The sequence below is a fragment of the Balaenoptera physalus genome, assembly GCF_965194825.1.
Source record: "Balaenoptera physalus genome assembly, chromosome: 6".
NCBI lineage: Eukaryota > Metazoa > Chordata > Mammalia > Artiodactyla > Balaenopteridae > Balaenoptera > Balaenoptera physalus.
Genome location: NC_138885.1, coordinates 129,850,083 through 129,956,274, shown reverse-complemented (window position 1 = coordinate 129,956,274; position 106,192 = coordinate 129,850,083). Strand labels below are relative to the sequence as shown.

Here is a 106,192-nt window from a genome sequence, read left to right as displayed (position 1 = left end):
CTGTGGGGCCCAGGTTGGTGGTAGGAGGTCTTGGTGGTAGAATGGCTCAGCATAATAAAGAGGGGAGGAATATTTGTGGAGTTGGAGTTGGGGGTGGGGTTCAGGGGTTGGCCAAGGGTGTGAGTGGGGAGGGTAGAGCCACTGCTGGCAGAATGGCCAAGGGACTTTGTAAGAATAGGAACGCCTACTTTGTCCCTGTGACGGGGTGGGCCGTGTCTGCCTCCGCAAACTTCCGATCAAGTAGACGGCACCCAAATTGGAGTGCTCACTCTGGGGACTGAAGGGAGGCTCTTTCCATCTCAAGTTCCAGCTCCCACCCTTTCACCCTTGGGAAGACCCTGGGGGACGTAGCGTGCAATCCTGATGTGACCCCGGCAAAATGATCAGTGGTGCTCCCTGGGCAGTCAGTTCTGGGACGGAGTCACCTTTGAGGAGCGGGCTCACTTGGACAAACCTGGGGTTAGGAGGAGTCAGCGCCCCATCTTCCTGTGCGAACACATTTGGCTCTTTCTTCAGCACCTGGGGTGATGCCAACAATCTGTAAAAGAAAAAGTGTCCCCAAACTGGTCCAGGACAGAAATTTTTTTGTGTGATGCAATTAGCAATTTCCTTCTGGAAAGAAATCAGCATTCCTGGTGAAATGCAGAAGCAAATTTCTGATGAGCTTTAATGGAATTAAAACTGGTGGGAAACCAGTGCCCAGCCCACCCAGCTGTCTCCCAGAAGGAAGGGGCAGTGGCCATGCCTGTCTGTATCTAAGGAGATATGGAAATAGTTCTTTGCCGGCTACTTCCACAAAGAGGCTATAACACAAAATCATGCCCTAAAATAGCTATAAAATATGTGGTAGAGGGTCCACTTGAGTCTAAACTGTGACTCAGACCGAAAGGGGCTTATGGTGACCTGTAGAGTCAGGTTCTGGGTTCTGGGAGGGATGAGGGAGCTGGACACCATGAGTGGGAGCCTTGCTTTCTTCGTGCGCACCGATGAGAGTTGCTTTGCCTCCCTCCCTCCAACGCTGTGATGATCAAATGAGATAAGGATTAGATGGCAACATAATTGGAAAAGTAGAAGGTGGCTTGTAAATCAGGGATTTATTATTACTGTCATCTGATTCAGAGATGATCTGCCCATGCCAGAAAAGCTCAGGATGCAGGTTCTACACCGGTGTCCCTAACATAGGCCTGCTTTTCAATGGTATGCAATTTCCCCATCGTCCAAAGGTGCCTCTCCCCCTCTGCATTTTCTCTGTGATTGCTCCAGCTCTGAAGCCCTCTGAAGTGCATGGCTTCCTTACTCCCTGCAGCAGCTTCCTGACCCTCCTCCTGTGGCCTCCCGTCCAGGCTGCCCAACAGTCAGACCAGACCAGGCACCCCCAGCCCTGTTTACAGCAAAGCCAAGGCCACTGGAGCTGCTATTGGGAGAAAAGGGTTAGTCGCCTTCCCAGCCCGTGGCAGTCCCAACCGGGCCTCTCCCCACTCCCAGCACAGGCACAACGAAGTCTGTCTCTCTGCCGATTATGAGATAGCTCATGGCTGTTAGGTCTGCTTGAATAAGCTCTTTTGTCCCAGAGAATTTTCCCATGTCGTACATTTAGTCTGTTGTGTTATGGGTCAGTGAGCAAGGAGATAAGTCTGAATTCTTAAACAACCTTGTGAACGCAAGACATCTGTCTGAAAGGCAATCAAACAACATCTGTCACGCTCTCCCCAACTTCCAAGGCCCTTTCTTAAAAAACAAATCATTGTTGTATGTTTACGTTTCTCTGAAAAATTCAGCTCTTACCGAGATATATACTTTGAAAGAGGAAAGTCCCTCATAAATCTTCACCTCCCTTCCCCCCTCCCCTCAGTGCCAGAAAACTATTGTTAATACTTTGGTGTATATTGCTCAGATTTTTCTTCTCTGCACCTACTAACACAGATAGTATTATTATTATTATTACCTTTTTCTTTGTTTTTTATCATTGTACCATAGATATTGTTTTGCAATTTGCTTTTTGACTTAATATAGAACTTCTTTCAGTACTAGGATCTCATTTTTTAAACAATTGTACAGTGTTCTATCATGTCTATGAATAATCACTTATTTAATGAGTTTCCTGTTGATGGATATTTGGAATTCAACCCTTTCCAACACAATTTTTCCTTTATATAAACAATACTGCAGTGAATATCCTTGCACATGTTTTTGTATACCTGTGAGAGGGTTTCTATGCGTATAGGATGTAATATTTCTAGAAACAGAAATGCTAGATCAAAGGTATAAACATTTAAAATTTAGTAGGTATTGCCAAATTGACTAGGCAAGCATGGCTAGGGTTCGGTTTATAGATTTCTTGAAGGTAGAGAATGCCACTGGGCACCTAGAGGGGTTAGTGCCAGCAACAGAAAGGAGTGGCAGTTCACCTTGGGTATACCCGGGAGTGTTTCCCCAGCTGCCTGCAAGACTTGAGGCATCTTAGTGTGTGTGGACTAACCCAGGAGAGGACAAGGCATAAACTATTGGTCTGGAAAGGACAGAGTCATCAGCTGAGTGAATCCCAGGTAAGGTGAGGCCTGAATGGCATGAACATTTATGAAATTGTGTGTCTATCACAATCCTTTCGAGAGAGACCTCTTCCGACTCCCCAACTCCAACCACTGGGTTCTCGTAGGAGCTGCCTATGCTATTGTTTGCCGGCCTAGCCAGGGGTCAGCAAATATAATCTCTGGCTAATTAGAAGTCTTCCCTAGCATTTTTTGAATGGGAAGTAAGGGAAGAGAGGTCTTGTTCCAGGTGAGGGGGTTGGAAATACGTGTGTCCAGAGTTGACCGGGGGTCATGGTTTCTGCACTGTAGAGAAAGACATTTGGAGAGACCGAAGCTGACTGCCCAGTAGAGGATGAGACAAGAGACAAAGAAAGCTCCAGAGCCCCAGTGGTGATGGAGGCTCTGATTCTTGCCATTCCCAAGGCCCAAGGGCTAATACTTTTGGTATGAGCCAAAATAATTAGTTTTGCCTGTTTTTGACCTTTGTATAAACGGAATTATACAGTTTGTACCCATTTATCCTTGTCTCTTTGATGCAACAGTACATTGGTGAGATTCATCCACTTTGTTGCACATAGCAGTAGCTTTTTTCACTTTAACTGCCTCATAGTATTCCAGTGATCTTGAGTATATACCTCTGAATAGGATTTGGGGGTCATGTGATAACTCTATGGTAACTTTTGAACTGTTTCCCCAAACAATTGCACACTTTTAAGTTCCCACCAGCAAAGTATGAGTGTTCCAGTTTCTTTACACCCACACCAATACTTGTTCTTGTGTGTCTTTTTGATTACAGTCCTCCTAATGGGTGTGAAGTGGTGTTCCACTGTGGTTTTGCTTTGCATTTCCCTGATGGCTAATGATGTTGAGCAACGTTTCATGCATTTATTGACCATTTGCATTTTTTTTTTGGAGAAAAGTCTATTCAAATCCTTTGCCCATTTAAAAATTGGGTTATTTGTCCTTTTTATTGATAAGTTGTAAGAATTCTTTAAATATTCTGGATCCTAGACCCTATCACATATATGACTTGTAGATATTTCCCCCCCATTATGGGGCTGACTTGTGTTTTCAAAAGATCACTGTGGTTACTATTTTGACAGTAGGTTGTGGGGAGAGGGCAGAGTTAGAAGCTGGGAGAACAGATAGGATGCTAATGTAGTCATCCAGGTAAGGGATGATGGTGTCAAAATAAACTCTGACTCTCTAAGTTGTAAGACAGAGCCTTGGGTCTGCTCTAAAGTCTCTGTCTGGTTCTGGCCCTGGCACTGCCTTTGACTCTCCCTGATTCTGACCTGGTTTTTTGCCTAGTTTTGCTCATCCCTCCCTGATTTCAGTTTATGTCCATGTCCCCATTTTCCCTTCAATGTCCTTAAATGTTAATTTCATCTGGCCACATTGAAGGCAGTTTTGTGAATCACCCCTTATCCCATTTATAATGGGCACTAGGTGTGGGAAAATAAAGAGGTGGTAGATAGGAAGACGGGGGAAAGACTCCTGGATTTCGTGGACTTCCAGAAGCTGGGCTTCTTCTGGTGCTTGCCCTCCCACAGTTGTTTACCTGGCTCTGAGTTCTGGTTCTACTTCCCAGCTGCCCATGATGTACTGGGAGCCTGGTACGTGACTCTGAAGTGGAGGGATGCAATAGAGAGCTTTGGAGGACAGCCCACAGATGCCTAAAAAGGCAGACACTCCATTCTTTTCCAGTCTGTGGGGCAGCCCCTTCTGAATCTGCATATCGCTGAGCTTTAATAGACACGAGTCAAGCCATGGATGCCCTATTCTCCTCTCTGGGAGTTAAGAGTTGGGGCTACAAAGCTTGCTGGACACAAAGTCTTGTATCCAAGATTCAAATGAATTTTTAACATATTAGAAACAACTTAGTAGAAATAAAAATTCTAATTAAGTATCATGTAGAACAGCCAGGGCTGGGACTATGGTAGTTAGAGCAGGATCTAGGGTGCAAAATTTAAGGAAGCGTTGAGGGAGGGGGATTAACATACACACGCTATTATATATAAAATAGATAAACAAGGACCTACTGTATAGCACAGAAAACTATATTCAATATCTTGTAATAACCTATAATGGAAAATAATCTGAAAAAGAATATATATATGTATATATAAAACTGAATCACTTTGTTGTACACCTGAAACATTGTAAACCAACTATTCTTCAATAAAATAAATAAATAAATAATTTTTAAAAATTTAAGGAAGCATTCATTCTCCTCTTGTCTCTTGCCTTACTCTAGTCCTGGCCTTAAGAGAGTATCAGAAAATATCAAATAGCCAGGAAGAAAATCTAATGAAAGTTATTTAAGATTTCTAGAGTAAATACACTGAACATTACTTAGAGAATTTAAAGAAGGACAAAATAAGTGAAGATCTATACCTTGGTTATGGATTAGAAGACCAAATGTTGTTCAAAACTAAATATGTCAGTTCTTCCTAAATCTACCTATAGATTCAGGACAATCCCAGTAAAAATCCTAGCTGGTTATTTAATGGTAATTGAGAGATGATTCTGAAATTTATAAGGACATCCAAATAATTTAGAATAGCCAAGGCAGTTCTGAATAAAAACAAAGCTGGAAGACTTATACTATGTGATATCAAGATTTACTCTAAAGCTACAGTAAATAAGACAGTCTGGTGATTGTACAAGAATAGAAAAATAGACTGAGGGAATAGAAAAGAGAGTCAAGAAACTGTCCTCACATATATGGTTCCTGGATTTATGGCAAAAGCTCTATGGCAAATCAGTAAAGAAAGATTTTGTTTTCGATAAATGATGTGGGTCAATTGAACATCCGTATGGAAAAAGTTAATCCTGACCCTTACGTCACACAATAAATTAATTAATTTGAGATGGCTCATAGTCCTAAAGGTGAAAGTTGAAAATAAATAAGTGTGATGGCATGTGTTGACCTCGGTGGTGGGGTATACAATTGTACGAGTTTGTTAAAAGTTTGTTCACTTTGGGACAATTCAAGCAACTATATGTTTTATGCTCTTCTAATCATTGAATTATAGTCCACAATCAAATTGATTTAAAAAGCAAAAAAGAAGTGTCCAAACTGTACATGAAAATGATTACATTTTACTGTGAGTAAATTACACTTTAATAAGAAAATGAAAAAGCGAAGTAAGTAAAGCTGTTGGGCTGATGAGAGCTAGCACCCCTGACATAGACCAGTCAACTTGACGAACTGCGCATCCTGTGAACCCTGCCCCCCATGCACAGTTCGTCCCATTCTGAGGTCATCATAAGAGGAAGTAGAAGGTTCAGTAGGCACGAAGAAGTCAGAAGACTGGTGTGATGAGTATCTGACTCTATTCAGATTCCGTTTCAAGATGTGATGAGCATGCAGAAGAGAATGGAGGACCCCCACTGCCTCCTGTCCCTAGGTTTTAGACAGGAAACTCAGTTATGAGTAACACCAGAATGCCAGTGTGACTGATGTGTTGAATGGATAAGCTGCAAGATGCCATTTGCTCCCCTCATGACAACTCAAACCCACTCTTTGAAATCATCTTATCTTTTCCTGGTGTCTTGGTTTGCATCTCCCCAGAAACAGACTCTGAGACAGAATTTGAGTGCAATCAAATGTCCTAGGACACACAGGTAGGAGGTGAGATAAGAAAGGAAATGAGCCAATGAGGGGTGAATTTTCAGGCCAGGTATCACTGAGCCATCCCAGCTGGGGGGCCAGGAAGCTGTGGTACTTAACCAACAGCCTCCTGTCCCTCCCTGACTGCGGACTGCTTCCAGGTACATGAGTTCTGCAGCACTTCTGGTTTGCCCTGCTCAAGGCTCGGATGTCTGCCCCGTCAGATAAAAGCCCTCAGCCAGAGCAGCAGGTATTGGCAACACACAGCCTTCCTGCGTAGGGTTAATTCCAAGGGATATGGGCATGGCAGAGTCCACTAAAACTGGTTAAAATCCGAGGAGGTCCCACAGTTTTTCCAGGCCTTTTTAATCACAAGAAAAGACTCCTCTTAAAGTCTCATCTGCTCTAATATTCGATACTTTATTGTACTTAAATCCTTGCCCTGACATTAGCTGGGGGCTGCCGTAGTCTGAACACCAGCAGAAAAATGATCTGATGGTTTTTCTTTCTGACTCAATGTCTTTCCTCCTTTACTATCTGCTCTTTTTGGTTTCTGCAGGGCTGAAGTGAGTAGGGGAGGAGAGGGAAGGGGCAGGAAAGGCTTTGCTTGACTAGTTCCGTTGTAATTTGGCTCTGGTGTTCTCTGCATGGGGTAGATGCCCAGTTGCTGGATTATTTTCCCAGGAAGTTTTTTTGGGGGGCTCTTCAGGGATTCTACCTTTGCTGGGTATCTTGCACCTGCAGTTCCCTTGAAGTGGGCAATGGCTCCACCTGCTGGCCACCTGATTATCAGTGGAAGGCTCCCCCTTCTGCTTTCTGATTCATTCCCCTGCCGTACTCCAGTGTGGTTCAGAAGACCTGGTCCGGCTCCCTTCAGCAAGTCCATCCCTGGCCGGTGGGAGATGCACATCCATCCTTGTCCTGTCAGGCTCTCAAAGTGCAGCCATTCCCATTCCCACTACAGCCAGGTCTCTTCCTACAAGCTGCCAGCTTCCTACAACTCACAGGAGGAGTTCAGCCACAGCCTCCAATCTTTAGATTTTGTGGATGTGGTTCCAGCCCTGTGTTTTTCATGTCTAGCTTTCCAAAGGTTTCTCTTTAAAGCCCCTCTTGCTGGCTTGAGGTGGTACATACTGCCTTGTGATGCCAGCTTGTCAGCTAGAAGCTTTGGGTTGCAAGGAATGCAAAATCCAAGTCACACTGGCTTAAACTATAAAGCTTCTAAATTATAAGATTGGAGTGTTTCAGTGTAGACAGATCTTGTGGTTTAAAGATATTTCCGAAGACTCAGGGGCTTTGGGTTCTCTGCTCTGTTGCTCACCCTGTGGGCTGCATCTGAAGATGGCTGTTGCCAGGTGCAATTTAGGCTTCACATCTAGCAGTTTACATCCTTCTCCAGAGATCCCTCTGTCCACTATTCTAAGTGAGGGTCCTGAGGGTCACTCTGATTGGCCCAGTTTCAGATACATGTCCGACCCTGCACCAGTGACTTACGGGTGAGGGAATGGAAGATGCTGATTGTCTAAGCCTATCAGGGTCCAACCTGGTACTGGAGGTAGACCACTTCCTCTGTAGTACGTGGTTGGAGTGCAGAAGGGGTAAGTACACAAATGAAGGTCTGGGCATTGTTAGAAAGAAGGGAACAGATGCTGAGTAGACAACTGTGTTAGTTTCCTAGGGCTACTGTAACAAAGTACCCAAAACTGGGTGGCTTACAAAAACAGAAATTTATTGTCTCACAGTTTTGGAAACCAGAAGTCTGAAATCAAGATGTTGGCAGAGCCATGCTATCTAACAGCTGTAGGGGAGATCCTTCCCTGCCGCTTCTAGCTTTTGGTGTTCGCTGGCAACCCTTGGCACTCTTTGGCTTGTAGTCACACGGCTGTCTTCTCCCCTTGCGTCTTCATGTTTTTTTCTCTCTGTGTGTTTCTGTGTTCACAAGACGTTCTCTTCTCTTACAAAGACACCAGTCAGATTCGATTAAAAGCCCACCCTACTCATGTATGACATTTTTAAAAAATTAATTAATTTATTTGTTTATTTTTGGCTGCGTTGGGTCTTTGTTGCTGCACGCAGGCTTCCTCTACTTGTGGCAAGCGGGGCTACTCTTTGTTTTGGTGTGCGGGCTTCTCACTGTGGTGGCTTCTCTTGTTGGGAGCACGGGTTCTAGGCACACAGGCTTCAGTCGTTGTGGCTCGCGGGCTCTAGAGCGCAGGCTCAGTAGTTGTCATGCACCGGCTTAGCTGCTCCGCGGCATGTGGCATCTTCCCGGACCAGGGCTCGAACCCATGTCCCCTGCATTGGCAGGTGGATTCTTAACCACTGCGCCACCAGGGAAGCCCTAATGTATGACATTTTAACTAATTTGCAATGACCCTATTTCCAGGTAAGATCACCTTCTGAGACACTGGGGATTAGGACTACAACATATCTTTTTTGGGGACACAATCCAACTCATAATAACAACAAATATCTACTTAAAACTATTCTCACAGCTTATTCTTGCACAAAATTATTTAATTTGATCATACTTACTCATCACACTTGAATCCAAAATTAAATTTGTCTATTTCTTATAAGCAGTTTCACTTAAAAAAAGAAAAAAGAAGAAATACTAACCCTCTCTGAAGTTATTCAAAAGCACATGCTATCTACTCTTGAAGATAAATTCCAAAGAGGAGTATCAAAAATATTTTTATCTTGGCAATATCATTAGAATATAGGCAGAGCCCCCAAAGAATGGTGTTGCGGCCCCTTACTCATTTTGATAAGTACCTTCTGGTGAGTTTGGGGAATGGTCACTGTCTTTATTTGTCTCTGAGAGGAACCTAGAAAAAGGTCAGAAGAAAATCTCAGTGGAGTGATCTCTTCAGCTGCTCACATCCCAAGAGCTTCTTAACTGATCTGCTTCCCAGTGGTTACTTTGAATATCTTGTATATGTCCCACTGTTTCTCTCTCATATCTATCATCTATCTATCTATCTATCTATCTATCTATCTATCTATCTATCTATCATCAACCCATCATCTATGTTTCTGTCCAATCTATTTAACTTTTAAATTACATAAATAAATCACGTTTACTGTAGAACAGGGTCTGTGGGTGGGTCGGGATGTACTCTCGCTCCCTAGGGGACTTTTGGCAATGTCTGGAGACATTTTGGTTGTCACAATTGGGAGGTACTACTGGCATCTAGTGGGTAGAGGCCAGGGTTGCTGCTAAACATCCTACAAGATGCAGAACAGCCTCCACAATAAAGAATTGTCTGGCCCCGAATGTCAGTGGTGCTAAGGTTAAGACATCCTTTGTAGAAAACTAGAAACTTTGAAGAAACAAATGTAAAAATAATTTCCGCTGGGGATTTCTACAATTAACATTTTGGCCAAATTCTTCCAGACTTTTTTTTTTTTTTAAATGAACAAAAATACATTTGGAAATAATTACAGATGTGTGAAGAAAGAAATGTGATTTTCATATACATACAGTATTGTAATCTTTTTTCACTTAGTAATATTATTCCATGTCAGTGGTTTTATACTGTCACATCATTTTCCTCATTAAAAAATAAGCTTTTAAAAAACAAAAGTATTACATTCACGTGGTTAAAAATGAGAATTGCAAAAGTGTGTAAAGTAAAAATGTTCTTCCATAGTGGTTATGTACAATTTAGTACATGTGAATTCTTTAAACACCACACATTGGATTGTGCAATAACACTGTTGTGTACTCTGCTTTCATTGCTTAATAATGTATCTTAGGACAATTTCCATATCCACACATATAGATCCATCCCATTCTTTATACTGCTGCATAGTATTACCTATAACGTGGGTGGGCCTCATCCAATCAGTTGAAGGCCTGAATAACACAAAAGACTGACCTCTCTCAAGGAAGAAGGAATTCTGCCAAAAGACGGCCTTTGAACTTGAACTACAACATTGGCTCTTCCCTGAGTCTCCAGGTTGCCAGCCCACTTTCCAGATTTTGGACTTGCCAGCTCCATAATTGCATGAGTAATTCCTTGAAATAAATCTCTCTCTCTCTCTCTCTGTACACACACACACACACACACACACACATTCTATTAGCTCTATTTCTCTGGAGAACCCTAAGACATCAGGCTTCTGGCCTCAACAACACTAGAACTGATGGAAAGTTTAAATTACATTGCCCCCCACCCCACATATAATATTTTAAGGAAGGGAGAAGTAGAAGAATATCTTGATCAATTCTCCAAGAGTAAACAGGGTGGGAGAGGATTTTCCTGTTGAGCTTTGGTGCAGAGTCGACCCAATCTATAGTTGGCAAAGAAAGGCCTCTCTAGAAGGAACATTATTGCAGAGGTGAGGCAAATATCTCCTGTTTACAGCGGTCTAATCAGAGGGGCTGTGTTAGTCTCCTGTCGCTGCTGTAACAAACCACCACACATTTAATGGCTTAAAACAACACTAGTTTTTATCTCAGAGTTCTGTTGGTCAGAAGTCTCAGCTGGGCTCAGCAGGGTCCTCTGCTCAGGGTCTTATAAGACTGAAATCAGGGTATTGGCCAGCTGCATTCTTATTGGGTGGCTCTGGGAAGAATCTGCTTCCAGCCTCATTCAGGCTGTGGGCAGAATGCAGCTCCTTGTGGAGAGGGGCCAACCAGCAGTTCCTAATCCAGGGGCGTAAGGTTTCAGTGACTACTTAGATGAATACTAAGTCCTAGAGGTCTGCAGTAGAACCTTGTAGGTATCTTTCACCACACACTGTCCCGTCCACTTCGAAATGTGTCAGGAGGGTCGATCTCCTGAGAAGGGTTCTCATGCCAAGGGAGTGATCGATAGATAGACTGATAGATAGGTAGATCGATTGATCAATGGATCGATTTGGGGGGAAGAAACAAAGATGGGCGAACGGGAGAGGAGGTGCAACCTCGCCCTCCCAACCTCCACCCAAGTCGTCGTTGCAAGGCTGAGGTCCCCATGTCCTCCCTGGCTGTCAGCTGGAGGTGGTTCTCAGCTTCCAGAAGCCACCTGCATTCCTTGGCTTGTGGCTCTTTCTCTATCTTCAAAGCCAACAGTGGTGTGTTGAGTCTTTCTCAAGTTCCAAATATCTCTGACTTCCTCTTCTGCTTTCAAGGGCTCATGTAACCACATTGGGTCCACCTGGATAATCCAGGATAATCTCCCTATTTTAAGGTCAGTTGATTAATAGCCTTAATTACATCTACAAATTCCCTTTTGCCTTATAAGGCAAAATAATTGTGGTTGTGACATTAGAGCATAAAGGTCATGGGGGCCAAAATTCTGCCTACTTCAGTGACCATGGAGGTAGGTTTTCCCAGACCAGAGGACAGGCCTGGTCCAAAAGTGTGTTCAGACCTTACTTCCTGGGATACGGAGAACTGCTTATAAATTCCAGTGCACAATTTTCCCAACTTGGAGGGCTGAAGGGCTGCAGTCTCTGGTCCTTCCTCTGCTTGTAGCAATTTCTGCAAGAAGCGGGCTTCTTCCTGGTGCAGGGCCTGGGACAGGCTGGGTGTGATGGCATCAGAGAACTCATGCCCCCTGGACGCCTTGCAGGTGCCATTGCCTTTTCCCTGTGTTGTGATCCCCAGGAGCATGCTAATGACATGGCTCAAACTTGCAAAGTGCACGAGACACTTAATGCATTTGGCATAAGGAGTTTATATCTGGCATTCTTTTTTTTGGTAGGATACCTTTTTGTCCAAAATGTCAGAGACAGAGTTGTATTTCAGAAGGCTCACTGCTGTGTAGGCTGATGAGGGCCCTGGCTCGGAGCCTCTACATGGTAAACAATGGCAGAGGAAAAGAGTAGGGATGACTGGGAGAGATCCAGCCCAAGGGAGAAGCCAGAGAAACCAATAAGGGCGATGGTAGAGGCCTGCAGATGGGCTTATGGGGTGTTTAGCAGAAGAAAGTTCAATGGGAGCAAGAGAGGCTGAGGTTGAAGGGAGGCATGGAGGAGCTGGGAAGGAGTGAATCACCCTGGGGAAGGAGAGACAGAGGGAAGGAAAGAAAGCCAAGAAAAAGCTGGAGAGAAAGAGGAAATGAGAAATGTAAGAGGGGGAGGTAGAAGAGTTTCCGGAGGTGAAAGGAAAATTTGCTTCACGTGAATATGATACAGAACACGAAACTTTTCAACTTAAAACCCTCCAACAAATTCCATCAATTTCATGTTAAAGCAAAGCCCTAAAATAGCCTCCCAGGCCCTCTGCCGTCTGTCTATCTGCCTCCTATCTGAGGCCATCTCACCAGCTCCCCTTCCCACTGCCCACCAGCCGCATCAGTCTTCACCGCGGGGCCTTTACACCGAAGCCCCGCGTGTTCACACCGCTTATTTGCTCGCTTCCCTCTGGGCTCCGCTCAGATGTTACCTTAACAGGAATGCTAGCCTGTACATTCTGTAAAACAGCCGTAGCTCCTTGACCTCCTCTTACTTCCTGTTTCCCTTACTTTCCTTTATTTCTCTCTACTTAGCACCACTTGACATGCTGATTGTTTTTATTTATTTTCTGCCTCTTCCCACTTGAATGTAAGCTCTGTGATTTTTTTTAAACACTTTTTAAAAAAATTAATTAATTAATTTATTTATTTTTGGCTGTGCTGGGTCTTCGTTTCTGTGCGAGGGCTTTCTCCAGTTGCGGCAAGCGGGGGCCACTCTTCATCGCGGTGCGCGGGCCTCTCACTATCGCGGCCTCTCTTGTTGCGGAGCACAGGCTCCAGACGCGCAGGCTCAGTAGTTGTGGCTCACGGGCCTAGTTGCTCCGCGGCATGTGGGATCTTCCCAGACCAGGGCTCGAACCCGTGTCCCCTGCATTGGCAGGCAGATTCTCAACCACTGCGCCACCAGGGAAGCCCTCTGTGATTTTTATGTGTTTGTTTTTGTCTGCTGCTGCATCCCAGTGACTAGGAATGTGGAAAACTGCATTTTTCCATAAGATATTATGCACTTAATTTAAGACATTAGAGTTTGATGCTCATGATTATGATAATAATAATGACCAGCTAACACTTGCATGGCACTTAATGGTTAAGGTGTGTGCTGCTAGATAGCATTAACTTGGTCTTTGCCCAGGGCACCTAGAAGCAGGTAAATCCTGCTCCCAGACCACTGACACCTTCATCCTTCGTGAGATCCCCACATGGGGTCCATGCCCAAGGAACAATGCGAGAGGAAACCAAGTCCCACTTTACTGTTGATGGACTCAAACCCCGATCCCCAAAGCAGAATCTGAGAGGTCGGGCTGAACCACACATAGAAATCCTTGTTCATTAATTGTCAGGCTTTAAATTGAAGACTAAGATGACATAACACAGTTCCCTACCTCTTCCCTTCTCCACTGCCCTCCCCCCGCCCTCTGCCTCACCAAGGGCCCTGACCACCAACCAGTGTCCCAAAAGGGGAATCACATGTAACCATTCTTTGGCTGCATTGAAGGAAGGGGCTGCAGGGAGTCAGGTAGTTTGGTCTGATCTGAGGCAGCAAGACATGGGGATATTGGCTAGGATTCTTTTGAATGAAAATGATAGAAATCCAATTCAAAGCTCATATGTGGGAGAAACCTCCAGGAAAAGTAACTCAAAGTGAAGCCTCACAATGCTGGCTTATTTGCATCTTCAACAAAGAACAAAAACCTGCAGAGAAATGACAGGACAGAGGAAAGCAGTTTCAGGCTTCCCAGGGCGGCAAACTGAAAAGGTAAACATATGGGAGGCAGCTGATAGTGTAAGGTGTGTTTGCAGATTCCTCTGGTGCTGATAAAAGTGTGTCTCCAGCACAGGGAGAACTTATATCCCGTCTTCAGGCAGAAAAGCGGAGGGTGGAGAGAGCTTTTTCTGTGTTTGCTGCTTTTTTTGTGTTGCTGTTGTTAAATGAGTAAATGAAAAATTTATTTTCACAGCTGTATAATATTTCATTGTGTACCTTAATTTATCTGTTCTCCTGACCATGGACATTTGTGTTGTTTATAGCTTTTGCTATTAAGACCAATGTTGTTAAAAATATTATTGTACATATTGGCTCTTCACATGTGCAAGAGGTTCTTTTGGCTATATACCTAGGCATAGAATTCTAACAAGGGTATGCCAATATTCAACTTTACAAGTTGTTTCTCAAACTCTGCTATTGTCATCCTTCCTAATGCTTGCCAAAGGAATGCATGTAAAGCGTGACGTAGTGGATTATAAAATTGATTGTTGGTTGCCTTCAGCTCAAACTAATTTTTATGGCAAAGAGGCATATTTGGGGGTCAGAGTCTGGTTTCCTTCACCTGTCTCTGGCGTAATCTGAACTAGTACGGGACCATGGGTTCCCCTACTCCCTGCAAAACCTCTTATGACGAAAGCAGGTCTCAGAATGAATCTAGGGCAGTCACAGAAGTACAGGGAGGGGGCGCTGTAGACTGGTTTGATGACTTTGGCTTTTACCCTGAGCAAGGTAACAATGCCTGGAGGATTTTAAGCAAAGGAGTGACAACATCTGCCTCACCCTCTAAAGGAGCATTCTAGCTCCAGGAGGAGATGTTAAATAGGCGATGGATATTCAAACAAGCTCAGGTGAGAGATCTGGCTAGGTGATACATTTGAAAATCATTAGCTCAGAGATGGTATCAAAAGCTGTGAAGCTGGATGAGATCTCTGAGGGATAATTAGGAAAGAGACCAAGTCCAAGAATTGAGCCATGGGGTATGTCCTCATTCAGAGGCCAGGGAGATGGAGAGGAACCAGCAAGAGCCTAGGAAAAAGCAGTCCTGGAGGAAGTCCAGGAGAGGGTCAAGTCCCAGAAGCCAAGAGCAAGTGTAAGAGGGAGGGAGTGGCCAGTTTTTTGGTTTTTTCAAACGCTTCCAGATTAGGGATGAAAGTTGACTGTTGGATTCAGCAGCGTAAAGTTGGCTCATGACCTTGACAAGAGCCATGTTAGCAATTGATGGGAGTAAGAGCCCTACTGCATTGGTTCAAGAGAGAAGGGAGAAAAGGAACTGGAGAAAGTGAATAGACACCTCTCTTTGGAGCATTTTGTTGTAAAGGCAAAGAGAGAAATTGGGCAGTGGCTGGAGAAGCTAATGGGAGAGGAAAAGGTGTTTTTAGGATGAGAGAAATAATAGTGTGTTTCTCTGCTGCTGGGAAAGACCCAATATAGTGAGAAACCTGATGATACAGTAGGTGGAGGGTAGAATTGCAGAAGAGATGCCCTTGAGTCGGTAAGAAGGAATGGGGTCCAGTGTGCCAGTGGGAGGTGTAGCCTTAGCTGGGGCACAAGTGAAACATCCTTGGTAATTTTCTAGGCAAGATAGTAGAGTATTACATATGACAGTCCCATGCAGACACTGTAATATGTGCCAAAAAGGAACCAAAGGTGTATCAGAGCCGTTCGCTCCATGGATGACTCCACTGTATCTGGAGGATTTTGCACGTGAAAATTTAAGTCACAGTTCAAGTGTTCCCTCCTAACAGAAGCTTTCTCAACTCCCACAGCCTATCAAATCACTCTACCTTATTTTCCTCAGTGTGCTCATTCACCATCTGAAAATAGCTTGTTAATCGATTAATTAATTCTTTGATTTTCATCTCCTAGAACATGTGCTCTGCAAGGGTTATGACCTTGATGGTTTTGCTCATTGCTGTATTCTAAAAAATAGTGGTTGGCCAATGGTATACTGGTAAACCAACTCTCTGAAAAAAAAAAAATCCAGAAAACCAAAAACAACAAAAGTCTGATTTGCAGCATTTGCCTAGGGTACAAATATTCCCACCATGGCCAATTTCAAGTTACCAACATGACATCACGGGATGCGGAGTTGGGAAGAGATGCACACGTTGGCTTTCACCAGTTGGTACAAGCCAGCTGTACTGCAACTGGCACATAGGTGGTGCTCAATAAATACTGGCTAGTTATTCCATAAAAGGTAGGTCTCTGGATATTCTTGGAAGGTTTATATTTTTCCTGCTGCCTTTTAATCTTCTGTCTTTGCTCTTTTTTCTCTTCCCTGGGCATTCTGTATGTCTCCTGCACTGCCTTGTTGAAAACCTCCTGTGATGCTGCTTGTACCAAAATTTACTGAAGGTTTGAGCAGCAGAGTGGCGTTTGGTCAGGTCCTGACCCTGGGAGCATCTTCCGGTGTGTCCCTCTGCGCAGGGCTCCAGCCTACAGGGTTAAGGTTGGGTTCCTTTCTTCTCCATCACCTGCCTCTTTAGGAAGTTAATGTTTTCCTCCACTTCACCTCTCTTCAGGGCCACCACACTAAGCTTAGAGCCCATCCTTCCAGTTAAAACCTCATGAATATGTCCCCTCATCCTGAAGGACATCTTTCTACTCAGCATCTTCTAGCATCTTTGAGGATCACAGTGCACAAAAAGAAACCCTGTGACTTTTCTTTTTATCCTGGGCAGGGTTCAATTTGTTGCCAGGGTTGCTACGCTGATTTCCATCCCCGCACTCCTCTCCAACAACCCAGCACATCTGAGAAGGCAAAAATGGCTCCTTTGGAGTTATTTTTTCTTCACTTTAAAAGGCTTTTTTTTTTTTTTTTTTTTTTTTACAAGAAGAAAGAGTGTGAATGGATAGAGAAAGACAATTGCAAAAGCAGACCCTGGGGATCACATTGATTCTACAGTTTTCACTGCAAATGTCTGATGGTCTCTGGTCAACGTGGCTGTCTGAGATCTTACCTGGAGGGTTCTCTTAACTCAAGACTTCAGAAAGACAACCAAAGAATTAATGGATATGGACAGCCCTAAGATGAACTTCTGATTCTTCTTCTTGAGTGAAAACTCTCTTGAGCAGGGCTCTGGAATTGTCCCTTCTCTGGTTCCACCCGGATTGCTCTTTGGTCCTGCTCCAGTTCAATTCTGCTCCGTGTGTCCTATGCGGATATTGTCCTGTCCTGTTCTGCCCTGTGTAGCTGCTTCCTTGTACTGGGGACTCTGTTACCTGATGGCAGGAGCATCTCAGTCTCTGTACCTGCAGCTGCTCCAAATGAAATCAAACTCTTTTTCAACTGTGAGGGAGCGTGCTTTGCCCCAGTGCTCTCTGCAGAAAGACCTGTTGCCAGTTATTTATAGATTTGGAATTTTTTTTTTTTTTTCCTATTTGCATGGTTCTCTGACTGCCTTTAGTATTCTCTGCTAGCTGCCTTTGCATTTCCCCATTTTGTGAATTGTTAGCCTGGGTTGCCGTGGCAAGGGATTTATAAGTGCGTTCTTTTCTTAGGATGGGTGTTCATTACACAACAGTATAAAGCCATTAAACTTCCTGTGTAACTCTCTTAAGCTTCCTCCCTAAGTTTAGGAGAACTTGGGTTTTATCATTTTAGAGTGAGCTTTTAAAACCCCTTGACAACTTTATGAGCTGATTAAACACTCTTCAACTTTTCGTTTCTTCTCTAAAAAACAATGAAAATGGAAACAATGACAAAAATAATTATTTATTGAGTACACACCACAGACCAGGGAGTCTACTCTTTTCACATATTTAAAAATTTAATTCTTAGAACAACCCTAGAATTATTCTTATTATTATATAAAGAAACAAACACATAGGAAGTAATGTGCCCTAGGTCACTGAAAGTAAATTACAGATCTAGAACACAAACCCAGGTCTGGCTGACTCCAAAGTCTTTGCTTTTAAAACTTTTCACTGAATTTTGAGATCTCTCTCTCTTCCAAGGGCCATTGCAGCCAAATTATTTTCCAGGCTGAAGTGACAATGACAAAAGCCATGATCACCTTAGTGGTAAAGAAATTCAATCAAGGGCTAGAATTGCCCAGTGGACAGAGAATTTCTACCTTTAGATCTCTTGTTCTGTAACAACTTTTATTTCATTGATTAGTACCCACTGAGGTTGCTTCTTTAAAAATTATTTACATGGAGGCCTAAGAGATAGCAGCATCATGGAAGGTATTTATTTATTTATTTGAAATCATTTTTATAATTGAAGTGTAGTTAATTTACAATGTTGTGTTGTGTACAGCAAAGTGATTCAGATATATATATATATATATATATATATATATATATATATATATATATATATATTCTTTTTCAGATTTTTTCCAATATAGGTTATTACAAGATATTGAATATAGTTCCCTGTGCTATGCAGTAGGTCCTTATTGTTTATTTTATATATAGTGGTATGTATCTGTTAATCCCAAACTCCTAATTTAACTCCCCACCCTGCTATCCCCTTTGGTAACCATAAGTTTGCTTCCTATGTCTGTGAGATGGACGGTACTTACTGCCCTGCATTAGATGGTCCACAATGACTAATGTAATGAAGTGTACTTGGGATCCATGATGATGAAAATGATGAAGAAGATGATGATGGTGAATTTTTTTTTTTAGTCTGGGTTTATTTCTTGACTCCAAAACCAAAGTGTCAGATCTTGACCTTTTTTTCGAGTATGTTTTCATTCCTCTGGAAGGTACAAGGAGTTATCTTTCCTGGTTATACTCAGCTTGTAATTAAAAGCCCCTTTTCTAGAATGGGACTATACTCCAGATGTACCTTCTTCTTCGGGAACTTGGTAGAAATGCAAATTCTTTGGCCTCCACCCCAGACCTCCTGAGTCAGAACCTCTGGATGTGGGGATTAGCAATCTGTGTTTTAAGAAGCCCTGCAGGTGACTCTGGTGCTCAAGTTTGAGGACCGCTGGTGTAGACACTCACACTCATCTTGCCCCACTTGCTCTCCTAGGCAATTTCAACCTCTCCCAAGGCTTTGATGGCTTCAAATATCTTCAACCAAGATGTGCTTTCTGAGCTCTCAGCTCAATATATCTACCTGTCCACATGATGTCTCTATTTGGATATGTCACTGGGACCTCAAACTCAACATCTTAATAAACATTTATGCTTCAAGTTAAGTGGCATTTTCTCATTGGACTAGGATTTTTGGCCTACCATCTCTGCCATTGCACTTTATCAGAATTCCTTTGTTTAAACTATGCCTTCTCTGCCACACCAGCGCTTGGCGAGGGCAGGGACTGGGTCTGCCTAGCGATGGCTCACTTAGGATCACGACTAATATTTACTGAGTGAATGAATGAAAACTCTTATGTTCTCTATACCAGGGGTTATGGACAGAACTGAAATATTAGAACCCTAATCCCCAGTGTGGCTGTATTTGGATATAGGGCTGATAGGAGGCAATAAAAGTTAAATGAGGTCATAAGAGTGGGACCTTAATCTGACAGGATAAGTGGCCTTATAAGAAGAGGAAGAGACACCAGAGAGCTCTCTTGCTTTCTCTCCACGTTTATACAGAGGGAAGACCATGTGAAGACACAGTGAGAAGGTGGCCGTCTACAAGCCAGGAAGACAGCTCTCACCAGAAACCAAACTTGCTGGCACCTTGATCGTGGACTTCCAGCCTCTGAGACCGTGACAAAATAAATGTCTGTCATTTAAGCCATCTAGTTGGTTATGTTTCGTTATGGCAGCCCCAGCAGAGGTTGGGTTGACAAACGACGGCCCATGTGCCAAATCCAGCCCACCACCTGTTTTTATAAATAAGGTTTTATTAGAACACAGTCATGCCATTCATTATGTGTTGTCTCTGACTATTTTTGTGTCAGAACTGAGTAGTTGCTACAGAGACCTTCTGACCGGCATAGCCTAAAATATTTACTCTTTGGTCCTGTATAGAAAACATTTGCCCACCCTGATGTGTCTCCAGAAAGGCCAGATCCAGGTGCTGTTCTGTGCTATACTATGCTGAGCCCTCTAGGATTCCAGCCTGACTGTGGGGACTTCATGTGGTCCCATAATAGGAAGCATAAACACACCTGAGCAAAAAAACAGTGTTATGGGGGAAAAACAACCTATTAGCTCGGAATTTATAAACAGGCTTTGGCATTTATTTGAACAAAGGAGGAGGAAAATGCTTACAACCAGAGACTGGGGGCCATCATGCCCCAGTTCCTTAACACATCAACTTACACATTCTATTTCATACGTTGTCAAGAAAAATGAAGAGATTACCTGGGCATTCTTTTAATGCAGTGCTGGCTATGCAAATTTGATTGACCTTTTACGGCCTTGAATATTTTATAACTCTAAGAGGTAGAAGTTAACTTGCAGAAAGCTATAATAACATAAATGATTCTTATCTGAAAGCTTCGTAAATAATTCTTATCCATAGTCATACAAATGAATTTTGTCTGCGAGAGATGCAATTGATTACTCTCTGGTAGAAAAGATGACCTCAGAGAGTTTATGTCCCAGTAGGATATTAACCACTTTTGTATATATTAGCAAATTCATTTCAGCATTTCTTTGACATAAATCTCAGTTCTTCAAAATCTCTTCTGAACTAGTTTTAAACATTTTTCTGGTTCTCTCATTAATGAAATGAATTTAAAAAACCACTGACACGTGTTTGTTTTATATTTGTATGACAGTTGTAAATTCTTTTGAAAATTATAACATGAATACAACCTGTTCCCCCTTCCATGGGTTGCTTTGGGGTCAGCTGGGAAGGAAGAATCTCATGACATGCAGGTAAGAAAGATGAGAGCTAGTGACACTTAGCAAGGGATGGGGCAGTGGAACATTGTGGACCACTATTAGCACTCTTCAAAAAGGTCATAAGGAAAGAGTAATGATAAACATCTGAAAGAGGTCACAGTATTTCTCCACTAAAACATTGAGGATTTGTAAAGCATTCTTAATATTTGTGCTGGGGAGAAACACATTAAGCATTTTTTTGTTACTTGGGATTTTAACTTCCAGGATTTGTGACGTGAAGTTCTTTTGCTTATGGAGGCTGTTTTCCTCTTCGCAAGGCTGGGAAACACAACTCCAGGCATGTTGCTCCTGCTGCAGATGCTTGCTTGCCCTTGGCAGATGTTCTATGTGGATATAATTTCCTGGGGCCAGAGCCATGATGCCACCTTAGTTATGGTTGTCAGTTTGAGAAGACCCATTCTGTGCTCTGTGTAGGACTCCTCATGAACATACAAAGATTTTCGTTCTGTCTGCCAACCACACATTTCACAGAAAGAGTTTCCACTGGAACATCACCTCTGGTGTGGAGCCGCTTCTCCACCACCCATCACCTCCTGAACAATGGTCACATGCTGCACATTAACTCGTGCTAGACAGTACTTACGATGCTGCAGGGATGGAGCCCTCCCCAACACGGTGTCCACTTACAACAACCCACTTCTCGTCTCCCCTTAAAAGATAACTGTCAGCTGTGGTTATGCTCACCTTAATACCCAGATTTTTCTTCTCTGTTCAAGCCACCATTGAGGCTCCTCTTGCAGGAAGCATTCACAGAGGAGAAAATCCATAGGGCAAGCCAATGGACGTCAGCAGGCTCTGTGCCAAGGCGGAGGCTGTCCAGATGAATATGCAGGCACCACCTCACTGCTCTGGAACTTCAGGGACCCCCTGGTTCACTGTGTGAGTTCTCTGAGGGGCAGAGTGTTCCCAGCCTAAGGGGAAATCCAGAGGGCAGGGATGCCTTGTCCTTGAGGACTCCTAAGCCCAATGAAGGTCTCAGGGACCTAGGAAGATGGACAGCTCAGAAAGGGGGTGGAAAAGAGTCAAAGACACAGGGCATCCTCACTATTTGAACTAAGACTTCTCTGTCTAGGTCACAAATCACTTATGGGCCTATGAACTGCCAAACAAGAAAACCATTATTTCACTCCCTTTTATTTAGAAGGAAATAATATCACTTCTAACCTTGGTTTTGAGCTCTTTGGTTAGAGGGTTAAGGAATGAATTCTACTTTTTCAGGAGAGACAACAGGATGAATTAGGAGAGGAAAAGGTTCAAGACATTTCTAAAGGGGACTGTGCAATAGCAACATTCAGCCACCAGAGGGTAGTGTAGACATTCTGGAGGGTCTGGAGAGAGGAAAGCGGTACCGAGAGAAAGGACGGTAAAATGCAAATTTAAAGTTAAGTTTCGTCTGGTAAAATTAGAATTAAAAACAAAACAAAACCCAGTAGTAGAGTCTTCCCTTTCATTCTGCTCTGTGTGCTCCGGATGAAAACTGACACCGGCCGAAGGCTGCAGCAGACTCCTGAAGGACCCCAGGACATCAGGTCGCTGATTGGGGAGGGCTTGGGTGGGGGCTTAGGGAGAAGACGGTTGGGGGCGGGTGCTTCGGGAAAGTGAGTGGGTGGCCCCCCGCCGGGCTGAACTTGCGCCAGCAGCTGACTTCCAGTAAGGGAGCTTGTGCAAGAAGGAGAGCGAATCCGGGGCTGGCGGGGGAGTCCCCGCCCCGTTTTCCATATCCGGTGTTTGCTAGAAGAAAACCGCTCCTGCCTGACCTTTTATTACCCAAGCGCTGCTTCAGTGGCTCATCCTGTGACGCAGGAAGGGACTGGGTCAGAACAGGGTTCCTTCCTTTAGGGAAGAACGAGGTGCAAGGGACAGGAATTCCTCCTCATCCTGAATTTCTTCACTTTTGTTTTCTGTTAAACCATTAAGTTTACCTGGTCACCTAGTTCACCCCAGGGTGTGGTGGAATTTAGGGAGAAGAGGAGCAGACCCCCTGGAAGGCTTGCTTAAAAGCGGACACCCAGGGCTTTCTGCCACTGCTTGTTTGTAGATAGTCAAAACCAACAGAATAAGAAGCTCAGATGTGGCTCTGAGAAGTTTCTGATATTTGTCAGGACCTGAGTGACCTGTAAGATCTCGCTCTCCACTAGGCTGAGAATTTGCCTCCCCTCCACCCCATTTACTTTTCTGTCCCCAAATATGCTCAGCTCCAGTGTCCTGGCTCTCCAGAGAGCACCAGGTGACGACTTAGTTGGAATAATTAACACAAAGCTCCAGATTCAAATAATATGAGCCCCCTCCAGTTAGTATTTTTAAAATTGTGGTAAAGTGTATATAACAATATTTATCATTTTAATCATTTGTAAGTGGATAATTTAGTGATATTAAATACGTTCACAATGTTGTGTAACCATCACCACTATATATTTCCAAAACTTTTTTGTCGTCCCCAAAATAAACTTTGTACGCATTAAAAAAAAGCTTCCTCATTCCCTGCACACACACCCCCTTCTGCAGTCCTGTACCCTGTATTCTACTTTTTGTTTCTATGAATTTGCCTATTCTCAGTTTCTCCTATAATTAGAATCATGCATTTGTCCTGTGTCTGGCTTATTAGCATAATGTTTTCAAGGTCCATCCACGTAGTGGCATATACTAAAATTGTTATTCTTTTTTTTAATGGCTGAATAATGTTCCATTGTATGTATACACCACATTTATTTATCCACTCATCTGTTGGTGGACACGGGTTGTTTCCACTTTTTGGCTATTGTGAATAATGCTGCTATAAACATTGGTGTACAAATATCTGTTTGATTTCCTGCTTTCTTATGGATATACACCTAGGAGTGGAATTGCTAGGTTGTACGGTAGTTGCATGTCTAACTTTTTGAGGAGCTGCCCAGTTGTTTTCCCCAGCGGCCGTACCAGCAAAGCATGATGGTTCCAATTTCTCCACATCCTCACTAATACTTGTTGTTTTCTGTGTGTGTTTAAATTATTATTTTTATTATAGCCATTCTAGTAAATATGAAGTGATATCTCACTGTGGTTTTGATTTACATTTCCATAATGACTTATGATGTTGAACATCTTTTCATTTGCTTATTGGCCATTTGTGTATCTTGTTTGTTTGGAGAATGTCTACTCAAGTCTTTTGCCCATTTTTTAAAAATGGAAGTATAGCTGATTTACAATATTGTGTTAGTTTCAGGTGTACAGCAAAGTGATTCAGTTATATTATATATATATATTTTTAGATTATTTTCCATTATAGGTTATTATAAGGTATTGAATATAGTTCCCTGTGTTATACAGTAAATCCTTGTTGCTTATCTGTTTTATGTACGATTGTTTGTATCTGTTAATCCCAAACTCCTAATTTATCCCACCCTGGTCTTCCCATTCCCCTTTGGTAACCATAAGTTTGTTTCCTATGTCTGTGAATCTGTTTTTGTTTTGTATATAGATTCATTTGTATTATTTTTTGGATTCCACATATAAGTTATATAATATTTGTCTTTCTCTGTCTGACTTACTTCACTCAGTATGACAGTCTCTAAGTCCATACATGTTGCTGCAAATGGCAATATTTCATTCTTTTCTATGGCTGAGTAATATTCCATTGTATATATGTACCACGTCTTCTTAAACCAATCGTCTGTTGATACTTTGCCCATTTTTGAATTGAGTTGTTTGCAGACCTTCAGGAAGTCTTTACATATTCTGAATATTAATCCCTTATCAGATATACAGTTTCCAAATATTTTTCCCCATTCTGTAGGTTGTGTTTTCACTTTCTTTTTTTCTTCTAATTTTATTTTATTTAATTAATTTATTTAATTTTTAGTTACGTTTCGATTTTCTCTAAAAACTGACATATCATTGAGACTATACTGATGTTGACAGACCAGGGTTATAAATATATTTATGGGAAAAATTGTTGCATTAACTAAACAAGCTGTTGTACCAGGAACAGCCCCTGGGCATTTATATTCAACTTCTGCTACATTTCCAAGGGCAGGCCACCCTGATATGGCATGCTCATGAAAAGTAAGTAGCATTGAATACTGGCAAGTCCCAATATAACCTCTGCAGAAATGTTATATGGAAGGCATTTCTTCTGGGACTAGTAAGAACTTGCTGTTATTTGCAGTAGCATTTTTTCATTTTCACATTCATGTTACAGCTAAGCACTTTTTGTGCCCTAAAAAGGAGGCAGACAGACTCATACCTCATCAGAACTTGGAACACGAGGAGAGTGTGTCATGATAACCTCTGGGAGATAAGGTGGTGAGTAGGAAATGGCCTTGTAGCAGCTGCTCAGAAGCTTCCCAGGCTCTCATGTTCTGTAAGGATCATAGGGCATTCTCAAGACTTAGATCAGCTACAGGCAAGTCTTGCCTATGTGGCCTATGTGGAAACATGCAAGGTCACCAGGATGCCATTGCAGAGTCATTCCCCAACAGAACCAAGAATTGTCAGAGGCGAGGAATGCTCCCATCAGCTGTACCAATTATGATTGTACGAACTGAAAGTTAGAAATGCTGTGCATCTACTATGGGCTTGACTTGACTCCCTAGGACTGGGCAGAAACATTTGGTCTTAATGAACAGAGCAAATAACATCTCTTTCTTCAGAAAACCCAGTGGATGCAGAGCTTAGTTACTGAGTCTTTAGCATAAATTCAGTTGAGCTGGTAGCCCCAGAAACCAGCTTTGTGAAGACCTCAACTTCCTGGTTTGACTGAGATGACCAAGGTCACTGCTGTCGGAGGTCAGGAAAATGGAAGTTTTTCTATTTTCTTTTTTCACCTCACATGTTCTCTCTCACACCCAGTCTTGGAGAGGAAGACATCAACTATCTGACTGCCTTCCCTGAAATCCACACAGCATAGAAACCACTGGTCCATGAACTTCACATGCTACTTTGAAGGAGAGAGAATTTGCCTTCATAGATGGAACTGCAGTCTGCAAAGCCCCTCTGTTGGGGCCAAAGGCCCCTACACAAAGGAAAGAACTTTCCAGGTCAGCAGCCTCTCCCACAGGGCACATCTGCTTCCCAATCACTCTATTCTCTAACGGGTCATCTCCATAAAGGAAATAAAATTTCCCTTGAAAAAGGACTTAGCATAAGTCTGTGTGCATGTGAAGGAGAGGTTTTGTTTTTTTGCTTTACCAGGTGACATATGGCTATATATCCATTCCAAAGGGGGACTCTACATTAGGTCTATATTAGGTTAGCTAGAGTGACCATGAGATGTTTCCATTTTGCTCAATTCTTATTTCATTAAAGCTAGAACCCAGAAAAACCAATGAAAATAAAATCAGTGTTGCGAAAGCAATAGTCATTAAATGTACTTTTTTGTGCCTTTCAAAATCATGCTTTTCCAGCTCCAACTTCATCTTTTATGTCTAATTTTAAGACAGTATGCCCTCTGTAATGGCCTATATGGGAAAAGAATCTAAAAAAAAAAAGAGTGGATATATGCATGTGTATAACTGATTAACTTTGCTGTACACCTGAAACTAACACAACATTGTAAATCAACTATACTCAAAAAAAAAAAAAAAAAAAGACAGTACAGTAAGAGTTCCATTCCAAGAGTGCCTTTGTAAGTCCAGCAAAGTTAGCCTAGGTACCCAACTAACACAATCGGCTATATAATACTGTACTGTAATAGGTTTATAATACTTTTCACACAAATAATACATAAAAAACAAACACAAAAAGTAAAGAAAACATCTTTAATCTTACAGTACGGTATCTTGAAAAGTACAGTAGTCCAGTACAACAGCTGGCACACAGGGGCTGGCATCGAGGGAACAGGCAAGAAGAGTTACTGACTGGAGGAGGGAGAGGAGGTGAGAGACGGTAGAGCTGAAGGGTCATCAGCAATAGGAGACGGAGGGCCAGCTGCAATTTCACTCATGCCTGATGTTGATGGCACAGGTTCTGGTTCCTTGCTGGATTCAATTCTATCTACCCTCTTGAGAAAACGATCCAGTGATGTCTGTGTTGTAGCTCTTTTTTTCTCATCATAGATGACACGGTAGCACCGGATTGCATCCTGAATGGCTGCTGCAACCTTCACGTACCATTCTACATTCCGGTCCTGCGCCTCAAAAAATAACAGTGCCTCCTCAAATAAAGAAAATCCCCTTGCCATTTCCTACATCGTGAATCTCTTCGGTTCTTCAGTTACTTCTTCTTCCTCTTGTCTCTCTCTGTCCTTCCTCTGGGCCTTCAATTCCTGGCTCTTCTTGGCAGTACCAGCTACATCATCGCTGCTTTTACACTTGCTTTCAGACATCCTGAGCTTGAAATAAAGACACTGTACTACTGTACTCTATACAGTACTGTACAATAAAGTACACAAAAGCACAACCACTTGTAGAGGATGCACGCACGTGACAATGTACACCAGACATGGGAACTAACTTACGTGATTGGACATGAGAACGCACGTTCGCATTTTTGAAAGCTCGCAACTTGAAGGTTCATACGTTGGGGACTTACTGTATGCCATTCACATATTTTTCTAAAACAAATGTACAAGGTCAGTTCTGCCTCATTATCTGTTTTTAAGGATTACCCCTGCACCTCTATCTCAAATATTTTAATGCTCAAAGAAATCCTGGCCTCACACACTGAAATGTTTGGAAGTAGCAAGTGTAAAAGCACCATATTATAAAATCAAATTTCAACATAATTGGTTAATTTAGAAACTATAAAATAAAGCCAGAGAGATGGAAAATCAACAATATGGTAGATGAGACATGGCCAGAAGGTCATGTGATAATTACCTTTTTTATTTTTCTTGGCGGGTTTGGTAGAAATTCTCTCTGAAAGAAAAATGAGATTCATGCTGTGAAGGGTCCTTGTCTCTACTTTGTGAGACCAGTAATTCCACTACCTTCCACTCATGTCCCATTGTCAACACAAACTCAGGGGGTCTTCATGGAAAATAACCTCCCTCTCCAAGTCTGTAACATGGTGCTCTCTGTTATCCAGACTCAGCTTTAAAGTCAGCTTTAAAAACTGCATCCTCTCTCTTGCTCTCCTTATAAAGTTTTGCCAGATTTTCCTTTAAAACCACTTCTATACCCACCACTCCCTTTCCATTCTCCCAGTACCCCTCTAGCTTTTATCTTTATACCTTGCATACTATAGCTCCATTGGCACACACCTAGTGAGTGATTGACAGCTGGCAGGCCCCATCAGTGGCCTTGGACACACAAAGGTATCCAGGCCTTTGGGGAGACAAGTGGGAAAACCTGGCATATAGTGGGGTAAGGATGATAAAGTGTAAACTGTGCCCTCATGGAGTATTTTGGGATCCGGAGATGGCTGAGTATAGTAGGCTAAATAATGCCCCCCCCACGACCCATGAATTTGTTCTAATCCCCAGACCCATGAATGTGTCAACTTACATGGTAAAAAGAACTTTATTAATGTAATTAAATGAAGGAGCTTGAAACGGAAGACGATTCTGATTATCTGGGTAGGGCCAATGTAATCACAAGGGTCCACACAAGAGGGGGTAGGAGAATCAGAGTGAGTAGTAGGAGATGTGTTGACAGGAGAAGAGGTTGGAGTGATGTGAGGAAGGGGCCACGAGCCAGGAAATGAAGGCTGCTTCCAGAAGCTGAAAAAGGGGAGGAACACATTCTCCCTGGAAGGCTCCAGAAGGAACCAGCCCTGCCGACACCTTGACTTGAGTCCAGTGAAACTGATTTCATACTTCCGGTCTCTGGAACTGTAAGATAATAGATTTACATTGTTTCAAGGCACCAAGTTTGTGGGAATTTGTTATAGCAGCAATAGGAAACAAATTCAGTGAATTTTAAAGGACTTCAGCAGAGAGTGTGCTGTTTGAGCTGGGCCTTGCAGGTTGAGTGGGGTGGATCAGGCAGAAAGGTGGTGAAGGTCATTTGAGGTCTCCATGGGTTAAAGCACTCTACCCTCTAATCCATCTTGCATTCCTTGATCAGATTCATACCTCTAAAACACTCTTTCAACTTTGTCAGTCCCTAACCCAAACCTTCCACGATTCCCCCATGATTAAATGAAGGGTTCAGCCTCCTTTCTGGGGCCGCAGGACCTCCACAATCAGCCCAGCTCATGTATTGAGACTTATAACCCACAACTTCTTGACAGTCATGGGGAGGATTTTCATGCCATCCTTTCTATGTAGAATTCCTCATTATGACATTTTTGCTTGTCAGAACTATTCTTCTTTTAAGACCCAGCTCCGTGCAAACTGTTCCATGAAACTGTCCTCAACCTCAAAGACAGAAATGAACTTCCCTCTCCTGAGCTTCTGCATCTCCTCCTGCCAGAGAATCTCATTATGGCATCTATGAGCTGTGCAATCCTGTGTTTATAAATGTGCAGCCTTCCTCCTGGTTGGGGGCTGGGGGCCACACCTTACAGTCCCTGTGGCTTTAGATGTATTCAATAACTATTTGCTCATCATTAGAGTGGCACAAGGAAGGACCGTCTGGGGCATGTGACAGAAAGCATCAGAAGGCATGGGTTCATCTGTGACAGAGACCTGGCCCGTTTTGTCCACATCAGTGGGCCGAGATGAGGACCAAAGAGATATTTTAAAATTCGTTAAAAAATATTATTTTTCAAGAATGAATTTCAGATGGCTATCCAGAAAACACTCATTCTGATGTATTATTTTCAGATACATAGTTCTATTATTGTTACTTTCAACATTGCCCCCCACCAAAAGTCTAAGACCCTCCCCCGCCAAATTTAGTTTACTTTCCTGTGACCAAACTACACAGTGGCAATTATTAGTGGCAGTGCCAAGGCCACAATTTACTGTCCTACCTTCAACAATGTAAGAGTTTGAATACTATTCAGCCATAAAAAAGAACAAAATTTTGTCATTTGCAGCAACATGGATGGACTTGGAGGGCATTACGTTAAGTGAAATAAGTCAGATGGAGAAAGACAAATATTGTATGATATCACTTATATGTGGAATCTAAAAAATATAACAAACTAGTGAATATAACATAAAAGAAGCTGACTCATAGAGAACAAACTAGTGGTTACCAGTGGGGTGGGGGGGGAGAGGCAACATAGAGGTGGGGGAGTGAGAGGTATAAACTATTGGGTGTAGGATAGGCTCAAGGATGTATTGTACAACATACAACCAATGTTTTGTAATAACTGTAAGTGGAAAGTAGCCTTTAAAAATTGTATAAAAATTAAAAAAAAATTAAAGTGTAAGAGTTTATGCACTTGGAGGATTAAGCTGTAATGTAAGCCAGCAAATATAACACCCACATGGAATGTTAGTGATAATATACGCATTGCGACCTGGGCAAGGGGAGTCATGATGGTTTTCTGGAAATTCTGCTAAAGCTTGAAGTTGATGACTTGTGGCACTAAATCCTTGATTGTAGCGCTTTGTCATTAGAATACCTGAATCAAGGTTTTCAGGGGCCATCCACCGCAGCGCACACTCAGCTTCCAGTTCTTGGATGCTTTGCGGTTTCCTTCAATTTCAAATTCCCTGAGGGTGAACCACTTTCCATATGCATTCTGTATACACTTCTCCGAGGTGCCTGTGAGACCAAGACAAGCTGAGCTCCCTTTGTGGCCAGGGTGTGCCCCCCACTGTGAAAACCCCAGAACTTGACCTCCCCCCACGTGAATCTGGGCTACTCGTTTTGGGTTCATAATCTGCAGCAGGATAGCTGAGTCCCCTCTCTGGGGCTCCACAGCAGTCCGAAAGGCGAGGGCAGGAGCAGACTTCCTGCCCTGTGTGCATACTCTGACCCTCATGCAATGAGAAGGACAGTAATTACTACCAACATTTACTTTAAAAAAATATTTCACTATATTCAAAAGAGAAAACAATGGATGACTCTAAAGAATAGGCAAGATTCTTTCCCTTCTCTTCTCTGAGACCCGGGATAGAGCCAGGCTGAGTATCTGAGGCAGCAGATGAGGTCACACATGGGGCCGTGTGTCAACTGTCACCACAGCCATGTCTGCCTTGCCCTGTACAAAAGTTGGTCAGCCAGCAAATGGCAATCAATTATTGCTCATATTTTGGACTCATAGCTATTTTATGTTAAAAGCAATTGTAGAAATGTTATCAAGTGGGAAAAATTAAATTATATATATGCTATGTAATCATTGGGAAAACATTTATATTTCTTGGTACCTAAAGAACCATATTTTGGGAGGAGGGAATCAATTATGGTAGATGAACATTTGTACTGTACTTTAACAGTTGTAATTTGCAGACTTTTCTATCTGTTATCTTGTTTTTTCTCATAATAATACGGTGGGGAAGGTTTTATTATTATTTTCATTTTGTAGAGGACAGTTCAGGATGACAGAGACTTAGTAACTTGGCCCATACAAAATAGACACTCTTGGTACAGCTGAAACTCGAATCCAGGTCTTCTGAGTCTAAATCTTGTGCTTCTCCCAGTTAGCACAAGGCCATACAGATGTTATAGGGAATGTGGCTGTGAAGGTTGCTGTTGCATTTCTCAAATGTGTACATCTTCCATCCTGTTATTGAAGCACTTGCCCCTGTATTGGGTGCTGGATGGGCACCTGTAGACCTTTTCATGGGGGAAAGTGGAGATGGCCTGGTAGGCTAATGTTTATTAATTTTAAAAGAGTGGGAATGCCATCTTTCCTCCAGCCTATCTGGGATGCTGTGTGGAAAAAGAGCTAACAGAGCAGAACTGAGGCTGCTTTCTTTAGAAAGTCTGCTTGCAAGGTTGGCGCTTGGCTGGTATCTGGGAACTTGGATTTGGGGAGGGGTCTCACCACTCCCAGAACTTAAGGGTAGCTCACTGTGCCTTAACTATTTATACAAACAGTATGGTTTATGTGAACACCTGCCTTCCTTCTGGAAGTTTGGAGTTTTGGCATGTGCTAGGCAGAGGGTACTTATGTAACTAACCCCTGATAAAAACCCTGGACTCTTAGACTCAGGGCAGCTTCCCTGGCAGACAACATTTCACATGTGTTGTTACAATTCATTGCTGGTGAATTAAGTGTGTCCTGGTGACCCGACTGGGAGAGGATTCTTGGAAACTGACACCTGTACCATGTGCCTTTCCCCTTTGCTGATTTTGCTTTGTATCCTTTCAATTTAATAAATCACAGCCATGAGTTCAACTATATGCTGAGTCCTTTCAGTCCTCCTAGTCAGTCACCAAACCTAGAGACCCCCAATACAGGTGTCTACCCCCTGTATAATATATTATTCACATGGGAGTTTTCCAGTTGAAAAGTGTAGAAGACCACGAAGCCCACCTTTTTTCATTTTCTCCTTGTATAAAATCCCCTTCGCCTCACCACAAGTCACAGAAAGTTCAGGAAGCTTAAAATTCGTATATGTTTCTTTGGGAATTCTTGGACCTGCAAGGAAGCATTGGTTTCTTCATTCCATCTTGCTCTAAAGCTGTGTACCGTCTCTCCTCACCCATCTTGAGATACTTCTTTATAAGTTAAAATGTAATGGAAGGATTTGCCCCATGAATCAGGTACATTTCTAGGCAGGTTAGGTACATAAAGATAACGTCAGCCTCCACCACCATCATCTAAAATCCTATATACAAACCTCTTGTGCAAGGATCTGATTCCCAGGCTTGCTGGTCCCAACTACCTATTGCATGATAATTTTCCTCCTGCTGTTTTGAAGGAAGATTTATAGTCATATTATTGCTTTGAAGTCATACAGATGGAGAAAAAACCCTCAACTTTTAATTTTTTCTCCCCATTTGAGGGCTCACCTGGGGAAAAAAGCAGGATTGCAATGGGACCCCCAGCAGGGGCCATGTCTGTCTTCCCACCTTGCTCTCTGTTTCACTTCTCTTTCATGTGAGCTTTCTATGTGGCTAGAAGGTAATTTGCTCTAGAAGAAACTGCAAATTGCTCAGGGAGAGGGTTTCTGTACATCCTTGGGTGAGGGTGCTGGCATCTAATTCCTCTGAAGCAGTTGTTGAAAGTCTTAGAAAGAATATCAGTAGCAGGAGCACCTTCTCTTGCCCTTCTGGCCAACATTGAGGAGGATCCTTTAAAGCCAGGTCTGGGGGCTTCTCTCTGGATGGGGAGGGTAGGCTGTCAACAGTCCTTCCAGAGTCAGTTCTATTAGAGCTTGGGTGGGTGTAGGGGGCCATTCGGTCTAATTCCCCTGCCACCCACCAATTTACAGAGGAGGAAATTGAAGCAAGAAAGAACAGCTGACAGGCCAAAGTTACACAGTCAAAGGAATTTTAGGAATTAGGACATAGGTCTTGTGTTACCACCCAGAGTCCCCCTTGGTGGGGAGCCTATGGCTCTCTATGTGGGCAAGAGAAGGGTGAGAGAAATATCATGTGAGTCATACCTTTTATACATTTTTCTTTATATTTCCCTGCTCAAAAGTTATCAGTGCAGTGAGAGGAGCCCTGCACAGGCCCAAGGAGGCCTGGGGGTCTCTCACAGATCGACTGACTAATCAACGGAGCGGGTGTTATCACCATCCTGTCATGTGGTCGAAATTGACCAAGACCAAGGACTATCCTAACGTTTGCTATCGGCTCTGTAAGCCAATTAAGAAAATTTATTGATCACTGAAAACATGGATTATAAAATAAAAATTTAGATGTTTAATTATTAAAACTGCATTAATCACTTATTTTTACCTCTTTTTCTGCCTCTTTTCAAAGGCCCAGTGTTGACTGTTTTTCTCCCTGAGGAAGTAGAAAAATAACATAAATGTCTCTTTTTATAACATTGCATTGCAAATAGTAGTGTTTTGCAAAAATACCATTCAAATGTCACTTTTTAGGAGTTTACCTAGTACTTCAAGAAAAATATCAAATGCTTAGATCAGAAATTAGGAACTTTTTCTGTAAAGGGCCAGATAGTAAATATTTAAGGTATTGTGGACCACAATCTCCTTTGTGACTACTCAACTCTACTGTTTTATTGTAAAAGCATCCATAGACAATTCATAAATGGAAAGATATGACTGTGGTTGCGTTCTGATAAAAATTTATTTACAAAACAATTCATGGGTTGAACTTGCCCTGTGGGCCATAGTTTGCGGAACCCTGGTCTAGACTTAGTTAGTTACAAAGATGATGTTTAACTGAGATATATCCTATATTTCTTTTACTCCAAGTCGTTCCAAATAAAACCGAAACCGTGTTTTATGTGTTTCCCAAGCAACAGAGCAGCAAGGTGAGAAGAGTAATGAAGTTGTACATCTTTTGAGTCCTTGTTGTGTGCCAGGAACTATCCTTAGACCTTACCTCTATTAATTTACTTTATCCTTAGAGCAAATTTAGTCAAATTAGGGACTTAGTCACACAGGGACTAATACTATCCTTATCTTACAGATGAGGAAATTGATATGCACAGATATAAATGCAAATTAACTAAAAGCATTGAAGATTTACTTTGATAAAGAGGCAGAGATAAAAGGCAGTAATATTAGGTCTCAAGGGGGACTTCATGCTCAACTCTATAGGTCAGATAGCTGCTGCAAACCTAAACTTGAAAGATTTTTGTATCAAAAATGGTTGCAAAAATGAGCAAGGACTTAAAATCTAGCCCAATGGCTCAATGAAGGGAGCTTATAAAATTGATGCCCAAGTTCCAAAAGTTGTAGGGTTAGAGATGGCACAAAAGGTTGACTTAAGAGATGTTTCAGAAAAATGTAGTATCTGATTTAATTGTCGATTTTGTCCAAAAAGATTAATCATGTCCATGTTCATGTTCAGGTCTGCCATCATTCAAATGTGTCTGAATGTTGAAGTCAGGGATGCTTTCTTGCTAAAGGTCTGTGCCCATCATTCTGTTCCCATGGCTGGAATCCTGGGGTGCTAATTTGGGTAATGCAAGTCCCAGGAGAAAATCCCCTCCAGAAAGTCAATCATGACTAATCTTTCCTTTAAGCAGATTATGACCAGATGAGGCTGGAAAGGAATATTTCCTTCAACCAAACACAAAAAGCCTTCAGGTTGATGATGTTATCTCGTATTCAGGGACTTTGCCATAACAATTACTCAAGTTTAAAAAAAAAAACTCACCAAAATAAAAATGGCCCCATGAGATATTTATTAATGATTTTCATCCCAAGAGAAATCACACCCCAAGATCAACATGTTCTACCTTACAAAATGTTATCCTTAGGAAGTTTATCAAGGTATTAGGGAGGTACACTGAGGAGAGATTACTAAACCTGTATAAGAGAATCATAAGCATGGCTATGATCTTGAAGACTTAAGAGGAACAAGTGAATGGGGGAAAATGTAGACCTGAAAGTAGATGAAGCTTTCTTTAAAAATTGCTCTAGATGGATTGGTTTCAAAGAACATTACGGTACCAAATATGGTAGTTAGTAGTTGCCAGGTATAAAAGGTTATCCACACAGGTGTGGGTCTTGGTGAAACAGTCCTCTCCTGTCACTAATGATGCTGAAGTGGGAAAAGGCCAGTTCTGATTCTCTCTCTCTCTTTTCCTGCAAGAATCAAGGCCCACTGTCCCACAAGAAGACACTTGTGTTCTCTTGGCTTTCTCCTTGCTCTCCTCTCCCATGCGGTGATGAAATTGAAACCCCAGCTCTAACTATAACTTGAGTCTGTCCAACAGTAGTCCTTATTGGCAAACGTGCATTCTCTTGCTCTCAGTTTCTCTCTGTTTAAATATTTCTGGGACTAGTTGGTGAGTTAGACTTCTATTTCATCAAAGCCTGTTGAGGGCAAACAACTTCATGGCAAACAAACAGAAACTCGTTGTACTCCAGCTCAGTTCTCAGAAATTTGGTCTGGAGACCAGATCATATGAACAAAGTGCTGCTAAACTTTACAGGGGTTATTTGTGTGTTAGCGAGCTCCAGCACTTTACTATCTTAGATCCAGAAAGTAAAATGCCTGGACAAAGTAGGATTTAATTATTCTTGGGTCTACCATCTTAATAAACAACTACTAATGCTATACTAAAACCCTACATTAACTCTTACAAATAATAATGTGGTCAGAAAAATTAAAAGTCATTTAAAAATAATTTTCTTAATGGTTGGAACTAATCTTTATGGGCAAAAAAGTATATCAGGATGTTTAGGTGATCTTTTGGTTGCCTCAGAGTATCAGAGAGTCCTCAGTGTTTAAGAACAATAGAATAGGAGCCCAGTATGCCTAGATCCTAAAGCAAGTGCTAGTCTAGCCCTGTTGCACAGACCATGGTAAGGGATAGTGAGGTTGGTTCTGCCGGAACAGGCCTTCCCCACCTCCAGGTCTTGTGAAAGAGGCTACATTTCTTTCAAGAGAATCGTCAGACACCTCCCCTCAAGCCAAGACAAAATATGTTAAAGGATCCACACAGGAGATGGGTCTCAGTCCTGGGGACATCAGGGAAGGAGAGATTATCAGACTCATCCTTACCAATATAAAGGTGAACGTCATGGCTAGAGTGTTCTGTGGTGGGAGAAGGGCTGAGCCAGGAGCCAGCAAGGGAATCAATGAAGAAGCATGATTCCCTTGGCCTGGTGGGGGGCCCTGTGGATGGGAGTTGAACTGAGTATTTTTGAGAGATACTCTTCCCAAAAGAACCACATAGGGCAACGAGGTAGCTACTGCAAGGGTGCTAACCTTCCAGAAGGGCCATCCAATGTCTTCATTCCCAAGCAAGTTGGCCACACTCACTACTGAGAGGTGGTAAAATATATTGCTTCTGCTGTTCTAGTGGGAAACTTCTAGCCAAGTTTTTTTTCCAGACAAAGAGTTTTAGATTGTAATTTGTCTATAATTTGACAAATTTGTAGATATGATCCAGAGACTAGCTGAGCCGTGAGCAGGATCACAATGGGGCAGCCTAGCAGGAGATGGGGTCTGTCTTATTTGCTTGCCTCACTTCTCCTTCACAGCAGCTTTCTCCTGGCTGGAAGGGAAGCTCAGGGGAGTTCTACTGTCTTCTAAAAATTGCTCAGGGCGGAAGGAGGGTCTACCTCTACATGAGAGGGTGTGGTGGTGGGGGGCGGGGAACTGAGAGTCTGACTCCACAGAAAGGAGTCTTAAGATTAGCTGCTGTTCCTGCCCTTCCAGCCAGCGATGTTAAGAATCCATTAAAGATTTGGGGAATCCATTAAAGACACTCCTTGGGCTCTCTGTTCTTGATGCCGATGAGAGAGCTGCCCATGGTCCTTACAGAGTCCAGTGGTAGATCTACAGAATGTGAAACTGTATATGAAGCTGGGATGGGCCTTGGTGAGCAGTCAGTCTCTTTATTATCATTTCACTTTACAGAGGAGTAAACTGAGGCAGAAGAGGTGAAGTGACAGACCCAAGTCCACAGGACTACCTCAGGGTGGTGGGACATGAGGCAGGACATCTTTGTCACTTGTGAGTTACACAGTGTTTTATGGCTACAACTATTTCCAGCCTCAAAAGTTACCAGTTCATCAGAGGCAGCACTTCAGTGGCCCTTGGGTCCTGGGTTTTGGTTGTGGATTCATCACCATGTTGCTTGTTTGAGATATCATATTTCTCTCCCTGTCATGTTTTAGAAGTTGAATAAATCTGATATATTTCCCAATGGTTAGTAGTTACAGAAAGTAAATAGAGAAACAGGTCTATTAACAAAAGCATAGACTAAAGCATGAGAATTTAGATGTTTAGTTAGTAAAATTTATATATGTATTTATTTCTTCTTGGTTTGCCTCTTTTCTTTGGGGCTCTGTTACTCAGAATTTCAATTCTATGTCTGCTCCTCTTTCTGAGAAAATAGAAAATTATAAAACAGATGCTGCTGAAAAGTTGCATGGTATATAATAGTGCTTTTCAAAAATTCCATTTTACTTTAAATTTTCAAAAGCTTACTGCATAAAGAAAAAATATATAACCCATAGCCTTGCACCTACTAAGCCTTTGATGGTTAACCTGGGTTCATCCTAGATTTCATTTTATTTGCCCTCACATTAATAAAAATTCATTTATATCCACATTAATAAAAAAGAATTTAAGACAGAGTTTTATTCCTTATATCTCAAGGAACACTGTGAGAATAATAATAATGAGAGCTAACAGTTGTTAAGTGCTTATTATATGCTAGACATGAACATAAGACCCTTACTTCTACTACTTTATTTTAGGGATTTTTACTATCCCCATCACCAATGAAGAAACTGAAGCATCCTGAAATTAAAAAATTAAATGAAGCAATGCAGATTTCCTTTGGTTGAGAGGCAGAATCAATGGCAGTTATGCAAGACTTTGGATTGTCTAGGGAGATGTGATGGTGAGCTACACAGATAAAATATAGGCCATCATCTTAGCCCTGAATGAAGGCTTTTAGGCTGAAAATATCATGAAAGTGACCAAAGACCTTGTTCACATGGGTTTGGACAAAAAAATAGGATTTAAAGAGCTAACCAAGAAAATATTGCCCAAGGGGAATTTGTAGAAATAGAACTTCAAGTCCTAGAAAACCTTAGGGTTAGAGATATCAAAAAAGGGTTGATTGAAACCATATGTCAGGGGAATATGCTCTCAGATTTAGGAGGTGTGGGTGGAAAGATGGTGGGGTTTGCGCAGGTGAATCTCCTGAGTGCCATGTTCAAACGTGTTGATCTCCAAAGCAGGGCCATAAAGTGCACACATTTCCTTTCCCCTTTCCTTTCCTTTCCTTTCCTCTCTTCTCCTCTTCTTTGTTTTTCTTTCTTTCCTTCCTTCCTCCCCCTTTTCTCCCTTTCTTCTTTCTATCTTCTTTCTTTCTTCCTTTCTTTCTTTCTTTCTTCCTTCTTTCTTTCTTTCCTTCCTTCCTTCCTTTCTTTCTCTCTCTCTTTCTTTCTTTTCTTTCTTTCTCTCTCCCTCTCTCTTTCTTTCTTTCTTTCTTTCTTTCTTTCTTTCTTTCTTTCTTTCTTTCTTTCTTTCTTTCTTCTTTCTTTCTTTCTTTCTCTTTCTTTCAATGCCTGGACTACAATTTGGCCCTGTTCAACCATAGACATCTTAGACAAACAAAAAATATTTGCTTTCCCTCTCTATCTTTCTCTGGCACTGTTTGATTCACCTTTCATCAAACCTGTTGAGGCCAAATAAATTAAAGATACAAAAGTAGTCTAGTTCAGCTTACCAGAGTTCTCCTTACTGGGAGATTTGGGGTTTAAGACCTGCTAATTATTGTTCTTTGTGAAATTTATCACTCAAATACCCCACAGGAAGTAGAGTGGTTGTTCTTGGGTTTCCTATCCAAATACTGTTTATTGACACCAGAGCCTTGCTATAGAAGTTAAGTGTTCCCCTCCCCTCAAGGCAAGTGAGAAGGCTTCAGTCTCAAGGTGATTAATCTGTGTCTCTAAGAGCTTGAGGGAGGCAGAGATGTTTAAAGACTCAAGCCTGGAAAGTCTAGAGAGGGTGACTGCGTTGGGAGCCAACCCCACATCCACTGGTCGTAGGACCATGAAGAGACATGGTTCTCACGAGCCTCCCTGGGGAAGGGAGGGGCTCAGTTAGTTCTTGAGAGACACTGTATCCAGGAGGATCATTTGGATGAAAGAGGTGACCCCAGGAGGGGTGTGGACCTCCTAGAAGCTGGGAGACTAAGAAGGAAGTGGTAAGGCATCAGTTAGATTTCCTGCATCAGGGGAACTTCAGTTGAGAAATTCTCCCTAAAGAGAGTGAATATCTGAAGAACCCACAAATGTGGCTCATGCATCTGCCATTTCTGGGAGACATGAAGGATCTATTGTAAGAGGGCCATTCCTGCTCCTTACCACTTCCTTCTTTCCTTCCTCCTCAGTTTGAATTAGCTAAAAGCAACACATACTGAATGGTGTTAGAGAGGAAGTGTGGATGAAAGAAGAGGCTGGCCTTATCCAACTTGCTCACTACAAATTTTACAGTTTTAATATTATATCAGCTCAGTCTTTTAAATACTGAATGAGAATATCACTGCTGCTGAAAAGGATTAGCACAACTCTGGGGCTTATCTAAGATTTCATCCTGGGGCACAGAAAGAACTATTTGAGAGAACAGGTTTGAAAAGGAAGTAAGTAGGAGAAAGAACAAACTGTGCTTAGACTACCCATGCCAAGTACTATAATAAATCAAGTATGGCAGTGAGATTTCACAAAAACTCAGAGAACAAAAGTCTTAGACTTGGGTAAATATAACCTGGGAAATAAACAAGATGATAAAGATAAGTATGGAGAAAAAAATGATAGAGATGCTAAAAATATAAGTATATATTTATTTACACTTATTTACATTTATATTCTAAAATATATTTAATATATAATAATAATATATTTAAATATATATATGGTGTTAGAAATAATCAGAAGAAATGGAAACAAAATATATCTGAATATGTTTCAACTCCAGAAGGAAAATCTTGCCACCTCTACAGTGCTGTATAAACCCAACAGCAGTATTTTATATGATGTGATGTAAAAGAATGAACAAAAGAAATAAAGTATACAAGAAAAACATTAGTAGAATGGGAGAGGGGTGGGAAAAAGAAGACAGATGAAGAAGAGGAAGAAAACAAGGAATGAGAAAGAAATGAAAATTACAGAACTTAATTCAGAGAATGGAGGTTCACTTATCTCTACTGCACCAACACGGTGTGGTATGTGCTATTAGTTTGGTTTAAATAACTGTGTTTAGATCTGATGTGATACCAGGAGTCTGGCTTCTGCTTAATTGATTATGTTCTCTCTTGTCTGTTTCTCCTCATTTGGTTTAGAGCTGTGTTCATCAGTTACAACAAACTTTTCTAACGCTTTCTCTCTTATTTCTCACTCAGGGCTGGCTTGTCTCTGGCCACAAAGCTCTGTGTTGCATCCAAGTTCCAGTTCCTTTTATTGCCAAAGGGCCTCAGGTGACAACAAGGCTGGGTTTGAACCAATGGAGAGTCTGAATTTTCCTCTTTATTTGAGGAAATCAGTGACTTTGGATGAAAACATGGAGAACAAGTAAGCAGATTGCTATTTGTCACCCATAATCATCCTTTCTTTTCTTCCATAGGGATAGAGTTACAGCCAGACCCTTGGCTGCCTGTCTAGAGATTATATTTCTTAGCCTCACCTCGCAGCTAGTTCTGGCCATGTGACTAAGGGTTCTCCAATAGGATGCGAGCAGAAGACTCTGGGTCTTTCCTTTAAAAGAAATATGTGGGTGATATCCCTGTCAAGAAAAGGCAGTAAACAAATCATTTGAATTCTTGAAGAAGAAAACCAAAATAACAGAAGAAATAGTTGAAGATAAGTTCAAGAAAAAGCTTTCTGAAATTATAAAAAAAATGAATATACATATCATAAGTACTTGTGTTTTCACTCTGTAGCAGAGAAAATTGACTTCAGTCAACCCTGAAATATATTCCAGCAAAGTTACCGTACTTTAAAGAATTGAATGGGCAGCCTGGGCAAAACAACCAAGTCATTTTCAAGGGAGAGGGATCTCGTTGGCTATAGAATGTCCCATAGCAACATTTAATGCCACAGAAAAAAAGTACAAGAAGTACAAGACACTTCTAGAAGTAAAGAGTGAGCAAATTATTTTCAGGTATAAATAATAAAAACAAATACTTTTGAATAGGGAAATTCTGGAAACACTGTTCCTATGAGTACTTGTTCCTTTGAGAAGACTACTAGAGGATCCACTTCAGCAAACCAAGACAGGACTGGAAAAATTTTGGCAAAAGGATTAAAATAAAAATGGAGATGAGGTGACAGACCAGGGCATAAATGTATATGCCCTTACAATATAGAAATGATATAATATTAAAAAAAATTGGGAGGAAGGGAGAAATATGGGTGGTAAGGCAAGGTCATAGTTTGTTCTACAGCTAGGAGTCAAAGGGTATTATTTGGATAAATAAAGGATAAATATAAAACACATTTAATAGCTAAAAGGTAAAAATAAAGGGAACATCGTGGCCTAAATTGGGTGAGAGGGGAAAGAGAAATAGGACATACACTAATTTTATAAATCTCCTGGGTGGGAAATTAATGGGTTCTGTCTAAAGAGAGGACCAAAGGTATCATATAAAGGTAATTCTAAGAGTAATCACTATAACAAAAGTACAAACCTTTGTAAATATCAGAAGTGTATACTCCTAACCAATGGAAATATGGGAAATGAGCAGGGGCTCAACCACTCATTTCTTTTAAGGGAAAGACCCAAAAGAGGCTCACATTTTTTCTACTCAGATGCCATAGTCGCTTGGCAGGACAGGGAAAGCTGGGAGGGTTAGTCTCAGCTAAGCAGTCATATGCCCAGCTGTAACCACTACCACAAAAATGCAAACCTTCCTAAGTATCACAAGTACATACATGCACATAAATGCATTGAAGACAGAATGCAGAGTGTTGACATTTTTAATATCTAAGACACTAGAACAAGATGAATCAACAATATAAATTAATATGGCAGGAACAAGTTCAAACACTTTGGTCCTAAAAATAAAAATAGATGGACTTAACTCACTTATATAAATAAAATATTTTGAGATTAAATGACAAAGTAAACCCCAACTTTTAACCATATACAAAAGACTCAAGTAAAAACATACTTTTAAATGTTGAAAATAAATGTATAGGGTTTCCTTGGTGGCACAGTGGTTAAGAATCCGCCTGCCAATGCAGGGGACATGGGTTCGAGCCCTGGTCCGGGAAGATCCCACATGCCGCGGAGCACCTAGCCCAGTGCACCACAACTCCTGAGCCTGCGCCTAGAGCCCATGCTCTGCAACAAGAGAAGCCACTGCAATGAGAAGCCCATGCACCCCAGCGAAGAGCAGCCCCTCCTCGCCGCAACTAGAGAAAGCCTGCGCGCAGCAACAAAGACCCAGTGCAGGCAAAAATAAATTAATTAGATAAAATAAAAACTAAAAAAAAAATGAAAATAAATGTATAGACAAAGGTATATTCAGCATACATCAACAAAAAGAAACCAGGGAGTCATGATCTGAATTTCAAAGAAAGTGTGATTCAGGCCAAAAAGTTTTAAGCAAGTAGAAAATACAGGAAATACCATGAGAGGTAAAAACACTCTACTAGTAGACAATTTTATTGTTATGTTGCTCCGTCCACAGGTGATCAAGTGGACAAAATGAGGAGGCTATGAAAGACCCAAATAATATGTTTTAACAGGGTTGATATTATTGATACATATTCAACTCCATACCCAGAAAATAGAAATAGAGGATGTACATTTTCTCCCACCCTCTCTTAAGTAACTCTTGGGTCAAAGACTAAATATAAATCCAAATTGCAGGCTATCTGGCAAACAACAATAATAAAATGTTGCCTATGAGAACAGATGTATTATTTAATTTAAAAAACTAATTCTAGAAAGAATGAAAATATGTATACATACAGCCAATTTTCATTATTCACAGATTCCATATTTGTGAAGTCACCCACTCCCTAAAGTTTATTTGCAACTCCCAAATCAGTACTCAGGGCACTTTCATGGTCATTCATGGTGAGGCTCAGAGCAGTGAAAAATCTGAGTTGCCAGCGCACCTGTTCCCAGGTGAGGTTGAACAAGGCAATGCTCTGTCTCCTTGTTTCGGCTTATTCTGTAAACAAGTGTCCTTTTGCCGACTATTTAGTTCCATGTTTTTCTCATTTTTGTGTTTTCTGTTGGTGATTTTGCTGCTTAAAATGGCCCCCAAGCCTAGTGCTGAAGTGCTGTCTAGTGTTCCTGAGACTGTGATGTGCCTTATGGAGAAAATCTGTGTGTTAGATAAGCTCCAATCAGGCATGAGTTATAGTGCTGTCGGCTGTGCGTTCAACATCGATGAATCAACATATATATTAAATTAGGTGTCTTTAAACAGAAACACTCATAAAACAAAGATATATATTTATTGGTTTACAAAAATGTGACCAGAGGCTCACAGGAACCAAACCCTGTAATTCTCCTGGGAGCAAAGGTACAAGATTAGCTATTTTTGTGTTTGGGGTGATTCATGAAACCTATATACCATGAAAAATGAGAACTGGCTGTATATGTGTACACACGCACACACACAATTATTTTCAGAGTTCACCCACTTTTTTCATTGTTTTTTATTTCAGTTATTATACTTTTCAATCTCAGAATTTCTATTTGGTTCTTTTAAAAATATATATATATATATAGTTTTGAAACTTGATGAATGAATGTGGGGTGGGGGTTAGGAAAAAGGGAGGAATCAAACACATCTTCTACACTTTTGGCTCAAGCAACTGAGTAGAATTAGTGCCATTTACTGAGATAAGGGTGGGTGGTGGTGGATGACAGGTTTGGGAGTGAAATAAAGGAATCTGTTTCATGTGTCAAATTTGAGATTCCAAGTGGAAGTTTGGAGTAAGAAGTTGAACTTATGACTTGGCAGTTCAATAGAGGGATCAAAGGAGGTGAAGTATAATCGGCAGTCATTAACATATTGATGGAATTTATAGCTACCAGACTGGATGAAATCCTTAGGGATGAAATCTCTGGTACATGCCAACATGTAGATATCAGGAAGCCACGAAGGGACCATCACCACCGATAGAACCACCACTATCGACACTATCATCAACATCACCAACAAATGACCAGGAAGGAGCTATTAGCAAGTAGGAGACTGTGAGGCTCCAGAAGACAAGAGAGTGCATCAAGTTCTCCCAGCTTACTCACCTGATCACAGTGATGCCAAGGCTTGCCGGGTGTTAGGAGGCAAGGGGCAGCCAATGACCTCCCAGTCAGAAAGACCATGATCAGGCCACCCTCTGATAAGCTGCACCAGCTTCATCCTCTTGACTGGAGAAACCAGCTTGTTAGGGACAGATCCCTTCAGGTCTAATGCCCAGGCTCCTGGGAAGATGTTTGCCTCCCCATGCACACTGCTCTCCACACCTGCTGCCTACCCCTGCCTCACCCATGAGGTCAGCAGGGCCGCTCATCTATGGTCAATCTGTATAGTCCTCTTGGGAGCCTGTGGCGTAGAGGCAGCCCCACCCTCACAATGAGATTACAGAGAGTCCTCATTAGCCAACAACATTGATTACTACATCACTATCCATGACAAAGAACTAACTACGAAAAATTACCGACCTTCTAATTGTAGTTTGCTGACATTTCTTTATCCCTCCCTTTATTTTAATGTCTTTTTTTGGCTTTAAGTATACAGTCATATATTTGGATTAAACTTTTCACAAACTGATAGAATTAATTTATTCATTTAAGTTACTATCCAACACATTCTTGGATGCATCAATATGCAGAACCTTAACTGTTTCTAATGCAGAGTCTCTTCTTACCTGCTACACAGCAGGAGGAAGGAATTCCTTTAATGCTAGGAACTTTAACCTGGGGCAAGGACAGATGGAGGAGGAAATCATTCCAAGTGTTTGGGGTATGACACTGGTCTAACCTTGCGGAATTAGTACTTTTTCTGTTTCATCATGGTGGAAAAATACGGCTGTTCCCACGTTGCATTTAGCACCTAAGGTTGCTAGATTGTGGGGCTGTGTCAACAAGTATATGTGTCACTGGGAACCATTGTTGTGACCGGACCCTGGGCTATGTTGCAAATGAGACCCTTGACTCTGCCTCTGGGTGAAACTCAGAGTTTTTAAGAAAGGGAAGCTCTGGGTTCACTTCTTTCTTCTCTGGAAGTAGGGGTCGCTGTGAATTATCCTGCCACATTATAGGACGAGCTATGGGAACTTCATCTGCAGCCCACAGAATTCTACCCAGTCTTCAGCATGAGCACAAGCTTGGCCAAAGTCTTTCAAAATCTTGGCCTCTCTGCTGAAGCCTTCTATACCTCTGTTTTGGGGGATATCCCAAATCTGGTTTTTCCTTCTATGATGCCAAATTCCCATGCTACACCAGTAATGATGCTCAGTTTTGAAGTCTGTTTGTATATCTTCACCCAAAATGGGTACCATGAAGGAAGACTGGGTTTTAGCAGTCATTGGTATAGATGTGGTCTGATTTTCCAGGAAAGAGAAGTTGTAGAAGTGTTGAGAGTGTGAAATGGGTAAATCGAGCCGTAAAAATTGAAGTAGGATGAGGCCCATAAGGATGAGGTCTGGTAAATAGAACGTGTATAAAGAGGAGTCCCCAGTATTTGGAGATCAAAGAAAAACTGTAGAAAGTATTTTAATGATACTGGGAATAATAATTAGCCTATAAGTAGTGATGCTTATTAAATATATATAGAGTTAAAAAAAAAAGATATTGTAAACATCCTCACGTAAATACTGAACAAATCATTCACATTATGTATTTAGGTGAAGGCAAGAAAGGAAATTTGAAAAAAAATGATAAAGATCACAAGCTGATTCAGATTTAGCAACAAGATGGGAGGCTAAAGTAGAAAAGTTTATATACATCTTATTTTACTGTTTTTAAAATACTTTCCAGGTCCTTTTTTCTCTATTTCTGCCAACACAATCCAACTCTATGGGCCTGCGTTTCTTACAAGGCTAACTAATCAAATTCCAGAGACCAGATTTTTAAAATGTAAGTCTTCATAACTAACAGAATTACAGAAAGAGGAGGGAAAGTCCTCTCAAACCATAGCTGTAGAAGGAGAGAGAGCAGCCTGTACCACAAAACTAACATAAAGAATTGATTTGACAGTATTGAGAAATTTCATAAGAAGATAAGTCTTGTGAAATATGGAGACGTGTCTGTTTGTAACCATTACCAATTTGTTCTGTTCTCTGTAATATAAACTTGTCCTTGAAAGAGTTATTTGAAGGGGTCTGGTAATAAGCCCCTCATCTGAAATTATTGCCACTTCTTATGAAGACAATTTCTTCAGAAACTTAATTCTGATTGATTGTCTTGATCATTTGGGGGCCTGGCCATAATATTTTAAGTGACATTTGGATCCTTAAACTATATAGATGCTTGTAAGATTTCATATTGAATCAGAAGAAGATCCTTGGCATTCTGATTTCCTCATATGCAAATGGATAATAAAATGACCATAGACTTCCTATTTAAATAAAGATTTTGAGAGTCTTGTCTCACTTAAATTTATTCCAGCTATTTTTTAATGGGAAAAAAAGATATTCATAGAGAGAAACAAATGGCTTCAGCATATAAATTTTTTTAAGGTGTATGAAAATTCTTAGTAGAAGAACATTAAATAAGATGTGAATAAATGGGTATAAGTCTTTGCTCTCCCCAAATTAATCTGCAACTTCAATGCATTTCTAATTAGCGCTTCCAATGAACTTGGGAAGGAAATGGGGGAATCTTCTTGAGTTAATTTTAAAATTCACCCCCAGTGAATCATCAGTCTGGTGCTACTTCTGAGCTCTCCTTTCTCTTCTGCAATTTTCTTGTAAAAGAAAAACTAATATATAGACAAGCAAAGACACTGTGTGATCGAAGTGGTGATTGAAATCATAATGTAATAGTGTAAGGAATATTTTTAAAATTCTCACCTCACATATACACAAATAGGCAAAACTCACAGGGTTTTGGATGTAAATATTAAAAATGATAAGGTACTTCAAATATTCTAGAATCAAATATAGAACAATATTTTTAAAATCTTCAGCTAGAAGCTGTTGTAAATATGATAGGAAACCAAAGAACTAGAGAGAAAAAAGCTAGCAAATTTGATTCCTAAAAATGTATAACTTCTCTAGGACAAAATATTCCATTAACAAACCTAAAAGAAAAACCACAAATGGGACAAAATGTTAGGAACATATAGAATCAAGATTTAATGTACACGTATATCATATAAAGATTTCTATATTCATTCAGCATGGTAAGAAAAATACAAACACCACAACATGGCCGAGCATTCTATGACAAAGAGTTCTATGAAGAAGAAAAACAAATGACCAATAACAAATGGAAAATACTCAACCACACTAAAAATGAAAATAGTGCATGTTAAAGCATCCCTTAAAAAAGACTTTTTGTAGTTCAATTTAAAATGTTAAATATTTTAATTTTCTAGGTATGATATAATAATTTTAAGAGGGAAAGTACGCATAGAATTATCCTATTTAGATAAATAAAACTACATTGCAAAATGTGTTAACACATGCATAGAAAAATTCTGGAAAGATATATATCAGTGTTTATAAGAAACATTTTAAAATCTGCATAAAAAGCAATGTGAAGGTATGAGCATTTTGAAAAAAGTTACTTTAAAGGCATTAATTTTTTGTCTTATTAAAGGTATAGAAAATAATAATAAACTTTAGCATTAAAAAATAGTTGATTTGTAACATGAAAATTGAGTAAATTCTTATGCACTCTTACTTCTTTTCTCACTGTGTTTTCCCAAAGTAGAATTGCTTCCAGTATCCGTGGTATCTAGAAAGTAACAGGTGGTGGTCAGAAACTGTAAAAATTTTGAAACTGTAAAAAACTGTAAAACTTTGAAAACTCTCTTCACTACTTATGTGCATCAGTTTCCTCATTTATGAACCAGGGATAACAACAGTTATGCTATTCAGGTTTTAAATTTCTTATGAAGATTAAATAAGATCTTAGTTGCAAAAGCTAATGAGAAATCACTGTGTAAATCAGTAACATGCTAGAGAACATCCTTCAAAACTATATGGTGAGTTTATGAATAGTTGTCTGAGGTCTTTTATTCCTGTCAGGGCAAAGGACCATTTATTTGTCTTTTGAAGCCTTTCCAACGTTGTGACAAAGTGACACTATTATCTACCAGCAGAAGAGCACTTTTATTTCTTCGCTCCGTGATACTGCCATTTTTACCAGTGTATTTCAATGACATCATCCATGTATAATCGACAGGACCCATTCTGTTAAACAGAAATCTTTTCTCCCTGCAGTTCCCCAATGGGTCAGTTCAAGCAAACGAAGAGGGGAATGGGATTCTGACATGGACTGGATGTACTCCTTGTCAAAGTATGTTTAGAGTCAAGTGCATCAGGAACTGGAGCTCTGATTTCAGACTCCTGACATCCTGCAGCACAGGCCCTGTGACCTTCACCTTCCATAACTGGCCCGCCCCCTGTTGTGAGCTGGTAGGAGTTCTCCCTGAACACCGATCACCTACCACAGCTCCCCCAGGGTCTGTGGTGTCTGCTGAACCACCTCTACCCTGACCTTGGGTGTCCTCACCCATCATGTCAATGCTTGGCTACTTTCAGTCCTTGCTTCTTGGCTTCTAGACACACTTTTTGAAAAACACATGACACGGGAACACTTCTCAGGTCCTTGGAGCTCTGTTCCTAAGTTATGATTTGTAAAGAATTTTCACCTGAACCCCTCCCCTCCCTTCCAAGCAGCCACCTTTCACGGACGCCTACATCACAGGGTGACTCGCCTCTGAGATCGCTTTCTCTTTCGTTGCTCCTCACTGCCCTTGTCTCTTCCTTTTAATCTGCCTTTTCTCTTTTCCTCTTTGCCCAAAATGTATATCTTTGTTTTTCTATTTTTAATTTATATGCTTTTCCCATCCATCCATTAATGACATTTTTATATACATTTGTACTGACTTTTATGTGACATTATTCTTTTCCAGAAATATTATTTATTACATTTATATGTATATATATATACACATAATTCAATTATTAAAATGATTTTTATAGATATTCTCATATAAATACTATAAGAAACTAATTTTTACCAAATTCCAAATGTTGGAATACAGAGAGTGGACTTTTTTTCTATTCACTCAACAAGTTTGCTGAGCATCTTTCATGTGCCAGGTGCTGAGGTGCCTGATGATGGTGCATGAAGAGTTAACGCTTGTCAATCTTATGAGCAACCAGGAAACTGACACTTAATGAGTGAATACATTGAAACATGGAGAATGTGAGGACACAGATTGTACAGGATACTCTGGGGATGCAGAAGGCAGGAGGAACTGGCAGAGTTTGAGATGAGGGACCTCGTCCGGAGGAGGTATCACGGAAACAGTAGTTAACCGGATTAGGGAGAAAGGTGACTAAGATGATAGCCCCAAATGGATGGAGAAGCATGTGCAAAGGTCTGGATTCAGCAAATACAAGTAACCAAAAGGAGTTTAGTATGTCTGAACATAGAGTGAGAGAATGAGAGGGCATGGTGAGAATGGAGAAAGAAGCAGGAGCCTCAGGTATGGAGCTTTGGAGATCACATGAAGAAGAATTAACTTATTCCTAAAGAAAATTAAATGATATTTGGCTATTATGTAGGAAAGCAGCATGAACATAATTGCATTTTTGAAAGATCAATTTAGCTAAATCACTTAGAATGTGTTTGGTGGGAACAACATGAGAAGGTGGACAAATAGGAGCCTGTAGACCTCGTTCAAGTGAGAAGTGATATAGATATGGATGAGAGTGCTGGCATGGAGATGGAAATAAATGGGCAGGGTGGAGACATATAAAAGGAATAATTGATAGAGTTAGGTGACAGATGGGGTACATCAATTGAGGAGATGGCTGTGTCACGGACGACTCTGAGAATTTCAACTTGAAAGAATGAGTCAGTTAATAAGTGTTTTAGAGATAGCGAACACTGGAGGAGTAGATGCTTTCTTTAGGGGGAAAGATGATGTGCTCAGTTTTAAAAGTGTTGAGTTTGAGAGACATCTAAGTGGAGAAGTCTAGAACCTTCATGACCTTAGCCAGAGGCCTTTCTGACACTTGGATAATTGAGTTTGGAAGCTTAGAAGGCAGAGCTGGGCTGGAAATGTGTGTTTAGGAACCATTAGATTGTAGATGGTGATTGAGACCATAAGAGTACACGAAACCCCTTTGGTGAGGTACCTTGTAATCTGGGTGAGTTACAGGAGCCACTTTGATACCTGGGGACACCTTACCCTGAAAACTCACTGCTAGTGTGAACCACCCCTTGTGCCAATGTTGCTTTTGTCTCATGGTCATCTCAGATCCCACAATTTCTCCATCTCTCTCCTTTCTTTCTTTTACACTGCCCCTTTCTCTCTCTACCATTTTTCTCTCATCTTTTAACCCTTTATCTATGCAGTTATCTCTGTGCTTCATCTTTATGCCTCTCCATTGATTGCTTCCTGTATGTATCTCATTCCGTCTGGTTTTTTATGCTTCTGTCTCTGGATCTAGTTTTACTGTTGAAGTAATCCTCTTTATATTGTCACATCACTTTCTGTTTTCTCTTTGCTTCAGTTTGTTTCTCTTAATCTTATCTTGATCTGTTGGCTTTAAAAAAATTACAATCTTTGTGTTTATCTATATTTTCTTCAACCATATTTGGCTTCATCTCACAGTTTACCACTTTCATTGTCACCATCTGCCTGCTTTTTTGACACTGACCACACTATTGACTATTATTACTTCTGCCAGTTCTCTATGAGCTTTCTACATCACAGGACTGTCCGTCAGTCACAGACTTTATTATCATGTTTCTGGTAACCTTCCTAGAGGTATCTTGAAAATTATCCATCTTCCTCGACAAAACTTCCCAGTCTCGTGATATTTGGATCTCATGTCCACTTAGAAAAACTTGACACTTACTCAGATATCTTTTAATTTGAAGAAACTTACTCAGATATCTTTTCAGCCTAATTTTTCCATTATTTCTCCTTGCATTATCCACTTAGCGTCACCTCCCTCCACCCAGAAGCTGAGCTCTTCTTTCTCTTTTGGCTCCTTCAAACCTGTTGAAAACAGTCCAAATCTGTGCACAGACCTGTCTGTATATGAGTATGTGTATTGGTGTGTGCGTGTATGGCAATGTTTTGGGGGAGAGGTAGGTAAAGAAGGAAGAGCTTTTCCTCTGTGCAGACAGTAAAACAAAGATAACTGAGAACTAGTGTCACAATTGGCTTTTCTATCACATGCTAATAGATTGGCATCTCTTCTGAGTCTCTTCCTCTATTTATTTTTAGAGCTTTGAATCCACAGCACATTGAAGGGAACTAAGGAAACAGCAGACTGTAGATGGCGACCAGGAAACAGACTTTGATGCGGTCATGCTGATCTATGTTTGAAGCTCAGATGGGCTGAAGAAAAATACACCTGCTCCAATGACTACACCTCATATCCAACAGAGATTTTCTTTGTCTCTTTCAATCTAACCACACCTCCTCCTCCTCCTTTTCTTCAATTTTCTGCCCACCTGTGAACTTCGCTGTCCCTGATTTCTCTTATCTTCTGTGTTGATTTCTCTCATTTCATCAGTTATACTCTTAATATCTGTTCCTTTTTATTTCTCTGTTCATCCTTTTTGGCATTATCCTTCTAGGTGTTCTGTGTATCATACAACTGGTTCCATTCCTACCCTCTCTGTTTCTTTATGGTTTTTGCTTTTTCCCTCTCAATCTGAATATATATTTCAAAATCCACACCAATACTGGTGGTTATATACCCACCAATACATATACATATATATGTATATATGTGTGTATATGTATACACACATACACACACCACACACACACACACACATATATATACACATATGTATTTATTATTGTTGCTAAATAAGTTTTCTTGCATCAGGCACTGATACATTCCCCTGTGAATATGCCAGATCCCTCGTATCTCCTCTTTGGGCTCTGATCATGGGACACAGCTCTTATCTTCCTGCCCGTTACATAAAATAGTCACCCTTTTTTACCCTTATACATTTGTACATCTATTTCCTGATCCTAAAATGGGGAAGCAAGAGTTAACCTTCCTAAGTCTTAAAGATTTTGTGATAACAGAGTAAGATCTTATTTGTCAAAGGAAGTTAAAATATCACGTTACAATCCAATTATAATGTGATGAATATCTGTCACAAACTATACTAAAGTTTGAGAATGGTTGATCTGAAGCTTTTATTTCTGTCTATAATTACACAGCAGGACCAGTTGTCTTTTGAGGCTTTTACGATTACAAATGACATTAATGTCAGCCAGTATATCACTATAGAAATCTAGGATCTTAGTGTTAGCAGGCATGACAGTAAATGTTTAAAAAGAGACCATCATTTTGGTGATTATTTCAGCTAAAATAGGAATATAAAATTACATACATTTAGTGAATATGAGTTATTCTATTAAACATGAATTTATAATAGTTTCCTGCCTCCTTCCATTTTCTAAAATCTGAAAAGTAGTTCCCAGGATTAACTGGATACAAGGTAGTCAAGGTCTCAGAATAAAATGCACCAGGAAACAGTGTCTTTTCATTCCTGACATTCTGCAGGCCAAGGCTTGGCATCGTAATCTTCTTTACCTGACCCATTTCTTAGGACTGAGTTAGACGTTTCCTGAAGCTCATCTTTGTTACTCAGTTCTGAAGTGTCACTACTGATGATTCCTGCAGAAAGAAATAAAATTCCTTTACAGTCTCAGCCTGTGTCCTAGGACCTATACAGCATGGAGTTCTTTAAAAGGAAATCTGGAAAGGGGAAGCTTATGTAGAAGAGGTAGGAATATTCCTACCACCAGGCCCCCTACGGCTCCATCTGGCCTCCTGGTCAAGGTTGACTCCAGGGACCACCCCCAAGGCCAGGACTGGACACAACTTTGCCGTGGAAGGCACTCGCTTTGGTCACTATTCTTTACCCTTTCCTCTTGTCTGCACATACTTCTGCTTCCACTTTGTTTCTTATCCAGGGGGACGGTGGAAGCAACATTTTCACGATGTCAGGGGCTCCATCAGCTGGGGCCTCAGTGACCACCCCTCCACCCTGGGACCCACTTTATCCTTTTATGTGAGTGAAGAATAAACTTGTACCGCACTTGTGACACTGAACTTCCTGAGGCCTACGAGTAACATCGATTAGCCCAGCTCCCCTAATTCAAAATGTATAATGTGAAGCATCTAAAATGCCAACAAATTTATCATTTTATTTTAAAGGATATAACCACAAATTTGACTGAAGCTTTTGTAGCAAAGAAAGATATTTGTTACAGCAAGAATTTTGATTGTTCTCACGTCTTTTCCTACGGCTTATGCTGCAAACTGATGTGTTTTCAATATCCCAAGGATCTAGGAAGGAAAGGAAAATGCAACCAGTGATCCATAACTAAAAGAGTAGTAAATCTTACGACTACTCACATTGTGGACAGGATTTGGACTCTAAAGACACAATGATGATCATTTCTGTCTCTTCCTGTCTAAAGGAAAGTGATCACTACCAAATGTAGCAAAGACCCCCCCCCCCAATCCTTCAGCCCTAATTGCAAAGTCAAAGAAGTTTTGAAAACCAATATTTTTTCAAGGTTTGTACTAACTAGTTTGGCAATGAATCTGGACTTCAGCTGCCATGAGTCCAATAAAATATTTATCACGGTTGTTGTGAAGTCACACAATTTGCTGCAGGAACACTAATACCGTATATTGGAGAAGGAGATTCTGTCCCAGACCCTACTGGAGTGTTTTATAACAAATAGGATATACACCACACTGTCTTTCTAAAATAATAAAACATTATTATCTTACATCTGGCTTTAAAGATTTTGAATAAATGATTATGAATATTTGCTAAGAGTCCAGGTTGTTAGTTCTGACTCTTCCAATAATTGTCCATATGTGAGGTGTAAAGGTCCTTAAATGTTTATGTGCTGGAGTTTCCTCATCTGTGAAATGAGGGAACAACAGCTTTCTGACCTACCTTTTAGGTTGTTGTAAACATAAAATGATACCTTATTTGTGAAAATGTTTTCAAATATCACTATACAGGCCAATGTCATGTTGCAGGTAATGCTGGGTTCCTACCTGGCTCTGCCTTTTACTCTCCATGTGAATTCATAAAAGACCCTCAAACATTACCAACTCCAGTTTCCTCATCTATAAACCTGGGATAACCTGGTGACCCTAACTCCCTGTTAAGGTTTTTGTAAAAACAAAGGGGAAGCTTTATTTATAAAAACCCTATGAGAAATCACCGTGTAAGCCAATGATTTAACTATAATTGGGGTTTGAGAGTATTTGGTCTTAAGCTATTTTTCCATCAATAATTTAATAGAAGCACAAATTATTCTGGGAAGTCTTTCTAAGCTGGGGACTCATGACAATATTAACAACAAATAGAGGAACGCTGTGCTTAGTATGCTCCACAGAATAAAAGCATGCTGAGGAATAAGTACACTATTTCCACTCTTTAGCATTAATAGATATGATAGTGTGTAGTAAAAGGTATAATTTTACTAGCCTATTTTTGCTACATTTTCAATATATCAATTGACCGGGCTCATCCAGTTAAACAACAGTTCATATACAATACCTTCTTGCCTCCTTCCACTTCCCAACAGGGCCAAAGAAGTTAAAGGTGGAAAATGATATCCTAGAAGGAATCAAATCAAGGCATGTGGTGAATGCTCAGAATAAGATTCATCAGGAAAACAGAGCTCTGGATTTACACTCGGGATATTTGCTGTGCATGGCTGCAATCCGTGTCTTCCTACACGAGACATCTGGGATCGTGAGCAGGTGGCTTTTTGGCCCCTCCTCCCTCACTGAATTCTAAAAAGTCAAGGTTATTGGTCACTGCACAAAGGAACAGGATTCTCGAGGGGTTTGGGTGTGTGACCAAGGAACGCGTGCAGCAGGAAATTCCCTCATAAGAAAACTTGCAAAAGTCTTGAAAAGCCATGCGAGGCATGGCCTGCACCCAGGCCACTCTGGGCTGCCCTTCTAAGTCATCTGCTGTGTAGGTTAGTGATGTTCCATTCCCTGTTCCCAGGGCAGAGACAATTCAAATGCAAGGGGCAACTTTGCTCTGCTTGAACCTTACCGTCCTTCCCTTCTCTCTCTTCTACTTCTGACCCCTTCTGTTGTCTTTTCAAACTTCCTTCATCTGCTGTTTCTCATGTAGGGTACCTTGGAAACCTTGTGTTCAAGACCTTGTGTGAGTCTCGTCTCCTCACCTCCTCCCACCCCCTGCCAACCTGGTGCCCTCCTGAACTATTTGCAAGCCTGGGAAATAATCTTCTCATATGTCTGAGCCGTAGATGTGTTTTAGGACTATCTTCTAGAGCAGTCTTCCTACTAGTACTAAGACAAAAGTGTTCCCTAAAAACTGAAACAAATCTACATTTTACTTTGATAGATCTAGTGAGCAATGAGATTGAGTGTATTATTTAAAATATTGCTCTTTTATAGCACCAAGATCAGGTAACATTTTATTTCTTCTTAGGACTGTTCTTAGTGTGTTTCCATAAATAGGTATGTTTCTGATATCGTCTAGGTCTAAAAAGTAGAAAGGGACAAAACTTCACCAATTTGTACACTACAGAGACATGGATCTTATGGCAACTCAGGCTACCCATAGGATTGAGGAACTAACATTTTGATAATCATTTCGAGCTTCAATTTTACAAGAAAATAATGCAGAATCCAGGACGCTAGCCTTGTTATTCCCTTCAGTCTCCCATGAGACTTTGTAGAGACCTTGAAACATTTATGTGATTGTGTTTCCTCATCTAGAAGCAAGGGTTACAATGTCCATCCTGCTTAGCCCTTAAGGTTGTTGTAAGATATTGTTTGCAAAGGTCCTTTGAAAAATTACTGTATATGCCATGACTTGTTGAAGAATTCTGTCAAAAACAATCCTTTGGGTTTCAGAATGCCTTATACGAGGTCTTTATTTCTGCTAACACTAGGTAGCTGGACAAGTTATGACATGATTCAAGTTTGTGGTCAGATGATAATATGACCTTCCAATAAAGGAATACAGCCCACCCTTGAACAATATGGGTTTGAACTGCACAGGTCCACTTAAACTCAGATTTTTTCCATACTAAATACTACAGCAGGACTTCCCTGGTGGCACAGGGGTGGAGAATCTGCCTGCCAATGCAGGGGACAAGGGTTCGATCCCTGGTCTGGGAAGATCCCACATGCTGCAGAGCAACTAAGCCCGTATGCCACAACTGCTGAGCCTGCGTGCCACAACTAGTGAAGCCCACGTGCCTAGAGCCTGTGCTCCGCAACTAGAGAAAGCCCCTGCTCAGCAATGAAGACCCACCACAGCCACAAAAAATAAAGAAAGAAAAAGAAATTAAATACTACAGCACTAAACGATCCACAGTTGGTGGAATTCATGGATGTGACCTGTGTGTATGGAGGGCTGACTCTTAAGTTAGGCAGATTTTTGACTACACTGGAGGCTGGTGCCCTTAACCCGTGCACTGCCAACCGTATTTAGCTTTCTGTTCTTTGTAGAAATCACCGTATAAATCCACCACTTTATAGGCATAGCAACTAGTAGTTTTTTTTTTTGGCTGCGCACAGGCTTTCTCTAGTTGTGGCGAGCGGGGGCTACTCTTTGTTGCGGTGGCTTCTCTTGTTGCGGAACACAGGCGCCAGGTGTGCGGGCTTCAGCAGTTGCGGCATGCAGCCTCAGCAGCTGTGGCGCACGGGCTTAGTTACTCCGCGGCATGTGGGATCTTCCCGGACCAGGGCTCGAACCCGTGTCCCCTGACTTGGCAGGCGGATTCTTAACCACTGTGCCACCAGTGAAGCCCACAGCTAGTAGTTTTTAACACACTCATTACTTTGCTGGCCTATTTCTACTATATAATCAATATAGGCTACATATATTGATTAATGGGACCCAATAGTTAATAGGCCTCATTCTCAGATATAGATTTCATATCTCTCTGCATTTCCCATAAAAGTCCAGTAAAATAAAGACAGAGAATGGGATTCCAGAGTAAACTGGAACCATGCTACAGAAGGGGCTCAGAATAAGATCTCAGGGAACAGTGGCTCTAGTTCAGATTCCTGCAGCCTAGACCTTGCTCTCCCACTTCCTTACCAGACGACTTACTCAGTGCTGACGTGGAGGGTTCTGGGGACTCCTCTCCATCACTGGGTTCTGCGGAGTCCTCACTGCTGATCACTGCACAGAGGAAAACAACCACTTAGGATCTCAGGGTGGAGCCCACGCGGCAGGAAACCCCAGAATGAGAGCACTAGGAAGATCTAGAAGCTAAGTTAACTCAGGGCACCGTGGCCTGTGCTTGAATGTGTGTGACCTGCAGGTTTCTCCAGGTCCTGCACAAAAAGTGATGATATTCACAGGGGCAGCTTTGCCCATCCTGCCAACACTCTTCTTTCCTCACCCTCATTCTACCTCTTACCACCACCCTCAATCTACCTCTGACCCTCTACTTCATTCTACCTCTTTCTTTCATTCTTATTTTACTTCTTCACCTTCCTCTTGGCTTGGCCCATTTTCCCTACTTATGCCTCTCTTTCTGGGGATGGTATCTCTTTATACCTCGCTTTGTCTTCATGTGTTTCTCTTCCATCTCCTCTCTTGAATACCCTGGGTCTCTGATTTTTTCCCTTTTCTTTATCTTCTACCCCCATACTTTCCTCTCTTGCTTTAGAGATTGTCTCTTGGACATCAATACTTATTATCTACCCCTTTTGTCTTTTGATATTTTTCCAGTTCCTGGGGAATCTCTTCTGCTAAACTCACTGCACGGGGCACTGGTTCCCTCCCCTTCCTGCCTCTGTCCACGGCCACCTGCCCTGGCTGGATGTACCTTGATGACCTGCCCCAGCCTCTTGCCCTGTTCCTGTGATTCCTGCTCCACACTGTGTCAGCCTTACCTATTACATCAGATGCCTGGTTACAGTCAGTTCTGGCTTGGGTTTGCCATTCAACTTCGGGGTTAAAAAATGGCTTTTCCTTCTTTATATCCACCAGAAGGACAGAACAGGAATTGATTTGAAATCCATGGTTGGGTAGTTTTGCTTCTGGATCAAATTGTAATGAATGAAAAATTGTAATTTGTCACTCCAAAAGGGAGTAAGCACCGTTCATTAGCATTAACAGCCTTCTCCTTGTAATTCCACTGCAGGAGGGACGCTTCACCCCAACCCTTCTCCTTCCTGCTGTTCAACTCTGTCCCTTTCTTTGTGTCTCTCTCAACTCTCAGGTTTTTATTTTATCTTTGTTTTTACTTTCTTTTCACTTACTTTTCTCATCTTTTGATGATTTTTTTTTTTTTTGCTTTTCAAAAATAAAAATCATAATTGTAGTATAACCCATAGATAAAAATGCACAAATCATAAATTTTGAATTATCACAGAACAAGCATATCTGGGTAACCATCACTTTGGTCAAGTAATAAGAGATTACTAACACTCCAGAAACCTCTTAGTGATGCCCCCACTAACTGTCCAGATGTATCTTGCTCAAGTTAACCACCACTTTGACACTTTTAATACCATAGATGATTGATTTTGCTAGTTCAAAATTTATATAAATTTATATAAGTGGAATCATTCACTCTTGCACTCTCTCTCTGTCCCTCTGACTTTTCAGGGGCGGGGGTGGATTTGGCTTCTTTAATCAACATGTGTGTGATAGTCATCTGTATCCATTTCGTATATTTATCTTCACCACTATATAATATTCCTTTATAGAAATTATCCATTAAAAAATAAAACCATAAAATATCCATTTTTGCTGGCTCAAGCTTTAGACTACTATGAATAACACTATGATGAACATTCTTTTGTATGTGTTTTGATGAAGATAATATGCATTTCTGTTGATCTGTTGAGGAATGTAACTGCTGAGTCATAGGCTATGTGTAAAGTTAGGATTGACAGAAGTGACAAAACCATGGTTGGATTAATCCACTAAGTTTTGGGACTATTTTTTTATACAGCAATAGATAACTGATACAGCTTCCAAATAGAGATGTCCATCAGATCTTTGAATACAGATCTTCAAGCACTTGGAGGAATGAGTCTAGAGATCAGGTCTGGGCTGGAGATGTTCATCTAGGAATCAATAGATGATGGATGGTACTGAAACCACGGGGAGGGTGAGATGCCTGAGGAGAGGCCTATTTTTATCTGAGGGGGTTACAGGGCTATTTTGATCATTGCAGATACCTTACCCTTCTCAATGGTATTAGGAACAGCCCCTTGTGTCTTCTTTTTTGATGACTGTCTCCTCAAATGGGGTAATGTCTTGATTTGTCTCCTCTCTCTGTTTGGCCCACTCTCTACCGATTTTTAATTCATTGTCCTTTAAATTACTCTCTTTGTGCCTCTCCTACCCCCATTTTTCTATTTATTGGTATTCTTTTTCATCTGTATCTTTCTCTATTCATCTCTTTTCCTCTACATTTGTAATCACTGTCCCCAGTGTCCAGCAGGGTCTAGGACCAGGCAAAGGAGGTGCCTAGGGCACAAGAAGGTGCCAAGAGTAAGATAATCCTTATATGTGCCCCAGGGTCTCACCCTAGACCTGACCCTGCTGTCCCATACCTGCTTTTTCAATGTATCCATTCTCTGTTACGTTTCCTACTTTCTCTTACTGTATCCCTGTTTCTTAATTACTATTATGACCTGCACATGTCTCCTCTATATCAATTTTGTCTTTCTATATATTTTCCTCATTTAAGCATTCAAATCATCACCGAAGTTCTCCCTGTGTGCCATTGTCCAACAAACCACATCCCTCTACCTGCCACTTCCTTTCTAAAAGGCCATTCACCTGGGCTTCCTTACTTGCAAATCTGACCTGCAACATCTTACATGATTTACATGTTTCTGTTATAACCTCTGAAAAGGAAGTTGCAACTTATTTCTTTTCGTCAACTCCACAACATGGCATTATTTTGATTCCATGTCAATTTATCTAAAATCTATCTCACTCTTGTACTTTGTTATTTGGTGCTCCACAGTCCACCTTTTCCTATTTTTCATCTTTGCATTCTCTTCCCAGGCACACCCCATCCACTAAAGAGCTCAGCTCTCCTTCTCCCTTGCAACTTACATCTGCTAAAATCAGCCAGAGGTTGTGGAGAAAGCTGTGTGTCTTGGACAGTGTTAGGATTGGGAAGGGGTGTATTAGTATGGGAGAACAAAGGAGAGCTTTTACTCTCATAGAAAAACAAAGATGTAATTAGAAAATTGGTAAGTAATTACTTTCTTCCTCATAAGGCAATGGGCTGGGTGTCTCCTTTCTTGCATCACCATTATTTGATTGGATAGGTACTTGTTCGCAGGACTCTGAAGATAAAAATGACCACAGAGACTTGCTTTGCCCCGTTTCCATTTTCTTGCATTTCATCCGACTTCTCTTTCCTTCTTATGTTTCTACTTATAACCTGTCTGCATATATTGCCACCTTCACCCTGTGAAAGTGCTGTGCTTCATTGATTCTGGAGTCGATCTCTCCCTGACTTGTTCGACTTTTATTTCTGTCTCTCTTCCCCAGTGGGGCTCTGCAACTCTTCCCCTTCTGTCTCTTAGTTTTTCCTTTCTCACTTTCTTCTTCCAGGTCTCCCCCGTCAATATATCAGGCCCCATTCCTGCCCTCTGTGTGTCTGTTTGATTTCCCCTTCTTTGTTAATAGATGTCTCCTTGAGTGGTGCATTACTTCCTTCTCTGCCACTAGTCAGGACCTCTTGGCCCTTCCACACTCATCAAACCCAGCCAGTCTTACCTGCTGGTTCAGACTCTTGGGCACATTGTTCATTTGCTTGTTGGCTTTCTAGTGCATCGTTTTGGTCACTGGTTGTATCTTTCCTCTCTGCATTTATCTGTTCTGTTTCACAGAGGTTATCCGAGAGTCCATTTTCAGGTGAGGTCGTACCTAAATCATGTTTTGATTCATCAATACTTTGTTTTCCTCCGGCATCAGTCAGCATCCAACAGGAAAATACAAACCACCCGCGGTCATAGGGAACTTGCCTTTGTCCCCAGAGCTGCCCCTGACTGGTGGCCTTCCCTTACTCCTGCAAAGTCCTGCTGCCTCTTCCGCACTCCCTCTTACTCCACCCCCTCCCTGTGCAAGTCTTGTTGGCCTTTCCATGAGGATTCAGTGTCTGATTCTCCTCCACTTTCTCCAGCCCTTGGGATTTCCCTCTTTATATGTTTCCTTATTTGTGTTTCATGGTTCTGTCTTTTCCATTAGGTTACCAGGTAGTATACAGGGTTGCAAACACAGGCTCTGGGTTCAGAACGCCTGGGTCTATCCTTGCTCATTGACCCCAGGACAACTATTTACATGGTCTCTCTAGATTTCAACTTCCTTATCTGCAAAATGGGCACATGAGTGATAACATCGTCCAATGGCACTAATCCCACAACTGCCAGAATAAATGTTCAATCAAGTGAGCTGTTAATAACTTGGTTGTTTTTGTTGTGTCCCTGACCCCTTTCTCCTTTCATTTCTTCTTTTTCTTCCTCTCTGTCTCTCAAATACCCACATCCTCTCCTCCACGTCTCTACCACTTCCTTGCTTCTGTCTCTATATGACTGCCTTTCTCCTTGAATATTCCTGCTCTTGAACAACATCCCCCACGTTTAAATCGGTCCCTCCTTCTGCCATCATCAAGGGTCTCCTCTTTGACGCTGACCTTGGGCCCATAGTCCTTAGCCCTTCACACCTTTACACTGATCTTCTCCTACAGGAGTCTTTCTAAATCACAATTACTTCCAGGTAGTCATTCTCTTTAAATCTGGTTACTGACACCCTGGGTTCCTCTTCCTTTGTCTTGGTATTTGGGCCCACAATCTCTTGTCACAGCTACTTCTCCAGGACTCAGCCTCTGGTTAGATGCTCATACAGACACCCCACGCCGCCTTCTCCGTGGTCCTTCAACATTTCTTCCCTGATTCTCAGTGTTTGCTCAGGACTCGGGCTCACACCTCCCCTTCTCCTTTCCCTCTTAGCAGATGGGAATCGCTTTTGTATTTGTCTCAATCACCTTGCTCAAGGCTTAGTGGGAGAGTAGGCCTCTCCTCCCTCTCTTCTCCATTGCTTTCTTCATGATTAATTTTCCCCTGCATTACTGAAGAGAGGGACAGAGAAGAAGACAATTAGAGATCTCCACCAGAGACCAGGAACATCATCTCAAAATTACAAATTTAGGAATTCCTAGCCCTCGGGTCACTCAGAGCTCAGGGGTTCCCAATCCTCTTGGTAAAGTTCCCCCATCATCCTTGGACAGAAGAGAAGCCCCGGCAAGCTAACTGCTATGTAACCCAAACAGAAATGAGCCACTTGTATGTAAGGATAAAGGAGTCGTGGAAACATCGTGATCCTGTCAGTTATGTAAAATAAACCTTGCATCGTGGGGAAAGCACATGTCAAGATAAATAAGGAAAGTGAAATGTGTTTACTGAACTGTTCAAACTGTAAGGAAGAAACAGAGAGATTTCCTCTGGAGAAGGGGTAGGATCCTAGAGAGATCCGTGTGTATAAAAGAGAAAGCCCAAGAGCTATAAAGATGGGACTAGGGACTTCCCTGGTGGTCCAGTGGTTAAGACTCTGAGCTCCCAATGCAGGGGGCTCGGATTCCCATCCCCGGTCAGGGAATTAGATCCGCATGCCGCAACTAAGAGCCTACATTCTGCAACTAAAAGAGCCCGCGTGCTGCCTCGAAGATCCAGCGTGCCGCAACTAAGATCTGGTGCAGCCAAATAAATAAATAAATAAATAAATAAATAAATATTAAAAAGAAATAAAATAAAGATGGGACTAGATAAGACGAGGGTTGGGCTTAATTGTGTTGGGGAGGATGAGCGGTTCCCAAAGAGACCAAGCAGAGGGGGTGATGCGTTTGGTGGGGTTACTAGACAGGGTTCCCATAGTGGCCCAGATCCCACAAAGAAGGACACTCTGAAGCCGCAAGCAGGGAGTGCCTGTTGCAGCACTGCAGGACATCCCCATGACTCCTGGACCAGGGACCCAGGAGGCTGCCCCAACAAGGAGAGGCCAGGACACCAGCCCAGGGCCCCTGCAGCTAGGTGACCCAGCAAGCGTAGGAGGAAGGAAATAAACCAGGGAGCCTAGGGCATGGATCCCTGCCAGGAGTCCGGGGAGGAGACACCAGGGGAGGCAGTGGAGCCCGGGCTGCCCCAGAGCTGATGGCAGGAGCACCTCCTGGGACAGTGCCTTTTAGGGGGTGAGATGGACAGGTCTGTGAGAGCCGTGGCTGCTTTGTCTCCCCCAGGACACGGGCTTCAAGCCTCAGCAAAACCAGGCGGAAGGTGCGAGGAGAACAATGGCCCAAAGCCCAGAAGAGTTGAAGGAGGCGTGTGGGCAGGCATTGGGGGCTTCAGCACATGAGATGGAGGTGGGGACCTGGCAATAGGAGAGATGTCACACCCTGGTCACAGTCTCCAGCCTCTAACTTTGGCCGCTGACCCGAGCTCTCGGGGACAGCAGAGTCCAGGAGGCGGCAGCAGCAACCTCCCCCAGGGGCAGGTGGATGGCAGCAAGTGTAGGTGTGAGTCGCCCCAGCATTCAAAAAGTATAAATTATGCCTTCTCAGGAAAAGGTCAAGATTTAGTTTTGTATAGCACCAAAAATAGTCCCTGGAAGAGAAGAGCTTGTGTGATTATTTGAGGAGAAAAAGTTAATAAAACCATTTTTCCTTTAAGGGCAGATTTGATATTGAGTTAGCATTCTTGCTCATTACTCTGGAAATCTGATGAAAGTGGCCTTTCTTCTGTGTTACTAAGCCAAGCCTGGGTTTAGGGCTTAAAATGACCTGTGACTGGTCCTTTACATGTAGACTGGGATCTAGGCACTATTCTTGGGTCTTCCTTCAATGTGGTGATTCTTGTAACTCGGCTTGTCCCTCTAGGGGTCCCTAAAAGTTATGATTCTGGAGTGGTTGGGATACTGACTCCCATTGATCTGGTGTTGCCAAGCCAGGATAGATCCTGCACCCGCAGCTAAGCTTGAGATGGGTAGTAGTGAACTCAGTGGACTGCTGTGTAGACCACTGCTGCCCTGTCATTTGTCCTTCTACCTAAATTGGATGCCACTGTGGCTCTGGTTGTCCTGTGAGTCTAAATGCCTAGTTAAGCAGAGCTCCAGGTTGGTGTCGTACTGTAGCCATTATAACATGAGCTTTGATAAGGCTCATGGTACGTGTTTTGCTAACTGTTATATCCCCACTACCCAGCACCATGTATGGCTTGTGGTACAAGCTCAATCTATACTTGTTGAAAAGAATTGGCCTTGAACATCAAAAGGTAGAGAATAAGCTAATTACCCTTTATGAAGCTTTCATAAATGTGATTTAAATCAGGATATTCCTGCCGGTTGACCTCGCTGAACAAAGCTTCCAGAAGCGACAAGTCAAATGTCTTCTCCAGCTCACTGAGAACATTGTAAACCACTCTCGATACAGGGACCAGGTTTCTACAAGAATCTTGACAGTCCTAAAAAATATTGAATGGAAAAAATATAAATACAGACTTCCACGTTACAGAAGAGCCCTAGAAAGAGATTTTATAGTTAATGTATTCCAATTTCCATACATACTTATCTTTTCACATAAAGGTTTAGAATTTCTGTGTATTTGTATGGCTACTAAGTGAAACAGTAAATCCTTTCTCCTTAGAAATCCCCATTTGTGAATCTGATCTCCTCACCCTCATTTATATTAGATGTAAGAAGGAGCAATTCCGAAGAATAAAATGGGTTCAAAGTTAATGGATTTGTAGGCTTCTAAGAACTTGGTCAAATGTTTTAGGAATAGACTTGGCAGGTGATGAGCAGCTATTCTGTTGACTGGACAACTCCTGCCCCTTCACCGAGACTGACTTGGCCTGGAAGGGCTCAAGGAAGGCAGGTGACAGTTTCCCCTTTTGTGAACTTGACCACAGGGAAAGCATATTTGTAGGGCAAGGAGAAGATTTGCATCTCTGTAGCTCCAACAACACCTATTGCTAAAATTAACCAAAATTCCAAGACTCCAGAAATAGCATAAATAAAATAAGTAAATAAGTAAATAAATGGGAAAAAAAAGAACCCCCCCCCCACACCAAAAACCACTGGAGAAAGAATAGCAAGCATATACTCCCAAATTTGTCCTAACAGGACATCAATTCCCTGTGGGTTTTAATGTTCTCAGATCTAACTATTTAAATTGAAGTTCATTGAAAAGAAATGCTGTGTCAATTATTATTTCATTAAATCATCTCATTTAAATTATTCATCAATTCATTAAAATTCTTTTAATTCTTAGTTTATGCTCTACTGTGTGCATTTCTACAAGGAATTAAACATCTGTGGAGCACACCTGCTTCAGATGCAACCTGTCTCCAGTGCTAGTCACCTTGACACCAGTGGTCACCATGAGCACCATCCCTTCAGTTAGAAGCAGGACTGTCTCCAGTGATGCCTGTTTCTACTCTCCCTCTCCTTTTTTACCTTATCACAATACTTGAACAATTGTAAAAATACTTGAAAAGGTCTTCTTCTCATAGGACACTCCTCAGTTAGGTACTTGTGCCCTTACTTCTGTGTTCAGGTTATCGAAGCATAACTTAGTATGGGGCTAGTTTACCAGACTGTGACATAATAAACCTCACTTACTTCATACATTCTATTGGTGATGAGTTCACGGTCACGAAGACCCTCAAGGAAAGGAAATGTTTTTTTTATTGCAGTTGAAATCTCCACTTTATGTCTTTTGAAGTGCCTGAATGCAGGCTCTAAGTTAAGCCTGTTGTCTGTGTTCTGATTTGCTGTGGCTGTCCTAGGGAGGAAGAATACCATGTGAAAACAGTCATCAATATTCCAAGACGCTTGTGGAGGCTGTAACATTTTATATATAAAGGATAGGTTGTGAAGAACCAACATATATAAAATAAGTGGTTTCAGTAGAGACCAGAATAAATGGAATTGAGACAACAAACAATGATATAATAGAAGAAAGTGAGGAGGTTAAGAAAGACTGAAGCACAAGACTGAAAAAGTCCATTCCAGTCTGTCCCAATCAAAACCATTGTAAAGATATCTCCCCTTATCTGGTATATTTTTTAATTAAAAAAATTTAAAATTTGTACAAAATCAAGTGGAATAAACAGAGGAATGAAAACAATAGAATAAAAAAATCTAACCTTGAAAAATGTTTCTTAATTAATAACTAAGAGAAAATAAAACAAGATGTCCCCTCCTCTGATCTATAACTGTTAAGAGAAATACCATCTTGTATTATAAAACTAGTTCATAAATGATAAGATGTGGTTAAGAATGATATGATATGGATAAACTGAGAAATTCACAAGACTATCAGTCGTTTCTTCTGGGACTTCTACTTTGTGTTAATATAAATCTTTCTGTGTTATTGTTTTATATAGTGAATCTTTCTAGACATCTGAATTTCAGAAATTGCTGCTATTTTCTGTGATAGTAATTTTAAACCTGAGCCTTTAATTCTGGTTCTTAGGTGATTATTTTATTGCTCTGATAATGTTTTAATCAACATTTTGTATTCATAAAAGTTATGAAGACATTAGGATTCTTTGTCAAACCAGAAGAAAATTATTGTCACTTACCAGTACCCAAAACCATCAAAGAAATGTCACATTATTTTGTTGAATTCTGCATAAAGAAGTTTCTGATTAAAGACTGCAGATTGAAGAGAATCATTTGTCTTCTCTTTTATTATCTCCCCTCCCCCCACTAAAATGCTAATGAAGGGATTGGATTCACAATGACAAGGAGAATGGCAGGTGGCAATGAGCAGATGAGAGATTACGACGGAAATCTATAAGACAAAAACTGGTCAGAGGATCACTAATTACTATTGTAGGTGTAGGATGCCCCCAGAGGTCAGAGAAGCAACCAGTGTGCCCTGCAGCACCTGGAGAAGCAGTGGCGATCACAAGGGGGACATGGTGCTGAAAACTGTTGTGTTGTTTGAAAAATGAAGAACAGAACAACACACCCTCCACCCCTCAACTTGCATCCTGACCACTTGTGCCCAGGCAGCCTCTCAGATGGAAACATTGCTGTCCTTTCTGTCACCATATGTTAATTTTGCCTGTTCCTGGATTCCACATACATGAAAATAATACAACACATGTGCTTTGTGTCTGACTTCTTTTGCTCATCATCCATGTTGTTGAATGAACAGAAATTTGTTCTTTTTTATTGTTGAAGGTATTCCATTGTGTGGACCTACCACTATCCATTTATTCATTTTCCTGTTTATGGACACTTGGGTGGATTCTAGTTTGGGACTAGTTTGAATAAAGCTGTTGTTCTTGTACAAGATTTTTAGTGGCAAGATGTTTTAATTTCTCTTGTGTAAATAACTAGGAGTGGAATTGTTGGGTCATTGTGTAGGAATATGTTTAATGGTTTTAGAACCTGTCAAACTGTATTTCAAAGTCTATGTTTGACCCATTTTAGTCTATAATGTATAATGTGATATCCCATATAGTTTTAATTTGTATTTCTTTAATGACTGATAATATTGAGCACACTTCTGTATGCTTATTGGCAATTCATAATCTCCTTTTGTGAAGTGTCTTTCCAAGTCTTTGGCCCATTTATATTATTAGATTGTCATTTATTAATTATTGATGTGTAGGAGTTTGTATATATTATGGAAAGAAATGTTTTGTTTAATATACGTATTATGAACATTTTTTCCCATTCTGTGGTTTGCCTTTCATTTTCTTAACCATGTCTTTTGACGAGGAGAAATGTTTAACTTTGATGAAGCTAAAGCTATCATTTTTTTCTTCTGTGGCTAATAACTTCAGTGTACTACTTAAGAAATCTTTGCCTTCCCCAAGTTAATGAAAATATTCAAAAAGTAATTTACAGTATAAGCATGGGTCTATTTCTGGATTTTCTATGCTATACTATTTATCTGTTTGTCTATCCTTGTGCCAATAGTATATTGATTTGAATACTACAACTTATAGTAAATTTTGAAGTCAATTAGGAAAATATGTCTTGGGTTTTCTAGGTCTTTTGTTTTTCCACAAACATCCACTTTGAGTGTTTTCCTAAAATTTTCTTTATTTCCTTTATGCATATGTCAATATGTATATTTAAGGTTTAAAAATACAATTTATACGTGCTCCAAAATTTTTATGCAATCGTTATTTTCCTTTCCACATCACTGTGCCCACTCCTCCTGCATAATCCATTTTAATAACCTTGCATGTATTCTTTCCTAAGTTCTCCATAAGCATATAAATCCATCTACCTATTTCTATAACCTACCCATATCTTTCAGGGGTTTTATTCATCATATTATATTAAAATATTATATAATTTTCTTTGAATTACAAATTGTCTTCTGCATCAAATTTGTCTTCACATTAATACCTTGCAAAATATTCTCTAAGTCATCTAGTGTGGTTCTAGCTTGTTTATTTATTTATTTTGTCAGTGTATAATATTGAACAGCACACACCCACTCTTAGGAAAATACAATATGATGGATTTTGGAAAAACAGGGAAGTAATCCAGTAATGAGGAAGGTGTGAAAATTAGAAACCAGTGGATCCAGTTATGGATCCAAGTTGGCAGTCCAGTTATAGATGGAGAACATGAACATCTCAGATTGGAACAGGTGATGATTAGAGCATATAAATAAGTGCAATGAATGACAACAATGTCATAAGGGAAGGGAGGAGGGAATTGGGAATACTCTGCTATAAGGTACCTGTGCTACAGGGGAAGTGGTATAAACGTGTATTGCAATCTCTAGACAACCAACAAAAACATTTAAAAAGAAGTATAATTGATATGTTAATAGAAGACTAAGATGGACTCATATAAAATGCTAAATTAAAGCTAGAGAAGGCAGAAAAAGAGGGGGGAAAAAGAGACAAAGAACAAATACAATGAATAAAGAACAGTTACAAACATGGTAATATAATCCAGTATATCAATAATTACTTTCAGTGTGAATGGCCTGAATACTCCAATTAAAAACAGAGATTGTCAAAGTGGCTGAGAAAACAAGACCCAATCTTATATTGTCAATAAGAAAAAAACAAATATGAAGATGCAGGTTAAGAATGGAGAAGGAGATACCGTGTCAACACTAATCAAAAGAAAGATAGAGTAACTATATTATTTCCAGAGAAAAAAGACTCAGGACAAGAAAAAATATTAATTAAGAGAAAGAGAGCATTACATATGATAAAGGGGTCACTTTTCCAAGAAGACATAACAATCCTTAATGTGGTATTTACACACGATAAACACACAGCAACAAATTGTGTAAGGGAAAAATTGATAGGACAGTAACAGAAATAGACAAATCCACTATTCCAGTTGCATACATGAACAGCCCTCTTTTAGTCATTTATAGATCAAGCAGGTAGAGAAGCCATAAGAATATAGTTGACCTGAACATCACTACCTATCAACTTGATCTGTTTGACATTTTTAGAATACTCCATCCGACCACAGCAGAATACACATACTCCTCAAGAACACATGGAATAATCACCCTTACCAAGATAGAATACACTCTGGGCCATAAAACACATCTTAAATTTAAAAGAATAGAAATCATAAAAAATATGTTCTCAGAAAAAAGGAGTTAAACTACAAATAAATAACAGAAAGGGGTGGGAAATTCTCCCAAATACTTGGGGATTTAAAAATACACTCTTAAATAACACGTGGGTGAAGAAAAAGTCTTAAGAGAAATTTTAAAATACTTTGAACTGAACAAAAATAAACTAAACTACAACTTATCAAAATTTGTGGGATGCTGAAAAAGCAGTGACTACAAAGAAATGAATTCCATTGAATATATATATTATTATGTATATATTAGAAAAGAAGAAAGACGTAAAATCAATAATATAAGTTTCTCCCATTGGAAACTGGAAAGAAAGAGCAACTTAAGCTTAAAGCAGTAGAAGAAATGAAATAAAAGAGCAAAAAGCAATGAAAGAGAAAATTCCACAAAACCTAAAACTTGTTCTTGGAAAAGATCAATAGAATTGATAAACTTCTACCCAGACTAACTAAAGAAAAAAAGAGAAAGAAGTCACAAATTACCAATATCAGAAGTGAAATTCGGATCATCACAACTGATTTTATGAACATTAAAACGATAACAAAGGAATACTATGAACAAATCTGTTCCCCAAAATTTGATAACTTAAATAAAATTGACCAAATCCTCGAGAGATACAAACTATCAAAACTCACACAAGGAGAAATGGACAGTTTGAATAGGCCTATATTCATTACAAAATTGAATTAGTAATTAATAACTTTGAAAAAAGTAAGCACTAGGCCCAGGGGATTCCACTGGTTAATCCTACCAAACATTTAAGGAAGAAATGATACCCATTCTCCACATTCTTGTCCAGAAAATAGAAGCAGAGAGAACACTTCTTAGTTCCTTCTATGAGCCCAGCACTACTGAAATACCCAAAGCTGGTAAAGACAGACTACAGATCAATATCTCTCATGAATATAGATGTAAAAATCTTCAAGAAGATATTAGTAAATTGCATCCAAAAGTGTAAAAAAATATGTAGCATGACCAAGTGTAACTTATTCCAGATATGCAAGCCTGGTTCAATATTTGAAATCAATCAGTGTAATCCACCATATCAACAAGTAAAAGAAAAAAATTTGGATGATCATATCAATTGATATGGAAAAGTCATTTAACAAATTCCATCACTTTTTCATGTAAAAACCCCTAGAAAACTAGAAATAGAGAGGAACATCTTCAAAATGAGAAAGAATATCTATTAAAACATCTATAGCTAGTATCATACTTACTGTTGAAAACCTGCACACTTTCCTCTTAGGATGAGAAACAAGGCAAAGATGTCCTCTTTCACTATTCCTATTCAACACTGTACTAGAAGGCACAGCTAGTCCAAAAAAAGGAGAAAAGGAAATTTAATGTACAGAGTTTGGGAAGGAATAAAACTATCTTTGTTTGCAGATAACATGACTGTTTATATGTAGAAAATCCCAAAGAATTCACATGCACACAAAACCTGGAACTAATAGTTAAGTATAGAGAGGTTGCTGGACACTAGGTTAACATACAAAGATCAATTGCTTTTGTATATACCAGCACTGAAAACTCGGAATTTGAAATGCAATAAGACAATAACATTTACAATAGCACCAAAAATATTAAATACTTAGGTATGAATCTAACAAAATATATACAGAATCTATATGCAGAAAATTACTCTAGAAAGAGAAGAATTTTATTTTGCAAAATAATATAATAGTAACTACTTTGATGTAAAATTTCAAATTATATAAACAGTGTTGAGCTTAGTGGTAAAGGAAAATTCTTATTAAATTATTTCTTTTAAACATGAAATTCGAACAATATGGTTTCAAATTCACCACCAAAAAATACAGAAAAATAGATTAAAAATTATTTTGAAAAGTTGAAAATAACCACTGGTTGAGTGAAATCAGACTCTAATAAAACCTTATGAAAGACTAAAAAATAATATAAAAAGGAAATATAGCTTGCATTTTTAGAGAGTAAAAAATCAAGGAAACTAATAGGAATTTAGTAACTAACAGAAAAAAAACAAGTATGAAAAATACATTATTAAAAACACTAAATGTAAATGAAAAAATAATGGTATTGAAAGGCACAGGATTAAAAATAGAATCCAATAAGAGACACAAGAAAGACAAAGTGACAAAAAATTTGTTAAAATCAAAGATAGGCAAGTTATGGTATTCAGATATAAACAAAATAAAAAATAAGGGTATTTATATTCATCTCAAAGCAAAATTCAAAGAACAAATAATGGGGCAAATGTTTTATGAATATTGAGAAACAATTCACCTCTAGTGTTTGACTCTTCACGTATTCAAAGAATGATCAAAATATACAGGCTCTGGATAAATTAGCAAGAAAGATTTATTATTTAATCTTGTGACCTAAAAACACAGAAAATTTTCTCTCAATGTCCTTTAAATGCATATCAATACAGATCATAATCTTGACCATAAATGAAGTCTCAATAAGTTAGAATCAGTAGATGCTAAATAGGCTGCACGTTAAAGAAATAAACCACACAGAGTTTTATAAAACAAAACAAGTACTAAGATAAAAACCACAAGCCTCAAGGGTCAGTAAGTGGCGAGAGCACCGGAATCACAACTAGCTGCTGAACAATCATCAACAGGAAGACACTGGAACTCACCAAAAAAGATACCCCACATCCAAAGACAAAGGAGAAGCCACAATGAGACGGTAGGTGGGGTGCAATCACAGTAAAATCAAATCCCATAACTGCTGGGTGGGTGACTCACAGACTGGAGAACAATTATACCACAGAAGTCCACCCACTGGACTGAAGGTTCTGAGACCCACGTCAGGCTTCCCAACCTGGGGGTCTGGCAACGGGAGGAGGAATTCCTAGAGAATCAGACTTTGAAGCCTAGCGGGATTTGATTACAGGACTTTGACAGGACTGGGGGGAACAGAGACTCCACTCTTGGAGGACACACACAATGTAGCGTGTGCATCAGGACCCAGGGGAAGGAGCAGTGACCCCATAGAAGACTGAATCAGACCTACCTGCTAGTGTTGGAGGGTCTCTTGCAGAGGTGGGGGGTGGCTGTGTCTCATCGCGAAGACAAGGACACTGACAGGAGAAGTTCTGGGAAGTACTCCTTGGCGTGAGCCCTCCCAGAGTCCACCATTAGCCCCACCAAAGAGCTCCTGTAGGCTCCAGTGTTGAGTCGCCTCAGGCCAAACAACCAACAGGGAGGGAACCCAGCCCCACCCATCAGCAGAAAAGCAGATTAAAGTTTTACTGAGCTCTGTCCAGCAGAGCAACAGCTAGCTCTACCCACCACCAGTCCCTCCTATCAGGAAACTTGCACAAACCTCTTAGACAGCCTCATCCACCAGAGGGCAGACAGCAGAAGCAAAAAGAACAACCCTGCAGCCTGTGGAACAACAACCACATTCACAGAAAGATAGACAAGATGAAAAGGCAGAGGGCTATGTACCAGATGAAGGAACAAGATAAAACCCCAGAAAAACAACTAAACGAAGTGGAGAGAGGCAACCTTCCAGAAAAAGAATTCAGAGTAATGATAGTGAAGATGATCCAGGACATAGGAAAAAGAATGGAGGCAAAGATCAAGAAGATGCAAGAAATGTTTAACAAAGACCTAGAAGAATTAAAGAACAAACAAACAGAGATGAACAACACAATAACTGAAATGAAAAATACACTAGAAGGAATCCATAGCAAAATAACTGAGGCAGAAGAACAGATAAGTAACCTGGAAGACAGAATGGTGGAATTCACTGCTGTGGAACAGAATAAAGAAAAAAGAATGAAAAGAAATGAAGACAGCCTAAGAGACCTCTGGGACAACATTAAACGCAACAACATTCGCATTATAGGGGTCCCAGAAGGCGAAGAGAGAGAGAAAGGACCAGAGAAAATATTTGAAGAGATTATAGTCGAAAACTTCCTTAACATGGGAAAGGAAATAGCCACCCACGTCCAGGAAGCACAGAGAGTCCCATACAGGATAACCCAAGGAGAAACATGCTGAGACACATAGTAAGCAAATTCACAAAAATTAAAGACAAAGAAAAAGAGGGAGAGGACTCAAATCAATAAAATTAGAAATGAAAAAGGAGAAGTTACAACAGACACTACAGAAATACAAAGCATCCTAAGAGACTATTACAAGCAACTCTATGCCAATAAAATGGACAACCTGGAAGAAACGGACAAATTCTTAGAAAAGTATAACCTTCCAAGACTGAACCAGGAAGAAATAGAAAATATGAACAGACCAATCACAAGTAATGAAATTGAAACTGTGATTACAAATCTTCCAACACAAAAACCCCAGGACCAGATGGCTTCACAGGTGAATTCTATCAAACATTTATAGAAGAGTGCACACCCATCCTTGTCAAACTCTTCCAAAAAATTGCAGAGGAAGGAATACTCCCAAACTCATTCTATGAGGCCACCATCACCCTGATAACTAAACCAGACAAAGATACTACAAAAAAAGAAAATTACAGACCAATATCACTGATGAATGTGGATGCACAAATCCTCAACAAAATACTAGCAAACAGAATCCAGCAACACATTAAAAGGATCAAACACCATGATCAAGTGGGATTTATCCCGGGGATGCAAGGATTCTTCAGTATACGCAAATCAATCAATGTGATATACCATGATAACAAATTGAAGAATAAAAACCATATGATCCTCTCAATAGATGCAGAAAAAGCTTTTGACAAAATTCAACACCCATTTATGATAAAAACTCTCCAGAAAGTGGGCATAGAGGGAACCTACCTCAACATAATAAAGGCCATATATGACAAACCCACAGCAAATATCATTCTCAATGGTGAAAAGCTGAAAGCATTTCCTCTAAGATCAGGAACAAGACAAGGATGTCCACTCTCACCACTATTATTCAACATAGTTTTGGAAGTCCTAACCACGGCAATCAGAGAAGAAAAAGAAATAAAAGGAATACAAATTGGAAAAGAAGAAGTAAAACTGTCACTGTTTGCAGATGACATGATACTATACATAGAGAATCCTAAAAATGCCACCAGAAAACTATTAGAGCTAATCAATGAATTTGGTAAAGTTGCAGGATACAAAATTAAGGCACAGAAATCTCCTGCATTCCTGTACACTAATGATGAAAAATCTGAAAGAGAAATTAAGGAAACACTCCCATTTACCATTGCGACAAAAAGAATAAAATACCTAGGAATAAACCTACCTAGGGAGACAAAAGACCTGTATGCAGAAAACTATAAGATAATGATGAAAGAAATTAAAGATGATACAAACAGATGGAGAGATATACCATGTTCTTGGATTGGAAGAATCAATATTGTGAAAATGACTATACTATCCAAAGCAATCTGCACATTCAGTGAAATCCCTATCAAATTATGAATGGCATTTTTTTCAGAACTAGAACAAAGGATCTTAAAATTTGTATGGAGACACAAAAGACCCTGAATAGCCAAAGCAGTCTTGAGGGAAAAAAAATGGAGCTGGAGGAATCAGACTCCCTGACTTCAGACTATACTACAAAGCTACAGTAATCAAGACAGTATGGTACTGGCACAAAAACAGAAATATAGGGCAATGGAATAGGATAGAAAGCCCAGAGATAAACCCACGCACCTATGGTCAACTAATCTATGACAAAGGAGGCAAGGGTATACCATGGAGAAAAGACAGTCTCTTCAATAAGTGATGCTGGGAAAACTGGAAAACTACATGTAGAAGAATGAAGTTAGAACACTGCCTAACACCATACACAAAAATAAACTCAAAATGGATTAGAGAACTTAATGTACGACTGGACACTATAAAACTTTTAGAGGAAAACATAGGAAGAACACTCTTAGACATAAATCACAGCATGATCTTTCTTGATCCACCTCTAGAGTAATGGAAATAAGAACAAAAATAAACAAATATGACCTAATGAAACTTAAAAGCTTTTGCAAAGCAAAGAAAACTACAAACAAGACGAAAAGACAACCCTCAGAGTGGGAAAAAGTATTTGCAAACGAATCAGTGGACAAAGGATTAATCTCCAAAATATATAAACAGCTCATGCAGCTTAATATTAAAAAAACAAACAACACAATCCAAAAATGGGCAGAAGACCTAAATAGACATTTCTCCAAAGAAAACACACAGATGGCCAAGAAGATGAAAAGCTGTTCAACATTACTAATTATTAGAGAAATGCAAGTCAAAACTACAATGAGGTATCACCTCCCACCAGTCAGAAGGGCCATCATCAAAAACTCTACAAACAATAAATGCTGGAGAGGGTGTGGAGAAAAGGAACCCTCTTGTACTGTTGGTGGGAATGTAAATTGATACAGCCACTATGGAGAACAGTATGGAGGTTCCTTAAAAAACTAAAAATAGAATTACCATATGACCCAGCAATCCCACTACTGGGCATAGACCCAGAGAAAACCGTAATTCAAAAAGAATAGCCAGGTCATGGAAGCAACATAAATGCCCATTGACAGACGAATGGATAAAGAAGAAGTGGTACATATATACAGTGGAATATTACTCAGCCATAAAAATGAACGAAATTGGGTTATTTGTAGAGATGTGGATGAATCTAGAGACTGTCATACAGAGTGAAGTAAGTCAGAAAGAGAAAAAAATATATCGTATATTAACGCATATATCTGGAACCTAGAAAAATGGTACAGATGAACTGGTTTGTAGGGCAGAAATAGAGACACAGATGTAGAGAACAAACGTATGGACACCAAGGGGGGAAAGTGGCAGGGTGGGGGTGGTGGTGTGATGAATTGGGAGGTTGGATTGACATGTATACACTAATATGTATAAAATGGATAACTAATTAGAACCTGCTGTATAAAAAAATAAATTAAATTTCAAAAATTGAAACAAAAATTACTATGCTTTCCTAATTGGTGGCACCTTATATATCTCTGTATATTTAGATCTTGTTTAATTTCCTTCAATAAGATTTTATAGTTTTTTTCTTCATATAGGTTCATACTTTTCAGACGTTTATAAATATATACATATTTGCTATTATGTTTGAAGTATTATTTTATTTCTTTTATGGTGTTCCAAATAAAATCTATAAATTTTATATGTCTATTTTGTATTCATGCAGATTGGAAAATTCTTTTTCTAGTTCTTACGGATTTAGTTAGGACGCTAGAGTTTCTATGTATATAAACGTAGGACGTATAATGTTGTATCTTATTTTAGTATTTATACCAATGACTTCATTTTCTTATCCTATTGCATTAGCCAAAACTTCTAAAAATATATATATAAAACAAAGATGGTTAATGGTAGGCATCTCTGCCTTTTTTTCTATTTAAATTATTTCATCATTTCAATGTTTACTGTAATATTTGTTATTTTTGGAGACTTCATATTGTGTTAAGCATTTGTATATTTCATATAGTTTTTTTTATATCTTTTTTTTAACATCTTTATTGGAGTATAATTGCTTTACAATGGTGTGTTAGTTTCTGCTGTATAACAAAGTGAATCAGCTATACGTATACATATATCCCCATATCCCCTCCCTCTTGTGTCTCCCTCCCACCCTCTCTATCCCACCTCTCTAGGTGGTCACAAAGCACCAAGCTGATCTCCCTGTGCTATGCGGCTGCTTCCCACTAGCTACCTATTTTACATTTGGTAGTGTATATATGTCAATGCCACTCTCTCACTTCGTCCCAGCTTACCCTTCCCCCTCCCCATGTCCTCAAGTCTATTCTCTATGTCTGCGTCTTTATAAAAATAGCTGTTAGGTCTTAAGAAATTCCCTTTTAGGATTATTTATGGGTATATTTATACACTTTTTCTCCTTTTGTTTATTGATGTAATAAATTATATAAAGAGATTTCCTACTGCTAAACCATCTTTACTCATTCTCATTTAGTATTGCATTTTCTTCCACTTTTTTTTTTAAATAGCCTCTAACCACAAAATCTCATCTTTGACCCAACACAGCATATTTTGGTTTTTGTTGTTTTCTTTTTTAGGAAGGCACGTTTGGTTTATTTTTTTTTTCGAATATTTGAATTTTATTTTATTTTTTTATACAGTAGCTTCTATTAGTTATCCATTTTCTACATATTAGTGTTTATATGTCAATCCCAATCTCCCAATTAATCACACCAGTACCCTTCCCCCACCACCACTTTCCCCACTTGGTGTCCATATGTTTGTTCTCTACATCTGTGTCTCAATTTCTGCCCTGCCAACCAGTTCATCTGCACCATTTTTCTAGCTTCCACATATATGCGTTAATATACGATATATTTTTTTCTCTTTCTGACTTACTTCACTCTGTATGACAGTCTCTAGATTGATCCATCCACATCTCTACAAATGCCCCAATTTCATTCCTTTTTATGGCTGAGTAATATTCCACTGTATATATGTACCACTTCTTCTTTATCCATTCGTCTGTCGATGGGCATTAAGGTTGCTTCTATGACCTGGCTATTGTAAATAGTGCTGCAATGAACATTGGGGTGCCTGTGTCTTTTTGAATTATGGTTTTCTCTGGGTATATGCCCAGTAGTGGGATAAGCATAGTAATTTTAAAATGTCAGTCCTTCTGAAATTATCATAAAAGTGTGGTACACTTGCAACTTGTAATCCCATTGGAAGTGGATAAAGTAGTATAAAAACATACATGACAGAATAAATATCTGAGTCAAGCCAAGAAAAAGCATACAAAGAAAAAGACCTGTACTTAGAAAACCGTAAGATACTGGTGAAAGAAATCAAAGATGACACAAACAGATGGAGAGATATACCATGTTCTTGGATTGGAAGAAGCAATATTGTCAACATGACTATACTACCCAAAGCAATCTACAGATTCTGGGCAATCCCTATCAAATTATCAATGGCTTTTTCACAGAATTAGAACAAAAAAATTTACAATTTGTATGGAAACACAAAATACCCCGAATAGTCAAAGCAATCTTGAGAAAGAAAAACGGAGCTGGTGGAATCAGGCTCCCTGACTTCCGACTATACTACAAAGTTACAGTAATCAAAACAGTATGGTACTGGCACAAAAACAGAAATACAGATCAATGGAACAGGATAGAAAGTCCAGAAATCAAGTCGTGCACCTATGGTCAATTAATCTATGGAAAGGAGGCAAGAATATACAATGGAGAAAAGACAGTGTCTTCAATAAATGGTGCTGGGAAAACTGGACAGCTACATGTAAAAGAATGAAATTAGAACATTCTTTAATACCATACAAGAAAATAAACTCAAAATGAATTAAGACCTAATTGTAAGACCTGATACTATAAAACTCTTAGAGGAAAACATAGGAAGAACACTGTCTGACATAAATCAGAGCTAGATCTTTTTCGATCCGTCTCCTAGAGTAATGCAAATAAAAACAAAAATAAACAAATGGGATCTAATTAAACTCCAAAGCTTTTGCACGGCAAAGGAAACAATAAACCAAATGAAAAAGCAGCCCACAGAATGGGAGAAAATATTTGCAAAGGGACCAACAAGGGATTAATCTCCAAAATATACAAACAGCTCATGCAGCTTAATATCAAAAACACAAGCAACCCAATCAAAAAATGGGCAGAATATCTAAACAAACATTTCTCCAAAAAAGACATACAGGTGGCCAAAAAGCACATAAAAGGTGCTCAACGTCATTAATTATTAGAGAAATGCAAATCAAAACTACAATGAGGTATCACCTCACACCAGTCAGAAGGACCATCATCAAAAACTCTACAAACAATAAATGCTGGAGAGGGTGTGGAGAAAAGGGAACCCTCTTGCACTGTTGGTGGGAATGTAAATTGATACAACCACTATGGAGGTTCCTTAAAAAACTAAAAATAAAACTACCATATGACCCAGCAATCCCACTCCTGGGCATTTATCCTGAGAAAACCATAATTCAAAAAGATACATGCACCCCAACGTTCACTGCAGCACTATTTACAATAGCCAGGACAGGGAAGCAACCTAAATGTCCATCAACAGAAAAATGGATAAAGAAGAAGTGGTACATATATACAATGGAATATTACTCAGCCATTAATAAGAATGAAATAATGCCATTTGCAGCAACATAGGTGGACCCAGAGATTATCATACTAAGTGAAGTAAATCAGACAGAGAAAGACAAATATGATATTGCTTATATGCAGAATCTAAAAAAATATGATACAAATGAACTTATTAACAAAACAGAAGCACACTCACAGACTTAGAAAACAAACTTATGGTTACCAAAGGGGCAAGGTGGAGGGAGGGATAAACTGGGAGTTTGGGATTGACATATACACACTCCGGTATTTAAAATAGATAACCAACAAGGATCTACTGTATAGCACAGGGAACTCTGCTAAATATTCTGTAATAAGCTAAATGGGAAAAGAATTTGAAGAAGAATAGATACATGTGTATGTATAACTGAATCACGTTGCTGTATACCTAAAACTAACATAACGTTGTAAATCAACTATACTCCAATATAAAATAAAAATTAAAAAAAATAAAATGACAAGCAAAAAAAGTCTGAATAATATTCCATTATAAGTGTATTCCACATATTCTTTTTTTTTTAAATTATTTATTTATTTATTTATTTATTTATTTATTTATATTTTATTTTATTTTTTTTGGCTGTGTTGGGTCTTCGTTTCTGTGCAAGGGCTTTCTCTAGTTGTGGCAAGCGGGGACCACTCTTCATCGCAGTGCGCGGGCCTCTCACTGTCGCAGCCTCTCTTGTTGCGGAGCACAAGCTCCAGACGCGCAGGCTCAGTAGTTGTGGCTCACAGGCCTAGTTGCTCTGCGGCATGTGGGATTTTCCCAGACCAGGGCTCGAACCCGTGTCCCCTTCATTGGCAGGCAGATTCTCAACCACTGCGCCACCAGGGAAGCCCCCCACGTATTCTTTATACATTCATCTGTCAACAAATATATGGGCTGTCTCCATATTTTGGAAATTGTGAATAATGCTGCAGTGAACATGGGGGTGCATATATCTCTTCCAGATCCTGATTTCTATTCTTAAAGATAAATACCCAGAAGTAGGATTGCTGGATCATATGGTAGTTCTATTTTTAATTTTTTTGGAACCTTCATATTGTTTTCTACAGTGGCTGCACAAGTCTATCAGTGTACAAGTGTTCCAATTTCTCCATATCTTTGTCAATACTTGTTATCTTTGGTTTTTTGATAATAGCCATCCAAACAAGTGTGAGGTGATATCTCATTGTGGTTTTGATCTGCATTTCTCTCATGATGAGTGATGTTGAGCATTTTTTCACATACCAGGTAGCAATTTGTATGTCTTCTTGGAAAAATGTCTATTCATGTCCTTTGCCCATGTTTTTAAAAAATTGGTTGTGTTTTTTGTTTGTTTGTTTTGCTATTAAGTTGTAGGAGATTTATGTATATTGGATATTAACCCCTTGTCAGATAGATGGTTTACAAATACTTTCTCCCGTTCCATAAGATGTCTTTTCATTCTGTTGATGTTTTCCTTTGCTCTGCAGAGCTTTTTAGTTTGATATACTCCCACTTGTTTATTTTGGGGTTTGTTGCCCGTGCTTTTGCTGTCAGATCCAAGAAATTATTGCCAAAAGCAATGCCAAGACTTCCCCCCTCACACACACAATGTTTTCTTCAAAGAGTTTTACAGTTTCAGAGATTTTTTTTAAAAACTATGTTTAAAATAGACCTTTTTTAAAGAGCAGTTTAGGTTCACAGCAAAATTGAGTAGAAAGTAGAGATTTCTCCTATGTCCTCTCCCCTAAACATGCCTAGTACACTCCATTACCAATGTTCCCCAACAGAGTGGTACATTTTTCACAATTATGAACCTACTTTGACACATCATCATCACTCAAAGGCCATAGATTACATTAGGATTCATTCTTGTACACTGTTGGCTTAGACAAATACATAATGCCATGTATCCACCATTATAGTATCATACAGAGTAGTTTCTCTGCTCTAAAAATGCTCTGTGCTCTGCCTATTTATCCCTGCCCCAAATCCCTGGCAACAACTGATCTTTTTACTGTCTCCATTGTTTTGCCTTTTCCAGACTGTCATATGGTTGGAATCATAGTATGTCACCTTTTCAGATTGTCTTCTTTTACTTAATAACATGCATTTCCTTTTGGCCTGAATAGTATTCCGTTGTCTAAATGTACCAGAGTTTATTTATCCATTCACTTTTTGGAGGACATTTTGGTTGCTTCCAAATTTTGGCAATTATTTATAGATTTTTAAAATTTAGATATAACTGGCATATAACATTACATTAGTTTCAGGGGTACATCATAACAATATGATATTTGTATATATTATGAAATAATCACCACAATAAGTCTACTTAACCTTCATCACCATACATAGTTACAAATTTTTTCTTGTGATGAAAACTTTAAGATATACTCTCTTAGTATTTTCAAATATGCAATACAGTATTATTAACAAGAACCCCCATGCTCTACATTACAATAGTTTCAGGTCTTACAGTTAAGTCTTTAATCAGTTTTGACTTGATTTTTGTATATGGTGTAAGACTGGGGTCCAGTTATGTTTCTTATTCCTTCGCTCTGTGAAATTGGCTACTGCTTATACATCCGCATCTCATCTTTTGAAATGTCTGCTTGACATCTGGTGTTTGATATCCTCCCTTCTGTTCTCTCGTCCTTGCTGCTTTCTGCCATGTAACTCTCTGACATGATTTAGTGTTAGAAGGAGCACTGATAAATGCAGATGTGTTCAATCTGCCGGGTTTAACCAAAAGCATAGAAAAATTTTCTAATGTGACCTGTCCTAGAATTCCTGAGATGATACTTATGTGGTAATATCACACTAATTTTTCATCCCCCCTTGGACTGGACTCACTAATATCTTTTTAAGGGATTTAATATTATGTGTTTATAAGCAACATTAACCTACAATTTTCATTTGTCTTGTGTTTATCTGGGTTTGATAGCAGAAATATAGTAATCTCATGATGATTTGGGGTGATTTGAATTTTCTTAACTTATCGGAATAATTTACTTAATACAAATATTCTCTGTTCCTTGAAGGATTGCTGGAAATTATTCATTAAACTGTTTGATGTCTAGGGGTGGGGGTGTCGGGGGGGTGGGGAGAGGGCGGGGTTAGGGTAGGTCTGGAAGGACATTGTACATTTCTTCTACTACTTTTAGTTCTATTTAGTTCTCAAGTTGACTCAGGTTTGATCATTCCTATTTTCCTAAAAAGTAACCATTTTTCCTAGATTGTCATATTTATTGGTAGGAAATTATACATGGATTTTTTTAATATAAAATTTTAATCTTTTCTTTCACTAGAGACATATCCCTTTCCTTATTTCTGGTGTTGTTCATTTATGTCTTCCCTTTTGTTCTCTTGATCAAATGTTCCATTTTGTTATTCTTGTCCAAGAACCACCTTTTGGTTCTCTTGGTTCCATTATTCTTATTTTTTTGTTTGATATTTAATTAAATACTGCTTTTAAAATTATATTTATATATTTTTCCCTTCCTTATTCTAGTCTTCAACGTTCTTGGGGGGATTATCTTGATTTCTTTTCCTAATACCTTGATTTAAAGTTAAATTTACTTTTCAACATTTCCTGTTTTCTAATAAATGGATTTTAGGCCATGAATGTTCACCTTTGTGCCCATTTGGGTATGTCTGTGGTTTTTGTATGCAATGTTTTCATTGGAGTTTATTTCTTAATCATTTGTAATTTCTATTTTGATTTTCTCTTTAAACTAAGGAGTGTTTGGAAGGAGCTTTGAAAACTTCTCAGTGGATGGATTAGGGAAGGTCTTCCTTTGTCCTGGTTATTTATTCTGATCTTATCATATATGATTAGAAAATGTGTTCTTTAAGATTTTTTCACTTAAGAGTCTATTGTTATTTCTTTTGCAGCCTAATGCATGTCATTTTTGAGGCTTCTTCATGTTTGAAAGGCAATATATTGTAGTGATTAATAGTGCCAGTGCCAGACAGGAGGAAGGATTGAAGGTGAGGGGATAGGTAGGAAGGTGGGGAGGATGTTTTGAACTCCAGCTCTGCCATTGCATAGCTGTGGAGATAGGGCAGCCTGAGTTCCCTACCTGTAGAATGATGTTGACAATAATGGTACCCATTTCATAGAAGGGTTATGAAGAGGAAATGTGTTAAACCAAGTATCAAGCACTTAAGAGTGTTAGTGGAGAGTGAACATCCAAAAATATCAGATATTTTTAAATTTGCTGAAACAAATTTTAACCGCTGCTTTTCACATCTATTTAATCCAAAGTGCTCATTATTTTATTCAAATCTTTTTAAAATTTAATTTTGGTTTACCAGATTTGCTAGCTTCTAACAGAGATCTGTTAATATTTTATACTCTAACTGTAGGATTTGAGGTTTTCCTGAACATCCATCAAACTTTCCCTTCAATATTCTAAGGATATTTTATTACAGATCATAACTTCTACCATTCAGTCTGGTAGAGTGTACATTTTATCAGTACGAAATAACCTGCATTCTTTGTAGTACATGTGAATCTAAATTTTATTTGTTTCTGAGGTTAGTTTTGCTACAGAGTGCTCTTTAACTTTGCAGTCATTTAATATGTCTCTTCCAATCCCTTTATTTTCAATCTCGTTGAGTTGTTTTATTTTTAAAAATAGCTGAATCTTGTTTCCTATCCAACATACATATTTCTATATTTTATGTCAGTTAATTACATTGACATTTATTTTGATCACTAGTGTGTTTGTATTTATTCTTGCTATCTTAATTATTACTTAGTATTTTCAAGGATTTCTTATTATTCTCCCACCCTCTTTCTCACCTGTTTTTTGATTGATCACATTTCCGTGGCTCCATAATTTTCCACCAATACATTGGAAGTAATGTCTACTCTTTTTTTCAGTTGAATTTTTAATAAACAAACTTAGGTGTATATTATTCTCTCAATGTCAGGAGTTATTTGGTATCTTTTCTCAAGCTAAAAACTGAAACTTGATATTATTTCTCTCCTCTCTCTTCCTATTCCCATCATAAACTTTCTGAATCTTTGTGGTCTGAAAATATCTTCATTTTACTTTCATACATGCATGAGTACTTGTGTATGTTTAGAATTAAGGTTCAAAATTATTTTTCACTTAAAAATTAGGACATTTTCCTTCATTGTCTTCCTGCGTTCAGTGTCGCAAATGAAAATTGCAACTTCCATCAGGTTTTCATTCCTTGTATGTCCATTGCTTTTACTTTCTGGAAACTTTATGATTTGTTTGTTATTTGTGATATTCTAGATTTTCACTAGAATGGTGAAATCCTAGGTATGGGATTTAAAAATTCATTCTCTGTAATGATGGGACTTTTAAATCTAAAGTTCTAGCTTCCATTCTGAGAATTGTTTTTCCCTCTTTTTATTTGATTTCCTCGTTCTCATTCTTTCTCTTCTTCTGGAATTCCATTGGCAGAATGTTGAAACATCAGATTATGCAGTATATCTTAATTTTTTCACATTTTCCATTTCTTCTAACTAACCTTACTTCAACTGAGTCTATTCAGCTAACACACTTACCTTTGTTTTTATAAAAAAAATTTTTTTTAATGAGGTAAAATTTATATACCATAAAATTTGGCTGTTTTAAATTTACAATTCAATGATTTTTAGTAAATGTATAGAATTCTGCAATCATGAACACAATCCAGATTTAGAACATTTTTATTACCCCAGAAAGTTTGCTCATGGCTATTTGCTGTGATTCCTGTTTCTATTCCCCAGCCCCAGGCAACCACTACTCTACTACCTGTCTCTGTATATTTCCTTTTTCTGGGCCTTTCATATAGATGAAAGCAAAGATTATATGGTCTTTTGCAACTAACTTTTTTTCACTGGGCATAATGTCTTGGGGGTTCATCCATGTTGCCTCATGTATTAGTATTTCATTCCTTTTTATTGCTGAATGGTATTACATTGGGTGGAATTATCACATTTTATTTATCCATTCACCAGTAATGGACATTTGGTTTGTTTCCACTTTTGGCTATTATGGAAAATGCTGCCATGAATATTTGCATACAAGTCTTTGTGTGGACATATGTTTTTATTTCTACATAGCTACCTAGGAGTGGAATTATTGGGTCATATGGTAACATTATTTTAGCTTTTTAAGAAACTGTTTTACAGTGCTTCCAAAGAACCATTTTACATTCCTACCACTAGGAATGTAAGGGTTCTAGTTTTTCCACTATCTTGCAAACCCTTTATGTCTTTGATTGTAGCCAATCCAGTGGGTATACATTGGTATTTTGTTTTGATTTTAATTTGCTTTTTTCCGTAATGGCTAATGATGTTGAGCATTTCACGTGTTTATTACCTTCCATATGACTCCATGGAGAAATATCTATTCAAACCATTGGCCCATCTTTTAATTGGACTGTTTGTCTAATTATTGAGTTGTAAGAATTCTTTACATATCCAGGTGCAGTTGTTCATTACGAACATGATTGGTTAATATTTTCTTCCAGACTGGGATTAGTCTTTTATTTTCTTAATGGTGTCTCTTGAAGTACAAAAGATTTAAGTTTTGTGAACTCTGATTTATCAACATATTATTTTATGAATCATGCTTTTTGTGTTCTAACTACCTTTTTGTCTAACCCAAAGTCACAAAGATTTTTCTTCCATATTTTCTTCTAAAAGTTTTATCATTTTCTAAATTTGGAGTTTGGGATTAACAGTTATACATTACTATATATAAAGTAGATAAACAAAAAGGACCTACTGTATAGCAAAGGGAACTATAATCAATATCTTGTTATAACCTATAATGGAAAAGAACCTGAAAAAGAATATATATGTATGTATATATATATATATATATATATATATATATATATATATATAACTGAATCACTTTGCTGTACATCTGAACCATTATAAATCAACTATACTTCAATAAAAAATGAAAATTAAAAAAAAAGTTTTATCATTTTCACTGTCACACACACCCAGCTACACAATTTGTGGGACCCAGGGAAAAAGAAATTAGTGGGACCCTTGTTTACAAACCATTAAGAATTTCAGAACAGTGAAAGCAGAGCAGTAAACCAAGCACAAGGCCTTGTGCATCTGAATAAGATGCATGGCCCTGAATCTGGCCCTGCTCTTACATTTTGGTCTTTGATCCATTTTGAATTGATTTTTGCAAATGGTGTGAGGTAAGGGTATAAATTAATCTTTTTGCATGTAGATATCCAAATGTTCTAGCACCATTTGTTGAAGAGACGATCTTTTCCTCCTTGAGTTGCCTTGGCACTTTTGTTGAAAATCAATTGACCCAAAACATCAGTGTTTATTTCTGCACTCTCAATTCTGTTCCATTGATTCTAAATCTATCTTTATGGCAGTGCTTTAACTGTCTTTATTAATGTAGCTTTATAATAAGTATTGAAATCAGGAACTGTAAGTCTTACAACTTTTTCCTTTTTAAGATCATTTTCACTATTCTGGGTCCTTTGCATTTCCACACAAATTTTAAGATCAGCTTCTCAATTTCTGTGAAAAGGCCTGCTGGGATTTTGATTTTGCATTGAATCTGCAGATCAATTTGGGAAGAATTGCCATCTTAAAAATATCGAGTCCTCCAATCCATGAACCATAATTTTCTATTTATTTCGATATTTAATTTTTCTTACAATGTTTTGCAGTTTTGACATATAAGTCTTATGTTACATTTGTTAAGTTTATTCCTAAATATTTTATTATTTTGCCTACTTTTATTTCTGTAAAACAACTTTTAAATTTCTAAGTTTCCTAGTTAATTGTTTTATAGAAGCAATATTATCTCATAAGCTGTGGGAGCATTGAATATACTTAGTCTGAAGTCTTGTTCTGTTGGCTCTATTATTTCTATTTCCTCTGATGTTACCAAGAAATGATTAAAAAGAAGGATCTGAAGGGACCTGGGTGTAACCCGGACACTCTTCACTAAGCCATTGTTAACAGCCTGGGGCGTAGCATTCCACGCCTTCGCATCATTTGTTCCAAAATTTACCACAAGTAAAATATTTTTATTACTTTGATTTGTACAAAAATAGGGGCATTATATATATATATATTTTTTTGTTTGTTTGTTTGTTTGTTTGTTTGTTTGGCTGCATTGGGTCTTCGTTGCTGCGCGCAGGCTTTCTCTAGTTGTGGCGAGCGGGGGCTACTCTTCATTGTGGTGTGCATGCTTCTCATTGTGGTGGCTTCTCTTGTTGCGGAGCACAGGCTCTAGGTGCACAGGCTTCAGTAGTTGTGGCACGTGGGCTCAGTAGTTGCAGTGTGTGGGCTCAGTAGTTTTGGCTCATGTGCTCTAGAGCACAGGACCAATAGTAGTGGCACACGGGCTTAGTTTCTCCCCGGCATGTGGGATCTTCCCAGACCAGGGATTGAACCTGTGTCCCCTGCATTGGCAGGTGGATTCTTAACCACTGTGCCACCAGGGAAGTCCTGGGTCATGATATATTAATCTGAACTTGTTTTTATTCATTAATAAAACTATGCCCTTCTATCCAAATTATTAGAAATAAATAGGTATGTAATACTCTAGCAATATGTATTTACCATAATTTATTCAACCATTCAGCTCAATGGACAATCAGATTGTTTTCAGATTTAGAGGTCAGTGTTATGTAGTCATTGTTCTATTTTGCCATCAAAAAACAATGCTTCAATAAAGACATTTGTACTTACGGCATCTAACCAATTTATTCGTGCTTTGTGTGCATCAAGTACTCAAGAAAAATCAAGGGACAAATTAACAAATTTCCTATGCTCTGGCATATGTATTTTGGGAGATGTCAATGATTGAGACAATAAACACTAAATAAAATAAATAAGTAATTAATTTAGTATGTTAGGGAGTGATAAGGACATCACAGACAATAAAAATAGAACCAGATTAGGAGGTTGGGAGTATGCAGGTTGGGTGGGGGGCTGGGCTGTGGCTGTGATTTTGAGTAGGTTGGTCAAAACAGCCCTCATTGAGAAGGTGACCTGGAGCAAGGATTTTAAGGAGATGGAAAGTTAGTTCACTAATAGGTATCTGGACAAAGAACATATCACACAGAGGTGAGAGCCAGCACCACTTTCCTAGAGCTGTAGTGTGCCTGGTGTAGTCAAGAAACAGCAAAGAGTAGTGTGGCCAGAGAGGAGTGAGGTAGAGGAGAGGAGAGAAGGGCTGGATCGTTTCAGGTCCTCTGAACACTCTTAAGGACTTGGCTTTTACTTTGGGGGAAATAGGGAGCCACTGAAAGTTCTGGAGCTTTTGTATATGCATATTGGTGTTTTTATTTTCACAGGATAGGTTCCAAAAGTAGGACTGACTGCTGGGTTAAGCTGTAGTGTATCTTAAAATTTAGTAGATATTGCCAGATCTTTCCTGAAAAGGCTCTAGCAATTCATGCTCAACCCAGCAATAAATGTCTGTTTCTCTGAATCTTCTCCCACACTGCAATGTCATTTATGAAGTTATGTTTGCCATTCTAAGAGGTGAGAAATGGTTTCTCACTACCATTTAATTTGTATGTATTCATATGTTTATTGCACATTTTTATTTTCTCTTCTCTAAGCTTTCTGTTCAAGTCAATTTTCTTTGGAGTTATTTGTCATATTTTATCAGTGGGCTGGGTCTGTGTATATCAGATATATTAAGCCTTTGTTATATGTGTTGAAAATATTTTTCTACATTGTCTTTTAATGTTTGTATTGCTTTTTTTACATTAAATCTATTAAATCTTCCTCTACCTACTTTTTTAAAATTAATTTTTATTGGAGTATAATTGATTTACAATGTTGTTAGTTTCTGCTGTGCAGCAAAGTGAATCAGTTATACATATACATATATCCACTCTTTTTTAGATTCTTTTCCCATATAGGTCATTACAGAGTATTGTTTTCTCCAGATATAGGCCCAAGAGTGGAATTGCTGGATCATATGGTAGTTCTATTTTTAGTTTTTAAAGGAACCTCTGTACTGTTCTCCCTAGTGGCTGTACCAATTTACATTCCTGCCAACAGTGCAGGAGGGTTCCCTTTTCTCCACACCTTCTCCAGCATTTATTGTTTGTAGAGTTTTTGATGATGGCCCTTCTGACTGGTGTGAGGTGATACCTCATTGTAGTTTTGATTTGCATTTCTCTAATAATTTGTGATGTTGAGCATCTTTTTATGTGCTTTTTGGCCATATGTATGTCTTCTTCGGAGAAATGTCTGTTTAGATCTTCCACCCACTTTTTGATTGGGTTGTTTATTTTTTTGATATTGAGCTGTATGAATTGCTTGTATATTTTGGAGATTAATCCTTTGTCAGTTGCTTCATTTGCAAAAATTTTCTCCCATTCTAAGGGCTGTCTTTTCATCTTGTTTATGGTTTCCTTTGTTGTGCAAAAGCTTTTAAGTTTAATTAGGTCCCATTTGTTTATTTTTGTTTTAATTTTCATTACTCTAGGAGGTGGGTCAAAAAAGATGTTGCTGTGATTTATGTCAAAGAGTGTTCAGCCTATGTTTTCCTCTAAGAGTTTTATAGTATCCTACCTCACATTTGGGTCTTTAATCCATTTTGAGTTTATTTTTGTGTATGGTGTTAGGGAGTGTTCTAATTTCATTCTTTTACATGTAACTGTCCAGTTTTCCCAGCACCACTTATTGAAGAGGCTGTCTTTTTTCCATTGTGTATTCTTGCCTCCTCTGTCATAGATTAGGTGACCATGGGTGCGTGTGTTTATTGCTGGGCTTTCTATCCTGTTCCATTGATCTATATTTCTGTTTTTGTGCCAGTATCATACTGTTTTGATGACTGTAGCTTTGTAGTATAGTCTGAAGTCAGGGAGCCTGATTCCTCCAGCTCTGTTTTTCTTTCTCAAGATTGCTTGCTATTCAGGGTCTTTTGTGTCTCCATACAAATTTAAAAATTTTTATTCTTGTTCCGTGAAAAATTCCATTGGTAATTTGATAAGGATTGCATTGACTCTATAGACTACCTCGGGTAGTACAGTCATTTTGACAATATTGATTCTTCCAGTCCAAGAACGTGGTATATCTTTCCACCTGTTTGTGTCATCTTTGATTTCTTTCATCAGCTTCTCATAGCTTTCAGAGTACAAGTCTTTTGTCTCCTTGGTAGGTTTATTCCTAGGTATTTTATTCTGTTTGATGTGATGGTAAGTGGGATTGTTTCTTTAAAAAAGAAAGAAATCCTGCCATTTATGACACCATGGATGAACCTAGAGGTTCATTATGCTAAGTTAAATAAAGCAGTCACAGAAGGATAAATACTGCATGATTCCACTTATATAAGGTATCTAAAATAGTCAAACTCATAGAAGTAGAGACTTGAATGGTGGTTACCAGTGCTGGGGGTGGGAAATGGGTAATTGTTTTTCAATGGGTATAAAGTTTCAGTTATGCAAGACGAATAAGTTCTAGACATCTACTATAAAACATAGTACCTATAGTTAACAAACACAAAAAGGGTTTTGGAGGTGATGAATATGTTTAGTACCTTGGTTGTGGTGATGGTATCATGTCCAAACTCATCAAGTTTTATACATTAGATGCGTGCAATTTTTTGTATATCAATTATACTTCAATAAATCTTTAAAAAATATAGTTACTCATACAAGGGGAAACTGGAAAGAGGCAAGCCAATTTAGGCTTCTGAATTGTGAAAGGGGTCTGGAATCAGAGGCACCATTACTTCAGAAGACAGATTGAGAGGTGAAAATCAAAACTGGCACAATGAAACTCACCAGTCAACTAGAGGCATCCTTTACACAGAGCCCTAATCAAGTTTTCATGTCTCATTCTTAAATGTAAATGGACACCTGATGGAATCCTTGAGAAGAAACAAATAGTAGGGAAAGAGCTGGAAAGTAACTAACTCTCAAAAAAACCTTGTAATAAATGGAATTAAAAAAAAAAACTATTGTCTTCAGTAGTAGAAAAACAGTATCGGATTCATTTTTCAAAAAAGGTGGTATAAAAAAGGAAAGTTTTAAAAAGAGCTTTTGGAAATTAAAAATATGATGGCAGAAATTTAAAAATCACTAGAATGAATGAATGAGCTGAGAAACTTTTACAGATGGTAGATTCAAAAGAAAAAAATATAAAGAACTGCCCCAAGACCCTGAAAAGCAGGAAGCTTGTAGAGGATCAACCTAGGAGACCTAATATCCAACTAACATGAATTCCAAAAGATAGGAGAAAGCAGAAGGGAGGAAATAAGTGAAGAAATATTACAAGCAAAATTGTGTGACTTAAAATAAGTAGGTTTCCATTTGAAAGGGCCCTGGAGTACCCAGAACAATGAATAAAACCAACCCTCACACTAAGGCAATTAAAAGAACAAGAGAAATCTCCTGAAAGAACAAACAATGAAACAGACCTCTCCAGTCTGTCAGACCCTGAATTGAAAAAGGAGGTAATAAAATTGCTGAAGGAATTAAGAAACACTATCGATAGAAATGCAGATCACTGTAATACGGAACTAGAAATTATAAAGAGGAGCCAATCAAAATTAGACAACTCAATTGCTGAGATGAAAACTGAGCTAAAGGCAATAAATCTGTTGCATTTCTTTACACTAACAATGAAATATCAGAAAGGGAAAGTTAAAAAAAAAAGCAGTCACTTTTAAAATTGCATCAAAAAAAAAAAAAAAAAAAAAACTTAGGAATAAACCTGACCAAGACTTGAAAGACTTATATGCTGAGAACTATAAAACATTGATAAAGGAAATCAAAGATTTCTCCAGACAAATACAAGACAATATTAGGAGAAGAAGTCCCCTTAGTAAGATTTGTATCCATAAGATCAACAAACTCAAACCAAGTTTTCCCCTATGCCAGCAATAAAAATTTAGAAAATGTAAAAGAAAAATGAGTTCCCATTTATAAATATAATTGTAAAATGCCTAGCACTAAATTGACCCAATGAGCTTACCATAGGGATCATTAAAAAACAATAACTTTACTATAGAACTTGAATATGTACTTGAATAAATAAAGAGACATGCTATCTTTCTAGTTGGGACCATTCAGAATTTTTAAAATTTTAATTTAATTTTTACATTTTAATTTAATTTAAAATTTAATTTAAATCTATATATTCGTTCAATGTCTATTGACTGAATCCCAGAAAGATGGGTTATACTACAGAACATTAACAGTTGGTCCCAACGTTTATCTAGAAGAGAAAGAACTCAAGAATAGCTATGAATATTTTGAAAATAGGAATGATAAAGAGCTTTACCTATAAAGCCATAGTAACTAAAATATTTCAGTGTTGAAAGAGGAATAAAAAAATAGAATCATGAATCAGAACAAGGATCACCTATATATAAAAGGTAATCTAGTATATGTTTAAAATGTTATTTCAAATCAGTAGTTAAAGGATAAACTACTAAGTTAATGTTATTGCATAAATGGTCCTTTTTTTGAAGGAAAAAAATGGTAGTTCTGTATCTCATTCCATGTGCAAAAATAAATCTCCCGTGGAATTAAGAAAGAAATATAAACCAACCAAAAAACCAACTAAACAAACTATAAAACATTTTATCTTTCTTTTTTTCTTTCCTTTCTATCTGCCATTCTATTGGCTACTGTCCCTTATTCGAAGAAAATTTTTGCAAATACCTTACCAGGAGTCCTTACAAAATTCATGATTATTTCCCTATTCACAGAGATTCCATTAAATATCCTGATCTTTCAACTTACTGACCTTCCTATCTCTCATAATCTTGTCTTCCACTGGATTTCTGCAACTCTCTTCCATGGCCATACTTTAGACTTCATCATTCCTCCAATTTGTGCATGCTACAAAATCTCAGACTGAAATATGACCACTGCCTCATCTATTGCAGGTCATGTCTTCTAACACCTGCACTCCAATGAATCTGTGATACCCTACACTCAGGCTCCCAATTCTGCTACTGTTTTTTTTTAAAATTTTCCATAATTGCTTCTATGTCTTCACTTTTCTTACCCACCTAAATTCATTATATATTGTTATATTCCAGTGTTCTTAACCTTGGCTATACATTAGAATCTATTAAGGAGTTTTAAAGCATCCTAATACCCAAGTACAACTGGGAAGGGGATAAGTAAGTTCAAAGCTCTCCATCATGCAGTCAAGTTCTAGGACTGCTATTAAAATCTGCCTCTTAAATTCACCTTTAACTTCCTCGTTCACATCTCCCTCCAGTGAATTTATCTAATATATCGATAACCCTGGATAAAATCAGATTAGCCCCTCTTCCACTCATCAGCACCCAAGCTGTCTGGAGAAAAAAACAAGCATGTTAAGTGCTCTCTCTTTAAGTTTATAATCATTAAGCTGAAATGGATTCTCAGTGCTGTTGAGTAATCCTACATCATGCTATTCATTTCACATTTTCCTTCCCTGAATGACTATTTTACAGCTTTTCTATCCTCAAACTCTTCCCACCCTTTCTCTCCCTCTCAACTGAGAATGTAGACGCAAAACAGAAGAACGTAACTGCATCCTCTCACCATGGAATACGTCAGCCTACCTACCTGGGCACCCATTGGCCTTCCCTCCTGTTACAGTGCACAGATTGGCCCTCTTCAGCCTAAGGACAATCCACCCACTTGGGCACTGTTTTCCATTACCTCTCCCTGACTCAGGCACAATCAATACAGAATCATTCTCTCTCACTTCTGCCTCATCAACTTTTCCTTCTCTATTGGACTATTACTATCAACATACAGCATGCTTCAGTATTACCCATTTAAAAATCTCTCTACACTCAGATGACCTCTCCTGTTGTGTTTCTCGTTTGAAATTGTTGTCCATATTCACTGTCTCCACTTTTCCACCTCAGTCTCTCTTGCACTCATTCAAGTTTTACCCTTACCAATACCCTATACATAATATTCTGGGTTTATGTTTTCCCTGACCTCCACACTGCCAAACCCAAAGGCCAATTCTCAGTCCTCCTTTTATTTCATCCCTCAACCTCATGGACATTGAACAACTTCTCCCTTCTGGAAATGCTTTCTTCATTTGGCTCCTGAGAGCCATGCCTTTATGGCTTTCCAACTATCTCCTTGGCTATTCCTGCTCTTCTGCATGTATTCAACTCCTCAGGGACAGTTCTCTTACCTCTTTTCTATCTGCACTCCTTCCCTGTGTAATCTTATCTATTCCCATGGCTTTGGATACCAGCCACACATGGACAATTCCCAAATGTGCATCTCTACCTCATATCTCTCCCCTGGACTCCAGATTTATATTCAACCATCTTCACTTTGATGACACAGGTAGGCTTTTTCCAATTAGCAGGCAGCAACTGATCACTGATCTTCTGAGTCACCTCTTGAAACCTGCTTATTTTCTAATTTTTCCATATATAGGATTTAGTAAATACATATAACAGCACCTATGAGGTATATGCTCTTATTATCCCATTTTACAGATGAAGAAACAGAGGTACAGAGATGTTAAGCAATATCCCCAAGGCCACATAATTATTGAAGAACAGAGTGAGGCTTTGGACCAGAGTCCAGGCCCTTTAATCACTACACAATGTTGCCATCTAGGCAAATGACAACTCTCTCCTTTAATTTCTTTGGCTAAAACATTTGCAGTCTTCTATGACACTTCTCTTCCTCTCATACTTAATGTTTGATCCATCTTCGACTGTTCTTGGCTTTATCATAGAAATATATCCGATATCCCACCCTTTTTCTTTATATTCATTGCACCAACCTGGTCCCAACCACCATCATCTCTTGCCTGGCTACTGTAATAGCTACCAACTAGTCTTCTTGTTTCCACTCATGTCATATTGCAGCTGTTCTCCAAACATCAAACATAAGCAAAAGAGATCTTTGAAAAACTGAAATCAGATTATTTCACTCTATTGAAAACTCTCCAATGACTCCCCACCCTATTTTCAATAAAATATAAAGTCTTGACCATGACCCGTGAGAAACATGACTTTCCAACCTCATTTTCTACTACTCCTCTTCTAGATCACTGCCCTTTGGCACCTTAACCTCCAAGCCTTCTTCAGACATTCCAACCATGTTTCTATGCCTGACTTTTCGTTGGCTGTTTCCTCTACTTAGAACATTTCTTCAGGAATTGGCATGGTGCTTTTCCTCAATATATTCATGACTCTCATCATATACTAACCTCTCAGAAAGCCCTCCCAGGACATCCTGTCTAAAATTGCACTCCCATTACACTCTATCCATGTACCCCATATGCTTTTTTTCTTTATACTCTTACCACTTTCTGTCATTAAATTATACATTTATTTGTTCATCTGTTTACTATTTTTCTCTCACTGGAATGTCATTTCCATTAGGGCAGGGACTTGGTCTGCTTTGCTCACCATTATATTCCAGCATCTCATTAAGTTCTGAAAACATGGTATTGGGAAATATTTGTGAATGAATTAATAAAGTATTAGTATAATATATAGGAGAATATGGTTAGAATTCTGAGAATATAAAAGGCATTTTAAAAAAAGCATAAGGAGGATAACATTGGTAAACTTGAGTATAAAAATGGATATGGAAACATGTACCCCAATGTTAATAGCAGCATTATTTACAATTGCCAAGATATGGAAGCAACTTAAGTGCCCATCAACAGATGAATGGATAAATAAGGCATGATGCACACACACACACACACACACACACATTGGAATATTACTCAGCCATTATAAAAATAAAATTTTGCTATTTGCAGCAATGTGACTGGACCTAGAGTATTATGCTTAGTGAGACAAGTCAGATAGAAAAAGACAAGTACTCTATGTTATCACTTATATGTGGAATCTAAAATATAAAACAAATGAATGTATATAACAAAACAGCAACAGATTTACAGATATAGAGAACAAGTTAGTGGTTACCAGTGAGGAGAGGGAAGTGGGGAGGGGCAAGATAGACATATGAGATTAAGAAACACAAACTACTATGTATAAAATAAATAAGCAACAGGGATATATTGTATAGCACATGGAAATATAGCCATTATTTTGTAATAACTTTAAATGGAGTATAATCTATAAAAAATCGAATCACTGTGTTGTACACCTAAAATTCATGTAATGTTGTAAATCAACTCTACTTCAATTAAAAATAATAAAAATTAAAAAAAATTTGTATGTGATTTTTGAATAAAATCAGAAAATGAAACTAGACTATAGGTTAACCTTTGGTTAGTATCCACATAAAATAATGTAAACAAAAATTCATCAGAGAGTAGGATCGAACAGTTTGAGGCAGGCCAGAAGTCCAGTAGAGAACAATTAGAAGAGCTGGGTAGAATACCAGAACACTATTTTAAAGGGACTAGAGAGCTACAGAAGCAACAGAGTCTGCAGAGACTAAGGTTCTAGAGACTGGAGACCTTTGGGAGCTGAGAAGCTATAATTGTTATTTTTCAGGGTAGTGGCTGGTATTTGCTGATTCTGGGAATAGAGGCTGAGAATTTGGGCTTGGCCAAGAGCAAAGAGTGTTACTCTGAGCAGGGAACACAGAAGAGCTTGTGACAGTCACACAGGGCTGGAGACTTGAGGGGCCTCAATACACAACCCATTCTTCTTCCCAAGATATTTGGTAAAGTTTTTAAGGCCAGGAGGCTGGAATAACTATGTAAAAAGTCTCTGAAAGGCAAAGAATTACCTGAAGGCTCACCATGCAGAAAAGGCAAAGACAATCATGATGAGGTCCAGAGAACATAAAGGGAGAGAGTTGAAAGCTCTGAAGGGAGAGGTGATCTGGCTTTGGAATCTGTAGCCTTTTTGTCCCATGACAGCACTTGTAAATTCTGAACACAGCTAGAAGCTGAGAATCTGGACTTGGCACAGGCAAAGGGCTGTAGCTGGAGGACAAAGAAACTAGCAGAACTTCTGATGGTCATTTGGAGTTGGAGTGCAAAGTTAGAGACTTCAAGGAAATTAAAAACTTGGTTGGTTTTCTCAAGAACTTTTTTCAATTGGAAAGCTGCATGAGGAAAGAGGGTGAAAATATGACAAAAGCTTTGAAAAGCAGAGAAAACTTGATTGCTGTCTCTCAGTTGAAAGCCCTGGATGTCCTCATCTGTGATCAGGGCAAACCAGAGGTATATTAAATCTTATCAAAAAATGCATACTATTCTTGAGTCATTTCATGCCCTGAATGTGTAATGTAGTCTGCCTCATTGTTTTACTTGCTTAGCAGAGGAAAGGGGAATTACTCTTATGTGGAAGAGAATATTTGGAGGCTGCATGTCTTGCATACACAATGTCTAGCATTCAATAAAAAATTAATAGGCATGTCAAAAGATAGGACTATGGGACCAAACCAAGAAAAAAAAAAGATGATGGAAGCAAGTGCACGGATGATCCAGACATCGGACTTAGCACGTAAATCTGTGATTAACATGGTCAAGAAAAGGGACGAAATGATGGAGAAAATAGAAAGTCAGCTAATTCTACCAGAGAATTGGAATCTACAAAAAAAAAATGAAATGGAATATTTAGATCTAAAAATACAATTTTAAAAATGAAACTTGTTAGTAGTATTTAGCAGAAGATTGGATAAAAAAGACAAAACTTGTCGATTGGTTAACTAGAAGATAGATACCTCAATAAAAGACATCCAACTAAAGTACAGACATTTAACAAATGGAAAAATGCAGAAAAGCATGAAAGGAACATGTGAGAGACAGTCGAAAGGTCTAGTATAATCTGCTTTTGAGTCCTAGAAAGAGAGAGGAGGAAGCTGGGGGGAGGGCAGAAGAAATATTTGAAGAGTTAACGGCTAAGGATTTTCTAAAACAGATAAAAGGCATCAACTCACAAATTCAAGCAACTGTGAAAACACCAACAGGTTAAATGCAAAACAAAAACAATAAAAAAACAAACAAACAAATCTAGACTCACTACAGTTTAAATGCTAAGAGAAAAATCCTAGAAGCAGTCAGAGAAAACTTCAAGAGCCACAATCAAACCTCAAGCCATAAACTTTGAAAAACGGCAGTTAATCAATCAATCAATCATTTAGTCAATGACCATAAGTTTCTGACGTGGTAGGTCAGGATTCAAAACATCTCAATCTCTCCCAACTCCCACAAGCAGTACAGAGTTCTGTTGAAAAAACTTGAGTTGGAAAAAGCATTTAAACATGTTATTAATCATAGAAGAGATGAAACCACCATAAGGATTTGCCAGGCAAAAGTAAAGGGGAAGGAGAAACCAGAGAGGTAAGCAAAGCACAGAGACACTTTTGATTTGAGGGCATTTGCTGACCCCAGAGAATCAGGACCTCAGGTTTGACAGCCTTAAGGAGTGAGAGAGACAGAAATAAAGTCTAGAGTCCACACAGGGTGGAGAGTCCAATGGGAGTCCAGACCCTGACCTTGACATCTTCATGGTGAGAATAAGTGTAGGCACATCTCTGAATTTACTGAATTGTATTCCCAGTTAAATCACCTGGGTTCCTCCAGGTTCTCTCAGCCCCTGAACATGTGCTAAAGAGTTCCCAAACTGGTGCGTCCTGAGGCACCTGGTTGTAGCAAACAGCAATCCTTTCCAAAGCCTAGTACCTTCACTGTGGTCCCAGATTTTACCTATAAATAATTTTTCTAAATACGATGCTAGTACATAGTCAAAGATAACCAGCTATATAAGCAAAATAATCTTTGTGAATAGAGTGTGGAAAGGAAAAAAATAGTAACTTTATAGTGGTAAAGCCTGGCAAACACTACCTAAACCAAATGATCAAGGTCAGCATTTCTGGTGATAAGTCAGGTTGACATATCCCCTGATACGAGGTGATGAGAAGGGCATTTCACCCCTGTGGTTTTCTTTCATAAAACCTGTAACCCCAGTATAATGATGAGAAAGACATCAAGACAAACCCAAATTGAAAGATTCTACAAAATGCCTGATCAGTACTCCTCAAACTGTCAAGGTCGTGAAAGACAAGGAAAGACTGAGAAACTGTCACAGACCAGAAGAGAAGAGGTGATGGGATGGCTCAGTGCAATGTGGTATACTGGATTCAATCCTGCAAAAGAAAATGGACATTGGTGGAAAAACTGGTGAAAATGAAAAAAGTCTGGGCTTTAGTCAGCAGTAACCTACCAATATTGAGTTTTCTTAGTTTTGACAAATGTACCACAATAATGTAAGAGGATAACAACACAGGAAATGAAACTGGGTGCACAGTATTAGAGACTTCTGTACTATCTTTGCAACTTTTCTGTAAATATAACATTATTCCAAAATAAAAAGTTTATTTAAAAAAAGAAATTTGTGAGTGAGAACTGTCAGAAACAACAGAAAACAGGGTCACAAGCACCTCATATATTGAAAGTATCAGATGCCAAGTATAAAACTTCTTTAATCTGTATAAGTCTTTTTATTAAAGAAGAAAACCTACAGCAAACATCATTCATAATTGTACAATGATAAAGGCCTTCACTTTGGGACTGGAATCAAGATAGAGATGATTACTATCACTACTTATATTCACCGTGTACAAAGTCCCAGCCCACACAGTAAGGCAAGAAAAAGAAGTAGGAAGTATAAGAATTAGATTGAAAGTAACAAAATAGTCATTACGTATACATTATATAAATTTGTATCTATATACAAAATATATATCTCCATACAATTTATTAGAATTTTTTAAAGTTTGGCAAAGTTTCAATTTATTTTTATATCTTAGTAACAAGCAGCTAGAAAGTTGATTTTTAAACTATATAGATATAGCACAAATATCTCAAGTATCTATGAATAAATCTAGCAGAAGTATAAGACTTCTAGGCAGAAAAGTTTAAATTTTATTAGAAAATATTTTAAAATTAATATATATATACCATATTAATGAGATGGAAGACAAGATTGTAAAGATGTCAATTCTCTTCAATTTGACCTACAGAGTCAACGCAATCCTAACCAAAATCTCAACAAGATTTTGACAAGCTGATTTGGAGATGCAAAGGGCCAAGACACTTTGGAAGAAGAAAAGAACGTGGGAAGATTTACTCTACAAGAGTTCACATGAAGCTGTTGTTGCCATGACAGTGTGGAAACGCATAAGGAGAGGCTGTCATAGGTCAATGGCAGAGAAGAGAGTGCACGGAAACAGACCCTGCACATATGACCCCTTGGCTAATGGGAAAGGGAGCGCTGCAGATCAGTGGGGAAAGGGATGGTTTAACAGATTAACGGATTCTCAGACAAAAATTGGTAAGAATTAAAGTAGAAGCTTTAACTGTAGATCAGACAGGAAGTAATTTGGTCTCAGATAAGACAGGAAATGTGGGGGGAAAAAAACAAAAACATTCGCTCAGCTTAAGACTGTGGGTGGTGAGAGAGCTGCCCAGGTCATGCTGGAACGAAATGGGCTGTAAAACCAGGGCAGGCACGTGAACAAGAAAGTAAAGCAACACTTGAAACCAAACTGCAAATAGAATCAATCTGGAAGGATAACCCAGAGGATGAAGAAAACATCCCCAAAGCACTGAACATCACACAAAAACCTATATAATAAAGCAAGAGCATGAAGATAGGGTGATAAAATAACAATATGTGATTTCAAGTGGAGTTGGAAGAGCTGTAGAAACAAATTAAGATCCCCCCAAATAAACAAATCAACTTAAAAAAAACCCAAGAAACCAAAAACTACTAAAAATTAAATAATTGTCATGAAGAAAAGTTTGAGACAACCATTATGAGCAGAAAGTAAAAAGCTAAAGAGATGAAAGATCAGGGACAGATAAAAGCTGTGAAGGCTGAAGTTGCTCCAGTGGAAGAATAATTTTGCCCCAAAATTGAAGAAGAAAATCATTTTGGTGATACTGGAGGAGAAACTTACCCTGAAGTAAAGGTAGAATTGAATCTATCACCTTAAAAACACAAGGGCTATAGTTAAAGACTGTGCACACGGAATTTATCAATAACTTTCTGCATCACTTTATTTATTCATAATAACAAGGGTACATCTATTTTATAAAATCAATACAATAATAAGTCTATACGTTAAAGTTTAAGCTTTAATAAGATAAAGTCACCATAGCAAAGTGAAAGGGCAAGGGAAGTACATTTATAAGTTTCAGAATTTTAGCAAATTCTCCCTTACAGTTAAAGAAAGAACAATCACCTCGACTCACTAACACTGGCAATAAATCAACCAGCACTTCATAGAAGAGGCCAATAAACACAAAGAAACTGTTCAACCTCTCATGTAATCAGGAGAGTAAAGTTAACAAGATGCAACTCTTGATCCACCACCTCTGCAAAGTTTGGGTGTGGGGAGATGGCTCACCTAAATCGTGTAGGTGAATACATTGGTTCAGCTACTTAGAAAGGCCGTTTGCAGAATCTATAAACAATTAAATATTAGTACCCTTTGCCTCAGCATTCCATTTTTTTTTGGTTATTGACACAAGACAAACACTTTTATATGTACAAAAATATAAAGAAATACATAATCGTTATCACTGCTTCTTGGTAAAAGTGAACAATTGAAAATGATCTAAATGTCTGTCAATAGGGTGGGGAGGAGGGATGTTTTAAAAACCATGGTGTATGGGGCTTCCCTGATGGTGCAGTGGTTAGGAACCCGCCTACCAATGCAGGGGACATGGGTTTGAGCCCTGATCTGGGAAGATCCCAGGTGCCGCGGAGCAACTAAGCCCGTGTGCCACAGCTAGTGAGCCTGCGCTCTAGAGCCCGCAAGCCACAACTACTGAAGCCTACATGCTGCAACTACTGAAGCCCACACACCTAGAGCCCATGCTCCGCAACAAGAGAAGCCGCTGCAATAAGCCTGCACTCCGTAACAAAGACTCAACGCAAACAAAAATTAAAAAACAAAACAAACAAAAAACTATGGTGTAAGTCAGAATGGCCATCATCAAAAAGTCTATAAATAATAAATGCTGGAGACGGTGTGGAGTAAAGAGAACCCTCCTACACTGCTGGTGGGAATGTAAATTGGTACAGCTACTGTGGAGAATAGTATGGAGATTCCTTAAAAAACTAAAAACAGAGCTACCATATGATCCAGCAATCCCGCTCCTGGGCATATATCTGGAGAAAACCATACTTGGAAAAGATACACACCCCCCAATGTTCATAGCAGCACTTTTTACAACAGCCAAGATGTGGAAGCAACCTAAACGTCCATGAACAGATGAACAGAGAAAGAAGCTTGGTATATTTATACAATGGAATGTTACTCAGCCATAAAAAAAGAACGAAATAATGCCATTTGCAGCAACATGGAGGGACCTAGAGGTGAAGTAAGTCAGACAGAGAAAGACAAATCTCATATGATATCACTTATTTGTGGAATCTAAAAAATGATACAAATGAACTTATTTACAAAACAGAAACAGACTCACAGACATAGGAAACAAACTTATGGTTACCAAAGGGGAAACATGGGAGGAGGGATAAATTAGGAATTTTGGAATAACATATACACACTAGTATATAAAGTAGACAAACAACAAGGACCTACTGTATAGCACAGGGAACCATACTCAATATTTTGTAAAACCTATATGGGAAAAGAATTTGAAAAAGAATATATATTTTTATATGTATATATGTGTGTGTGTATATATATATATATATATATATATAGAACTGAATCACTTTGCTCTACACCTGAAACTAACACCATATTGCAAATCAACTATACTTCAATTAAATAAACAAACAATAAAAACGATGGTGTATCCATTCTACGGGATAGTATTGGGTTGGCCAACAAGTTCGTTTGGATTTTTCTGTAACATCTTACGACCTTTTGGCCAACCCAATATATAGCTGTTAAAAAGAATGAGAAGATCCTATGGCTATTAAAGTAAGTGAAAATGCAAAATGGCATTCACAATATGAATACATTTTTTAAAAAACAGGATTCAAATTTTGTATTTAAGAAAATGAGTTATATATGTAAATGCAGAGAAAAGGATCTGGAAGGTTATGCCTGCGACTCTAACAGGACTGGTATCGGAAGCTGCAAGGGGGTGAGTGGTGAACAGGACTTTTTCCCTCTATATACTTCTGTATCATTTGAAGTTTTATGAGCAAGAATGCATAATGTATTTCTTTTGTATTAAAAAATCAAAAAATTTAAAATATTAAGTAATGCTATTTCTGGCCCATTACTAGAGAAAAAGATAGGATTTCTACTCTTTTCCTTTTAGAGGTGTAACCTATTCCAGAACAGAAAATGAAAGCAAACATAAAATTACTCAGCCTGTGCTAGCTCTTTGCAGTTTGATGTGTTTCTCTTCCCTTTAATTTCTTTGCTCAGGATTGCTGGAGGAAGAACCCAGGCCCCCAGCTGGAAGTGGGAAAAGTGGGCCCGTCCACAGGACAGGTACGAGACCGACAGCACCACCCAGGGTTTGAGAATAAATCAGGCGTTTCTCCTGAATTTTTTATTTTCGAAACTACCTTCTTTGAAATGACCTATGTGAAGGTAGAACTGACCTGAGGGAAACGAGAGTGATCTGGGGTCACAAGGAAATAAATCTTTGCTGCAAAGCCTCAGGAAGGACTGCTGCCTTCAGACAGGCCTGCCAGCTGAGCGGTAGTTGCAAAACAGTCATGTGCCTTGCGGCTGCAGGCCTCAACCAGCAGGCACCCTGCTGCAGTTTAAAATCCGATTTCCTCATTATACACTCCTGCCCTTCATTACACTGCAGGTGACTGTTCCCCTACACCAGGCGTAAAGCAGAGTCCAAAGGACAGCACTGAAGCAGCAGCGTGGCCAGAGGGAAAGGTGGGAGGAAGGGGGAGAAAGACTGACCTGCTGATGAGCTCGCTGCCCCAACCAGCCATCTTCCCGCCCAGCCTGGCCTGGGCCTGAGCTTGGCCTCTGACCCCACCAGGCTCCCCAGCCTCGGTCTGGGGAGGCTGCTGGAGCCCTGAGCCCTGAGCAGGAAGTCTGTTCTGGGACACACCCAGAGATGACTTCGCCCAAGTGGAGAAAAGAGAAGTGAAAGTACTTGTCAGTGAGCTGTGCTGGGCAGACGCCCTCCCTCTTCTCGCAACTCCACTGTGCTTCCAGCCATCCTGACATGTGGTCCCAGGGATGAAAGACAAGGAGAGACAGTCAGGGCCTGGAGGGCCAGGGGAGGAGCAGGGCCAGCCCCCAGGGATCCACCTGTTTGTGCAAAGACAGCAACAACTTCTGCAGGACCACAACTGTCCTCAGTCTCCTGCCTTCTCAGAGCAGTTCAGAATATAGCACAGGGTCAGGGGTAAGCTCCATGTGTGCCCCTTCCCCTTGCTGAGATGACCATGGTGGGGGAGAGGAAGAGACAGAGACTTCAGGCTGTGGGAGAGCCTGGACCGACCCAGTTAGGTCCTAGCTTATGGACATGGAGCAGGAGAGAGCCCAAATGCTCAGCTTTATAAAGTGGAGAGAATGTTCTTAGTATTCCTGGAAATCAGCCAGAGGTAGGAGAAAAATCTCCAAGGCCCTGGGGCCAGAGGCTGGAGCCAAGTTGGTGACAAGGGTTGACATCTTAGGTGCAAGGGTCTAAGGTGCCCCGACTAGGGGGTTGCTTCACAACTGCAGCCAGGGGTGATGAGGAGAAACCTGGGATGCAGTCATTGGAATGCTGGGGGGCAAAGGCTTCCCTTTGGATGGAGATGGAGGTTGGAACCCAGATAACCTAGAAATGAAAAGGCAGGTGACCCAGCTGAGAGGGCGACCCTTGGCCCTGAAGTTGTGTCTGCGCACAGGTTTTTCACTCAGATTCTGTCATCATTCCACAAAGAATGAGAAGTGACCAAAAGACTCACTTGAGTCAGCATAAAAGCAAATCATATTTGAAGATGAGTGGGAAGGTTTCTACCTTCTCTCCACTTCCGTTCTTTCTTTCCCCCAAAGAAGTGAGCATCACATCTCAGTGGTTGGGACAGGTCCCAGGACACTGATGAGGGCATCTTTTCCAGTGGGCAGGGTCTCAGTGGTACCAGGTCCTGCACACGTGTGGATCCCTGTCTCCCTCCGTCACTTTGGGGGGGGTAGAAGGAGTAGTAAGCCGAGCCTCTGTTGGGCACAACCGTCCTCTGCTCCTGACTCCATGGGGCACGGGGTCCAGACAAGGCTGGCACAAACCACCCCTGCCGTTTCTAGTGTCCCCTCTCCCTCTTCTCTCTGTCCCTGGGCAGCTGGTGGCCCAGGCCACTGCCGTGCTGGCACGGCAGTGCCCACTTTTCTGTTGTCTGTTTAGGACCTTCAAGATGAGCACCTGGAATTAGAAGCCACCTA

At 39.4% G+C, this 106,192-nt stretch overlaps 1 protein-coding gene across 29 annotated transcripts; it reads right to left on the bottom strand.

Annotated features, from left to right (window-relative positions):
* Positions 1–445: 445 nt before the first annotated feature.
* LOC309663074 (nuclear autoantigen Sp-100-like) lies at positions 446–105,007 on the bottom strand. Of its 29 annotated transcripts, XM_082466446.1 has the most exons (18): positions 104,720–104,843; positions 71,091–71,185; positions 65,904–66,066; positions 64,576–64,744; positions 62,278–62,361; positions 61,011–61,160; positions 60,491–60,574; positions 58,154–58,300; positions 57,351–57,434; positions 54,816–54,875; positions 53,525–53,578; positions 52,820–52,903; positions 47,916–47,969; positions 33,342–33,389; positions 31,969–32,073; positions 30,109–30,251; positions 27,471–27,509; positions 26,393–26,983 (listed from the first exon to the last, which is right to left on the bottom strand). In XM_082466446.1, the coding sequence occupies exons 3-18, from the start codon at positions 65,910–65,912 to the stop codon at positions 26,837–26,839; spliced, it is 1,461 nt and encodes a 486-aa protein (XP_082322572.1). In that variant the 5' UTR covers positions 65,913–66,066; positions 71,091–71,185; positions 104,720–104,843; the 3' UTR covers positions 26,393–26,836. The 29 variants fall into 29 exon arrangements, 28 of the variants coding, with proteins under 28 accessions (XP_082322584.1, XP_082322579.1, XP_082322569.1 ...); XM_082466460.1 differs by lacking the exon at positions 71,091–71,185 and having other exon boundaries at positions 104,720–104,873; XM_082466458.1 differs by lacking the exons at positions 26,393–26,983; positions 65,904–66,066; positions 71,091–71,185 and adding an exon at positions 446–538 and having other exon boundaries at positions 104,720–105,007.
* Positions 105,008–106,192: the final 1,185 nt, after the last annotated feature.

Bases quoted from the DNA above. Each gene is read 5' to 3' on its own strand.
- LOC309663074 (XM_082466436.1), bottom strand. From the start codon at position 104,992: ATGTCAGGATGGCTGGAAGCACAGTGGAGTTGCGAGAAGAGGGAGGGC. The intron at 61,161-62,277 runs GTGATTGAGACA...AACATGATTTAG, and splicing joins CCCACTAAGCCTTGAGCAAG to GTACGACCTCACCTGAAAAT. The intron at 32,074-33,341 runs GTAAAAATAAGT...GCTTCCTTGCAG, and splicing joins GAAAAGAGGCAGAAAAAGAG to GTCCAAGAATTCCCAAAGAA.